The 144,179-nt window shown below is 39.6% G+C and overlaps 1 protein-coding gene across 1 annotated transcript; it reads left to right on the top strand.

Moving 5' to 3' along the window:
* Nucleotides 1-75,348: 75,348 nt before the first annotated feature.
* On the top strand, nt 75,349-76,802 carry LOC109621914 (uncharacterized). The gene is made up of 4 exons (XM_029865686.2): nt 75,349-75,475; nt 75,538-76,219; nt 76,278-76,479; nt 76,540-76,802. The coding sequence occupies exons 1-4, from the start codon at nt 75,349-75,351 to the stop codon at nt 76,768-76,770; spliced, it is 1,242 nt and encodes a 413-aa protein (XP_029721546.2). The 3' UTR covers nt 76,771-76,802.
* Nucleotides 76,803-144,179: the final 67,377 nt, after the last annotated feature.

Raw genomic sequence — 144,179 nt, 5'->3', positions numbered from 1 at the left:
GTTCCGGATCGGCACCCCAGGAAGGGGCCAGATATAAAAACGTTACAAACCCATGCATGCGACACATCAAACCACGGCATTTTAAATAACCTGATGAACGGTAAGCAGGAAAATAGTCTCAGACCATATCTGAACCGGTAGTGTTCCGGAACCGGTTCCGGTTGTTCCGCCGGAAGTGGCCAAATATGAAAGTGAACCAAACCCATGCATGCGACACATCAAACAGTGGCTTCGATAACCTGATGAACAGTAGGCAGGAAAACATTCTCAGATCATATCTGAACCGGTAGTGTTCCGGAACCGGCTCCGGGTGTCCCGCCGGAAGTGGCCAAATATGAAAGTGAACCAAACCCATGCATGCGACACATCAAACAGCGGCTTTTTCGATAACCTGATGAACAGTAGGCAGGAAAACATTCTCAGACCATATTTGAACCAGTAGTGTTATAGAACCCGTTCCAGATGTCCTACCGGAAGTAGCTAAGTATAAAAATTAAACAATTCCTCACATGCGACGCATCAAATCGCGGCTCTTTAGGCAACCTGATAAACGGTTAGCAAGAAAATAGTTTCAGACCTTATTTGGATCAACCGATAGTGTTCCGGAACCGGTTCCGGGTGTTCTGCCGGATGTAGTCAAATGAGGAAGAGAACCAATCCCATACCTGCGGCACATTAAATAGCGGCTATTTAAATTACTTGATGAACGATTAGCAAGAAAATAAGCTCAGACCACATCTAAGATCTTTTTAAAGACTACCGATAGTGTTCCGGAACCGATCTAGGGTGTCCCGCCGGAAGTGGTCAAATACAAAAATGAACCAAACCCATCCATTAGACGCATCAATTCATGGCTCTTTAGGAAACCTGATGGACAGTTAGCAAGAAACTAGTCTCAAACCATATAAGGGATAATCGGTATTGTCCAGGAATCGGTTGCGGGTGTCCCGCCGGAGGTGGCCAAATGAAAAAGTTATCCTAACCCATACATGCTATACATCAAATCGTGACTTTTTAGATAACCCGAAAAACGGTGTTGCAAACAGCAGCTTTGGGCACCGATCTTCTAGCAAGGCCAAATGAGAACGCGTAGTGGATTCACATAGCCTATGCTGTAAAGCTATAATTGATTAAACATATAGTACATACCACAATTTACAATTAATATTTACTCACAACTTCGGTGCTTTATGCACAGAAACGAAAGCTTTTTCCTTTGCTCCCGTGCCGTTGCTTTATTTATGACTTTTTAGTGCACGGGGACAAAACAAAAACATCCAAAGAATGACATTTTCAAACAAAAGGTACACCGACAATTTACAGAGGTTCACACATCATTTCTCACGTTACAAACGGTTAGCAAGAAAATGGGCTCAGACCGCATTCAAAACTACCAGTAGTGTTCAAGATTGGGTTATCCTACCGAATGTGGCCGAATACAAAAGTGAACCAAACCTATGCATGCGACACATCAAACCGCTGTTTTTTTCAATAACCTGAGGAACGATTAGCAATAAAATAGGCTCAGACCACATTGGAGGCTACCGATAGTGATGCAGAACCAGAATTGGGTGGAACAGGAACTACAAAAGTGAACAAAGTCAATGCAAGCGATAAATATGTGTAAGAGAGCAAAATCTTGAATGAACTAAGGCCGTAAAAATATACAGTAGGATGGATCAACGTAATATGGGAAAATGAAAATTATCGCATCAACCCCGGACAAAGTTTTTTCAATCCTCTTTTGCGTCTAAACTATTGAGATTTTTTTATGGTTTTATTGCTTGCATTTTTTGTCAAATTTTACATGAATCTTGTAACCTATGATAATAAAATATAGCCTAAAGTGTGAATAAAAAACTTTGTCGAAGACCGTAAAGTCATCTGTGATTAAGAAAGAAGCTATATCCTAGCTTGTAATTATCGTCATGATGTTGATCGGCTTTCAGTGATAGTGATGGTGCTCATCTGCCGTAATTCTGCAAAGTGACGTAAGCGCCATTCAAAATTTCGAAATTTTCTGGTACATTATATATAATATCTGGGGTAAGAATAACACTGTGGTATTCCTGCTATATTAGAATGCAAGATCTAGTCGTAATCTATAATCTATGGAAAGAAACTTAGAGGATAAGTAAGAGTTTTATGCATAATAACCAAAAATTGGGCCAAAACTATGAATGTCACTTACGTCACTTTGCAGAATTGCGGCAGTCATGCAGTCAACTGAAAATTCTGATATTTTCCAGCTCTGTCTATACGTTTAACATAACGTCGGAATATGTTCCATTAATAAGTTTCCCAATTTTTTTTTAAACTATTGCTTTTCTCAATAAAATATTCTCAGGATTCAGGAACAGTTCGGATACGTCGACGGAAAGATCATGCTTCGGAATGATGGCCCATGCACAGAAATTTTCTATACAAAGCAATAGTGGAAGATTTCAAAAACAGGAACCGAATTCTAGACCACCCGATAGGTAGTAGATTGTCCGCATCACGATGGGTCCAAACCGAACGGACTCAATGTATACCAAAACTTCCGTATGAAATTTTTGAGTTTAGCAAAGCCATCTTGACAAGGAAACGTTGACCGATTGAACCCCTGAAAAAGCCCCATATGGACCGAAACGTCGGAAAAAATCATAAACTAGTGTTTTCGATTTCTCCAAAAGACTGCAAAGCCAAAATTCTGAAGCAAAACTATCCCAGTCGTATCCCGGCCAAGGAAAGATCATGAGTACATGTTCGACGAGAAAGGCACTATCACCACTAGGTGGATTAATCTGGGTTTTTAGCATTTAAGGTTAAGCCATTATTTTCACACCATATTAAGATACTTTCAATGTCAGAATTGATTCGTTTCACCATTTTGGAAATTCTGTTGGGTTCTCCGGATAAATAAATTTGACAATCATCTGCATATAGGTGAAACTTGCAAAACGATAAAACACTTGGTAAATCATTAATATTAATAGAGAAAAGTAACGGCCCGAGAATAGACCCTTGTGGTACACCAGACAAAACCGGAACAATGTTAGATTGTTGTTTATTGAGCTCGACGTACTGTGATCGATTGGTCAGGTACGATCTTATTAAATTGGCAGAAAAACGATCTAAGCGATAATTACACATAAGTTTTTTACACAGTAAATTATGATCGATTGAATCGAATGCTTCACTGAAATCTAGGAGAGCCATTACAGTGACATTTTTCCTATCTAGAGTTTCTCTAACGTCATTCTCAATTTTTATCAGTGCCGTTATAGTACTGCAGGTTTTCCTATAGCCTGACTGGAAAGGACTTAAGCGGCTGTACTGAGTTAAGTAGTCATTCAATTGTTTGGAAAGAATTGCTTCAAATATTTTGGAAAGAGCGCTAAGAATACTTATCGGGCGATAATCTTTTTCCTCTAAAGGGTTATCAATTTTGCCTATAGGAATGACTTTCGCAATTTTCCAGTCGATTGGAAACTCAGAAGTTGCGATACAACAATTAAAAATGTCCGTTATATAAGGCAGAGTTACGCATATAGACGATTTCAAAGATTTTAGTGGAATCATGTCGTGACCAACAGCATCACATGCAGCAGAATTTATCTCCAGTAGGACCTCATCACTTGTTACACCTCTAAATGAAAAATTAGGTTGAGAGTCGATAGTATCCCCACACGCATTGAAGGAAAGCGGTATATAATGAGAAACGAAAAATGAATTCAAAGAATCAGCCGTAACATCACCACCTCCGACTGAAGTATTAGTTTGCTTTAAACCAAGTCGTTTGATGTTTTTCCAGAGTTCCTTCGCAGGAAGGTCAGCACTAAGCTGTGAAATATAAAACTCTTTTTTAGTACGTTTAACTTCACGGTTAGTCAGATTGCGAAGGCGGGTAAAGTTATTCCGTTTTCGACTATCAGTTTTGTCTTTTTTCCAACATTCGTAAGCGTCGGAGCGATTTTTGAATAATCGGTTGATACGATTATTGATCCAAGGGTTAGTAGAATCTCTGGATAATTTCTTTTTCACAGGGGCGTGACGACCTAGAACTGAAAAAAATAGTTCATTGAAGCAACGTAATTTTTCATTGACGCCGATGCAATCAAACACACTGCTGAGAGCAACACCACGTAGATCAGATATAAAAGCACTATTATCAATTTTATCAAACTCCCGAATCCAGTAAAAATTAGGAACAATTTTTGGAAGTTTATAACGATAATCGATACATAAAAAGTCATGATCACTTATTCCTCCAAGGGAAGATTGATATACATTACTCGAGTTATTAGTACAATTTCCCGCAAACAGATCTATAGTTGACGAAGAAGTGTTTTTGTGCCATGTCGGATGAGTTGTAATCAACTTGAAAGAAATTGCCTCCAAATTATCAATCATTTTTAAAGTTTTATAAGAGTGCTGTGCCATCAAATTAACATTGAAATCTCCCATTATGAGAATGTTGGGCTCAATAGAAGAAATTTCTAAAATCAAGTTAAAGATATGTTCTAGTTTCGATATGTTAATATCTGGAGGCTTGTATATAACACCACATACTAAATTTGCTTGTGTTAATTTGATAAATAAGTAATCAATTTCGCTTTCGCCATCAGACTTTGCAATGATTGAGTATTTTAAACCCTTTTTCAAATAAAAAGCAACTCCTCCACCTCTGGTTTTCTTTTTACAATTTCGATCTGACCTGATAATTTTATATCCTTCAAGTTTAACACTTTTGTTTGTGTGTATAGGTTTAAGCCATGTTTCGACAATTGCAAATACGTTAAGTTTAGAATTCAAAAAGAAAGACCTATAATTATCAATATTACTTACCAAACTACAAGCGTTGTGAAGTCCAATTCTCAAAAAATTTCTAGAATGTCTCCCAAGTAACGATTGAAGATCTTTGAAATCTAAATAGTGCAGTTTAGCTTTTGTTTCATAAGCAGGACTGTTGACCCCGACAGAAGTTGAAGGGAATGGGTTTGATAATAGCATTGAATTGGATGGTCTATTGGCATTAGTATAACTTATGTTAATTAGGTCGATGCTATCAGATTTGGCAGATTCCCGTTTTTTGGTTGAAATTCGCGGATCTCAACCCCATCACGCCAATAAAATGGATCATTAATTATCGATACTAAATTTTGCGAAACAGATAGCTTAAACGATATAAAGGAAAGTTCATTAATGTTTTTGTTTCGCGGAACTAATTTTGCACATTTAACTGAAGAGTTATCAATATTGATTGTTTCACGCAAATATTCAATAATATCTTCCTCCGATTGATCGATATGGAAAGGTGTGATGTAAAATGATTTTGTTGCTTCTTCATTTGAAATTTCACGCACAGACGGACGACTTCTGCTTACAACCCTCAATCGACAATCTTGCAGACCATTGTAAGCAGGGCGGTGAGTGTGGTTTGAGGCTCGCACGGTAGTGCGAGGGACGTTTGCAGGGCCATTGTTGATTGGAACACGGTTTTGTACGACAGCAGCACTCGACGTTATGGCCGCATAGCTTGTGGTGGAGATCGCGGCCGAGGCTTGAGCAGATGTAGCAGTATGTGGAACGTTAACGGCAACATCACGATTGGTAGCTGAAGTTGAACATGGTGGCGGTAGCTGCGGTGGTGGCGGTGGGTGCATTGACGACGGGGACGGTGGCGGTAACGGCTAAGGTGGATATGTTTAACTGTTCGACTCATTTATGAGAATTACAGTCATTAACTTTTCCATCAGAGGATTTCCTTCTTCCTTTTTAATTTTACGGTTTTACTAATATAAGCATTACAGCTATCAATTTTTTTTTTCGGAGGTTTTTCCTTCTTCATAGGCTGTTCTTTCTAGTTTCTATTACTAAGTTAACCTAAGTTTTTAAGAATAAAAAGAGCATTAGAGCTATTAAAGTTCACAACGGATATTTCCCTTCCTTAAAAATATAGGCTTTCCTTTCTAGCTTAACTGTTATACTCACTATGTTTATGCATTACAGCTATTGATTTCTTCATTGGAGATTTTTCCTTCTCTTAAACATAGTTTGTTCTTCCTAGTTTAGCTATTCTACTCATTTATAAGTATTACAGACACTAGCTTTTTCATCAGAGTTTTTCCTACTGAACATAGACTGTTTTTCTAACATAACTGTTTTTCTCATTACAGCTATCAAATTCAACTGACCATTCAAAGTCACCGAAAATTTCAAAGTCGAAGGCCATTTTCCTCATACATTAAACAGTTTCTTACCATCCAGTTGCCCTAGCAAATCGTTCAGCCTCACAACCTATTTGGCCTAGTGGCCTGTTCGGCCTAACGACCCTTCCGGCCTAACAACATTCGGCCTGACGGGGTGAGCCGAACCAACTTGTAGTAGGGTTGTTCGGTTACCACTTGAGAGTTTTCCTCGGATCATCCGCCGTCACTCACACGATTTCTTCACTTCTTGACAGTCAGAAAGGTCAGGGTCGCTTGTTCGGTAAGGTATAGAATCCGTTGACGGTTCGTCCTTGGGATGGCGATTCGGTCGATGGTAACCTGATGCACCCGCGGCCGACGCACATTGGGATTACAATATTTAGAAGACGTGCGACTTTTCTGTGGATAAGGCAAATCCAACGCTGCTCCCGAGCAGAAGGGAATACCTTACCAATACCATGCGATAAACAACCTATACTATAAGGACTATTGTTATTGCTTTGTTGTTCGCAATAACAATTGGAAGTGTTTGTGAAGGTTGTTTTTTTATTGATGTGGTATTTGTTGATTTATAGCGAAAACAACTGAATAGCATGTTTTGGTATTACATCATAGAGCTATCGATTGGAGGTACAATTGATTAACAAGAAATGTTATGACTTTGTTATTCAATACCTAGTGTTGCTATTCCAGCACTTTTAATTTAAAGTATGCATTCATTAGTGAAATGTCAAGACTTATTATTGTCGAGATGTTATTTTCACAAAGTTATGATATTTGTTTTTGTTATTTTGCCCTCATCTCACAAAGGGCATATCGAGGTATAGTGGTATTTGGGATTAATACTTTGATGCAGTTTGTAGTAGGGCTGCAAAACGATTAGTTGATAAGGAGAGCGTCCAACATAGCTCTGGTCCTCACAAGTTCCTACCTCATGATCTACGGGTCGAGCGATGACAAAGACCGCCAGCTAAGAGTTGTGTGCTTAGCTAGTAGTAGTGCAGCCTGGGCACTGTTGTCCTTCTGATTTCAGCTAGATTGAGGAGGTACGACCCAAGCGAATGTTCAGCAAGGAGTTGCGGCTCAATCAGCGGCTGTTCTGGCATCCAGCGACTGAGTAAGAAATGCTGCATCACGCCCAGACAGATCTAAGATGATAGCCCTATCAGCGTGGTCGTCCCAGTATTGGTTAGGACATTAAACATAACTGGTACGATGACCCTCCGGCAAGACAAAAATGTTGGCGTGGATCCAATAAGCCATCCGTAAAAATCTCCATTGCGAATAATATTGGAGAAAATACGACTCGATGCAATCAGCAAAGATCCAGGCGACGAAAAAAGGACTACGATTGGAAACTTGGAACGTGGAGTTGCAAGTCACTTGGTTTCGCAGGATGTGACAGGATTACCCAGCTAACACAAAGTCTTATATGATATTGCATAGGATGCAAAAGTGGAGGCCATATGCGTACATGCTCCCATTTACCCGCGTGTAAAGTGTACGTATACCCGAGCAGAAATGAATAACTGACACATAACTGAAGCATACCAAAGTCAGGTATCATACCAAGACAAGGTATTGGTGGATTATCCAGGTATTGAAAATAACTTATTTTGGTATTTTGTAGGTATTAATAAAATACCTCAACGAGTTATTGGTTTGGTATTGAGGACTGTTTGAGGTATTATTCAATTATGGAAAAATCGCTATTTGTATTTAAAAATCACCGATTATTATTTAGGTATTGCAATACCTGATGTCATTATTCACGTGTTATGCACAGAATACACACCAATTATTATTTTAGGTATTTTACCTCTTATGCAGGGCTACTCAATACCTCATTCAGGTTGTAGGTATTCGGTTTTCCATACCTGAGTTAGGTATTCTGCAGCTATTTTCTCCTACTTGGGTATCGCCTCCACTTTAGCATCTTATAGAACATCATATACGATCGTGTGTTTGCTGGGTATCTACGACGAACTCCATCCCCGCAACTTCGACATCGTGGCGTTGCAGGAACTTTGTTGGACTGGACAGAAAGTGTGGGAAAGCAGGCATTGAGCGGCTACCTTCTACCAAAGCTGTGGCACCACCAATGAACTGGGAACAGGATTTATAGTGTTGGGTAAGATGCGACAACGAGTGATCGGGTGGCAGCCGATCAACGCAAGGATGTGCATGTTGAGAGTTAAGGGCCCTTTCTTCAACTACAGCATCATCAACCAAACCAAAACCAAATCGGCCACGTTCAAATCGACGGTAAACTCTTCTCGGATATAACCAACAGAGCCGTAGCGTGGTACAATGACGCCCTTGGCAAGCATCCTGATTGACGCCCCATGACAATTGAACATTGTCAATTTGCAAAAAATGTGATGATTTATTTTCTTTTTTGGTTTCTTTAGTTGGAATTTGCTGTTTCTAAGACACAAATTTCCCTCGATTTTTTTTATTTCTGTGTTTTTACTTGATGATTTTCAGGGATCCTCAAACAATCTTTGTTACAAATTTTTTGAAAGGAGAATTTCTTAAGGAATCCCTAAAAAAGTTTCTTAAGGAGTCTCTGGAGGATTTTCTAAAACAAACCCTAGAAGGTCTAAAAAAGAAAATAAAAGAAAAAGGTCTAAAACAAACCCTAGAAGGTTAAATCCCTGAAGGAATGCAATGACAGAATTTCTAACGGAATACCTGGAAAAACAATCTGAAATTATTCCAAATTCATGATTTTTTGTGCTAGGTTTACAAGAGTCCAAATAAACTTAAAGTTATATTCAACAATTATATGAATTGAACTTTTCCATTTCAAAATATTTTGTCAACACTAATGTATTTGAATGAATGTGACGAATGCCCTCTGAAGTAGTCTCAAAAGAATGTTTAAGAATTATCAGAAAGAAACATATTGAGTTTCTCAAAATAAAATAGTAGATAAATTTCCAGGCAACATCGGAAGAACGTAAAAACACATGATCAATCTTAGATACTTTGAAAAGTGAAATCTTGATAACATTCATTCTGTTTGCCACTAGCTGTATGTCTTTTCGGCGCCCCTCCAAGGTTGGCACCCTTGGCGGGGGCCAACCTGGCCAACCGCACGCTACGGCTCTGTCGTCGTTCAGTTGAATGAGTTAAAATGAGAGAAAAGTTTGGATTAGTTGAATGAAACATTTCATGTAGGGAAATGAATGAGAATTTGCAAGAGTAGGAGAAAAAAGAACGAAAAGAAGAAGTAGTATAGAAAAACATGTCTAGTGAAAGTTTTCACACGAGAGAGGAGTCTGGTTTCCACATAGGGGAAGGCGGGATAATATGCACCCCCTAAGCAAACGTGGCCCTATAGCTAAGATTAAGATGATTTTATGGGTGTCTTGCGTTTTGAAAGTTAGTTTACCTATTTGACTAAGAGATGCCAACTTTGGGTCCGCGTGATATCAATTTTACCGAATCAAATTAACAATTTAAAAAAGTGTTACGTTTTGGGTGCTGAAAAACTGTTGGGGGCAAAACGCACCTTGAGGTGGGGCAATACGACCTCTGGCATTTTCCGCTTTGAATTCTTAAGAAATACCAGGTGGCTCCATCTTACTGTTTACGGCAGCAAATGGAAGGAGTTGGAGGCGGATGGTAGTTAATAGGTTGATTCCACATAATCAGCGCACAATTGCTTAAATTGTGTGCGCTTCAAATTAGACAATCTTTCCAAATGTCGAAAATCATCGTTTTCCACGCTTTTCATTCGAATATTCTTTGCATTCTTGGGCTTGTCCGGGTCAGTTTTACGTCTAGTTTGCTTGCATCGAATGGAACTTCTCATATATAATGAAATAGCGTGAGGGCGTTTTGCCCCGGGGGTGCGTATTACCCCAGGTTACCCTACAAGCTAGCGGTTGAATGTCGGAGACAATTTTTTATTGCCGAACTATTTAGAAAATCTAATTTTTTTAGGTAATAATTCCTAGAGTATTCTGCAATGTTGTTCTCGCAGTCAAAACTCAGCTTTTGACTGGTTATTTGTTTTTGTGTGGTATTGCGAATCTTTCCTGAAATCCGCATACTGGCCAACAATTTGTGCGCCGACAGCCCATGCGCCGGGTTGTGCGCCATACAAAATGTAAATAAACAAGTGTCAAAATGGTTCGCGCCAAGAGCTCTATCTCTCTTAGGGTTCGGATCCTTTTTTTGTCTAAAACATTGAACTTCCTTATGTCTGGAAATAATGTACAACAAAGATATTATTGCCGATAACAACGCTTTTACTTCATTAAACCTCTGATTAATAGTGATTTGCCACCGTACGAGAACGAATGAGGCACGTTATAGACAGGCGCGGAACAGGCAGAACTCAGTCTTCCTAATGAAGAAGCGCTAGCCGGAAGAACGAGATCGCGAAGCGATGCAAGAGCTGTACCGACTTTTTCGATTCCATTTAGGTCCCATATAAACTGTGAAAAATTTCAGCACAATCGGTGAAAGTATAATTTAGCGCAAGCGGTTCAAAGTTTTCATAGGATTTACTATGGGAAAAGTTACACTTTCAGATAAAAAATCCCAGAAGTCGCCCCTTGTCTCCGTAATTCAAATCGATCAATGCTTTTTGTAGAAAAAATATTTATAAAACTTTCATTCCAGGACCGCAAAACAATTGGATGCTTGTGAAAAAAGTTATTGATTTATTACCGATTAGTGATCCAACGAACGGCTTTTTGTTTTGTTTTATTAGCAGCACTGTACCTGCTGCCTTGCCTGCTGCTGTTTCTGGGGGTGGTGATGCCTCCTGCCACCCAATGCAACAACGGCAGCAGCAGTGCTGCTGATAAAACAGAACAAAAATCCGTTCGTTGGATCACTAATCGGTAATAAATCAATAACTTTTTTCACAACCATCTAATCGTTTTGTGCTCTTCGAAGGAAAGTTTTATAATTGATTTTTCTACAAGAGGCGTTGATCAATTTGAATTAAGGAGACAAAGGGAGCTCGTCGAAGAGGTGTCGGATTCAACAGAAGCGGATCAGGTGCAGCAGGAAATGCGTGAATATGAAACGGAATCGGAGGGACAAATACCAGTGAAGAAGAAAGTCGATCTGGAAGCGGTGGCAGTAGCGCTCAAGGAAGCAATGGAAGAGCACCTGGCCAATCAGCGACGGGCTCAATTCGCGGCTTCCCATTCCAGTTCCGGTTCCGGATCAAGCGCACGCCCAAGGAAAAAGTGCGCTCGTAAGACATTCTATTAGTAGATTTGCTTATATATCTTAGAATAACAAATTGTGTACTCACTTGATTATCGGCTCCGTAGAGTTTTTATAAAACAATGAGCCTAATAAATAAACCAATTGAAAAAAAAAAAGGAGACAAAGGGCGACCTCTGGGATTGTTTGTTTGAAAGTGTAACTTTTCCCATAGTAAATCCTATGCAAACTTTGCATAGCCGGTTGAAAAACAACAAAGTCGCTGGAGCAGATCAACTATCGAGAGAGTTTCTAAAAAACGGCGAAGAAGCACTGGTGAGAGCACTTCACTGGGTCATTACCAAGATTTGTCAGGAGGAAGTATTACCGGAGGTATCGTGTGTCCCATCTACAAAAAGAGCGACAAGTTGGATTGCGGGAACTATCGCGCGATCACACCACTGAGCGCTACCTACAAGATACCCTCTCAAATTTTATTCCGCCGTCTGTTACCGATTGCAAAAGAGTTCGTGGGGCAACATCATGCTAGATTCATGGCTGAACGTGCTACACGGACCAGATGTTCGCCATCCGCCAGGTGTTGCAGAAATGCCGCGAATACAACGTGCCCACACATCACTTGTTCATCGATTTTGAACCGGCGTATGATACAATCGATCGAGATAGAGATTATGCACGAGTACGGATTCCCGGGTGAACTGATACGATTGATCAAGGCGACGATGGATCGAGTGATGTGCGTAGTTCAAGTATCCGGCAAGGTGATGGGCTTTCGTGGGCAAAAGGTTATTGCGAATTCGTGTACTTGGGCTCACTGGTGACCGCCGACAACGACACCAACAGAGCAAGTCAGAGACGCATTGTGGCAGGGAATCAAGCTTACTTTGAACTCTGCAGAACTCTACGATCGAATAAAGTTCGCCGTCACACGAAGTTAACTATCTACAAAACGCTGATTGGACCGGATTCCTCTATGGGCACGAAGCACGGACTCTACGTGCAGAGGACCAACGCGCCCTTGGAGTTTTCGAACGGAAGGTTCTGCATGCCATCTACCGCGGAGTGCAGATGGGAGACGGAACTTGGAGAAGGTGAATGAACCACGAACTACACCAGCTGCTGAGAGAACCAACCATCGTCCATACCGCAAAAATCGGGAAACTACGGTGGGCGGGTCACGTCATCAGAATGTCGGATAGCAACCCGACTAAAATGGTTCTCGAGAGTCATCCGACCGGTACAAGAAGATGTGGTGTACAGCGAGCTAGGTGGGTCGATCAAGTGGAGGACGAAGTACGGACCCTACGCAGAGTACGGAACTGGAGACACAAAGCCATGGACCGAGTCGAATGGAAACGGCTACTATGTACGGCAGAAGCCACCCAGGCCTTAGTCTGGCCGGTAATGTAAGTACATCTGAACCTGAACCACTGTGAAACCGCATAACAATTGCTATATAAGTTAGTCTCGGAGTCAAGTACCTACAGACATCGCCCTACTATCGGACCCATATCGCATCCCTCCCAATAACGGGAACTGGTTAGCGGATAAGGCCAAGCTGGCGGCGATCTGTACAACCGGACATTTTCCGGTCCAAAAAATAGTTTCCATGTCACACGAGGGCTTAGTAAAAGCGAATATCAATGGGGTGTACTACTCAGTTTTTATGCCCCTCCCAGATGGCTGATAGACCAGTATTCGTTCATGCTGGATTTGCTATCAGGCGTACTAGTGGGATTGAGTCCAGTGGTCGTCGGTGGAGACTTGAATGCCTGGGCGATTGAGAGGGTTAGCCGCTTGACTAACGCGAGAGGCTGGGCTCTACTAGATCTGTGCGCCGCCGCGCCACGCCGCCGCCGCCGACACTTTTTGTCCCACGCCGACGCCGACCGAGGTATCGGCGGCGCGCCATACGCCGCTGTTTGTCACGCCGCCGATTTTCATTTTTCGCGCCGGTGATCAGTGCACGAACAAAATTGAGTTTATATAAAGTTGAGATAAAATCTCACTATCACTGTCATAAGAGTTTGATTAAAATAGTTGATTTCTCAACTCTTAGAACACACATTCACATCTCTCCAGAAGTTTATTCAGATAATCTTACAGAAGGATTCAGTGATGCCTCCTAGAGATCAGCCTGGGATTCCTTCACAAAAATCTTCAGGGATGTTTTCAGGATGATTTTTTTTCCACAAGATCTCTCAGGAAGATCTCGACAGGAGTATCTTTAAAAATTATTTCAGGAGAATTCAGGGATGCCTACTAGAGATACATCAGAGATTCATCCAGAAGATCCTTCAGGAATTCTCATAGGGGGTCCTTCAGAGATTAGTCTGAGAGTTCCTTCATGGATTCCTTCAGAAGTTCCTTAAGGAATTTCTACAGGAGTTTCTCTAGGATCTAGTATAGGAGTTTTCTTAGAGATCATCAGAAATTCCTGGAATTTGTTCAAGAATCCCTCCTGAAATTCCTTCGGGGACCCCTCTTGGAATGACTTCGGGATGCCTAAAGAAAAATTTGCATAGATTCTTTCAGAAGTTCTTCAAGGATTGCTCCAGGATTGCGGTGACCTCTCCAGGAGTTCGCTAAAGGGTCTCCCAAGTTCCTTCTGAAATCATTACAGAAGTTCCTTCACAGAATTTTATACGAAGCTCCAAGGATACCACCAGGAGAACTCAGGGATTACCTCGGAAGTTTATTCAGCGATTTCTATATAAGAGTTCCTTCCAAAATTTCTTCAGGATTCCCTAGGGGGATTGTTCGAGAAGTTCCTTTAGGAGTTCTTCCAGAAGTTCTTCCAGGGATCGCTCCTAGGGTTCTTTCAGATTGTAGATTGAGATTGGGATCTTTTGAGGAAGACTCACGGATGCTTTCAGGAGTTACATCAGAGATTTCTCCAGAAGCTCATTCATGAATTCTTACAGGAGTTCCTTCAGGGAATGTTGTAGGAGTTCCTTCAATAGTTCCCTTAGGATTATAATCAGGCATATCTCTAGGAAATTCTTGAGGGATCTTTCATGGAGTTTCTACAAGAAATCCTCAAGGGTTATCTTCTGTAAGTCCCCAACCCGGAAAGATCCGCTGAGAATTCTTCGAGGATTCCGCCTGGAAATCCTGTGGATATTCCTGCCGGAATTCCTTCGAGCATTCCCCTGGAATCCCTGCAGAGATTTCTTCTGTAATTTCGTTGAGGATTCCTCCTAGACTTCCTTCAGGGGTTCACCTGGACTTCCTTTGAGGATTCCTCCTGGAATTCTTTTGGGGATTCCTCTTGGACTTCCTCCGGAGATTCTTCCTAGATTTTCTTTCAGGGTTTCCTCCTAGACTTCCATCGAGATTTCCTCCTGAAATTCTTTCGGGGATTCCTTCTAATATTCCGTCAAATTTCTATGGCGGTTCCTCTTAGAATTCCACCATGAGCAATCTATCATGGAATTCTTCCAGGAATTTCTCCTACACTTCATTTAGGGATTTCTTTTGGATTTCGTTCGGAGATTCCTCCTAAAATTCATTCTGGAATGTCTCCTGGAATTCCTTTTGGGATTCCTTTTGGAATTTCTTCTGGTATTCTTCCTAGACATCCTTCATGGATTCCTCATGAAATTCTAACGTGGGTTTCTCCTTTGGGGATTTCTTTTGGATTTGCTTCAGTGATTCCTCATGGAATTCATTTAGGAGACCTTCTGGAATTCCTTTGGGATTTTCTTCTGGGATTGCTTCAGTGATTTCTCCTAGAATTTCTTCAAGGATTCCTCCAGTAATCCCTTCGGAGATTTTTCCTGGATTGCCTATGTGAATTCCTCGTGAAAATCCTTCGAGTATTCTGCTTGGAAATGCGTCGCAGATTCCTCACAGAATTCCTTCAGGGGTTCCCCCTGGGATCCCTGAGATTTCTCCTTTCATTCCTTTGAGGATTTCTCCAGGAATATCTTTGGGAATACTTCCAGGAATCCCGTCGGATATTCCTACTGGACCTTCTTCAGGGATTTCTCCTGGACTTCCTTCGGGGATTCCTCTTGGAATTAATTTGAAGATTTCTCTTTAAATTCCTTCGGGAATTCCTTCTAGAGTTTCCTCGGGGATTTCTCCTGAAATTTCTTTGGGGATTCCTCCTTTTATTCCGTCGGGGATTCCTCCTGAAATTTCTACGGAAATTCCTCTTCCTTTTTTTTCGGAGCTTTCTTGTGAAATTCTTTCGAGGTTTCCTCTTGGAATTCCTGCGGGAACACTTCCTGGAATTATTTCAAGGGTTTCTCTTGGAATCTCTTGGACTGGACTGGCTTCATCAAATCCTTCTGGAATTTTTTGGGGGATTCCTCTTGATATTTCGTCGTGGAATCCTCCTGGATTTCCTTCGGGATTTTCTTCTCGAATTCCTTTGGCGATTCCTCTTAGATTTCTTTCGGAGATTCTTCCTTTCATTCTTTCAAAAAAATCTCATGGAATCACTCCTCCTGCAATTCCTTCGGGATTTCCTTCTTGAATTTCTTCGGTGATTTCTCCAAGAATTCCTTTGGGAATTTCTCCTGGTATTCCAAAATTCTTCTTAGAGTTGCTACGAGGATTCCGTCTTATTTTTTTGGTGGATTCCTCTTCCACTTCCTTTGTGAGATTCGTCTTAGAATTCCTTCGGGGTACCCTCTTTGAGGAATCCCGTTGTAATTCCTTCGGAGATTTCTCCCGGAATTCTTTCGAAGGTGAACTCTGGGATTTCTGCAGTGATTTATCCAGTAATTTGTTCGGGGATTCTTTCTAGACTTCTTTCGCGGATTCCTCCTAAAATTCATTCGGGGGTTCCTCCTGCTCTGGTATTACTTCTGGAATTCCTTCGGAATTTTCTCATGGAATTCCTGTGGTGATTTCTCTTCAATTTCTTCGGAGATTCCTGCTGGAATTCCTTTGGGAACCTCCTAGAATTCCTGCAGGATTTCTCCCTGGAATTCCATCGGTGATTCTTCCTAGAATTCTTTCGAGAATTTCTCCTGGAATTCTGTCGGGGATTCCCCCTAGAGTTATTTCGGAGATTCCTTCTAGAATTCCTTCGGGGGTTTCTTTTGAGGAGTTCTTCCTTCGAGGATTCTTCCCAAAATTCCTTCGGAGATTTTTCCTGATATTTTGTCGGGGATTCCTTCTGGATTTCCTTCGGGATTCCACCTTGAAATTCCTATGGTAATTCCACTTCGAATTTCTTCGGAGATTCCTCTTAGAATTTCTTCGGGGATCCTTCACGGAATTCCTCCGGGGATTCCGCTAACAATTCCTCCGGGAATTCGTCTTAGAATTCCTCCGGGGATTCTTCCTAGAATTCCTTCGGAGTTTCCTGCTGGAATACCTTATGAGATTCCTCCTGAAATCCCTTCGAGGATTCCTCATGGATTTTTTTCGGAACTTTCTCCTAGTATTCTCTCAGAGATTTCTGGTGGAATTACTTCAGAGATTCCCAAAGAGATTCCTTCTCCATGTGTTTCGTTGATTCCTCCTTGAAATCCTTCGAAGATTCCTTCTCGAAATCCTTTAGAAATCCCCGCTAGAACTCCGTCGGGGATTCCTCCTGGAATTTCTTTGGAAATTCCTGCTTGAATTCATTTGGGGAGTCCTCCTAGAATTTCTTTTGAAGATTCGTCCTGGATTTCCTCGAAAGTTGCAATCAGGGATTTCTTCAGAAGTTTCTGCAGAGATCTCCAAAAGAGATTCTTGAATCGCCAGAGATTCCTGCAGAAGTTTCTTCAGGGTTCCATGCAGCAGGTCTTGCAAAGATTGGTACAGAATTTTCTTCATGGATTTCTTCAGGAGTTTCTTTCAGGCACCTCCTAGGATTCCTACTGAGTTTCCTTCCTGAAATCATTCGGGGATTCCTTAGTGTAAATAGTGTGACTTTATCATCAAGTTTGATAGCTTCTGAAGATTCTGAGAAAACAAAAAAAACAAAGCTCTACAGAAGTGCAACAAAAAGAACTCTTGAGCAAACTTTAGTTAAGACTCAGACTCAGACTACAAATTCTAGAGCGTTATAACTTCTTCGCTTTGCCAATGTTTAAATTATGGCCAAATTTTGGTCACGCCGATTCACGCCGCCGCCGCCGCCGCCGTAGGCTGCCACCGGCGTGACGCCGATGACGCCGCCGCCGCCGGTCAAAAATGGCTCTCACGCCGCCGCCGAGCAAAATATAGTCGGCGCACAGGTCTAGGCTCTACTCGAAGCAATGGCTAGACTGAACGTAGATGTCGCGAACGTTGGCGACAGAAAACGCTACAGTAGGATCGATGCAGAGTCCATCATTGATGTGACCTTCTGGAGCCCGGGTCTTAACCCTAGCTCGGACTGGAGGGTTGACGATAGATACGCGCACAGTGACCATCTAGCGATTCTATACAGGGTGGAACACGGAGAAAGACGGTCACAGCCGAAGATGATCGACCGTCATCGGGGATGGCTGACCTTGCGCTTCGATAAGCCGACATTTGTGCAGCGATTACTTATGTAGGTTAACACCGACGATCTATCCAGCGATGATCTAGTCGCATAAGCCGTGCATGCGACATCGGTATGGCAAGGCGATCTCTTCCCAGTAATAAACGAAAACCGGTGTACTGGTGTTGTCTAGAAATCCTGAATTAGAGCTAGAAGGAGGATGTAGAAAGCTCGCACCGATGAGGGTATCATGGAGCGAAGTGAGGCCTACAGGGCGGCTGAACTGGCACTGAACAAAGAGATTAAGGCGCGTAAGCGAACGTGCGTCGAAATTATCCGCCAGGCCTTGGGGTCATACTTACAGAGCAGTCCTGGCCAAAACGAAGTGCGCGTCAGTACCCCCAGAACGCTCCCCCAAGATACTGCAGAAGATCGTGGAAACGTTGTTCCCTCGCCACGATATAAGACCATGGGCCCCCGTTCCCTATGGCCAAACCAGCCAAAGCGTCAAAGCAAGGTAACCAAGGTAACGAACAACGAGTTCATGGCAATACCGAAGCCGCTCAAGTTGAATAAGGCTCCGGGTCCGGACGGTATCCCGACAGTAGCCTTTAAGACAGCCATCGAATTATTGAACCGTTTAAGATAGAAATGGGTGTGGATTTTCAGTGCCTTAAATGCTATCTGGTGTCATCATTGAGCCACAGAGCAGATATTGTACCAGATTTGCATATGTTAACTTCTTATCTGTTCTTTATTCGAGGGATATAAAAGATATGACGGATATTATAGAAATATGTGATTGCAGTCAAGTTATCGAACAAAACAGGTTCAATGTTTAAATTATTCCAATTTGTTTTACAATAACTCATATTACCTTACTTCTTCTGGTTAGGTATTCGCATTCCCACGAACAGAAGTATTTTGCAGTGCTGCTCAGCTATGACACAATCTTCCACAACGTCACTCCTGGATCACTTATCCCGGTGATGTCCCAAGTTGCCTGGAGGCCACTACCACAGAAACACTTCCATGAGAGTGCTAGTGCTGTTACCTGAATTCTCACCCAATATCAACCTAGACATGAAAGCAATCCGCACCGGATAGCAACAACTAGTATCCTAGAAAGACGTCGCCCTCGGGGCCATCCGTCGTCGTCGTCGGCGTCGTCATCTTCTAGGAAAGTCTTCCTGGTTTAGGATCTTCCCCAAAACATGCTTCCACATTCCGGAATGAAATGTGTCTGAGATTTTGCGTTGTCGGCTGCCAGTCTTGCTACTTTGGATGTTCGTATTTAAGCCCTCCGGCAAATGTTTTACATTATCATTTTCAACAGCAGCAGCAGCAGCAGAAGTAACGTCAGTCTCGGAACAAGGCCCCGAAAGCGGGAAGCTTAGTTGCGTAATACTCTTTGTTTCATGTCGTTGATGATGAGGATTGCCTCTTGCCTTGCCGGGTAAAAAGATTGCTTTTCATTCCAAAAATGAGCCATCATCAGCTTTTAATAGCTGTAGAACAGAAGCTTTACTGTTCCGTGCTTAGTAGCATGGCAAAAGTTAACGAGAAATCCATTAAATATTTCCACTCGTTTTAGGAAATTTAACGCAAAGTTCCAATCGCTTAGCTGTGTTTCCCCAAACACAAAACAAACAAATCCTTTACAAAATCAAATGGCTGCAGTTCAGCCGGGAAAACTCCGCCGCTCGCCAGGAAGGAAAACAATATGTTTTATATGCTTCTTTCTCTGCCTGATGTGAACTTCTCCAACCGGGGCGCAAGCACAGCACTCTGATTCATCGCAGTTTGATTGATGGCAGTACAAAATTGTTGCCATTTTCCACACAAGTGCTGCCGCCACACCACACAATACAGAGAGTTTTGTGGCTCGACAGTCCACAAACGCCGGTGCTGCTGATATGCGAGAGGGTGGTGGAACAAAAATGCACATAAAACTCAAGCATGATTTCCTGTACTCGTTTTCCCCATTTTCAGTTCGACCGAACTACATCCCACACATAGTCGGTCGTCTGTCGGTTCACCCGGTTTGAGTGCTTCAGAGCAGCACAGCCCCAACAATCGGAAACGACCGACAGGAAGCAGGAAGAAAAATATGCAAAAATCTCATGTTTTTGCGTGCTGCTGCGTCGATGGCAAACAGGACGAAGATTTGCCGATCGGGCCCCCTTATCTTCGAAGGGGTGCCATAAATAAACCCACCACACCCAATGAAAAAGTGTGCTATGTGAATCATAATCTGGAATGCAGCCCCTCGCCGGTCGTTGTGGCATGTAGGGGGTTGCATGCAATAGCAATAAAAATTTAGCAGCTTGTATTAGGGTTGAGCCGGAAAAGGGGTGAAGGATGTTATCTGAGCTGTTTATATGAATATTGATTTTGAATAAGAGTTGTTAGATTGTTTCAAATATGAAAAACACATGTATTTTTGGTATAACCGCTAGTAATACAGCTTTACGATAGACATTACGGCAAAAAATAGTCTCAAGAGGAGCAGAGGTGTCATCGAGGTAACCAGCTCTGGAGGTCAAACATTTGTTCTAACTCCCAGTATGAACGCCCCCGCAAATATAAGAAAAACAACCTATAGTTTGCCTTTCTCGTTCACCATACATAAGTAAACTGAAAGGCTTTATGTTCACTTAGCAAACGAATTTACGATAGAAGGCTCGGAGGGTCAAGTCACACTACCAATCAACCCAGTTCGACGAATTGTGATTATGTTTGTGTGTATGTATTACTGAGTACAAAAAAAAAGATCACACACTTTTAATGTACTTCTCATTGGACGATTTTAGAATTATATCTCAAATCGAACCAGAATTTAACCGCATTGTTTGCTATTAAAAATGGTCCGGATCGGTAAAGGCAGAATTTTTGATTTCTGAGTCAACAGTGGACGTAAAACGAGGTTTAAGTGTATTTTGCGTGGGGAGGATGTCCGGAGTCCAAAAATTGAGACCAGAATATCCAAGATGGCGGGTCTTAATCCAAAATGGCAGCTCAAAATTCAAGATAGCGTTTTTTTTTTCTTAAGAGTTTGAGGCTCAAACATCAAGAGCCAGATGATCGATATGATGTATGGTGCCATGAAATGGATTTATGTTAAACCTTTGAAAGTGCGATATTCATCAACATATCACTTGAGTTTTGTTGAAATGAGTTTTCGAAGGCACGAGAAAGGCGTCATCACCACTACATTTATTATTACTGTTAACAGGTAAAATACACACCCCAATGACAAATACTTAATACTTAACTACTAAAAACTAACATAAAATCTTCTTAAATCTACTCTTATATACTGCACAGGAAACATGAAAATCAAAAACCTCATAACATCTATTGAAAACACTGCACATACTCTGCAACGGTTCGTTAACAGCTACATAATCCACTAGGTGGATTAATTAGGTTTTTTTTAATTTGTGTGCTTTCACCTTCTTAGTGTAATGGCAGACAATCAAACGTTCCATAATAAATTAAAAATTTGCCATAAATAATTCGAAAAGTCCCAAATGAAGAAACAGGGGTGTAAGCAGTAATAAATATCAAAAGTTCCATAAACAAATAAAAAAATACATAAATAAATCAAAAGTTTCCATTAATAATTGATTTTTGAGCAATTAAAAACGTCAAAAATGCAATGAATAAATCAACTTTTGCAATAAAAAAAGCAATTTTTCCCACCAAATTACTTCGAATTTTCCATAAATAAATCCGATTTTTCCAAAATAAATTAGAAAATTCACAATAGAAAATATCGAAAAAGGAATAAAAAATTCAAAAAATGCAATAAAAAATGGCGAAATTACCCATGAAAAACAAATGCAGGAAAGTATGAGACAGTGAAATGCTGAATCGCACTTATATGACTGAAACGACTGAAAATCTTGCGTAACTATGATTGCAATTTACCGAGCAATTGCTTGCTATCCGAACTCGCTATCGCTCGTCGGACCTAAAAAAGGGATAACATCTATGTTTGCATTATACCGGGCATATTCTTGGATCTGTGGTTTGCCTTGAACCGAAACGATGCAGTTGCGGTAAATCGGATATCGGAAACTTCGGCGGCCTTCTGCCGCCTCAGTTCCTCAGTCCTCTATGCGGCTACGCTGCATGGTCTATACATTTTTTGGCTCAAAATGCATCTACGATTATTGCTCGTTTTTTGACATTTATTGATACTTTATTTTTTATGTTTAATGCACTTTTTGAATTATTTATTGCTTTTTAGATATTTTTTATTGTGATTTTCTAATATATTATGAAAAAAATCGGATTTATTTATGGAAAATTCGAAGTTTTTTGGTGGGAAAAATGGCTTTTTTTTATTGCAACAGTTGATTTATTCATTGCATTTTTGACGTTTTTAATTGTTCAAAAATCAATTATTTATGGAAACATTTGATTTATTTATGCATTTTTTTGTTTGTTTATGGAACTTTTGTTATTTATTACTGCTTACACCCCTGTTTCTTCACTGGGACTTTTTTTTATTTTTGGGAAATTTTGTATTTATTATGGAACGTTTAATTGTCTACCCACGAGGAACATGCGCCAGTGAGTATGAAGAAGAAACAAAGCTCACGAAAAGTTTCATCGCCCGAAGTGGGAATCGAACTCTTACCCCATAGCATGGTGAGGTTAGAAGCTTGGCATGGTGAGGTTAGAAGCTACGGCTGCACAGTATTCTACATTCAATCAGGGACGTTAAAAAACCTGTATCTATTCAAATAATAGCACTGGAGCTTACGGTAATTAATATTTTTTGTGGCTTAGACAAAAAATAATAATTTTGAGTAACTTGGGATAATTCACTATCACCTCACTGAAGTCGAAAAAAACTTATCGCAAAAAACGAAAATATTTCCTAATTTTCCAGCCTAACATTTCACGAAAATGTTTCCCGTTGATGAAGGTCCCAACTGTTGCAAAAACTACCCAAAGCTGCAAGAAAGGAACAAAAAAAAATAATTCCACGCGGTCCGTTCTTCCGCCAAGGATCAGACTGCACCATCGCAAATGCGCTTCACCCGAGCTAGTGGTGGCAGGCAGCCGCTTCAGTCACAGTGTGAGCATGCTGCTTTTGATGAAAATGTGTGGAAAACGAGCGGATTAGCTCCACGGCTGCTCATTTTCCTCTGATTTAAACATCAGCGCTGGCTGCTGCGGAAAACGAGGTGCTGTGCCACCACCGACGCGCCGGCCGGGGCGGCAGTGAAAATGAGCACGAAAAATGTTTAATTTCAAAAACATTTCATATTTTTAAGCTAGTTAATCTAGTGGAAACATCCGCGAATGGGTAAACTGCTGCTGGCACTTGCTTCCTTGCAGGGGTGTGCCACGGGTCGGTAAACGGATGCTGACGATGGCGACGATGAGAGGCGGATGCTGTTTTTGCTAGTTAATGACGAAATGTTACACAGTAGTGATGCAAAATAGTGAACAATATTGAAAATGTTAATTACTGTTTCTGTTCTATTAGAAAGATAATCTGCAATAACTGAGGCTCAAGAAGCAGAGTTTACTCTTCCTTATTTTTCCATCCAAAAACTTCCGACCACCACTGTTGAAGCACAAGTGTTTGGCCCCGGTTCAGTTTCACGTCGTTAAAGAGTTACGCAGCGCGGATGAAAAACGGAAGCCGGAACGTTGCTGAACTGAAACTGAAAACTTCTTTATCAGGTTCACAGCAGCAGCACCACCATCAGCTCCATTCAGTAGTAGCAAGAGCTGTATTTTTGAAGGAAACGGAAACGACACCAGTTAACTACATAATTAGAAGAGTGTGTCGGAACACGTGGTGCCACCGACGTTGATCCAGGTCGAACCAAAGGATGACTAGAAAGGATTAGCGTTCGCTTTCTGTGTAGGTGAAATTTCTAAACGGGCCTGTTCTGAAATCGCGAGGCCAGGAGCAGGACCTGTTTTGATTGTTGTCAGCATTTGTTAATTAATTCACGGCATGAGATTCGAACAGGGTGATGATCAGCCATATCAACAACATTGCCACTGTTTAACGGACTACAGCTGGATGGGTTGGACTGTTTGGCCAATAACAGTGTTATGAATGAAAGGTGAAAAACAAGAGCAGGTTGCCGGGCGAATCCGCTGTCGCCGTTTATCGGCACAAGGTCGTTTCGACATAGTGGCAAATAATTTGAAATCGTGTTATTAGCGAAAGATGCTTGTACGTAGGGATGTTTTTATTTTTGTTGAGGGTATATCATAATATTTGTTTTGTTCTCTATCGAATTGCAAATATTTCTGAGAAAAACAAGTTCAACTATATTGGATCCAGTCACCGACATTTTAGGAATAAAATCCCATTGAACTGATAGAGAAGTTTCCGGTGAACTTAAAATGAGTTTTCGACATTATTCGTTATTTTTTTCACAAAACGATATTTAGAAAATGTAATAAAGCAACTGAAATAGCTTTATACAGGGGATACTCAAAATAACTGGGACAGGTAAAATTTTCACTTTTCAAAAAATGTTCAACTCGCTGTAACTTTTTGAAAAGGGCATCGAATATTCTAAAATTTTTACTGTGAGTTCATCAACTAGTTGTGTATCAGTGGTCAAAATTTGGAAAAGATCGATCTATTCTACACGAAGTTATAAAGGTTCTAGAAAAAGGTATAATTATACGATAGCCAACTTTGAGCTGTTATATCTCCGGATTCAATGAACCGAATGCAAAGAAATTTTAATTATTTATGACTTATATAATAAGCTATCAAAAACTTTTGACTGAACTTAAACTTCTTTACACGAAAGAAAATTATAACGAATAGATTATTTTTCTGATATAACACTAATTTATCCAAAACTTCATCATCGTTTCAAAATTCGAGAGGGTAATTATAGTTCATTTAAATTCTCTCTAATTAACTTGAATATATTTATGTTTCAAAGAAAAGCTACCAAATAGCCGGCATTAAATTGAAAAAGTAATGGGATACACATGCAAAATAGATAAATTTATCAAAAAATCATAAAATAAATGAAATCGCTATAACTTATTTTCTTATTAATAATTTCAAATTAAGTCAACTGTTTTTCAAAGTTCATTATATTAGTCATAAATGATCAAAATTTTATTGCATTCGGTTCATTGAATCCGGAGATATAACAGCTCAAAGTTGGCTATCGGATAATTATACCTTTTTCTAGAATCTTTATAACTTTGTGAAGAATAGCCCGATCTTTTCCAAATTTTCTCCACTGGTACACAACTAGATGATGAACTTACAGTAAAAATTTGAGAATATTTGATGCCCTTTTCGAAAAGTTACAGCGAGTTGAACATTTTTTGAAAAGTGAAAATTTTACCTGTCCCAGTTATTTTGAGTATCCCCTGTACATTTTCAGTGGAATCTGCAGTACACCCGACTAGAAAATTATATCAAGTTTGTAACATATTGTGTTATGATGTTATATTTTTTTTAAATAACTTATTATGTTATAAAGGGGCTGTTCATAAACCACGTAGACCAAAACTTGGTTATCTCAGACCGCCCCCTCCCCCCTCGTAGACTTTTGTTCACATAAAAATTTTGAAATTTGTATGCAGCGTAGACTTTAGCCAGACCCCCCCCCCCCTCCCCCCTTCCCCAAAAAGTCTGCGTGGTTTATGAACAGTCCCAAACTAGATGCAGGATGATGTTAAAGTAACTAAAATTGTTGCGAAAACTATACTGGTGTAATGAAGAAAATAACTTATTGTGTTATAAAAAGATCAAAATTATAACAAAACGTGATATAAATTTTGACTTCAAAATGACTAGTTTATATCATAATTTACAATACTTTCTGAATGCCAAAGACTCAAAACTTAAGAATATTAAAATGAGTTATAAACAGCTTTTATAACACAATGTGATATAATTGTGTTATAATATTTTATGCCCACCAATTATTTCAAACAGATGTATAACACAATAACTTATAAATATCAGGGTGAGTCAGAATTGTGTTAGATATTTGTTGGAAACTTCTAGTCGGACAGACCTTAAGGGCAACTTCACTGGTGGTCCAAATACCTTTCTTGTTCCAAAATTATGAACCAAACTTTCCACGTGCACCGCTGCGGTGTTCCAAATTTTGTTTCAAAAATCAAAAAGGTTTTTTGGAAGCACAAAACGCCAGAACCACCAGGAGCGAAAATTTGTGGCAGGAGAAAGGGCCAGTTCCACCGAACTGCACCATTGGAGCAAAGGAGATTGTATCGGATTTAAGTTAAAGCTAACCGCAAACTCGGGGTGTCTTATCGGAAGGAAACTACAAGACGGATAAGCAACAAAAGTGGTTTCCGGGATCAAGCCGATGGAAGAGTTTATTTCCACAGCATTTGTGACCACAGTTTGGAGGTTCCTACCTGCTGTAATGCTATATAAATTTTAGACTGGCCAGATCCTGCAAAAATACTACATTCTACATTCCTTGAGAGATTGTTTCAGAAGTCCTTGCCAGAAAACTTTTTCAAAAATTTTCTCGGAGAGTCCATCCCGAAATTCTCTTTAGATTTAGCCTGGACTTTCCTAGAATTTTTGCTACAAATTCCTTCTAGTGAATCCGTCACGAATTCATTGCGTCTGAGGATTCCTCCAAGAATTACTTCTCCAGGAGCTCCGTCTTTAGATTTCTTTAGAAGTTCGCTGTAGTAAATCTTCTAAGAATTTCTTAAGAATATTTCGCCACGATGTTTTTTGGGGATTCCTCCAGGGGCTCCCTCTGGAGATTCCTTCTGGAGTTCCCAAAGTGGATCCCTCCAGGAATACCTGTTTCCATCAAGAATTTCTGCTAAGGATTCAACCAGGAGTTCCCACTGAGGATTCCACCAAAAATACCTGCTGGAGATTCTTTCAACGGTTCCTTAAGGGGATTCCTGCAAGGCTTGCCTTAGAGGAAATTTCCATAAGTTTCCTCTGGGGATTTCTCCAAGAGCTCCTGCCGAGCATTCCTTCAAGAATTCGAAATGTGGATTTCTCCAGGAAATCAGACCGGGGAATCCTCCAGGAGTTCCCACCAGAGATGTATTCAGGATTTCCGACCATGGATTTCTCCAGGAGTTCCCTCAAGAGATTTCTCCAGGGGTTTCAACAGAAGATTCTCAGAGGATTCTTCCAGAGGATTCTTTGAGAGGATTCTTCCAGGAGTTCCCTCTGGAGATTTCTCCAATGATTTCCTCAGGGGATTCTTTCTAGGATTCTTGCAAGGGGGTAATTCCTCCAGAAGCTCTCTCAGAAGATTCCTCCAGGAGTTCCCATAGGAGATTCCTTCAGGATTCCCTTAGGGGATGTCTACTGGTGTTCCTTCGAGAAAATAAGTTCCTCCGGGAATTCACCCGGAAATTTCTCCAGAAGTTTCTCCGACAATTTCTCCAGGAGTTCTTCCGGAAATTTCCTTCATGAGTTCCTCCGGGAGTTTCTTGAAGAGTTCCTCCGGGAATTGCTTCTAGGATTCCTCAGGATTTACTTTCAGGATTCCTTCAGGAATTTCTTCCGGGGTTGCTTCAGGAGGGAACTCCTGGAAGAATTCCTAGAGGAAACTCCATGAAAAAAAACCCTAGAAAATTTTTTAGAGGAATAATCAGAGACAGTACTTGGAGTAATTCCGGAAGAAATTTGCTGGAGCGATTCCAGAAAGAACTCATTGAGTAATCCAGGGATGAGTTCCTGGAAGAATCGCGAAAGGAATTCCTGGAGCAATCCCAGGAGTAAATCCCCAAGTATCTGCTGGAGGAAGCCCGAAAGGAATCCTTGGATAAATCCCGGAATTTATGCCGGGAGGAGTTTCTGGATGAATCCCGGAAGGAGTTGCGGATACATTTACGGGAGGAACTTCATAACGAAATGCTGGAGAAATTACTTATGGAATTGCTGGAAGAATTCCCGAAGAAATTCTTGGATGAATTTTCGACCAAACTCCTGGAGGAATTCCTGGATTAATTGTCAAAAGAACTCATGGAGATGTTGCCTAAGGAACTCCTGGAAGAATTTGGAAAGCAACCCCTGGACGAATTATCGAAGGAACTTCTGGAGGAATTAACGAAGAAATTTCTTCATAAATACCCAATGGAATTTATGAGGAATCCTGAAGTAAATCAGCAGGAGCACCTCAGTGAATAATTTCGGACTTCTGATGCGAAGAAAGAACTCTTGGAATATTTCAAAAATTTTGTCCGGAGAGTTCTTCTGGATGTATTCCCGGAAACACTCGGATGAATTCGTAAAAAAAATCTCTTCAAAAAAAATTCTGAAGGACCTTGAGGAATTTTCAAAGGTAGAACCCAACGGAACTTAATCTCAAAAGAAAGATATGTAAACATCACAAACGAAACTCCTGGAAAATTTCGTGGAAAACAATCTCTAGATAAAGAACTTTAGACTCACTTGCGCCTCCTAGAGGAAGTAATTTGAATGAACTTCTCCGAAGACAAAATTCTTCTATGTAGTGCAGTGCAGAAGTTTGAATTTTCAAAGAGGCACTATAGTAATTGAGCTGCAAAACGGTGAGTCGAAAAGGAGAGCGTCCTCACAAGTTCCTACCTCATGCTTCCTCGGGTCAAGCGATGACAAAGAACGCCAGCTAAGAGTTGTGTGCCTGGGCACTGTTGTCCTTCTGCCTTCAGCTAGATTGAGGAGGTACGTCTCGAGCGTCTGTTCACCAAGGAGGTGCGGCTCAAACAGCGTCTGTTCTGGCATCCAGCAGCTTAGTATGAAATGCTCCTCCACCGGAAGCTATACCTAAGGTGGCAGCCCCACCACGGTGAATGGGGGACCTTAAGGGCGGACGGGACGGTCGGGGTAATATCCGCCATTGCTCTGTTGCTACTAAGATGGTAATCTCAGATTCTACTTCATATTTTGCAACAAAAACCTATCACTGTGTATGCTCACTTGCAGTGCATATGCTGATTGTTTTTCAGCATCTTCAGTGCGATAGAACTCGAGATTACCATCTTCAAAATCGCGAGGCAAATTGTTAGAAAGAGAGGCAAGATAGGAAAAATAACACGGCGTCCCGTTTCACCTTAAGCCAACAACCTACTGCTTCCGAAACCCAAAAAACCGTTACTGAAACCGAAAATAAACTATAATGCTTCCTAGCGTTTAAACCTAGAACAAACTAGTTCATTAGCGGATAGCTTTTGATGTGCTGATCAGCATTGCCGAAGCCGAAATTGTTTGTCGAGATACAAAAGTCTGGAATTTCTAAGACTCACTAGCGCCTCTTAGTGGGTAAACCTAAAATCAAATAATTTATTATCCGATTGTTCTTGACGCCTTGATCAACTTTGCCGAAGACGAAATTCGTCTATGTGGTCCGATTCTTGAGATGCAGGAGTTTTGAAATTTATAATACTCACTAGCGATTCCAAGCGGATAAACCTTGTTAATCGGATATCTCTTGATGCCCTCCCAAGTAACATTATAGAATTTGTTCGGCTCTATTGTAGATTTTCATAACCAATTTTGTAAAACTTGCAATAAAACTGATTCATACATCAAAACCTCTTGATAACCTCTTTAAGAGCATCTTCCGGCTAAATGAACCACTCTCTTAGAGGATTTGCACGGCATGTCATGTCCCTTAATCTGAAGAGCGAGTTTAGATGGCGCTTTTGGCATTAAAATGATACTATTTTTTAATATTTCTGTGAGTAATTATGAACCAAATAACTTTGTCGTAGACCGCTAAGTGATTCAACGCATTTGAAAAAAATATACCCTAGGCAAAGTGAGGTGCTTTTGGGACTTACTACTGTAGTGATCATTGGCGTAGCTAGCTTTTTCTTTTTTCTCACTCACTCTCCTAAACAAACACGACAAAGAGCGGAATGCAAGAGGGGGCCTGTGCCCCCTCTTTCATCCTTCTCTCTCTTGTGTTTGTTTAGGAGAGTAAGTGAGAAAAAAGAAAAAGCTAGCTGCGCCAACGGTAGTGATGCTGCTTCTCTTCTATTTCGGTCAAGCGCGTGCACAAGGGAGGGGTATTGGGGGTAAACCGCTCTAATTGTCGACGTTTCATACACTAAGCGCCCCTAAGCCCTACTCATGATCAATTTACACGATTTTGTTATAGCATGTGCTCAAAAAAGAAACAGTGTCAATTGACGATGTGTGTCGGTAGGACGAAAATATTTTAGTGGTACCGCTTGGAATTTAGTTTTTTACTTCTTAATTTCGCTTTTCTTCTTAAAACAAACGTGAACACATTTTTCCTCCAAAACTCTTGGGGTCTTCAGAAGGAGAAATAGAGGGTCTCAAGGTGGAGTTTAATTAGGTTCGGGGTGATTTCATGAAGCTTTAGAGGGTTTCGAAGAGAGACTTACAGGGGAGTTTTAAGAGATGTCAGGGTCTTTTAGAGGGCGAACAAGATCCAGGGATTTTAAGGAAATTTTCAGCGGTATTTCTGGGGTTTCAGGAGGGGTTAAGGGAGTGTTTAAGGACGTTTTATGAGCATTTTAGGTGTTTTTAATGGTCTGGAAAGATTTCATAGGCGTTTGAGGGCGTATCAAGGAGTTGCAGACTGTCACAAAGGATTAAACATGCATTTCAGATGAGGCGACCTCATGTGTCAATGTTCTACAAAGTTATAATATATTTCAGAAAGAAATCAATGATCATTCATTTTTGGTTGATTGTAGCAAAAAAATAGAAAGTCTTTATCTAAATCAAAATCTTTCCATATTTATCAAACAATTTGAACACCCCTAGCCCAAAACATTCTGTGCTGCTATCGTCATCATCATCATCGTCACCGTCGTCATCAACCACACCGTGTGCCAATGTCGTTCGCCGTTCGGCATAATTCACCTGAATAAATAATTTTCTAATTAAAATAGATTCGAAAATTAATGATTTATGGCACCATACGACATTCAGCCTCCTCAGCCGGAGAGAAGCATTCAGCAGCAGCCAGCACGCTCATCGGAACACACCGGGAAGTCATAGCTCATAGGCAGGCGGACGACAACGACGACGGAGACTTACGCGTAGGTACCACGCGCCTTCATTGTATGTGCGACGCGGATGCTGCTCCACAGAGAATCGATTGTCTGCTGATCGCTCAGTGCAGGGAAAGCGATATCCTTCTCGTGTTTCGGGATGACTCCCGGCTGCTGGAGGCTGTAAACCAGACACATTGTCGTTTTGTCGCACGAGATAGTGTTTCCGTGTCGGATGTTGGAATGAGCAAACGGAGTATGATTTGATTGGAGGGGGTTAAGAAGGAGAACTGCGGGTACGATAAGACGAAATTAGGAGGGTTTTTCGGGTTGAAATATTTATTACCTCTTTGGTGTTCTAAATAATTCGTAAAAGGCTTCACAGAAAAAAATATGTAATTAAAATTCAGCGAGAAATCATGCACATAAAGGGAATGCTAGAGTTATTGCACTTTTACATGACATATAATGTAAAATTACATTACCATCGTGTAAATTTCCGCCAACCATCGCGTAAACCATCATGGACTCCAACCGGTTACGTGACAATTAGCGGAAATTTACACTATTGTAACGTAATTTTACATGATATCTCACGTAAATATGCACCAACTCTAGCATTCCCTTTATGTGCATGATTTCTCGCTGAATTTTACATGAATATTTTTTTTCTGTGTTGTTATAGCAATACAAATAATATCATGATGTCGTGTTGATTCAACGCTTTCAGCAAAAATTCTGAAAAGTTCAGATGAATTAACAGTTTGAAACTCCGTTTAGATCTGGTGCCTTACCTACGCTACGGGATTCTGCAAACCACGCAAGCTCCTCATCGGTGACCCTCCCCTCAGCCTTCTCATACAAAAGGAGGTCAAGGACTAGGATCATGACGCGGAAAGAGTATCTCGACGATAGTTTCCAACATCTCTGAAGACTGCTATGTAGGAGCCATTACACTTCTTGTCTTGGTCATCACGATCCTGTCGGATTTGTATTACTGGTACTCTGACAGAGACCCTCAAAGCAGGTCTTTTGCTTACCCTTATCTCTTCAGTACGGCTTTTGCAGCTGCGAACACCACCCGCCGTTCGTTTCGCTCTTCCTCAGGTCGTGCCTGCTGCATCCTCCACTTAACCCGTAGGCAGGCGCGGCGCAGGTCCGTAATCGCTTGAGTCCACCACTAAGCCGGTGGTCTCCCATTTCTAGGGTGGACTTGCCTAGGCATGGTCGCATCATGCGCGTTTCGACTGAAGTTACTCTTGATACCGACATTAGCTAGGTCGACATCTAGCATTGCCAGTGTATCTAGCAGGATCTGACAACGCTGGTTGGTGAGACTGATTCATCATTCGACGGCCGAGGCATTGAAGTCACCCGCAATTATCACCAGCCTTTGCCCTGTTAGCACGGTTGTCATACAGTCCGGCATCTCCGTGAACTTCTCGATCGGTCACCGCGGAAGCGCATAACAGCTACAGAAGAAGACCCCGTTTACTTTGGTGACCACGAAGCCGTCATGGGTAGTAGACACAAACTCCTGGACGGGGTATTTACCCATCGTCCATATTGCCGTCATTTTTCTGGCATCATCCGCGACCCAAATGAATCCGCTATTATGACAGTATCCGCGTCACAGTGGTTCAGGTTCAGCTGCGTTACGTGCACTGAAATTTGTTTACTGCGGCTTTCTTGAAGGTCGAGCACCTTTGACCAACCGTTGGATGCCTGTTGTTCACGGTTTTCCCGGAACAAATCAAACACGTGGGTGGAGTCGTGTAGCCTTATGCCTTCAGCGCCGCATCGCCTACACAGCTTACTCCTGTCACGATCTTTGCAGTCCCATGATTTTTGTCCTGGTTCCAGACACCTGAAACAAACCTCCGGTGGCTCGTGGAACGTCAGATGACAAACTCACCAGCTTACCTTAATAGTTCCTATTTTAACGAACTGTTTTACGTCCGCTACAGGTAGCTGAACCATAGCTAGCAGTGTCCTTGTCGACCCCATCCGTAGCCTAACGGCTGCGGTGGACACGTGCACCTCGCACTGTTGCCACAGTGCCATGACAAGCTCTTCCATTTCGGTGACCGTCTAGGTTTTTCACCTTCGCCTCTTGTGTGAAAGCCCTCACCTCTACCCCTTCGCCAAGGACCTCTTCCGCCAAAGTTTTGCAGGCGGCACCCTTGTGCTCCATATCGCGCTTCAGCTTCAGGATCATCTTCGACTGTTCGGTTTTGATGACGAGCGCATCGCCTTTCTTGCGCTTGGAATCTTCCCTTTTATGCCTTGGTTTGACGTCTCTAACTTCCTCGACCTGCAGTTTTATCTTCTTCTTCGTCCGCTCGAATTTCGTCCTAGGGGGGTCCTCTCCTTCGTTCACCTCACTCTTTGGGGATGCTGAGGGCCTACCAAGGGTCGCATTCCCTTGTTTCCATCCTTCCGGGACGGACCAGTCTTTTCAGGGCCACCCTTCCCAGCTTTCCGGGACCTTCGGGGTAAGTATTCGCTTAGTCTTGCGGGCACCGCCAAGCAGCTCCTCACCTAACGGCTGCCTCACCCGCTTCTGCGAGTGCTTATCATGAGCAATCGCATCCACCACACCTTTTGGACTACATGTAACCTTTGCTTTCGCCGGCTCTGCCACTGCTGCAATTTTCACGAGTCTCTCGTTATCTTGCTTGGCATCGTCCATCAACTTACGGACACGCAACAGGGCCGTTTGAAGGTCCCTAATGTTGGACGCAAAGTCTACGATCTTGCCAAGCTGCTGATGGTCCATATCAATCACGCTCCGTTCACTGCCAGGCTAGCCGAGACATGAATCGGAGATCCCACGCTGGAGCTGCGTGCGCACCTTCCTGCTCCTGACTTCTCACTTCTCCTTAACGGAAACTTGGCCAACCCACTCCTTGCGAAGAAGTTCTATTGGTGTAACTAGGATTTTTTTTCTGGAGGGGGCCCAGACGAGTGTGTAGTAGGATTTCGTCCGGGTGCCAGTTTGCGCGCGTTTGCTTCGGTGGTTCGATTTTTTCTCTTTCTAGGTATTTTGTATTCCGAAGTGAGCATTTCGACGGCGGTGAGTTTGCGGTGGACGCGTCGTGGATTGAGTCGGTTCCGAATTTTTCGCTTCCCGTCGGCGCTAAATCCCAATACATTTTTAGTTGATAATAAATATTTTCTTTCATTTTTTGCATCTACACAAAAGAGTGAAAAGTGTCAGTTCGGGCTCGCCGTTCGAGAAAAAATCCGGGCGCTGACAAGTGAGTCGCGTTCAGTGTATTTCTGTGTGGAATAGACTAAAGGTTTCTGCTCCCTAGTGGAGTGGAGACGCGCGATAGAATTTTTTTTATGGCTAGTTTTTGCGTCGAAAAGTGGTCGGTTGTTAACGGCAGTTTGTGTATGTTGATCCATTGTCAAATCATATCACCAACCATAGGTGACTCCCGGACTGACATCTGACCGATATCTTACCCTACTAACAAAAATTCCTTCCTGAGACAAACGTGGAGATGCAGCGATTCGCGGTCTTTATAGCAACGTTTGTCTTACTTACATTCCCTCCCATCTTCGATGACCGTAAGGACGTGGCCGGCGCCGTTATTGACCCTATTAAAGTTGAGAGCTCTTGAACTGTGGGCATTGATAATAGTAAGCTAGTCCTAAGCCCTATTCATTGGTTCCTTGTGCAATCTCGATTCACGGAGTAGCAACTACGAATTGTGCGGTCATCTATGCTCATGCTCATGCTCATGCTCTGGAGGAGGCCCAGACTTGAGGTGACTTTAAAGCGGCATGGGCGTCCTAAATTCCTCCAGGAATTCCTTCGGAAATTCCTCCAGGAATTCCTTCGGAAATTCCTCCAGGAATTCCTTCGGAAATTCCTCCAGGAATTCCTTCGGAAATTCCTCCAGGAATTCCTTCGGAAATTCCTCCAGGAATTCCTTCGGAAATTCCTCCAGGAATTCCTTCGGAAATTCCTCCAGGAATTCCTTCGGAAATTCCTCCAGGAATTCCTTCGGAAATTCCTCCAGGAATTCCTTCGGAAATTCCTCCAGGAATTCCTTCGGAAATTCCTCCAGGAATTCCTTCGGAAATTCCTCCAGGAATTCCTTCGGAAATTCCTCCAGGAATTCCTTCGGAAATTCCTCCAGGAATTCCTTCGGAAATTCCTCCAGGAATTCCTTCGGAAATTCCTCCAGGAATTCCTTCGGAAATTCCTCCAGGAATTCCTTCGGAAATTCCTCCAGGAATTCCTTCGGAAATTCCTCCAGGAATTCCTTCGGAAATTCCTCCAGGAATTCCTTCGGAAATTCCTCCAGGAATTCCTTCGGAAATTCCTCCAGGAATTCCTTCGGAAATTCCTCCAGGAATTCCTTCGGAAATTCCTCCAGGAATTCCTTCGGAAATTCCTCCAGGAATTCCTTTGGAACTTCCTCCAGGAATTCCTTCGGAAATTCCTCCAGGAATTCCTTCGGAAATTCCTCCAGGAATTCCTTCGGAAATTCCTCCAGGAATTCCTTCGGAAATTCCTCCAGGAATTCCTTCGGAAATTCCTCCAGGAATTCCTTCGGAAATTCCTCCAGGAATTCCTTCGGAAATTCCTCCAGGAATTCCTTCAGAAATTCCTCCAGGAATTCCTTCGGAAATTCCTCCAGGAATTCCTTCGGATATTCCTCCAGGAATTCCTTCGGATATTCCTCCAGGAATTCCTTCGGAAAATCCTCCAAGGATTCCTTCGGAAATTCCTCCAGGAATTTCTTCGGAAATTCCTCCAAGGATTCCTTCGGAAATTCCTCCAGGAATTCCTTCGGAAATACCTCCAGGAATTTCTTCGGAAATACCTCCAGTAATTCCTTCGGAAAAACCTCCAGGAATCCCTTCGGAAATACCTCCAGGAATTCCTTCGGAAATTCCTCCAGGAATTCCTTCGGAAATTCCTCCAGGAATTCCTTCGGAAATTCCTCCAGGAATTCCTTCGGAAATTCCTCCAGGAATTCCTTCGGAAATTCCTCCAGGAATTCCTTCGGAAATTCCTCCAGGAATTCCTTCGGAAATTCCTCCAGGAATTCCTTCGGAAATTCCTCCAGGAATTCCTTCGGAAATTCCTCCAGGAATTCCTTCGGAAATTCCTCCAGGAATTCCTTCGGAAATTCCTCCAGGAATTCCTTCGGAAATTCCTCCAGGAATTTCTTCGGAAATTCCTCCAGGAATTCCTTCGGAAATTCCTCCAGAAATTTCTTCGGAAATTCCTCCAGGAATTCCTTCGGAAATTCCTCCAGGAATTCCTTCGGAAATTCCTTCAGGAATTTATTCGGAAATTCCACCAGGAATTTCTTCGGAAATTCCTCCAGGAATTTCTTCGGAAATTCCTCCAGGAATTTCTTCGGAAATTCCTCCAGGAATTTCTTCGGAAATTCCTCCAGGAATTTCTTCGGAAATTCCTCCAGAAATTCCTTCGGAAATTCCTCCAGGAATTCCTTCGGAAATTCCTCCAGGAATTTTTTCGGAAATTCCTCCAGGAGTTCCTTCGGAAATTCCTCCAAGAATTCCTTCGAAAATTCCTCCAGGAATTCCTTCGGAAATTCCTCCAGGAATTCCTTCAGAAACTACTAATGCAATTCTCAAAGAAATCTTCCTATTCCTTCAAAAATTCCCCCAAGAATTCCTCCCCGAATTCATCCAAGAATTTTTCTAGGTTTTTTTTTTCAGGAAATTCTCCACGAGTTCTTCCTGAAGTTCCACCAGGAATTCCTTCTGGCATTTCTTCAAGATTTCATTCAGGCATTTCTCCTGGGATTCTTTAAGGAATTTCAACAAAAAATTCTCCAGGAGTTACCCCAGATATTTCTCCAGGAATTCCTTTAAAAGTCGTACAGTAATTCTTCCAAGAATTTTTCCAGGAAATCTTCCAGGGAGTCCTTCAGAACTAATTTCAGGAATTCCACCAGGAATTTCCAGGGATACTTCCGAGAATTCTTCGGATTTTCCTCCAGGCATTCCTTTAGGTATTTACTTTCATTGATTCCTCTAGTAATTTCTTCAGTATTCCTGCTAGAATTCCTCTCTCCAGAAATTCCTTCAGGTATTCCTCCAGAAATTCCTCTGGGAATTTGTATAGAAATTTCTCTAGGAATTTCTTCGGAAATTTCTCCAGCGATATCTCCCTGAATTCTTCTACAGATTCCTCCTGTAATTCTTTCAGGGATAGTTCTATGGACTTTTCCCAAGAATTCCTCTAATGATTTCTCCAGAAGTTCCTCCTGGCATTCCTCTTAAGGTTCCTCCAAAAATTTCTTCAGGGATTCCTCCAGGAATTCCTTCAGGGATTTTTGCAAGAATTTCTGCATAACATTTTCTTTCATAGTATGCTCCAGGAATTCCTGCAGGAATTTCTCTTTGAATTCCTCCAGGGATTACTTCTTTTATTCCTTTAGGAAATCGTCCACGGATTCATCCAGGAATTAAGGCGAAACTGGATCCATTTCTTCACTTTTTGGTTTTTGATTTTTTTATAAAATAACGAAGCAATATTTTCAAAATCGGTTTTCGTCCACATGTAGAGTATAGATCAAGGTATCTCCTGATTTTTTTTTCGTGGTTGAAAATGTTTTTCGTTTTTGCAGAAACCATTTTTGAATAAAATTTCACCAAAAAATGGTTTCTAAAAAAATGAAAAACTTTTTCCACCACAAAAAATACAGAAGATACCTTGATCCATGCTCTACATGTGCACGAAAACCGATTTTGAAAATATTGCTTCGTTATTTAATAAAAAATCAAAAACAAAAAAATTGAGGAAATGCTTCCAGTTTCGCCTTTATCCAGAGATTTCTCTTGGAATACATCTAGTGGATGTTCCGAGATTTTTTCCAGAGGTCTCTCCCAGAATTCCTCTAGCTGTTCCACCAGGAATTCATCTAAGAATTCATGCAGAGATTGCTTCCGGCATTCGACCCGGAATTTCTCCATGGGTGCCTGAAGAAAAACATCCTGTTATTTCTTCAGAAATTCCTCCAGGCATTACTCCAAACATTCCTGCATCGATTTATTCGGTATTTACTTAGGGTATGCTTTCGGAAATTTCTCCAACAGTTTCTCCAGGGATTCAACCAGGAACTTGTCCAGAAGTTCCCCAAGGATTTCCTTCAGAGATTCCTCCAGGAATTGCTACAGGCATTTCTCCAGCTATTTATCCAGGGATATCTCCAAGAATTCTTTGAAGGGCTCCTCTAGGAATCCTTCCAGAAATTCCGCCAAGGATTTATCTAGAGAATTCTTCAGATTTTTTTTTCCAGGGATTCCTCCCACTATTGCTCTAAAGATTTCTTCAGGGATTCCTACAGGCATACCTGCTGGAATTCCATCCTCTAAGGATTTCTCCAGGAATTCTTTCTTTTATATCTTTTTATTTGTGATTTTTAACTATGGCCAACTATTAAAAATCCAGGAATTCTTCTATGGATTGCTCAGAAAATTCTTTCGGAGATTACTCAAGAATTCCTGTACTTGTTCCTTCAGAAATCCCCCTTGGGATCTTTTCAACAATGTATTCTGGGGTTTGATGAGAAATTTCAGGAATCGGTCCATTACCTTTTTCAGGGATTCACCCAAAATTGTTTCCAGGATTACCTGAAGATTTTTTGAATTACTTGAAGAATTCCTAGATGAATTCCTCCATTGATTTGTTTTGGAATTTTTAAAGATAATTTTAGAGGGATACAGGAGCCAGGAACCCGAGCAGTAATGAATAACTGACACATAACTGGAGCATACCAAAGTCAGGTATCATACCTAAACCAGGTATTGGTCGGTTGTCCAGGTATTGAAAATAACTTATTTTGGTATTTTGTAAGTATTGATAGAATACCTCAACGAGTTATTATTTTGGTTTTGAGGACTGATTGAGGTATTATTCAATTATGGAAAAATCACTATTTATATGAAAAAATCACCGATTATTATTTAGGTATTACCATACCTGAAGTCATTATTCGCGTGTTATGCACAGGAAACACATCAGTTATTATTTTAGGTATTTTACCTCTTATGCAGGGCTTCTTAATACCTCATTCAGGTTGTAGGTATTCGGTTTTCCATACCTGAGTTTGTTATTCTTCAGATATTTTCTCCTGCTCGGGAAGTAAGTCATCCAGGGATTCCTTCACAATTATCTCAGAGATATCTTCAAGGAGTTCATCAACAGATTTATTCAGGAATCCATTCATGAATTTCTTTAAGTATACTCCCTGCAGCTCCTGCGAATGAGTTTCTTAAGAATTTCGTCCTGCGATTCTTTCAGGAATATATCCTGTAATGTTTTTACAGCCACTGTGACTTACTTTAAACATATAAGTACCTATGTCTTATATGCTAGAAGCGCTTTCAGACAGTTCTCCATAAATTTTGAAACAAAAGCCATCCGTTTCTTCTATAACCAGTAATGTGCTTGGTTTAATTATTAAAAAAAAAATCTCACACAAATATGAATCAGACAGCATAGATACCCTTGACCTGCTTACATGTGAACAATATTTCTTTGCAGCTTCAAATTCATGAATAAAATATTAACAGAGCTGCTCCTTCTTTTGTTTAACTAATCTTGACGTTTATCCTTTTGTGATCTTAATGAGAAATCTCACGTTGAATCGGGTTTATTTCGTGCACAAAAAATCCCACAAGTGCAACAAAAGACATCCAGCTCTCGGTTTGCACGTGCAATAATTAGAAAAAAGAAGCCTCTTCAAACATCCATTCATATTCTAATGGACAACGACAGGGCTGACCAACCAGAAAAAAAACAAAGCAGTTTTTAAAACATAATTCCCACACACATTCACACACACCCCCCTGATGCCGCAGCCAGAACCACTTTTGAGAACGATCCCGAGCAGGAATGAATAACTGCCACATAACTGGAGCATACCAAAGTCAGGTATCATACCAAGACAAGGTATTGGTCGGTTATCCAGGTATTGAAAATAACTTATTTTGGTATTTTGTAGGTATTGATGAAAAACCTCAACGAGTTATTGGTTTGGTGTTGAGGACTGCTTGAGGTATTATTCAATTATGGAAGATCGATATTTGTATGGAAAAATCTCCGATTATTATTTAGGTATTGCCATACCTGATGTCATTATTCACGTGTTATGCACAGAATACACACCAGTTATTATTTTAGGTATTTTACCTCTTATGCAGGGCTACTTAATACCTCATTCAGGTTGTAGGTATTCGGTTTTCCATACCTGAGTTAATTATTCTTCAGCTGTTTTCTCCTGCTCGGGATGCGATGCTTTCTTTCCCATCACACAAAAGAATCCGCAAAGAGCTTTTCTCCATCAACACACGACGGGTCCGGGTCCGGGTCGGTATCTCTATTCAGAAAAGTGCTTTCCTGCATTTTCCCGCTTGTATGAGCGAGCGAACCGGTGAGTGTGCGAGTCTTTTGTGTGAAGCACGACATATGAATTTCACAGTTAAAATAATCTTTTATTTTGCTTCACTCTCGATATGGTTCCGTGTCCGTGTCCGTTCGTCGTCGTCGTCATCGTCGTCGTGCATAATCCTCTCACCGGGTTCCGACGCGAAACAGTCAGCCAACAACGGAGGAACGCGTTGGTTATGGTATAGTGTGATGGACTATAGCAAGTCCCATTCAACTGATTTCTGATGTGAATGAATGTGCGGTTTTTTTTCTTTCGCTTTCGTTTGAACCTTATTGCTTTCATATGCATCAGCAACGGGGAAAAGGATTTTGTCGTCCTTGAAAAATGGAGTAGGAGAGTTTCTACACTTTGGGGTCTCTTCATAACTGTATAAGGCAAGGGTTCTCAACTTTCTCAACCGTTCTTAAGAATTAAGTTTCAGATACTTATATTACCAGGCAAAAGTTCCATTGGCTCTTTTCATTGTATTATTGTTTCTGATACGCCTAAATAACTAGTAGATGTTGCTTTCGATTTTATGTTGATTATTGAATTTAAGAGATATTACCTTTTCACGACCAAGATTTGAGAGGAGGAAGTATTACCGGAGGAATGGATGGAAGGTATCGTGTGTCCCATCTACAAAAAGGGCGACAAGTTGGATTGCGGGAACTACCGCGCGATCACACTACTGAGCGCTGCATACAAGATACTCTCTCAAATTTTATGCCGCCGACTATCACCGATTGCAAGAGAGTTCGTGGGACAATATCAGGCTGGACTTATGGGTGAACGCACTACAACGGTCCAGATGTTCGCCATCCGCCAGGAGTTGCAGAAATGCCGCGAATACAACGTGCCCACACATCACTTGTTCATCGATTTCAAATCGGCGTATGATACAATCGATCGAGAACAGCTATGGCAGATTATGCACGAATACGGATTCCCGGATAAACTGATACGATTGATTAAGGCAACGATGGATCGAGTGATGTGCGTAGTTCGAGTATCAGGGACACTCTCGAGTCCCTTCGAATCTCGCAGAGGGTTACGGCAAGGTGATGGTCTTTCGTGCTTGCTGTTCAACATTGCCCTAGAGAGTGTAATTAGGAGAGTGGAGATAAACACGAGTGGAAGGATTTTCACGAAGTCCGTTCAGCTGCTTGGTTTCGCTGACGATATTGATATTATTGCTCGTAAATTTGAGACGATGGCGGAAACGTACATCCGACTAAAGAGGGAAGCCAGAAGAATCGGATTAGTCATCAATGTACCAAAGACAAAGTACATGATGGCAAAGGGCTCCAGGGAGGAATCAGCAGAATTTATATCGACGGTGATGAAATCGAGGCGGTTGAAGAATTCGTGTACTTGGGCTCACTGGTGACCGCCGACAACGACACCAGCAGAGAAATTCAGAGGCGCATTGTGGCAGGAAATCGTGCTTACTTTGGACTCCGCAGAACTCTACGATCGAACAAAGTTCGCCGTAACACGAAGTTAACCATCTACAAAACGCTGATTAGACCGGTCGTCCTCTATGGGCACGAAACATGGACCCTACGTGCAGAGGACCAACGCGCCCTTGGAGTTTTCGAACGGAAGGTGTTGCGTACCATCTACGGCGGAGTGCAGATGGAAGACGGGACTTGGAGAAGGCGAATGAACCACGACCTGCATCAGCTGCTGAGAGAACCAACCATCGTCCATACCGCGAAAATCGGGAGGCTACGGTTGGCGGGTCACGTCATCAGGTTGTCGGATAGCACCCGACTAAAATGGTTCTCGAGAGTCATCCGTCCGGTACAAGAAGACGTGGAGCGCAGCGAACTAGGTGGGTCGACCAAGTGGAAGACGATCTGCGGACCCTACGCAAAATGCGGAACTGGAGACAAACAGTCATGGACCGAGTGGAATGGAGGCGGCTACTATGTACAGCAGAGGCCACCCCGGCCTTACCCTGATTGGTAAGATAAGTACCTTTTCACGAGGAATGAACTCACCCGTAGTTGAAAACCACTGTTATATCACCAACAAGTCACCACAGTCGTTGTGATTCTATGCATTATCTTCTCGCTGCTATAAAAGTCTTGTGCTGTCTTCAATCCGAAAACTGAAACCTAGACGACTTTCATCTCCGTAGAGGCTTGAACAAAAAATCCCGTAAAAAGTACATTGGCGAGCGTTCTTGGTGCAGTTGGTCGCAGAACTGCTTTGATACTAAACTAACTCTTGTTGTTGCGTTAAAACCCGTATCTGCGTCAAATCGATGTCGTTTGACAATTTGGATAATTCTCCCTTAAAACCTAGTAGACAACTGAGTTGAGGTAAGCAGGCCTCGCCTTGGTTGTACCGTAATTCCTTAGACTAAGGAAAAGCTACCGTTCCCCCCATCCGCCAAAAGATTCCCTAAAACAGGAGGTTCTCACATTCTGAGAGCAACACGTGATCCAAGATCAGAGGATTCGCACTGCAGGATGAGACTCATTCCATCCAGAATCATCTCTTACGGTGCGCTTTCTTTTCAGGACGGCTACCTAGCTGTGAGGAAGGTATGCGAAGAATGTGGTTATGCACTATTAAAGCTCTACGTGTGACGAGACATTCATTGGACGGTGGAATGTGAATGCCATCAAACGGAAGGTGAATCCTTTAATAGCGGGTAGGGCTAGTGGCCAATTGTAATGGCAGCAGTACCGTAAAAGTTATAATTGAAAGGAGAGAAGAAAGTTACTAGACAGAATAAAAGGTACACATTGGTTGATTTTCTTAAAAAAAAAAACATTCAAGTCTGAAACTTAGATCCTTCTACAGATTGACTTCAAATTGAAAATCTGAATCACATATTTTACCCAATTCTCACGAAATCAAAAAAAAAAACTACATCAGTAAATTTTAGCAAATTCGCAACCAGATTTCCTGTCCACATTCAAGCCTACATCTAGTATGTTTTCAACAACCAACTAAAATCGGAACCGGTTTTCCACGACGAGACTTCCAATTTCCTCGACCAGCTTGCTTTCGGCACCGAAATCTGAAGGAACCGGAAATGTGTATGCGGCGTCGAGTATCTCTTCTGTCTTGGCGCTGGTTGCCAATGTGAGATTTTGATGACACAATGCGGCATATGATGCTGACGACGACGACGACGACGGGGGATGATGAGATGTTTGCTAGCAGCTACACTGAAAATCCCTACCAGTAACGGATGTCAGTCAACGTGTGTTGTAATGTGCTGCGGCAGAAAATTGAATGTGATTTGGCCCGCCGGCTGTCTGGGGCGTGTTTCAGAGGATTTACAAGATTGACGAAGGTGTTTGCCTTCTTCAAACTATACTTACGGGGGGAAGGTAAAGGAAAAGTTCTCGGCGATAAAGTTTGCTCCCAATCAGTTTTGGGGGATCTTTTCGGTGAAAGTGAAAAATGAGCGTTGCTTTCTTGACTGACTTCTTTAGTTTAAAGCTACAAGTGTGGAGAGGGAAAATAAGGATCTTTGCATGCCGGACCAGAAGTTATGTTGAGATGCTTCTAATTGATAATAAAGCAGAACATCCCCGATGTTTATGACTGCTAGACCAGGTGCTTTATCTATTTTTCTTGGTTTCTTCATTCATGTATCGCGCAATTACATACACTGAACAAAAACCCCATCCCGAAATCGATTGATTTGTCCGACCATCCAGTCCAAATAATTAAAATCGTGTTTTGGTATGACGAATCAGTCGTATTTCTATCATCCTACAATCGAATCACGATCTCATGTGAGGAGATGATTACATAAGGCTGAATTTCAAAAGGCTGAATGCACAAAAGGTTGAATGCATAAAAGACTGTTCGTGTTCAGTCTGAAACTATAGAATCGATTATCGAACATGAGGCAGAAATCATAAAAGGCTGAAAACAAAAAAAAAAAAAACTTAAAGCACATAAACGCATGAAATGAGTTATAAGTTTGGGTTTAGTCAAAATATAATGTATACCAGTAATGTAATGTATACATCCTCTCCTTCTTGGCGTAACGTCTCAACTAGAACAAAGCCAGCTTCTAAGATTAGTATTCTATGACCGCTTCCACAATTATTAACTGAGAACTTCCTTTGCCAATGAGGGGCTGTCCATAAACCACGTGGTCATTTTTTTGGGACTTTTCAACCCCCCCCCCTCGTGGTCATTTGTCCATACAAAAATTTAAATTTGTCCATACAAAATGATCATTGGTCGAACCCCCCCCCCCAAGACCACGTGGTTTATGGACAGCCCCTGACCATTTTGCAGTCTATGTGGCGGGCAAAAAGTCACTGTATGCCCAAGCAAGTCAAGAAAATTTTCATCATGTTAAGTTCCTGGACTGACCGGGACTGGAACCGGTCACCCACACCGTGGTCTTCCACGCACTCACCGCTTTGGTTATATGGGTCACATAACTACACAAAATGTGGCTGGTGTTATTTCAATCGGTTATTACTTCTTTTTAAACAAGGGCTTTTCTTCAAAGTTATGCTGTTGTAGTGATTGTTGGCATTAAAGTTGCCAACAATATCATCAGAGATTTCCTCTTCTTTTCAAAGTAGGCTATTCTTGAGAAATATTGCCACAATCAATATATAAAGCATACCATAGACGTTATATGATCTTGAGAATGGCCTGTTTTGAATTGAAGGCATCGAATTTTGCGGCTTAAGCCTTTTTTTTAATTCAGCCTATCGAGTTTCAGCCTTTTGTTCTTTCATCCTTTTGTTCTTTCATCCTTTTGTGCTTTAGCCTTTTGTACATATCCCGTGTGTGAGTAAGTGAGGACGCTAACATAAGGTTGAATCTCAAAAGGCTGAATGCACGAAAGGCTGAACACAAAAACCTGAAATCATGAAACTGTTGCATAAGGCTTAAATTACAAAGGGCTGAAAATACAAAATCACATGAAATTAGTGACAGCACTCTTTCTCTTCTTGACGTTACGTATCAACTGAGACAAAGCTTGTTTCTCAGTACTTAGCGGTATTTCAACAGTTGAGCTTCGTCAATGACCATTTTGTATTCGGCAGGCATGAAGAAACTATTGCTCATGGAAGTCAAAGAAACTTCCATTACGAAAAATTCCTGAGCAGGAATTGAACCCGTCAGTCCGTCACTCTCAGCATGGCCTGGCTGACTACCCTCACGTTTACCGCATCGGCAATATGGGCAATAGTTGTAGGCTCCTGTTTAGTGGAGAGGGTAATGATTAAGGGTATGCGGTATACCGAAAAGTTTCGCCAATTACCCCTCGAAACGAAATTCCGCGGAATTCGACTAGGCGAAATTTATGATTTTGAATTTCGTTTCGTTTCGTCAAATTCTAAAAATTTCGCCTTCAAAAACTACTTTTTGACGTAACAAAACGAAATTCCGCGAAACTGTCAAATAATTTCGAAAACAAATATATAGTGGGGCCTCCTATGAGACGCTGCCTCCCACTTCACGCCCACCGTAAATTCCAGGTTATCTTCCAACCAATTCAGTTCATTTACACAAGCTTGATGTATACTCTTATCACAGTCAAAATACCAGCTTGATCGGTTGCAAGACTGCTGGGAAATTGCAGTGGCTGTAAAGTGGTGGCATCGTCTAATAGGAGACCAGACAATATAGTGCAAATGCTAATCGTTTAAAAATCTTCCTCATCTAAAGTTACTTAGAAGAATTACATTAACTATCTCGAGAACACTTTATGCCTTGGATCTACAATCTAAAAGCATGGCTTTCGTTTTATACCAGATTCCCGACAGAAATATTTGAAGTGATGAAATAGTTATTTTTGTAACGAGTTAGAAAAAGTTGATTTTTTCAGCAGCCAAAAAAAAACGAATTTGGCAACGAGTTCCATACTAGTTTTTTATGCAACAAGTTGCAAAATGAAGATTTTTACAGCACGAGTCATACATTTATCCAACGAGGCTTGCCGAGTTGGATAAATATGACGAGTGCTGTAAAAATCGAGTTTTGCAGCGAGTTGCATACAATTTTTTTTGCAATGACAAAAATATTCACTAAGAATGATATTGTCTAGTATGTAGCACAAACATGTTTCAAGGGAAACCACGTGTGAGCATCCACCTGCGCTTTTTTATGATCAGGTAGGCTGTGGCATAGCAGGCACAGCAGAGTTGTCAAAAGTTTTCCCGGTCTCGTCGCGTAATCAAGAATAGCTTCAGTTGCTGTTACGAATTCTTTTCATCGATACAAATCCTTCGATTGCATACAATTTAGATTTGAACTGCGCAATAGACATAGAGGCGGCGTGAGAATCGACGAAAGACGTGTGCAGGGCAATAACTGATCCTTTTCACGATTTATATTTGGGTATTGAAAAGTTTTGCATAATATACATCATTATGCAACACTTTTCTGTTGCATAATGTGCTTCATTATGCAACACTTTTACACACCAGGAAAAGTAGGCCGTTACGCCACACATTCCTATTGAGAAAACTTGCGAATTATGATTGTAAATTTCAAAAAAAAATATGCAATGATTATTCTTATTAAACAACTCATTTCAGTTACATAATGAACCAGTTCGGAAAAATTGACTATTATAATACTAAAGTGAGTTATATAAAATAGAAAATTATAATACTGAATTGCATAAAAGTATAAAATAGAGGATAGAAAATTGTTAATGTTCTAAGCCTACTTCGCGTCATGGCATTCCAACCACGTGCAAACGTGCTTTGATTGTTCTACGAAAAGCTAGATGACAATGGACAAGGGTCGTGAGGCTCAAGTTTGAAAAACGATGCTCTCTCTTTTTCATAATCAGTCAAATTTTAGACAGCATCAATCCTGCAGTCAATGAATAATGCAAGCACATAAAAAAGATTCCGCGGAATTTTTAACGACATTTCGTTTCGTTTCGAAAAATTCCGAGTGAATCCAGATTTCGTATCGATCTCACGAAACATTTTTAAATTTCGTTTCGTTTCGTACCGCATAGTCTCAGAAAATTTTCATATCGTTTCGTTGCGTATCGCTTTGAAAAAATGCCATACCGCATACCCTTAGTAATGATGGATATCAATGAACACAAAACGCAGCTCGCTGACGTAGTGTACGGTTTGGAGGGTCTAATAGGACATTTCTCCTTCTTTAAAAAACTAATACTCATTTGAGTCATGCTGTTATGATTATTAATGTTGTTTCAGCTGGTAAGAAACCATCAGATATTTTCCCTTCTTTGAAAAATATGCTATTAATTTGAAAAATACTATTATAGTTACGTAGGCGAACAGTTGGACCTCTTCTCGATTCAGAATATAGTAACTTGTTCGCCCTATGATAAAATGACTTAGTTTAGCCAACCATGAATTTAAGGGTAGTAATCAAACTCGAGCAAAACCGATACAATTGCCACGGTTTGTTTGTCGACAAACTGGCAAATTTTCAAATATAGCGGTAAATCAGTGTTCGATGGGAATCATTAGGGTTCTTAGTACGTCTGCATGGCTGCTTTTGGACTAAAGTCGTTTGAAAAATAGTCGAATAATTATTTTGGTCTTTGGAATTTTCAGCTCTTCGTGATTCAGCCTTTTGTACGTAACCCAAGTGAGTGCATGCAGCAATAGCTATCTCAAAAGTGTTCAATCAAGAGTATCAAAAAAATACATATTGGAATCATCCAGCCTAGATTTTGAGAGCTCCCGTTGTGTCGACATCGCCAGATGCCGTCCTCCAGTTTTCCGCCAAGTATTGTTCACAGCACTTTATTGCCTGTCCGATCAACTTCTCTCCACGTTTACGATTCATGTTCGTTTGAAGCGACCGGAATGATCGGAGTCTTGTACAGCGCGAGTTTTCGCTTTGTTCGCAGCTCAGTACTTCAGCCGTCCGTCCTGATTAACGGACTGCACTTCTCCAACATGATCGACATCAGGAACATCGACTTCGACTTCGTATAAATTCACCAAAACCTCTTAGTAATCAACAACGTACGGTACCGACGGCCGCCTCGGTATATCCTGGAGTGACTGAAGCAACCGCGCAGAATCTTGAGGCAGTGTTGCCGGACGAGGAAGAGCTCAATGCAGCCCCTCTCGCGGACTGCTGAAGTACGATAAAGGTAGCCATCAATAACGCAGCGAAGACCAACGTTTGGTTTGTTAAACGGAGTCCAAGAAACGATTTGTTCAACGATGAGTGTAGAGAGATTACATTACGATGTACATTAACGACTCATGCACTCATGCGACTCACTTTTTGGTTTTTGATTTTTTATAAAATAACGAAGCAATATTTTCAAAATCGTGTTTCATGTTTTCGTGCACATGTAGAGTATGGGTCAAGGTATCTCCTGATTTTTTTTTTCAGATGGAAAATGTTTTTAGTTTTTGCAGAAACCATTTTTAAACATATCTTCACAAAAAAATGGTTTCAGCAAAAACGAATAACATTTTCCACCTGGAAAAAAAATCAAGAGATACCTTGATCCATACTCTACATGTGTACGAAAACCGATTTTGAAAATATTGCTTCGTTATTTTATGAAAAATCAAAAACCAAAAAAAAAATGAGAAAATGCTTCCAGTTTCGCCTTAATGGCACGGCCTTTTAGTTGTCATAAGGTAATTCAAATCTCATCGATCATGTTTCATCCTTCCCTTAACTCTTACCACAAATATATCCATCTCTTAAGATCATATTAATATGAAGAGCGAGAGCAATTTATTTAGTGTTGAAACTGTTGCCTATCTTACAGGCGTCTCTTCTTCATCCACTTGATGAGGAAGAACAAATAAAACCTGGAAGACCATCAAACTTGTCGTTTGCACTCTTTCATTTACGACAGATTACTACAGAAGAGGTAGAAGCTCGAAAATTACTTAAGGATAAAGTCTTCGGTATACCAATCCGTGTGGTCAATTAATGATATTTTAATGAACTCAAATCTCACCTGAACTGTGGATTTTTTTCGGAATTTCACTAAGAATTTATCCATCTATTTCGAATATTGTCCGGGACCATAGAAGATGGTGCTCTACTATACGTTCCCCAGTCAACACACGAAAAGTGGAGGCGATATACGCACACTTTACACGCGGTTAAATGGAAGCAGGTACGCGTATGACCTCCACTTTAGCATCCTATTCAACATCATATAGGACTTTGTGTTAGCTGGGTCGGTGCTCAAGTAAAGCTACGCTGAAGCTGTTGAAATGTAAACATCTAGCCAGATATTTGATGATACTTTGTAAATAAAAACGTAAATTGTCCATATCCAAATTTAGATCCCCAAGTACAAATCGGAAGATATCATCCGACCCCAAAAACTAATTTCTCTCATTTTATCCCCAGAACGCACACCGGTCACGGGATCGGAACCAGCTCGTTTCGGAAAATTTAACACGATGTGTTAATTAAGGAAAAGTTAATTTCCCTGCAGACATATCTTACTCACAGGGCAAGAGATAGAGAAGCTTCCATCGCACTAACGACTACGACTACGACGACGACAGAATCCCAAACTGGTTCCATCCTGTGGGTGTGGTGGACACTTTCCCAACTAGGAGCTGCGTAGCAATTGCAGTTCCTCGATAGTAACTTTTATAACCTGTGTGACTATATTATTGCCGGCGCGCCCTGCAACTGCAGCATTGTAATGCGTCCACCGGGGCCTGAAACATGAGAACATTATCATTTCGTTGCTGTGTGTAGTAGAATTTTCACATCGTTTCCGGGGCTCCGCGTGCTGCTGACTGGCTGGTATCTCTTTCCGGAAGTTGCAGTCCAGCTCAATCTTAGCGTACATGAATGATAACGCATCGTGTCGTATCTAAATGGCACGGACATGCTGCACGGAGTTAAAAAAAAAGTTTAGTCCGTGACCGGAACTGGGCGAGGTCCAGAGGCTGCGAAAATTTATCTGCAGCACAACCGCCACGACCTAGATGTTCACGTTATCATAAAACTTTTTCCCAGTTTTTCTGCACTGTCCTGGACAGTTGCAGGACAACGGCACTATCTCCGGGTCTGATTAATTACAGGAAGAGGACACAGCAGTGGCGTACAAAAAGTTCAACCGGATTGACCGGAGTGTGAAAGATTTAATTGCTCCCCCAGGGGACCGGAGGTGAAGTTGCAAAGGATGCATCCTACTAAGAGGGTTTGCTCTGAATGGGCTTTTGAACATTGCGCAACAAAGTATTCAAAATGTAAAATGCATTGGAAAAGGGTTCGATCAGAGGTTTGCTGACAAGCAACATGCTTCGAAAAACCGTAATTGCGGAAACGTTGATGAATGGGAAAATTTAATTCCAAAGTCCCCCTTGTTCTCGAATTTGCATCGAACGTACGCACTTTAGGAGTAAGCCATGCATGGGACCAACATACCGAGTGCAGCAACCCTCTTTGGCAGGATTAAACGACTCATTCTTGTTCAACTGGTAGATACAGTATGGGAGGTTACTTTTGGCTCGGTGTAAGCCATTACTTCACTCTGCTGATGTCCATTCAGTCGTTGCATGTGAAACCTAGAGATCCCTCTTTTATGGGCTATGGGTGCTGACGGATAAAGAAGAATTACAATGTTCACGTTAATTGAAAATTGGATTTTGTTGTGTTTCCCCTTGTCTATCCGGTCGGACTTTCGGTGATTATGATGATGGCCCATTTGGGGTGAGTGTTTCAAAAATCGATTTCGGCTATTTAATGCTGACGATTTTTGGCTCAGTATCAATCTATTTGGTACGGAAAATATCGATATAACTTTGTGTAATGCGATTTCTCCGAGAGTTTAGGTGCATTGCAATTGAAATTAATTGCAGAAACTGAATGAAACCTATAGACTAATCTTTTTTCATTTTCATCTGTTTTCACTAGATGGATATAATGACGAGATTTAATAATGTTTTGTTACGGAGAAACTTCATAGAATACAAACATGGCTGCCACACGAGTTGGTTCTCTACTCACGTTTTCAAGAGCACCAATCTTGAAAATTCGTATACAAATGCTCTCGATTTGTAAAAGCTGCCTCCTTATGCAAGTGAGCAAAGCCAGAAAAAAAACAAGTACGGCTTGACTCGATGCTTTGTTTGTCAGATTTGTGCGTCTAAAGTTTGTATGAAAAACTTCAACGGGATTTCTTGATGTTCACCTTAATCCTTACATGTAAAACAACGCTGCCATGCTATCAGTTTTCAGTCAATAACTTTTTCCACATGCCTTAGATCGCTTTCAGGCGCAACCTGTGGCGATTTATCTATGAAAAAGTATTGCAGTAAATTGTCTTAAGTCATGGTCCTCATAAGTTCCTACCTTATACTTCCACGCGGGTCAAGCGATGACGACGGCCGCTAACTAAGAGTTGTGTGCTTATGTGGTGTGCAGCCTGACCACTGTGCCTTCTGACTACAACTAGATTGAGGAGGTACGTCCCGAGCGTCTGTTCACACAGGAGGTGCGGCTTAAACAGCGTCTGTTCTGACATCCAGTGGCTTCACCGGAAACTATAGCTAGGGTAGCAGCTCCACCACGGTGGATAGGGGACCTTATGCCAACAACTTACTGATCCCGAAACCCAAAATCCGTTACAGAAACCGAAAATGAAAGACTACCGCTGTGGAGCGGACCTGGTGTGATGGTTAGAACACTTGACTATCACGCCGAGCACCTGGGATCGAATCCCACTAATCTAATCTAATCTAATCTAATCAAACACATACGCAGCCAGTACAAGAAAGCATCCTGGAAAATAATCGAGTTAGATTATGCCCGATTATTTTTCTTGTCAGTATTGATGCTTGCAGCATATCAGAGATATGACACAAGCGTCAAAGCGGCCAGGCCTACTGCGTAGCGTTTACCGCAAAGATGATCCGTTGAAATGTTTCGAATTCATTGCATTTTTGTTCAACTTCGAATCACTTCATGAATCTACAGGGGAGGAAGGATGCATGGACATACCGTACCAAACGCTCCGATGTATAATAAATATTATTGTTGTATATATATAATAATGAGAATAAAAAGGTTAAACAAGTATCATGAAACATTCTCACCAAATTTGAATAATGCATCGTTGGATCAGCTTAGGGGGGTGGATTTCTCTGCTTCAGTGATGTCCAGTTGCTTGAGGATTGGTTTCATTTGTGTGTGTGGTTTCATTTCGGGTCGAAAAATTCACCACTTTTGATCCAAATAGCACTTTGGAGCAGTCTGCATTGGTTCCCGAAATTCTCTTGGTGGAAACCATGTTTTCACAATTAACACAAAATTAACCCACATTTTACAAAAAATACAGCTGGTAGTCCAGCACTTCATACTACAAATTATGCGGAGCATTCCAAGCGAAGCTTTTGGCATAGTACGAAACGCCTCAACAACAGAATACCACTACAACCCGGCACTTAGGTGTTTAAGATTACGGAACTTGCAGTTTCGCGTGCGGCGGACATATGGGCACTCAAATTTCGAACAATTTCCCGAAGGAACCGTATACAGCACTCCACATTTTTTTACTTTGCCCTTTCCTTTTCTTTCTTCATAGCATAGCATAGGATCGAATCCCACTCCCGACAAACTTGCAAAATGTGAGTTCTTCCTTCGGAAGGGAAGTAAAGCGTGGGTCCCGAGATGAACTAGCCTAGGGCTAAAAATCTCGTGCAACGACTTTTAGCGCGAAATAACGGACTAGAACTGAAACTTCGAATGTATTAACCCTAGTTCAGCAGTGTAAGCTGGTACAACTAGCCAATTAGACATGCCGTATGAAGTGTGAGATCCTAGGTATGAGCGAAGTCCGTCGGCCAAACTTCGGAGAACACATATTGGTGTCGGGTCAAATACTTTGGCCTACGAGGTGAACACGCTCCTCGCCACCGTAGAGTTGGTTTCCTGCTCAGCGCTCATGAAGTGAAAACCTATTAATGAGAGGATAATTGTAGCCAGATTCAGACCACGACGGGTTCGAAACCTTACCATGATCCAATGTTACGCACCAACCGATGCTGCCGAATTGCAAGACAAAGAGATAAATGCTGTCGAAGACAAGATTCCGAAAGGTGATATCAAGATCCTCTCCTCATGGACGACTTCAACGCGATGTTTGGTTCCGACAACTCGGACTATGAACACGTCATGAGACGCCAGGATCTCGGAGAAATGAGCGAAAATGGTGAGCTGTTTGCAGAGTTTTGTGGCGACAATTACATAATCAGAGATGGCATGCTCCTCAGTGCGAAACGTGTGAAGAGAAAACATACACTCTACACTCAAAACTCGATGTACACCGCGCAACGAGTAACTTTCACGCAGCGACCGAAAAGACAAAAGAATTTTCACGCGGATTTGTGTACCACCGGATCAGCACATTTTTGTGTTGATCCAGTCGTACACAAATATGAGTGAAAATTCCTTTGTCTTTTTGCTCGCTGCGTGAAAGTTACTCGTGCGCTATGTTGTTAAGACTTCCAACGAGAGCGTGAGTGAACTACGCAACTTTCTTCACACACAAACCAGCCGCTCCCTCTCTGGCATCCATCAGCGGCACACTCAAAATAAGTGCTCAAAGAAATGTTAGAACAAACACGTTTTCTCAGTTTCTGCGTTGTACATTTCATGCGCACAGAAAATGTGCACACAAAAATTCGTGTTGAGAGCGCACTCAGTCGTGCACGTGCTTCCAGTGCAATACTGTGTATACCACAGGAACATGAAAGTACTTATGCTGTTTTCATTTTTTTACCTGGGTTGGAGCTGGATTGACGGAAATTGTGTAAACAAACAAACGTCAAACAAACGTCAAACAAACTTTAGTACAAGCAGTGAATCAAAATTCAGCCACCCCGCAACAATAATGACAAAGTCGCAACCTTCATTTGTTGCGTCAATCCACCCTATGAGACAAAGGTTTGTCCCAACTTGAACTGAATAGGACAAAGATCGTACACCACGAGTTTAGTAATTTTTGAGCCTTGCATTGCGATTTTCGAGAAGCAGCTTCCAGTCGGTAAACACCGCAACGCTGCTGAATACTTACCTTTAAACAGATTCGGTTTTGGGTCAATCGATTATTCACGAGTTGAAAAGTACGCAACAAATTCAGCTTCTGTTTTGTCCCCAACAAATAAAAAGTCGAGATTATGTCAATATCTGCTACCAGTTGAGATAGAGAGTAATTGCCGCGCCTCCTTTGTTGCTTGTTTTGTGTATCTTTTGTCCTACAATTCTCTTCACTGAGTACAAGCAAAACCGAAGTCGAGTTGGGGTTGAAACTGTGATCTCATCCAGTTCTAACCCAGGTTGGAACTGGATCAAAAGGAAAAATGGCATTAGAAAAAATGGTTTCTTCGGCAAAGGTTTTTGGAAATGTAAGGGCTTACAGTTGATTGACCGTTCCTTTCAAGAATTTGCTACCAGACGGCGCTAATAAGGACTGTTCAATTTATAAAACGGACAACTTTACAAGGCTATAAAAAGAAGACGCGTAGTTCAAACTTAACCACCCTTGCTTCGTTGTTCAGTACTTCATCTCCCATTATAGTAATCATTTTTAAATCGAATACAAATAGTTTTATTTTAAAGAAAATCGGCCAGGTGTTAAATGAGGTGAATTTTTCGATTGCTGAAAATTGAAAAAATATATAAAATTACTGTTCACATATGGTATATCATTTTTAATACCAGAAAAGTTTGTGCCATGCTGCAGCAGCATAAGTAATAAACATTTCGGCAAAATTTGAACTGAATTGGAAAATTAAGTGTTGAGATATTAAATTCTCAAGTGGGATTCGATTTTTTGAATAAAATTGAATTGTTAAGCAAAAAGGGTATGAACATATTAAATAATCAATGTTTTTATGCATCCAGGCGAAAGTGGGAATAATGTGGTTTTAAATACAGAAAACTGCTTCTTAATAGCATTGCTGGTTTAGTTACTGTGCGCCATTACAGACACAGTAATCAAAACAGTTTCGTTCTTTGAAGGTTCTTCCAAATAACAATGCAACCTATTGCAAATTTTGCATAACAATGATGTTGCAAATAAAAATTTTGCATCCGATTATTATAAAATAAGGTGTACAATATCATAGGACCAACTTTGTTAAAAAAATAATAAAAACAAGACTCGTTAGAGTCGAAAATCTGCATCAATGGAGCAAAAAGTATGATATTTTTTAATATGACCATCTTTATGGATTAAATTTTTGATGAAAAATGCAATTTAAATTAAATTTTTCTTCTGTGTCATTCAGAGAGCAATATTCTACTACTCTGGGCAAATTTTTAGCAAAATCGTGATGCTATTGCAACACAGGACTTAAATGAACATTTTTTAATAATTTCTATGAAAACAAAGTAACTCACTATATCAAGCTGGAGAATGGCTTGGTGCATAATTACTGACCAACTATTGAGCTTTTCCTTTAGTAGAATAGTATAAGATTCCAATACAATAAAAACTTCATGAAAATATGCATGATTGGTATGTGGAAAGTTATGTCGAATTTTGAGAAATGGGTTTTTATTGATGTTTTACGAAAACCGCTTCAGTTACACAATAAAGAACATTTTGCTTAATGTTATATTTTTCCTACTTTTGAGAATAGCTATACAAAGTTATGCAAAAAACTGATAATGATTTTATTGAAAAATAAAAAAGATATCGCACAAGCAAGTTGTCCGTTTTATAAATTGAACAGTTCTTAATAATGAAAATTGTATAGCTTTATATCTCAGGATCCTGATTACTTATAAAGATGGTTTCTTCGACAAAGTTGTTTGGTAGGTCAAGGGCTTACATGTGATGAGCTGTTTATTGTAAAATTCTGCCACGGGACGGCGCTGGTTACAAAATATTAAAAGCATACAAGTGATTGGAATTTCTCCAAAAGTATTCAACAAGGTGTAACTTCATTCCTTTCGAACATAATTTAGTTCAGTCAAATCTTTTTCAAAGACCAATGTATTAGTCATATTTAAATGTTTAAAATTTCATTTAATTTAGTTCAAATAACGATAAGATATAGTAGTCTAATGAATGGCAGTAAAATAAAAAGTATTTAACTAGGAACGCTCTAATTTCGTGTAGAATTAACCATGCCCAAATGTGTACCACTTAATGCTAACTAAGTGAGAACTACCAGTATTCACTAGCGTTTAAAATTTGAGAATTTTTGGTGCACTTTATAAAACATAACAACTCATTCAAAAATTTTAAGCTAATTATTAAAATGGGCATGCTTTCGTAAATTTGCAACTAGCGCCGCCTAGCTGCAGAAACTCGAACCAAACGGTAATTATTCTGAAAGCTCTTGATCTACCGAACAATATTGCCGAAGACACCATCTTTCTATAAAATCAGGATGCTGAGATATGTGAAATTTAAAATTTGTTTGCTCTCTAGCGCCGCCTAGCGGTTGAATTTTGAATTTTAAGTCTTATATTATTCTTATGTTATTCCTTGACCAGCCAAACAACTTTGCCGATGACACCAACTCTCTAAGTAATCAGGATCCTGAGATATATGAGATTGAAATTTCGTTAGTGTCACATCTGTTTGTCTGTGATCTATGTGATATCTTAGACAAGCAGATCCAACACTGACAACATTTCCATCCCTTTTACCTCAGGATCCTGATTACTTAGAGAGAGAGTTTCTTCGGCAAAATTGCTCAGCTGGTCAAGGGCTTTCAGATTATGGGCCGTATGGTTCGTGGCTTCACCGCTAAGTGGCGATAGAGAGCAAATTTTCAGATCCATACATATTTAAATAAATAGCAAAAAAAATCATAAGCTGCAACTTTTAATATAGTGCATTAACAATTCTGAAATTTTGACCGCTACTTCCTCAACTAGTTAGCCACAAAAGATAGAAATTTGGCTGATGACCATTTTTGGTATAGAATCATGCCCTGAGTTTGAAATCGCGAAAGAAAAAAAAAACAGAAGAGCGAAAATTTGTTCGACTTTCCATACAACATTGACGATTTGAAATCGATTTTTGTTCTATTTTTAAGCAACGTCGCTCACTTCATTCATCTCATTCTCCGTAACCAATGCTCCGATAGAGCTGACTTTTTATTGAAACTCGGCTACATATGATATATCAAATAAACGTTGAGAAAGAATTTTTAAATTATTTTTTTCTTAATGAAAAAAAAACATTTCTTCATATATGTATTTTTGGAAATTTTGCTTATATTTAAGGAGGTTGTCCCTTAAATTAGTCAATATCTTGAATTTAATCAATCTGACGCAAAACCTGAATTCAGAAGATCGAAAGGAATTATATTCAGCTTTTAATTTATTGAAAAAGATTTAAAATTAGTTGAAGAAAACGCAAGACATTTGAATTTTAGTAAATTCCATGTTTAAAAAGAAATGTAAATCTCGATACTGAACTAAAACTCAAAAACTGTTCTACTTAAAAATTTTTGAAGCTCACGACTTTCGTTTGATTTTGTAAATTAGTCTTACTAGTTGACTTGACCAAAAAAAGTTCAAAGAAAAAAAATTACGGCTTGTTAAACTTATTTTTAAATACTTCAATCATTTACAAGTTACTGCAAATTTGTAACTACGATGCCTAGTGGCGAAATTTCGCATCAAATGATAAACAAACTATAATCGTTGTTTGGTGAAATTTCGAATCAAACTATCAATCAACTGTAAGTCCTTGACCAGCTTAAGAATATTACCAAGCACACCAACACTGTAAGTAATCAGGATTCTGAGATATATGGGATGAATGTTTTATCTGTGTTTCGTCTGGTTGTCTCTGATATCACAGGATTTGATACCCCTTAGCGGGTTTCGGACCTACTGGCATGTTTTTGGTTCATCAAATGCTCAAACAGCACTGACCCCTTTGAATCAGCGATGCCAGATGATTTTCTGTATCACTCGCTCAAAAATCTGTATCCCATACAAAATTTGGGTGGAAAATCTGTATCGTATACAGATGTAAAATCTGTACACCAAAACCTCCATTTAGGTAATGGGTCGGGACTGCCTAAATAGAATTTTCACCTAAATGGATTCATTACCTAAATGGATTCAGTCTATTACCTAAATGGATTCAGTCTATTACCTAAATGGAGTACAAGGTTGAAAATAAGTTCAAGAAGGGAGTTTAACTAGGAGATTTAAAGGGGGTCATGCGGAGTTTCAGTGGACTTTCAAGGGAATCTCAGGAAAGGAGAGGCTTTAGGGGCATTTTCGGGGGTTTTGGAGGGTCTCAGGTCAGACTTGTCTTTCAAATGACTAGAAGGGCACGAAACACGAAAAATGAATGAATGATAGGTTGATTGTCGGGTTTGACGTCATCAATGATGACCAATGACAATCAAATTCCATTTAGGTAACGTTACCTTAATGGAGGGACCTAAATAGATTTTACCTAAATGGATCCTACCTAAATGGAGGTTTGAGTGTATTTCATATAAACGCCATCTGTATAGATGTTCAAAAATCTGTATAATACAGATAAATCTGTATATATGGCATCCCTGCTTTGAACACTCTGCGGATGCACTGAGTTCTATTTCTGCTACGTGCGAGCAGAAATTGCGCACTGGGATTATGACTTGCGGGCTCTCACTGCTCGCACGCAGCACTCTAGTCACCCGCACAAAAACTCTGTGTGAGAGCAATTATGTACATTTTAGTGTGTGTGTTTTTTTCTCTTTCTCTTTTGTAACGTTAATAAAACTGAGAAGTTCAGTGAAAGATGAGCGTAAATGGGCGCGGTTTCCTGGACATAGTGATTGGGAGACTACTCTTTCCCCATCGACCAGTGCACAAAGTGGAAATCGACCATATCTGCATCAGCCGGAAATGGAGACAGAACCTTCTTGTTGTGCGGAACAAACGTAGCGTCGACATTGCATCCGACTATCATCTCTTAATCGGCGAGATGCGGCTGCGCATTGCAAGGATCCAATGACTAACAGGAGGGGAAAATCGGGCGCCGGTTCAACACACGTTGGATGTAAACATGGTCAACCCTTCCAGTTTTACGGTAGCTGGGCAATCGGTGGAGAATGTTGAAAGCTTCCAATATCTTGGTAGGCAAATGGCGGCCAATGGCGGTACCAAGATCGACAAAGGTGCACGGATCAAGAAGGCGAGGGCTGCTTTTGCGAGTTTAAGAAGAAATGTATGGAAAAACAACCAGATCAGTCGACGCATCAAAATCCAAATTTTTAACTCGAACGTAAAGTCTATGCTGCTATACGCCAGTGAAACCTGGTGGGTATCAGTAGAGAACACGTAACGGCTGCAGGTCTTCATCAATAGATGCCTGCGGTATATAATTCGTGCATGATGGCTTAACAATTGGATCTCCAACGTTGAGCTCCATCGTCGATGTCATCAAAAGCCGATAGCAACAGAAATTCGGAAGCGAAAGTGGAGGTGGGTCGGCCACCGCCACACTCTACGCAGGGGCGGAAACGAAATCTGCAAGCAAGCGTTAGATTGGAACCCAGCAGGGCATCGCAGAAGAGTCAGACCCAAAGGCTCATGGCGGCGCAGCCTCAACAACGAAATCAAGCAAGTCGACAGAAATTTGACTTGGCCACAGGTCAAGGCGATGGCTGGCAATCGTCCAGGATGGAAATCTTTCAATCCGGCCCTCTGCACCACCATGGGTGCTTAGGATTGAAAGTAAGTATGTGTCGTGCGGGTAATATTTTATCTATGTTTTGTCTTAAAACTTGGCATAAATCCGTAATTTAGATGTCGATTGACCAATTAACACCTCTTATAAATTTTATTCATTTATCTTTAAGGAGTAGGGAAAAGCTTTCTGGAGAAAACTCCTTTAAAATTTGCTCTCTAAAATGCGTAAAAACCCTCTCATCTTTTCAATATTCATTACAAATATGCACCTTCCAGTGAGCACATGCTCTATTAAGGAAGAGATCAGGATATCTTTAAGTCATTTTGATTTCGAATCTTCAAGTTTGTAGATGACAAACTTGCAGGCAAAGGCTCAACTTAGGTACTATGTAGACCTCACGATTTTCAAGATCAAGGGTGTTTACCTTCAAATTTTAAATAACGAAAATATGACAAAGTCCATGCAATAATTTGCTCTAATCGTTTGCCATATTACCGTTTTATTTAAAATAGAACAGCATAGTTTGGAAGGAAAAGAAGTCAAATTGAACGTCACATCGATTACGGTTCTGAATGATACCACTATCAACCAAGTGAGCAAATTCCCTCGTTTGTTTCTCTTAAACAGCTTCCTCCGCTAAACATTCCCACGTTTTACCCACACTGCCTCCTGCACTTATCTATTTTTGCATTTTCCGCCGTTGCGTTGGTGCTGTGTAGATACCTACCGAGAAACTTCCGGTAGGTGCAACATCTTCGAGGAAGTGGTGCCCCGAGACCAGCGTTTTCTCTTCGTACGGTTACAAGATGTGAATTATGGCACTGGCGGTGTAGAAGCGCTTGCTCCAGGAACAAAAGTACGTGATCACTTGTCATTGTCACACGCGCGTGTTTTATAATATATTGGATTAGTACCAACCATTTTCCCCCCATCATGTTGCTGCTGGTTGTTGCAGGTCCCGGCGTGTTATCACACTGACTGTGTGGAGGAAAAGTTCGTCCCAGCAGAAGAAGGTGCGAAAACGCGTTACTCATACGGAGTAAAGTTTTTCTTTCCGACTTCTAACCGTGGCATCCGGACGAAGAAGCGCTTCCAGCGTTCAAGCTCGGTTGGTTGGGTGCACTTTGTCATACGCGCGATGTTGGTGCATGGGTCGTGGGTTGCCGGGGGGTGTGTCGCGTAGGAGGACCAATGGCTACGCTAACTTCCGTTGTCACATGTTCCTAGAACCGCGACAGTATCACTTCCATGCGAGGGAAAACATAAACAGGCGGATCCACGTTGGGTTTGACCATGAACTGCGGAAACTTAGCCAACTGACACTGCGTGGCAGCAGCCGTTCTGTATCAACTTTTTCGCCTGTTTTCATTGCTGGTGCTGTTGCCCGGTTAGGTAGAACCTACCAACGCTCGCTGCCGATGTCATTATCATCATGTGGGAAACTGTGAAAAATGTTGCTCAACTCCATGGGCTACGTGCTTTTTCAGTGTTATCTGTGCTATCTCATCATCATCGTGGTAGTATCGATATACAAGCGGTGAAACGGATGGCACACTCATGGCTGTTTAACACTTGCTCCGAGTTGTAGGGTTACCAAGCTAAAGAATGTAAGTTAGAATAAGGGAACCTCCGAGAAATCATCTTTCAGATGGCAGCCTATAAAGCCCTAACTCGGTAGTGTCATCGAGGATACTCCAAGTTACTCATCGAGTAACCAACTCTTGAGATAAAAAAAAAACAGAATATTTTTTCTATCAGTATGAGCGTCTATACATTACTCCACAAAATATCGCGGAAACAACTTTAAAATCTATCAAAGGTTCATACCTTAATTTTCTCCAGGGTATTCTAGAGTTTTCCACAGGAATTTGTTCAGATATTTCTCCGAAATTTCTTAAAAGGTTATTTTAGAAAATATTGCAAGGATTGCTTTAGAAATTTATCCACGAACTTCTTTAAAAATCCTTTATTGATTCCTTAAGAAATTTATCAAAGGATGCATTCAGAAAACAATTCATGGATATCTTCAGACATTACTACAAAGCGATTCCTTTGAAAATTTTCCAGAGAATTTAACCATTCAGCACGTGCCCCTTTTTGTCCTAAAACTGTACCACGCAGACGCTACGACGAGCGAGTTTTTTTTGGTGGTGTTGTACTTTTTACAACGGCGCGTGTTCTGAAGGGTTAATAAGAATTCTGCCTGGAATGCCATTTAAAATTTCTCTATGGGTTCCTTCCGGAGTTGCTCCATCGATTCCTTTAGAAAATCTTTCAAAAATCCTTCTGAAAAGTATTTTACGGATTCCTTTCGAAAGTTTTTTTTAGAACATCTGCCATAAATTTCTTCAGTAATTGCTCTAGAATTAAATTGAGAATTACCGGAGGACACTCAAAAATTTATCCAACAATTTCTCTAGAAAACCATCCATGGGTTACTTTAGAAATTCCTCCATCAATTCTTTCAAAATTCTGTACAAAAAATCTTTCAGGAAATTATTCTCGGATTCCTTTCAGAAATTCCTTTAGAAAATAAAAGATCCTTCAGAAATAGCTTCACTGATTTCTCTAGAAAATCTTTCACAGACTACTTTAGGATTTTTTTTCAAAGTTTCTTTCGAAATTCTTCATGGGGTTCTTTAAGAAATTTTCCTGTAGATTTCTCGAGAAATTCTTTATATAAGATACCTCCATAAATTTGTCCGAGGTTTCCAGACTTCCTTAGGAGTTTTATTAAATGATTTGTTCAGGAATTTTCTCAAAGTTTTCTAGGAATTCCACCCAAAGCTTTTCCGCAGAATTTCTCCAGGTATTTCTCGAGAAAGTTTTTCAAAACTTCCTGCTGGGATTTCTTCAAAAAATTCCCAGAGTTTTTGTTTTCAGACATTCCTCTCGAGATTCATTCGATAGTACTTTCTGCGATTTTTACTGAAGATTTCTTCAAAAAATCTTTCAGAGATTACTTCATAAATTTGCGCTTGGTTTTTGTCTGATATTCCAGCTTGGATTTTGTAAACAGATCTCTCTAAAATAAAAACTCTCATTTTTGAGTAACACCCATGCCGCGCAGGGACTGTGTTGGAAACACACATTTTTTTTAAAATTGCTCATACGCTCACATTTTTGCAAAATATCAATATTTTTCGGTATTTGAAGGTGGTTTATAAACCCAGTGAGGTTGCCATGTTGAAATTATTGCAAAATACATACTCATATGAGCGTACGAGCAATTTAAAAAAAATGTGTGTTTCCAACGCAGTAATTGTGCGGCATGGATGTTTACTAAATATGTGCAGGCCGAACATATTTTTGAGCGTAGCCGTTTTTGCGTGTTCTTCCATGGATTTTTACAGAAATTCATCGGTGAATTTCAAAAAAAAAATACCTACAAAGCTTCTTCCGGAAATTCGTCTAAGGGTGCCTCCAGGATTTCTATTAGAAATTTCTTCTGGGATTCCTGCAAAAATTCTTAGAAGATTTTATTTTAGAAATTGCTCATGTGGCTCCATCAGAAATATCTCCTAGGGTTCTTTCAATGATTCATGTAGGAATTATTTCAGTTATTCCTCCAGGGATTATTTTCAGAAGTTCTTTCAGAAATTACACAAAAAAATGCATGGTAGAATTTTTTGAAGAATCTTTGAAGGAAATTCTAAAGAAATCTCTGGATAATTGTCTGAAAAATCCTTCTTAAAGAGCTCAAACATAAATTCTGGAAAATTTTCTAGAGCGATTCTTGGATAAAAACTTCTGGGAAAGTACCTGAAGAAACTCATTAGGATACCTGTTTAATCCCTAGAGAAAATTATTGAGGAACTCTGAAAGTGGTTCAAGAAGAAATTTCTTGAGATGTTTTCGAGAGGAGTCCTACAGATATCCGCAGACAAATTTCTAAAGAAATCTTTAAAAAAATGTTTTCCAAAATTGCTGCAAAAATTCCCTTTAAATCCATCAATGAATTTCTGAGAGATCCCTGGAAGAATTTCAGAAGAAAACCTTGGAAGAATTGCTGGAGACATCTTTGGAGGAAATCATTGGAGAATTTCTTATGCATCTGCTTCAGGGATAATAACATAGAACTCCCTGAAGAAAAATTCCTGAAGAAAATCCTGCAGATAAGAAGACATACTGGAAAAAATAGAGAACTTCTGAATGAATTTTTGAAAAATAATGTGATTTTTTTTTTCAAAGAATTCCTGGAAGAATTGCTGAAAGAATACTTGAAGGTAGGTCTGAATGAAGCAACCTCGGAGGAACTTCCGGAGAATCCTCTGGAGGCACCTTTAGAAATTCTTGAAACTTTTATAGTGAAAATTCTAAATAAGCGTAAATAAATGCCAAAGGGAATCTCTGAGTGCATGGAATAATACTTAAGGAAACTCTGGAGAAATTGCAACAATAATTCCTTAAAGAGTTCCAAGAAAAAAATCTGCATTTCTACAGGAAACCCCTAGAGGAAGTTTCGAATTAATCTCTGAAATAATCTCCATTTTTTGTCAAAATTGTATTCCTAGAATTACATTTTTTGAAGAAATCTTTTGAGGAACTGTTTCTTGGGAAAAATTCTAGAATTCTTGCAAAAATTTTCAGAAGAATTTTTATGGTAACTTTTTACAGAAATACAGAAGCGCATGGCAGAATACATGCACGAACGTAGCAATGCTTAAAGGAATTCCCCAAATAATCGCTTAAGCTCAAGAAGAATTTCTGATCGAACCTAGGAAATCCTGCAAAAATCTTGTTTCTGTGGAAATTCCGGAAATGTTTGATAAAAACAAAAATTATAGCGGAATCCCTGGATTTAATCATGGAGGAAATTCTTGAGCAGTGCAGTAGAAGGAATAAATTCTTGAATAATTTTTGAAGTAATCTTTAGAACTATGACTGGAAGGAGGAATACATACCTGCAAAAATGCCCCTCCCGCAATAATTATTTAAAAAAATCATGAAAATGTCAGTAAATTGAAGTTATTACTATGGTGGCTCACCAGTATAGGGAACGCTGAGATTTGGAAATCTTGAGTTACCAGCTCTGATTTTACCATGACAGCACTGCCTTAGCCAAGATCAGCGTCCTTCATCTATCGCCTAATACAATTGACTTATTTCGTTAGAAGTGGTCAAGCTGGCCCATGACAGATCGGATAGGGGCTGTCCATAAACCACGTGGTCATTTTTTTGGGACTTTTCAAGCGTGGTCATTTGTCCATACAAATTTTTTTATTGGTTCATACAAAATGGTCATTAGCCGAAACATCCCCCCGCCCCCTCATGACCACGTGGTTTATGGACAGCCCCATAGACTACATAACTATGGAACATTATGAGCAAGAAAAGCATTTCCAAGACGCTTAAAGCAACGTTAAGGTTTTGAATGGACTATGTGATTCGTTGGAATCGCCCCAGAAACATCGACAAGGCTGGTTTTCAGCAATGCCAGGACTGCGAACCGTCCAAACCCCAATGTAATCAAGTTTGGACTGATGGAAGAGCTTCCCAGTTATGCCGTACACAAGTACAAGGGATGGCCAAAATGTTTGGGATAGGCATCTTTTTTTCTGTCACAAAAATAGTTCAACATGCTATAGCTTTTCATAGAGTGCATCAAACAATCTCAAATTTTGACTGTTTGTCAACCTATTATATGTGAATCATTGGTACAAATTTGGGCTCGATTGATTAATCTTTCGCAAAGTTAGAACCGTTCGGGTGAAACACTATTTTTTAGACCACTCATTTTTGAGCTGTCATATCTCAGAAACCAGTGAACCTAATTGAATGAAATTTTGAACGTACACTAACAATATACAAATGTCTCACAAACTATTAAAACATAAATACTTTTATGACGTTGAAAAAGTTATCATGGATTGACACTTTTTGGATTTTTCTCGAAAAAATATATTTTTTTTAAGTCAATGTCAATAAATTTTAGTGTTTAAGTCCAAAGATTTTCCACTTCTGTTCTCAAGTTATTTTTAATTAGATATATTGGAGCCTATTTAGATTCAAGGAAGAACACATTTAGTAATTTTTGTGTGGTATTGTAAATTTGACTTTTTTTCCTCTATATGGGTAAAAATTTCAACTCAGTATAACTTAATCCGCCGTGAGAAAATATTACATTTTATAACGTTGTATTAAGTATCAATATATTGTTGATAAACGTTAAAAAATTCATTCAATTCGGTTCACTGGTTTCCGAGATATGACAGCTCAAAAATAAGTTGTCTAAAAAATAGTGTTTTAGCCGAACGGTTCTAACTTCGCGAAAAATTATTAGATCGAGCCCAAATTCAACCAATGATGCACATATAACAGGTTGACAAACAGTCAAAATTTGAGATTTTTTGATGCACTCTATGAAAAGTTACAGCATGTTGAACTTTTTTGTGGGAGAAAAAAAGTTGCCTATTCCAAACATTTTGGCCACCCCCTGTACCTTAGTAACCCTATCCGTTCCCAGGACCATCGTAGGCTCTTCGGAAAGAATGCGAACGCGAAAGTTTATGCGCGGTAATTTGTTACATAACAGGAAAGTGGATTTCTTCCGATCTGGCTTGTTTGCAGAGACAGAAGGCAGTGTTTTTTTTCTTTCGCAGACTTTTTCCCGTATCAACTCTGCCGACCGTGGAAATGCTTTCGAGCAGCTGTTTCCTATGTTTGTGCTTCCATCGTCGTCGTCGTCGTCGTAGTCTAGCTGGAGTCCTTTGCGGTGGTGGTTTGGTCGATTGGAAACGATTCTCTTTCGCCTGAGCCTGATGCTCGGCTTCGGTATTCCCGTCGTGGTGGAAGTTGCAAATTGAACTGATTGGAAGTAGAATTAATTTGAAGAAATTTATGCACCGGGCGTACTGTGGCTATGGGATCGGTCTCTGTGGCATATTGAATTCAGGAAAAGAAAGATGAGCTTTTCGATTGGCTTATTTGGGAAATCTTCGTGACGAGATGACAAAGTCTCTCGGTGGTATATTGCTTTGATAAATCAATAAGAATAGAAAATTTGTTTGATTTGCTTAGAATTTATTCACCGTCATTTCATTAGCGTCGTCTATGCATGCTGAATTTCTTCAATAGTCATTGGAATGAGCACAAACTTAAGCTAAGTTATTGAAAGCTTCAACAACAATGATGGGAACCAATATAATTTGAATGGGTGCTCAAGATATAAAAATACTTCCGTTCTTCTTTTGTCCAGTGGAAATACTAAAAATGAAAATAAGACAAAATTCAAACTAAGGTGAGAAAAAGGCGCAAAGGCCATTGCAAACTCCTGGTATGACCAATTTCACAAATCCTAAATACACTGTGGTGCATAATCGAACATCAGATTTGTGGTGAGCCAATTCTAGTTTCCTGGAGCTCCTTCACTCTTTCATAACTGCGATCAAGTGGGATTCAGTCAATTCCACTACTTCGATCGATTCACCGTAAACCTCCAGTCTAATGTTGTCAGCGAAGCCGATGATTGCTACTCCCACCGGGAACCTCAACCTCAACACGTCGTCGTACATGACATTCCATAACACCGGACCCAGGATGCAACCTTGCGGGGCTCTTGAGGCTATGTGAATGCACTTCCGATCCATCTCTGTGTCGTTAACTAGAACTCGAATCTGGAAGTAACTTTCAAAAATCTTGTACAGGTACCCCGGTTGGGCTATTGGACCTATTCCTTAGATCCAGAGTCACTACTGCACAGTAGCGTATTTTCCTTCTCATTTGCTTTTGGTCTATGTGACCGACACGATAGCGTCTACGGTCGAGTTCTCCTTCCGGAAGCCGAACTAGTTGCTCGAGTTACCTTTTACAACCTCGGAATGCCTCAACAATCTGTTCAGGATGATTTTCTCGAGTGCGTGTCGATCAAACATATTGGTCTATGTGCCACAGGGTCTTCAGGTGGTTTCCACGCCTTTGACAGTAGTGCCAGGCTCTACCTCTTCCAATCCTCTGAGAAAACCCACCGCCTCCAGGCGTTACTGCGTAGCAGACCTGAACATCCCAGGGGCCTCTGCAATAGCTACTTTTAAGGCCAGGTTCGGAAATTCGTCCGGACCTGGGGCCTTAGCTATGACACCATTCAGCCTGTGGTCTTCACCCTGGAGCCGAGGTCGCATCGTACGCACGCGAGAGCACTGCTATCAACTCGTCCCCGCTTAAAACGAGTGTCGCTAACGGAGGAGTGCCTCTCGAAATACCTTGCCGTTGAAGTATGATGTCTTCCCCCTACGAGTGCTTGGCTTTGGCCCAGTCGCCTCTTGATCTACCCGCTGCATGCTGTTGTTGTAGTTGATACGACCATCCGTTCCGTTTCGACAAAAGATACTTTTGGTACCAACATTAGCCAGATCGACATCTAGCATGGCCGGCCAGTGCATCAGCAGGATCTGATAACGCTGCGGGTTCGCAAAACGTTTTCTCCATTCTACGACTCAGGCACTCTACCACTATTACTACCGGCCATTGCTCTGTCAGCACGGTCGTCATACAGCCCAGCATCTGACTGAACTGCTCAATCGACCACCGCGGAGCACCACAGCTACAGAAGAAGACCCCGTTTACTTTGGCGACCACGAAGCCCTCGCAGGTAGTAGACACCAACTCCTGGAGGGGGTATTTATCCGTCGTCTATATCCCTGCCATTTCCCAGACCCACCCGCGGCCCAATTGCCGTTGATGGCGGGACTCGGTATGGGTCCGCTATAATGGCGATATCTGTCCCCCACTTAGAAACTACTTGACACAGCAGTTACAAGGCTGCGCCACAATGGTGGTTCGGCTCTGCTGAGTTTATCAGCTGTGGCTCTTCTGAAGGTCGGGCACCTTGAACCTCCCGTTGCTTGCTGTTCGCGGATTTTCCGGAACAGATCCTGTTAGGAAACCTCCATTTAGGTAAAATTTATATAGGTCCTTCCATATCGGTAACGTTACCTAAATGCAATTTGATTAAGTTCAGAGCAGTTGGAGTACTCAAGATTACATATAAAGTTGATTTATGGGAAAAAAAAGCAGAATTAAGAGTTAAGGGACGTTTACGGAGTGTTTTTAACCCTCAAACACTCCGTAAATGTTGAGGAGTATTCGTGAACTTCCTGGAATTTAGGCCATCTGATCTACAAGCGTAATCAGTGAACTATAAGAGCATTATGAATGAAATTTATGCTTACACAGCCGTATGTTACTATGTGTTGTAAAGTGGTGAGTTCGTGTCAGTTTGAAGATCTCCAAGAACTTCCTTACGTATAGGTCATCGGATCTACCATCCATTCTTTAAGGATCTCCAAGAACTCCCTTGAGGTCATTGAATCTACGAGGGCTACTAGTTGTATCTAAGAGCATTATGCAGACCCATGCACAAAAATGGCGCCAAGGGAGGGGTTTTTCCTAATTTCGGCAAAAGGCGGAGAGGCGCCTAGTGTATGGAACATCGGTAATGGGGGGGGGGGATGTAAACAGGCTGGGCATTATGAACAAGGTTTATACTCACACAGCCTCAGGCATATATATTCTATCAAGTGGTGGGTTCTATGATTGTATAGCATAACTATGAACTCCCTGGAGTTAAGGCCATCTGATCTACAAGCATAATCAGTGATCCATTGGAGCATTATGAATGAAATTTATGCCTACATAGGCTCATGTTGCTATGAGTTATCCAGTGGTGAGTTTATTGTCAGTTTGAGGATCTCCAATAACTTCCTTGAGTATAGGCCATCGGATCTACCTACGTAGTTGGTCTAAGAGCTTCATGATTAAAGTTCATCCTCACACAACCTCAGGTACCTAAGATCTGTGGTGAGTGATGAGTTCGATGGTTCTCTAAGGGTCTCCAAGAGTTCCCTGAGTAAAGGTCATCGAATCTACGAGGGCTACTGGTTGTATCTAACAAGGGAGGGGATTTCAATCGGACTATTTTTGTTGCATTCTACATGTGGAAATATGAATAAATCCAATGCCTTTCGGGTGATGGGCCAGTGCAGTAGTCAGGAGGGGCTCTCAAAGGGGCAAATTAGGCAAAATATAACTTTATTGAAAATGCTCAAAAGTCATCAAAATGCAGATCTCAAAATGTATTGCGGTAGAAACGGACAGAATATGCATAAATACATGATTTCGTAATAAATTTAATTTACCATAGGAGTTCCCAGGGTGAGATGGGTGATAAACAAGGTGATACATTTTTGTTAAAAAAAACTTCAACTGGTTCTTACCCTGGCAACGCCTATGGTAAATAAAATTTGATATGGAATCATGTATTCATGCATATTCTGCCTGTTTCTACTACAATACATTTTGAAATTTGCATTTTGATGACGTTTGAGCATTTTCAATAGTGTTATATTTTACCTAATTTGCCCCTTTGAGGGCCCCTCCTGACTGCACCACTGGTCCTTCACCCGAAAGGCTTTGGATTAATTCATATTTCCTCATTTAGAATGCAACAAAAATAGTCCGGTTGACATCCCCTGGGGACACCATCGTAACCTTCACTTGTAAGAGAATCTATATATATAAAAATGAGTTTGACGTCTCTTTGAGGCAACAAAACTCAAGAACGGATGTACCGATCAGCATAACTCTTGCACGGTTCGGTTCGTATTCGAGGTGGCTGTGTTTATATGTACAAAAAGTTAGGAAAATCAACCAGAAAAGTAAGAAAATTGATAAAGTTCTGATTTATGAGCTGGAATGGAAATCAACACGATCGAAATGAAACCAATCTAGAGTGCGCTGCTATTTTGAGCTCAACAGTTGTCAAACCACAACGAGACGGCAAGACAACGTTTGCCGGGACAGCTAGTTAAGAATAAAAATTATACTCACACAGCCTCAGGCATCTGTGTTATATCAAGTGGTGGGTTCTATGATTATATGTGAAACAGTGAAGAGAATTGTCAGACAAAAGAGGCACAAAACAAGCAACAAAGAAGGTGCGACGATTACTCTTTATCCCTACTGGTAACAGATAATGACATGATCTCGAAATTTTTTGTTGCAGACAAAACGGAAGTTGAATTTGTTGCGTACTTTTCAACTCGTGAATAATCAATTATTGCTAACCCAAAGTCGAAACTGTTTGATGATAGAGCTTCACCAGAGTTGCAGTGTTTACCAACTCGAAGTTACCGTTCGAAAATCGCAATGGAAGGCTTAAAAATCTCTAAACTCGTGGTTTACGATGTTAATCCCATTATTTTCAAGTTGGGACAAACTTATGTCGCACGGTGTGTTGAAACAGGATTATTATCGCACTTTCATGAACCTAAAATATTTTTTTGTTATAAGTTAGCCTTACCTGTATGTATTAAGAATCTGGAGGTTAAAAAATCTTTCATCGGGGAAAATCAAAATAAATTCGATTTTAGTAGTTTACCACTTTTCCCATATGATATGGTATTACGCAAATCTGATGAACCTAAACTCCGCTAGAAGTTCCCTTTTCTATTTATAAATTTGAAACCATTTAAAGAGAAACGAAGGTTAAAGTCTTTACAACGAGTTAAAATTTGTTTGGCGTTCGTATCATGTGTCCAGCCCACTACAGTCTGCCGAAAGTCATAAATCATAAAAGTCTGCATTCCTTCCATTTGTCTGGCAAATAGATATTTGTAATGGAGGTAAACAAATACTTCCCATTGGTGCTTAACTATATGGGTAAGCCTGGTTTACCAGTTAATCCGAGGTGAAGAAATCAGTCCTTAGAGAATAGTTTTTGATTACTTTTTCGGCACACGCCCTTGATACTCGTACTTTAAGGTAAGCATATGTAATCACTTTTTTATTGTGAAATCAATCAATGTTTGATTGTTACAGTTTTAGAATTGATGATGATGATCCTGGGCATGTTAGCGGAATACATGTACGTAAACAGAATATCGGATTAAGTACGAGACACTGAGGATGACCTAACAGTTGAGGTCAAAATACGTATCTATCAAAGAATGCAAAATCATAGTGCAATTAAAAGGGACAATTTTCAACTCTATTCTCTTTTTTACTTAGTTTCAGATATGTTCATTGTTGTTTACGCTGAGAACAAATTTAACTAAATCTACAGATAAAATGAAAATTGAAAATGTAGAACAATATTACGAAGACATCAATGTGCTGGTAATGTCATAAAATATATTTAAAAAAAAACAACAGCAGTGATGCGTAAAAGTGAGGCAAGATTGACGCAATTTGAGGTTTCAATACAACTTATTAAGAACTTGTATTAGTTATTTTATGCTTCATTTCGGAATCATTGGATAGATTTTGATTGTTAAATAGTTATAACACATAGAATATGGTTGGAAGGTATCGAGTGTACGGGTGACTTTTTGATTCGTTTTTATCACGCTCTGCAAGGACAGGTGACATTTCTCCCCATACTGAATCTGTTGTCAAAATCACTTTGCAAAATTGAAGGGATTTTACTTGGAAAAACACTTTTTTTATGCAGTCATAACATTGAAACCCTTAAAATGCATGAAGTTTTTATCAAAACCATAAAATAAAACTAAAGATAACCCAGACGAACAAAGAAAAAAAATCACTGCAGTAGACTACCATTATTGAAATTCATCAGATTAATTGCAAATTGATATGTTTCCATTATATTTTAGGCTTATACTATAAGATGTCATTCACATTGTCATATATTAAGCATGCTTTGCATTCGGTAAATTCTTAATAAAAACTTGTGATGTTTTGAAAAAGATTCCAATACAATTTGCATAATTATCCTTGACCAAATGATTGTTTGATTTAAAAAAATGTTATGACATTCAAATAGCTAATCATGACTAGATAATATCACGTTATCCCGGTGTTTCTTCTTACCTCACCCGTTTTAACTTGGCTCGGTGTGTCTTATTTTAAACCAAATGTTGAATAAACATTTTTGAATGCACAATACAACGCCAATCTTATGTATTTTGCGTCAACTTTTTGTTATTTGAGACTCAACAGCCCACTGAACCCTAAAGGTATCATTTTAAAAGTAACAAAGAAAAAAAGTTTTTGAATATTTTAAGATTTTGTATGGACAAAAGTCCTCAATAGATCAGAGGCAGAACTTTAACAAATGAGTCATGCACGCTCAGTATAGTCGACTAATACTTTTTGGCAAATATCCATGTGGATGTGGTTTGACATGCAAAGTATGTGCAACAAATACCCGCCATTTCAGGCAAATTACCACATGAAAAGTATGTGCTGCAAATGGTATGAGTCACAGGTGTATGGCGCTTCCTCAAATGCATGAGTAGCACTAATGGGAAGTATTAGTTTACCTCCATTATAAATATACATGTGCCAGACTATAGAAGAAATGTAGACTTATATGATTTATGACTTTTGGCAGACTGTAGTGGGTTGGACACATGATACGAACGCCAAACAAATTTTAAATCGTTGTTAAGACTTTAACATTCGTTTCTCTCTAAATGGTTTCAAATTTATAAATAGAAAGGGGACTTTTTCTAGCAGAGTTTAGGTTCATCAGATTTGCGGAATACCATTATCATATGGGAAAAGTGGTAAACTACTAAAATCGAATTTATTTTAATTTTCCCCGATGAAAGATTTTTTAATCTCCAGATTCTTAATATATACAGGTAAGGCTAACTTATAACGAAAAAATATTTTAGGTTCATGAAAGTGCGATAATAATCCTGTTTCAACACACCGTGTGTCGCATGGGTTTGTTTGTCGCAACAAATACAGGTTGCGACATTGTCATTATTGTTGCGCGATGGTTGAATTTTGATTCACTGATGTGAAACCTCCTGAAACGCATTGAAACGCCCTTAAACGCTTAGGAACGCCTCTGAAACTCTCATGAAACCTTCGCGAAATTCACCTGCGAGCCTCATAAGCCCCCTCAAATTCACCAGAAACTTACTAATATGCCCTGAAGCGCATTGAAACGCTTTGAAACGCCTCTGAAACCCTCATGAAACCTCCGTGAAATTCACCTGCGAGCATCTGAAGCAGAGTTTCCCATTGCTCATGTGTACATAAAAATGTGAGAGTGAGCCTCCCACCAAATTATCTCTCAGCTCTTCAAAATCGCAGTGTGCTGCGATGCAATTCCTCCAGGAATTTCTCATGGAATTCCTCCAGGATTTTCTCCTGGAAGTCTTCCAGGAATTTTTCCTGGAATTCCTACAAGAATTTCTCCTTGATTTTTTCCTGGAATTCCTACAGGAATAATTCCTGGAATTTCAGAAGTAATTCCTCTTTGAATTCCTGCAGGTATTTATCCTGGAGTTCCTTTAGGAATTTTTCCTGGAATTCATCTAGGAATTTCTCCTTGAATTCCTCCAGGAATTTTCCTCCTGGATTTTCTCCAGGAATTCCTCCTGGAATTCCTCCGGGAATTCCTTATGGAATTCCTTCGGGAATTCCTCATGGAATTCCTCCGGGAATTCCTCCTGGAAGTCCTCCGGGCATTCCTCCTGGAATTCCTCGCGGAATTTGTCCTGGAATTTCTCGTGAAATTCCCTGGAAATCCTCCTGGAATTCCTTTAGAAATACCTCCCTGAATTCCTCCAGGAATTCTCCCTGGTATTACTCCAGGAATTCCTTCAGGAAATTCCTCCTGGAATTCCTCCTGGAATTCCTACGGGAATTCCTCCTGGAATTCCTACGGGAATTCCTCCTGGAGTCCCTCTTGGAATTCCCCGGAGAATTCCTCTTGGAATTTACCCGGGAATTTCTCCTTCTTTAATTCTTGCAGGAATTTATTCTGGAATTCCTTCAGGAATTTTTCCTGGAATTCCTCTAGGAATTTCTCCTTGAATTCCTCTTGGAACTCCCCCAGGAAATGTTCCAGGAATTCCATCAGGAATTATTTCTTGATTTTCTCCATGATTTCCTACTAGCATTCTTCCATTAATTCTTCATTGAATACCTCCAGGAATTTCTCCTTGAATTCCTCCAGGAACTTTCCTTCTGGAATTTCTCCGAGAATTCCTACTGGAATACCTCCGGGAATTTGTCTTGGTTTTCCTTTTAGGATTTTTTCCTGGAATCCCTCCCTTTTTTTCCTAAATATCTACCCATGTACAAAATTGGGATCTACCCTATTGTTATGTGCGTCTTCGCCGTATTCCATCCTATTGATTATGGGCATTTTAAACCTGAGGATCACGAGATAAGCGAGAATATATGTTTGGGGTCCAATGGATCCCCTGGTCCCAAAACGGACCTTTATTTAACGTATCCTTTTAAGGGTTGAATAGAATTGTGCTTGTATGATGTGGTCAATCAAAATAGTACAGTGCATTCAACGATCCATTCTCGCAAGTGGTAATTGAATTTACGTTAAAAAAAAACACCTTGAGAACAGCACTTGGTCTTTCTCACGTATTATTTCACTATAAGTATGAAATTAAAAACCTATGCTCCCTACTTTAATCATCTTGGAAGCTATTTTTTACAACTAGTAATTATCAGCACCCTTCTTGGTAAACAAAGAAGCCCCTCCTCCGGTAGGATACCACACCGGAACTCAATCATCACACGTGTCAGTTCGATTTGAAAGTGCCGCGCAAAATGTTTGCTTTTCTCCGAGTGGTTCGTGGAAGCCTTAGATACCGGTGGATAACCAACATGATTCACCGTTGGATACAAAGAGCCAGCAATTGTTTCTGGTTGTTGGACTCGTTGTTGCTTCTAGCAGGTTGATATCTTACTTAGTCAATGTATTCTTGTGAAAATTTCTCGTTTTTAATTCTTCCGCAGGAATACGAAGTGAACTGACATCTCATTGGGCCATAGAACGCCCAATTCGTTATTTCGTTAACTGCTTATTCGGCTGTCAGGCCATCGCCGCTGGTCTTCGTTTATTTCACGCTCTGGTTCACGACCAAGAGAACTCGTTTCTCATTGTTTGTGGCTTTCTTGTTGTAATATCGTTGAGTTTTACCTTCATGAAAGTATTTGCTCTGAATTGCATCAGAAAACCGATAGATACTTTGCGAAGCTTTATAATAAGCGTCCGGATCAGCTCTGGCGATATCCACTTTGATGAAGTTCAGCAGAACAATTTCTATAGATCTGCTCGTGGTATGATGCTAGTCGTCTATGTCCTGATTATCCTCGATACGGTACTATTATCGATCCCAAATCACAGCGCAGAAGGAATTATAGGAGTACCACCTCAGTTCTCTTGGATTGGAGGACCCGTTGCGTCCATCGTAAGCTTCTTACTGGTTTCTCTTTTGGCTGTGGGATTCTTTCCCAAATATCTTAGTAACGTGACGTGTGTTGGAATACTGCTCATGGGGATGCATGCAAAGCTGAAAATTGTGGCTTATCGTTACGACCGATTGCTGAACGAACCAGTCTTGAACTGTGGTCAATATTTCACGCGAATTGACAGGGAGATCCGTGGAATTTTTGTACAGCAGTTGGAATACTGGAAGTATTTTTGTAAATCTTGAGAATTGACATATTAATTAAACAAATGTTTCTCGTTACAGACACCTTCGCATTCTGAAGAACGTTGTCGGGAAAACATTTTTCTTTGTCCATTATTATGCGATTTTCAGCATTGGAACAAGCGGTTATGCAATTCAAAAAGTAGGGATTAATACCTTATCGATTGTTTCACTTGCAAGCACACTTATTTTTCTACTGGAGTACTATTTGTGGTGCCATTGGATCGATTCCTTACAGGACGTGGTAGGACGATGAGCTTACGTCTGTGCACGTTTAGTTTAACGTGTCTATTATCGTTAATAGGCTGACAACATTGGACGAACCATTAGTGAGTTATGTATCAGGATGCCGTACAGCCGTGAATACCATGCGCAATATACTGGATTAAGGGTATCTCTGATGATAACATGGATCAACACCCAACATGCGTTTACAATGGACTGTCTGGGATTGTTTAAAATATCAACTTTTGCTTTTACCGATTTGGTGGACACTGCCTACACGATGTTGATGTTTTTGATTAATGTATGTTGAGCGCATTGAATATTGAATATAACGAACAGCCATCACAATGGATTTAGCTGTTAGTTTCAGTATTATATGATGCACATTGCTACAATTTGTTAAATACATTATCGTATATATATAATGAATAAAAATACTTATCTCACTACTTGTTGTGGTATCTGGCATCAAAATCGGAATTGTTGTGTATTTAAATTGCATAGAATGTAAATATCAAAATTGACGGTAATTTAGAACTGAACAATATGGCGTCAAAGTCTCTTATTGAAAGTGTACCAGTTAATAGAAATCAACATCCTTTTTCGTTATCTTGTGCTGGGTACAATGTAGCTCACTCATTTTAAAACGTTGCGTGTTCTGGCATTAAAGCAACTGCATCTTAAAACTACACCAATTTTGAAATTTGGCACATAAAAAGCATTGGCCATAAATAATCGCCTCAAATATATTGGATTACCAAACGCATCTGCTCCACCTGATTGCTGTCGGGCTGGCATGCTATTCAAATGAGCGCCTAAGATAATGCGCATGAATGATGATCGCCCGAAAAAAAAAAATACCCAAATATCAAACTACACACAACCTCAAACAACGTTCCTTGCATGACCGACTCAGCTTGCATTTCACGAAAAAATAAACTTCAAGCACCCATGAATCTTAAATGTATCGAAATTCGAGCGCTGACTGCTGCTGCTGCTGCGAAAAAAAAATCCAACTACATTTAACGAATGCATCGAAAATCGCACCTGCCCTTAAATGCTTCGTTGTGATTTGACCAGAATAATTTTATTTGATCCCCCTCTTTAGCCCTTTCGTTCGCTTGGACCGTTTCCAAATCCCAATCCGTACCTGGTCCAAGCTGAATTTCCATTTTTTTTTTCGCTTGTTCAGTCCTACCTCATTTTTCGGCCAATTCACGCACGGTGCTTGCAAAGCTCTCGTTGGCATCGTCGTCGTCGTTGTCGCTAGCCTTAGGGTTAAAACCAATCTGCTACAGAAATAACAATACACTTCATTAATCCTTTCGGCCATATGGACACACGCAGCAGCAAAACGGAGGCAGAAAAATTGAAACCTAATGTAGTGGGAGATTGGGGTAAAATACAGTTACACTACAACCTTGACGTATTGAACAACCTTGGTTGCTTAGTATATAGCATCTACATTTGCACAATGTTTGGATGAAGTTGTAATGATGACTATATCCAACCAATTTCCATTGCAGATTTCGCAGCGATCTACAATAACATAGGTATACCAACTTATCTGCAAAATGATGAGTCGACAAGGAGTATCAAATCAACATATGTAGCTCTAATCCACACAAGTTTCTACCTCATGCTTCCACGGGCCAAGTGATGATAAAACCGTCAGCTAAGAGTTATGTGCTTAGCTGGTAGTGCAGCCTGGGCACTGTTGTCCTTCTGACTTCAGCTAGATTGAGGAGGTACGTCTCGAGCGTTGTTTCACCACGGAGGTGCGGCTCAAACAGCGTCAGTTTTGGCATCCAGCCGCTGAGTATAAAATGCTCTTCCAGCGGAAGCTATACCTAAGATAACAGTCCTACCACGGAGGATAGGGGATCTTAGGCCAACAACCTACTGTTACGAACTGAGTCAACGGCAACGACTTTTACCGCGAAACAACGGACAATAATTGGAACTTGGAATATATTAACCCTAGCCCAGCAGGGTAAACTGGCACAACTAGCAAATGAGGCATGCCAAGAGGCATGCCGTATGAAGCTTGAGATCTTAAGACTGAGCGAATTCTGTCGGCCGAACTTTGGAGAACACAGATTGGCATTGGGTCAAATTCTGCTATATTCTGGCTTACGAGGTGAACACGCTTCCTGCCACCGAGGAGTTAGTTTTCTGCTCAGCGCTCACGCCCACGCTGCACTTATGAAGTGGGAACCTATTATTGAAAGGATAATTGTAGCCAGATTCAGAACACGGGTTCGAAACCTTACCATGATCCAATGTTACGTGCCAACCGATGCTGCCGAATTGCAAGTCGTGGACAAGATTCCAAAAGGTGATATCAAGATCCTCATGGGCGACTTCAACGCGAAGGCTGGTTCCGACAACCCGGACTATGAGCTCGTCATGGGACGCCATGGTCTCGAAGAAATGAGCGAAAACGGAGAGCTGTTTGCAGAGATTTGTGGCAACAATGACATGGTGATTGCCTTCCTCATCGAACAGTGCACAAAGTGACATGGGGTTCCCGTGATGGCGTCACGGAAAGTCCGGCACCGCCCGAAAATAATTTGGGTGAGCTACGAACCCAGAGAAAGCAATGGATCACAGATGATATCTGGAGGAAGATAGAGGAGCAAAGGAACGCCAAAGTCGCGATAGAGTGGGCGAAAACGCGAGGAGCCAAAGACGTAGCCCGTCAGCGCTATTCGGCTCTCGAGAAGGAAGTGAAACGCTCATGTAAGCGGGACGAAAAGAAAGCGTGGGCGGATTACCTAGCTTCTACGATTTTTCACGACGCCTTAGTGGGACTAAGATGAATGCCACGATGCCCGTGAAAGATATGTCTGGACAGTTACTGACCGACCTGGCTGACCAGTTGAAACGCTGGTTCGAGCACTTTGGAAACCTTTTTCAAGTGTCGGTCACGTCACCAACATCTCAGAATGATCCGCCGAGGGTTCGATAGGAACAGCTATCCGTAGCATGAAATTGAACAGGTCTCCGGGGGTCGATCGCATATCAGCTGAGATGCTCAAAGTTGACCCCGTAATATCCGCACAACTACTGCATTGATTGATTGATTTGTCTTTATTGAAGAGACTTTCTCTCACAACTACTGCATCAATCATTCTGCAACATATGGGAAACCTTGACATTTCCGGTCGACTGGATGCAAGGCGTCTTAGTATTGCCCAAAAAGGGGAACCTGACTGCATGCGATAATCGGCGGATTATCATGTTGCTGTGCATCGTTATCAAAGTCCTCTGCAAAGTGATCTTAAACCGGATACAGAAGAAGATTGACGCAACTCTTCGACGGCAGCATGCAGGATTTTTTTATATTATCTGAACTGTAATGAAAATCACTAATTTTTCTGCAGCGTACAGGGAATACTCAAAATAACTGGAACAGGTAAAATTTTCGCTTTTCAAAAAATGTTCAACTCGCTGTAACTTTTCGAAAAGGGCATCAAATATTCTCAAATTTTTACTGTAAATTCATCAACTAGTTGTGTATCAGTGGTCAAAATTTGGAAAAGATCGGGCCATTCTACTCGATGTTTTAAAGGTTCTAGAAATAGGTATAATTATCCGATAGCCAACTTTGAGCAGTTATATCTCCGGATTCAATTAACCGAATGCAATGAAATTTTGATCATTCATGACTTACATAATAAGCTATCAAAAACTTTTGACTAAACATAAAATTCTTTACACGAAAGAAAATTATTACGATTAGATTATTTTTCCAATATAACACCAATTTATCCAAAGCTTCATCATCGCTTTAAAATTTGAGATAATAATTAAAGGAAATCAACCAAATGAAAAAGTGGTGGAATGCATATGAAAAATAGATGAATTTACTTTAAAAAACATAGAATAAATTAAATCGCCATAACTTTTTTTTTCTTATTAATAATTTCAAATAAGGTCAACTGTTTTTCAAAGTCCATTATATTAGTCATAAATGATCAAAATTTCATTGCATTCGGTTAATCGAATCCGGAGATATAACTGCTCAAAGTTGGCTATCGGATAATTATACCTTTTTCTAGAATCTTTATAACTTCGTGTAGAATGGCCCGATCTTTTCCAAATTTGAACCACTGCTACACAACTGATGAACTTACTGTAAAAATTTGAGAATATTTGATGTCCATTTTGAAAAGTTATTGCGAGTTGAACATTTTTTGAAAAGTGAAAATTTTACCTGTCCCAGTTATTTTGAGTATCCCCTGTATCTTTTCTTGGAAATAGCAGAAAAAATACTAGGCACGATTCCTGAAGAACTTCTCGGGATTCTGAGGGAGTCTCTGGAGATATTTTTGAAGGATTCTATTAGGATGCATTTCAAAAGAAATCCCTGGAGGAGTTTCTAACTGAATTCCTGACGAAATTTTCAAACAAATACTTAAGTGAATTTAAGCGGCAAACTAAATTCGAGCTCTCGACATTTCTGCAGAAATTAGTGAAAGAATCCCAGTTAAAATATCGAAAATATCCCAGAGGAAATTTCTGAAGCAATTTCCAGAAGAGATTGTTGAAGGAATACCTGAAGACACTTCTGGGAATACCGCTGGTGGAGTTCCAAACAGATTTTTTTGACATATTTTTAGAATATCTTTTGGAGGAGCTCCTAGTATTATTTCAGATTGGCATTCTCAAGGAACCCTTGGAGGAATATCTGAAGAAAACAATGGATAAATATCTGTACATATATCTAGAAGAATCTCCTGGGAAAATTAAAATAAATTCCTGTAGAAATTCCCAAAAAACGCTTCTGACTGAATTAATAAAAAAAAACCAAGAGCAAATACGAAGAGAAATCTCATGCAGAATTCTTGCTTGAACCACCAAAAGAAACGTAAACTCAATATTCTCTGAAGGTATTTCTAAGGAAACTCCTGGAAGCATTACTTCGGGAATTTCCAATGGTATCCCCGATAAAGTCGCCGAAAAAATTTCTGAATAAGTCCTTCGAAGAATCGGTGACGAAACCGATAAAAATATTTTTGAAAGAACTCTTTAGAGAATCCCCAAAAAAAAAAAATTTTGAAAGCGTTCCTGGAGAATTTCTGAAGCAATCCCGGAAGGATTTTCTAGAAAAATTCGTAGAAGATTTTCTAAAACAATCCGTGAACAATTTTATAAATCAGGGGAATAGAAGCAAAGGCATAAAAGTGACAAACCCACTTTCGAGTAAATAAGATTTAACGTTTTCATCACATACACAATGTATAGAGTTTCAACATCGAAAAAATATCCTCCTATTTATTGTAATTTATCCATTAATAATTTTAAAAAAGTTCCAAAACTCTTGAAATCTGAAATATGTTTGATATGATCATCTCAAAATTGACAAAATGGTCTCTTAAACCCTTAAGGCCGAATTTAGGCCCCACAAATGCATTGAAACTCCTGGAGGAAATTCAGGAACAACCCTCGGAGACTTTTTGAAGGAATTCCAGGAACAACTCATGAAGCAAACTTTGGAGAGGAATTCCATAAGCGATGTAAAAAAAATAATTGAGGGATTTCATACGAAGTCCGTGGGTTGTTTTCTAGAGGAATACTTAAAAATATGCGAAAGGAACTACGGATGGAAACTCATAAAGATGAAAAAAAAATCGATGGAAAGTATCCAAAAGGAATCCTTTATTTAATAAATTTTTTAGAACATTTTTTGCAGATAACTTCACTACAGATTTTAATCGAAATCTAGAGTTTCTTATAACATAGGGATAAGATACAGTTCTGGAGAAATTTCTTAAGAAATTCCTGGATTTTTTTAAACAATCGAATGCACGATAAACAAGGGATGGCCAAAATGTTTGGGATAGGCAACTTTTTTTTCTCTCACAAAAGTTCAACATGCTATAACTTTTCATAGAGTGCATCAAAAAATCTCAAATTTTGACTGTTTGTCAACCTATTATATATGTGCATCATTGGTACAAATCTGGGCTCGATTGATTAATCTTTCGCGAAGTTAGAACTGATCGGGTAAAACACCATTTTTTAGACAACTCATTTTTGAGCTGTCATATCTCGGAAACCAGCGAACCGAATTAAATGAAATTTTGAACGTACACTAACAATATACAAATGCTTCACAAACTATTAAAATATAGATACTTTTTGAACGTTGAAAAAATTTATCATGGATAGACACTTTTTGGATTTTTCTCGAAAAAATATAATATTTTTACGTCAATTTCAATAAATTTTGGTGTTGATGTCCAAAGATTTTCCACTTCTGTTCTCAAGTTATCTTTAATCAGATATATTAGAGCCAATTAAGCTTAAAGGAAGAACACATTTAGTATTTTTTTGTGTGGTATTGTCAATTTGACTAATTTTCCTCTACATGGGTAAAAATTTCAACCCGGTATAACTTAATTCGCTGTTAAAAAATATTACATTTTATAACGTTGTATTAAGTATCAATACATTGTTGATAAACGTAAAAAAATTCGGTTCACTGGTTTCCGAGATATGACAGCTCAAAAATGAGTTGTCTAAAAAATAGTGTTTTACCCGAACGGTTTTAACTTCGCGAAAAATTATTCAATCGAGCCCAAATTTGTACCAATGATGCACAAATAACTGGTTGATAAACAGTCAAAATTTGAGATTTTTTGATGCACTCTATGCAAAGTTACAGCATGTTGAAATTTTTGACGGGAGAAAAAAAGTTGCCTATCACAAACATTTTGGCCATCCCCTGTACTTCAATAAATCTTTGAGAAATGTCTGTAGGATTCACGAAATATTAGAATTGCTGATGAATTGCTATATTTTTTAGAATATTTTTGAAGAATATTTTCAATTGGATCCTGAAAAGAAATATCTGTTAGAATTGCAGGAGGAATCCTTGGAGAAAATCCAGGATAAATTTCTGAAGTAATTTTTGCAAATTTTTCTTTAAAAACCTCAGAAAGAATTTTTAAAGGAATCTCTGGATATTTTTTTAATTACCAGGAAAGGTTTTCGTATAAATATTTATAGGAATTCCTACAGAAAGCCTTCAATCAGTTCCTCTGATGGAATTTCGATAGAAATCCCTAGAGAAATTTCAAAAAATAAATATCTAGAGGAGTTTTAGAAGAAATCCTCTGGCGAATTTTTGGAAAAATCTCTGGATGAAACTTGATGTTTTTTCGGCATTCAGTCACAGAAAAAGCGTTGTTTCAAATAATTGCCTACGTTTCGATCCTGTGGTTGGGATCTTCATCAGGGCCTGTTTATTATGTAACAAGGGGGGGGGGGGTTGATGATCACACGGAGGATTGTTATTTTCATGAGGGATAAGCACCGCACTTGTAGCACTGTTATTAAGAAAATATTCATTATAGGGGATTTGAGAAGCAAATGTTATCATACTTGGACCAACCAGCACCCTGGTTGAGATGGTGGATGGGTGGTACGCTTAACCGTTCGAGTCGCAACACTTGGCACTTTGGGAACACTTCTGTTCTTGTTTACCGGATTGGAGTCACTGTGGGGTGTTTAAAGTTGGTGGTGTTTGGTTGGTCGGATTTGTTTGTTTTGTGTTAGTCGGATGGTTGGTTAGATTACTTGTATTTTGTCGATTTCGGTTAGTAGTTGACGCTGCATTCCTCTCTCCTCTCTGATTTTTTGATCGTTGAGAGCAGGTTTGCGTACGCACAGCTTAAGTTATCGGTATCTGTCCGTTGGTTGACCGTGTTGGAAATCGTCGCAATATGGCACATTTCCAACACTTGCAGAGCTTGTAGGTTGAATCGACGAGGGAAGGTTGTTGGATGTTGAAACGGTGTTGGTGTTTGATGCAGTGGTCCATCAGCGCCGATTTTTCTTGTAGCAGCTGTATTTCGGGGTCGGCGTATTGGTAACCTTCTGCTGTTTTCAAGTGTGTATATGTGGATTTGGTGGCCGTACGGGTTCGCAGTTTGTTGGTAGTCATTCCTATGTATGCACTGAGACAGTCTCTACAGTAAATTCTATATGACGTTGGTTTGGTTGAACGCAGGTATGGGATCTTTTGCGCTTCTGTACAGATTTCCAATGGTATTCCTGTTACTGTGAGAGATGCTCAAACGCAGTCTACTGTTGGTGATTATCTTTTTGATAGAGGGTGTGAGGCCATCGATATACGGAATTGATCGATAGACGGGCATACCTGAGTAGGTGAAAAAATCTGATGAATAACATATTCAGTTATGATTGATTGAATTACTGGAGCAAAAACTGATATTGGTTTGATTGATATAAGAGGTAAAAGAACAGAAATAATAGCTAAATCTAATAAGGTAAACTACTCAATAATAGCTCGTTAAGATATTACAAGATCAAAACAATAGCAGGCAAGATTTGTCACTTTTTTTCAAGAAAAAAAAATGTCAGCATCCAACATCGAACCTACGACCTTAGAATTCACAGGCGGCGATGCTTACCACTTAACTGTGGCTTGCTGTTGTAAATAACATGGGAATAAAAGCATGCGGTTCTTCGTTTTCACAGCTCAGAAAGGGGCACATGGCATTTCACTAACATTAAGCCATCTCTATGTGTGTATGTGTTCCACTTCGTGCGAAAGAGCTAAACTTGTTCTTATGTACAAATTTTCAGCTATTTCGACAAGAACAAAAACTGATATCATATCACTTTGAGCTATTCGTGCAATATTCATTAGGTTTTTGAATAACTCATAAAAATCACATCGAGCTATGACAGCAAAAAGTGGTCTAGGGGTTAGCGCTTCTGATTCGTATGCAGAAGGTTATGGGTTCAATCCCTGGCCCGTCCCTTTCATCCTACTTTGTATCTTTCTATCCTCTCTCTCTCTCTCTCTCTCTCTCTCTCTCTCTCTCTCTCTCTCTCTCTCTCTCTCTCTCTCTCTCTCTCTCTCTCTCTCTCTCTCTCTCTCTCTCTCTCTCTCTCTCTCCCTCTTCTCTACATATACAACTCTTGTATATTCATATGTTCATAGCCATCGCTAGAACCAGTAACGAATTGCAAAAATTTGTTTCCCTTCCTTCCAACTTCCACAGCACACTATATATAACGCCTACAAGTTATGCAACCAAAGCGAACTGTGCCGCTTGTCCTTCATAGTAATCACCACACAATCTATTACCTTCTTCTTCTTCTTTATGGCTCTACGTCCCCACTGGGACTTGGCCTGCCTTGCTTCAACTTAGTGTTCTTTTGAGCACTTCCACAGTTATTAATTGAAGGATTTTCTTTGCCTGCCATGCATGAGAATTTGTATAGTGTGAGGCAAGTACAATGAAACACAATGCCCAGGGAGTCGAGAAAAGTTTTCCGACTGGAATGGGAATCGAACCCGCCGTCTCTGGATTGGCGATCCAAAGCCTTAACCACTAGGCTAACTGGAGACCCAATCTATTACCTTAAGAACACTATAAATATCCCCTATCCATGGATCGCATCACCGACCCAACGGTGACTCCCAGATCTCCCATCCTTTCCGTCTAATAACTACCTCAGTCCGTGCTGGTTGTGGGGATGCAGAGGTGATCTCGGTCTTTGGTAGCAACAACCAGCACACTCTAACATTCCTTTCCCTTCCTAACTAACTATAAGGACGTGGCCGGCGCCGTTATTGATCAAAAATGTATGAGCTGCTAAAATTGCACTTTGAGAATAAGTGGAGTGTCCCAGCCCTTTTTCATTTGGATCTCAGTGAAATTGGTACCAGCTCAGATCAATCACGGAGGAGCAACCATTGACATGTATAGTCAGATTTGATCGTTGATCGTTGATCGTGAACATTTAGCCTTTCGGTACACCTTGGTGTACGAGAAAGGCAAAAAGGCATGAAAAGAGGGAGATTTTTAAATTGAGTTTGGGCTTTAATTAGGGAATCTAGTTCGCCAGAACAGATCTTGCTCTTGGGCATTTGAGGTGGGACTGAGGGGGTTCCCAGAAAGTTCCCAGAGAACCCATAACAAAGGGTTCTAAGGGGCTTCATAGGCATTTTAAGGGGTCGTTTCAGGGGATTTGAGGAGCCATTTATGGGCGTTCTGCCAAGATTTGTTGGCATTTTAATAGTATTACGAGGAATTCAGGGGCATTTCAGTAGTATAAAGGGGGTTTCAAGGACGTTTCAAGGGGCTTCAAGGGCAACTCAAGGAATCTCAGGAGCCTTTTAACGGGCGTTGCCAGGGGTTTGAGGGGTGTTCAAGATATTTCAGAGTCATTTAAGATATTTTCCGGGTGTTCAGGAACTACTTAAGGGCGTTCCTAAAGGTTTAGGGGCTTTTGATAGCATTTCAGGGGCGTTTCAAGGGGTTTTCAATACATTTCAAATTGAATATGATGATTTCAAGGGCGTTTCAATGGGATCAAGGAAGTTTCAGGGGCATTTCGAGGCATTTCAGGTCAGGGTTGTATAAGGGGGTTGCAAGAACACCTTTAAATCAAAGGGTATTTCAGGGCGTTTCAAAAAATATTGTGATCTCTAAGAATCCTCTGAAACAACCCCCCCCCCTCCATAACCGATGTTCAATACACTAGGCGCCTCTCCGCCTTTTGTCCAAATTAGGAAAATCACCTCCCTTGGCGCCGTTTCTGTGCACGGGCTTACATACAGACATCATCTGTATTCGTCGAACTGAGTTGATTGGTATATGTGACTCGACTCTCCGTGCCATCTGTCGAAAATTCGTGTTTTGAGTGAACATATAGCCATTCAGTACTATTTGGTGTATAAGAAAGGCAATAGATATTAAAAATGTTCAACCATTTTCTTTTTTGTTCTAGTATAAAATGAACGGTTTTATCCCAATCTCCCACATCTACCGGAGCAGAGGGATCGCTTAAGCCATGCTTAACCTCACCTGCCGGTCGGTCGGTCGGTCGGTGGTGTTGTCGTTGGATGACCCGGCCGAACCCGATCCTGACCGGCCCGGAGCCGCCTGCCTTTGTTCGACGGAGTAGTGTGTTGATTTTGTATTTTGGATTAGCCGAAACATTTTCGCTCAGCTTTCACTCTTTTTCGAGAGCTCACCGCGCCACACCGCAGCTCCGAATGGGTTTCTGTTCTGGGAATGTTTATAGAAGTGGTACCGACCGAAGGCTCTTCTGGGAACACGATGAGATGTTGGTTCTGCTTTGTATAGAGTAGCGAGTGATGTACTGACTGGTGGGAATCAGTGTGGTTTATCGAATCATTCCCAGGGACGACGGGGTGTGAAATTGGACTCGGCTATCGCATGACAATGTGGGGTCAGGTAGGATTTTGCCTAAGCCACCGACCGCAGATACAAATTCAGAATAACAATAGCAGTGAAAGGATTCTGTCAAAAAAGGATTTGCAATCTCGGAAAACGGTTCAGGGCAGATGTTTTTAACTGCAGGAGAAAAACAATTGTATGACATTCAAATCTCGAATATTCGCGCTTGGACAAACTTTGTTCAGCATGCCTGTCACAGTTTATATTTTCTTATTTTATAATTTTTGCTTCAGGGCTCTGTCCTCAGCTCAGATATGGGCATCTAAAAAGAAAAACCAAGCTCAAAATATCTGGGTTCCTGTATATCCAAGGATCATTTCTTTATGAGATTTTCATTATTGTCTTGGGGTAGAATTGCTTCAGGACTGTTACAAAGGCTGTCACAAAATCTAAGTTTTATTCAGAAATAGAACATATTCTGCATTATTTAACTGTTCATCGGTTTGACTATGAAATTTAAATAAACGACTAAGCAAATTCAGCTTCCTCATAATTGGAATTTTATTGGACTGTGTTATTCGTGGTCCATTCCCTTACACGCAATAACATTCCTGTTCGTATCATTCCCTCGTTTCCCAATGAAAAGTCCATGTTCGCACACATGTTCCTCTATTATGTAAGTTTTATTGATACTTGAAAATAAAGTCATAAAAGCTGGGAAAACCGGGAGACCGAAACAACCGATGAGCCTCCGACTGTATGATATGATATGTCGAAATAGCGCGAACAGCGAGTATAAAAATTCAGTAGAAACTGATGATCGTGCTTTGCTGTTGTATGGTAGCTGTAGCGCTGCTCCGTGGTACCCTCAGTTGGTGAAGAGAATATAAATCGTTTATGTCTGTTTTCCGGGCACACCAGTCATTTATGATTAGCAGCGCATTTTTGTATTTGCTTCGGTGCCGATCCTGGGACCCACCACCAGCTCCTCAGGAAACGAACCATCGGTCGTCGCGTCAGGGGTGCTTTATTGGATAGCCTGCTGCTATAACACAACCTACTAACCCGATCGGATGAGTCCGGACCGGGACGAGTTGTTCCAGCCGGTCCATAAAAATGTTTTACTGCATGTAGTAGTAGCAATTATTTTATACGCTCCGAATCGTCAGATGCTACTTTGCGCTCCCGAACGAAAATATGGCCCCGGAGACCGACCGAAGGGTAATGATGAATATTCAATTTCGATTCGGCTCATCTTGATGGTTCATTACAAGTCCAGAATGGTTGGTTTCCCACATCGACATATCTGCGGAGCAGACAATACGTCTCAATTCCAGCTGTTTCGCTTTCGAGAATCCTTCACTGCTTTGCAAAGGATTGATCTGAAGGAACGGATTTCGAGCTCGAGTCAGAGCCATAAAAAATGTCATTGTCATTTTCCATGGAAATGGTTGTTCTCCTCTCAATCCTTTGTGGTATCGATCCCGTGGCAGATGATGAAGGGTTTACTTACGGACAGCAACACCTGAAGGCAGGCGGTTTATTTTGGGTCGAAGATTGACAGATAGCTATTCAAATGTAGATGGGATACTGCAGTAGTTTTAACAGAATGCATTTTATGTTTATCATACAAACAACTGTGCATTCATCTTATGCTGTGTACCTACAAATCACCATAAGGTACCACCCAGATATATCGGTTCGGTGCAGCAATGGGAGACAAAGCATTCAACAAATGTCTCCCTCAACCACAATAAAGAATTCCTGATGGGAAAGATCTAGGGTGCTTGTACCAATTATGGCACTACCTAAGGAAAACTATTTGTACAAAAATAACGAGAAGACCAACGAATGTCAACAATATGTTAAAATATAGCTTAGTTTCCGTACTTTACAGGAAAAATATAGAAACGGAGCCAAAACTTGTTTTAGTATTTATTACAGCGTGTACCAATGATAGGAACCCTGTACCAGTTATGGCTACATTTTTAAACTTCGGTTCCTTTTCGCACTATTTGCATGCATTCCTTATGGGATTAGCCATAACTGGTACACTATGGCTATATTAGGTGCAAGGAAGCCAAAATTTTAAGGAAAATGATTTATTTCTCCCATAATTTGAGCGAAACGTGGAGATTAAATAAGTGCAACCATCTTTTGTGAACGTCATCTGTTGTTCACTTTTTTTTCTTGTTGATTTACATCGTTAAAGGATGAAAAACAACTATGGCGAATAATTGGTACTATAGCCATAATTGGTACACTTACCCTATATGTTTAAAGGCATCATGCCATGCTCCCAAGGTATTGTAAACTTAGAAATACATATTATAATTTGTGTTGGGTTTGTACAGAAGTCTAGGTAGTTGGATCCTCAAGTGTTGTCAATCCAGAGATCGATTACCGTTACAGTTGGGAGCTTTTTTCGACTTCCTGGGAATAGTTTCTTCTTAGGGTAAATGCCCCCTTCTTCGGCTTAGTACCTATATTCATCTAATTCTGTCTCAAAGACTAGAGATGTGCGCTGACGAGATACGCCGCCGTATGTTTTGATTTTCCAGCACGCCGCCAAACTTAATTTTTAGTTATTTACTAATCATAATAAAACAATCCTATAGCAAATATCATATTCTTCACACAATGTGTAAAAAGCGTGCAATAAAAACATACATGACTTATAAGTGTGGACCCGAAGTATTATTTTAGAAGTTAAGGGGAAGTAAACATATTTGTTCGAGCATGTTGATAAAACTAAACACTTAATATGTTTACATCGTCTGTTCATAATTTTTATTTTTCCTCGCGTTAAGTGAAGACATTCGTTTATAATTCAGGTTATTCTTCAAGCTGTGGAACCTCCAACGCTAGATGAGGTCAAGACAGCCATTAGGGGACTGAAGAACAACAAGGCTGCTGGGAAGGACGAACTCCCGGCCGAGCTTCTCAAGCACGGTAGTGAGCAGCTGTATCAACTCTTACATCGTATTATATTGAAGATATGGGTGGAGGAAGAACTGCCTGCTATTTGGATGGATGGTCTCATTTGCCCTCTTTTCAAGAAAGGGCATCGACTGGTGTGCGCGAATTACAGAGGAATAACACTCTTCAATTCAGCGTACAAAATTTTGTCCGGAGTTCTGTTCCACAGGCTGAGGCCGATTGAGGAGTCCTTCGTCGGCGAATATCAGGCAGGATTTCGTGAGGGCCGATCAACGACGGATCAGATGTTCACCCTGCGGCAGATTCTCGATAAATTTCGGTAGCACAACTTGCAGATTTCAAAGCGGCGTACGATTCAGTGAAGAGAAACGAGTTATGGCAGATTATGATCGAACATGAATTTCCGGCGAGCTGATTAGACAGATTCGTGCGACGCTTGACGGATCGAAATCAAGTGTACGGGTTGTGGATGAAATTTCGTCATCGTTCGTAACCTTTGACAGACTGAAGCCGGGCGATGTTCTTTCCAACTTACTGTTCAACATAGCACTGGAAGGATCGATAAGGAGAGCTGGTGTGCACAAGTGATGCGAACAATACTCGGCGGTAAACTGGAGGACGGCATCTGGCGGCGTCGCGTGAACTATGAATTGTACCAGGTGTGCGGTGCACAATGTGGAAAGGCGTCGATTTTGGCTTCCTCACGAATGGTCGTCAATTCCTGCTACTGGCCAACAACCAGCAGGCCAGAGATGAAGCAGTAATCCGTGTGGCACTCGAACCGGTGTCCGCAAAATATTGCCTCGGGTAGGATCTATTTGCGGATTGGAACGATGGGACACTGCAAAATCTCTTGCTGGCGCTCCAGCAGCGGTGGGAATGACGCTGACTTGCAACAGGTTGCCCGTGTGCAATCAAACCGGTGTTCACAGTAGATTACCGCGAGTGGGGTCTAGCTGTGAATCGGAACGAGGGGATAAACGCTTGTTGTCTCGCCGGAAGGTGCTCCGTTGAGCAAGGGTAGGTGGACTGTATTCTCGTAGCAGTGGGATCAGCAGCAGCGGATGGCAGCCTTGGCAGCGTAATTCGGGTCCAGGTGATCTCCTCGGTTGATGAAAGAAAAATTCGGTTTCTATTGTGGCTACACGTTCACTTCATAAGTAAATGGTAATGGGTTCGATCCCAGCCCCGGCACTTGCAATTTTTCGTCAGTTGCACTTCTCCGCGAGAGCAGCTGACACCTGAACCTCTTCTGAGCGTATGCTCTAACGGACCCGGAAACTTGGATGTCGGCTAACGACAACTCATCATGGACCCCCAATCGGACTGGAACTGGAACAGAAGCCACACAGCAACATCGTGCTCATCATTCTACCATGGACAGGGTAGAAAAGTGACAGCAGCGTAAGGCTACCAGTTCGAATTAGAACTAGTGGAACTAGAATAGAATACATTTAGGCGCTGTACAAAGTGTAAGTGCAGCCGCCAACTGGTATCGTTCACACAGTGCCCTAGTGGACAAAAGAGCTGTAAATTAGGTTAAGTGGTTGAAGAATAAACTAAACAAACAAACGGAACAAAAACATGAAAAATCGATTGGCGACTAGATGGGAGGAACCTTCTAGAAAGAAATACATTTGGATGGATGTATGACTGTACTTTTCGCTTAGCTGATATGATTTTACCTTTCGATATGGGGAAAGGTATTGGCATATCAGTAACTTAACAAATAAGGTTTACAAAACAAGGGAAAAGTGGTGTAAAACAGAAAGAGGAAAGTGGGGTGAAACAGAAAGGGGCAAATTGACAACATTTTCAAAAAAAAAAAACTTATTCATACAAACAAAAAAAAAACGTTCGGAAGCGATCACCAGGTATATAAAAAGATGCATATAGTGAAACGAATACAACACGGCAGGCTGCGGTGGGCTGGACACGTAGCTCGTATGCCGGAGGAATGACAAGCTAAAATTATATTCAGCAGAAAACCAGGAAGGGGTCGTCGGCTTCGTGGAAGGCCGCGCACACGTTGGCTTTTTGCAATTGAGGAGGGCCTAAGGACTCTAAACGTTCAGGGCGACTAGAAGCCACTGGCCCAGGACCGAGGCCAGTGGAGGCGCATACTTCATTCGGTGTAGCCTCACCGCTACGAGTTGTAGCCCATCAAGTATCAAGTAAGTATTCTTCTTCTTCTGTATCGATCTACGATCCCACTGGAACTTGGCTTGTCTCTCTCAAACTTAGTGTTCTTTGGGCACTTCCACAGGTTTTAAATGGAGGGCTTTCTTTGTCTGCCATTGCATGAATGTGTATATATTCGAATAGTTTTTGGCGTTTCAGTCTTTTCGGGGTCAACAACAACTAAATGTTTTCTTCTTCCAACGTTGCGATCCTTATTGGATCTCCCTAAAGGAATCGAATAAAATTGTTGATTTTTCGTTCAGTGGTAGTTTTTTAAAACTTTTAACCGCCATTTGTTGTTTTTTGAATTTATCCGTTTTTTCAGTTCCGAAAAATTCAAAAAAGATATTGCCTGTTAGTCGGAAACCGGACCGCTATCCACTACTTTTGCTTACAATTCAAAATGACTGTTTTAGTAAATCGAAAGCCTTCAAAGCAGTCGTCGTAAAAATAGTGAATGTGTATATTGTATACACTATGCCCAGGGAGTCGAGAAAATTTGCCTGGCCGGAATGGGAATCGAACCCGCCGTCTCCGGATTGGCGATTCATAGCCACTAGAGAGCGATTCCAAGCAACAGCATCAAAATTAAGGAAATTTTTTAATTCATGATTTTCTATTGAGCTGAAATTTTGCACAGTTTTTCAGTTCCATCTAAGTCGCCATTTTCAATATCAAATTTTTATTCTGAATAACGACTAACTTTCCAAAAGGGTGTATGTGAAAATGGTTCAAAAATATTCAAATATCTTCACAACAAAAACGGGTCCTTCGATTGTTGTGAATTTTTCAGCAAAGTTAGATAACTAAATGGTGATTCCTAAGAAAATATACACTGCGAAAAACAATCTTTTTTAACATGAAAAAATATGATTTTTGTCACAAAAACTCAAATATCTCAAAACCCTATCATTTTACCAACGTATATTTTTTGAGGTAAACGGTGCATTGTATTAGCTATCTACCATAAAAATTTGGTATAATAAACAAAAAAGTTATGACATTTCAAACATTTCACAATTTTCACATTTAGTATAAATAGTTTTTTTTTCTGTGTAAATTATTTCGGCCGGAAATCGCAGTTTGATGCTGATTTTATTGTTAATGGCCTTGCGTGAGTAAAGCAAGCTGTTTTTATTATGTATAATGTATATTATATGTATAGTAATGTTCCGATTTTATCACGCCCTCCGCGCATCACTCGTTTATTCATGAATTTGCTGTTACATTTGAGGACAAGTGTTTTCCCTCTTCTTCAAGATGAATGTTGAAAGCGTGTTTTGCAAAGTTAAAAATATTGAAATGGGTATAGATGTTGAAGAATATTTCAAAGCATGTTTGAAAAGTGGCGTGATTAAATTGTTTAAACAGATGTCGCTGATGGTACGGTGACATGATACTCTGCACTTAGCACTTCTGGCAATTTATCAGTTGTTGTCGTTTTCGAACTTCCTGAGCCCTGCTTTACCGATGATATACAGATTGCTCGTTTGTCAAAGTCTAGACGGCAGGACGTGTAAATGCGTAAATTTGTATTCAATGCGGACATTTTGGCATAACCAGTCTTTTTCAGTTTATCTATGGTGCTTTCGGTGAGATTTCGTAACTCTTTTGAACATTTTTTTTCCATCAAACAGCCTACAAGAGAGCGTTGAGTTGTAGACCGTTGAGAACGCGACTATTCATGTTGTTCGTTAGATTATAATAAACAAAATCATTTATTAGTTTTTACCTGACTAGTTTGGTGTCGTTTGCTTGGCGGAAGAAAAAAATTACTATAAAATCTTTAATATCCATAGCGGTAGTATTTTTTTGCTTTTTCGTGAGCATTGTCATGGTATGTACACAGACAAGCGAACGTAACACTGACGAAATTTTCATTGACCACGCCTTTAACGATCATTTTAAATCTTGGTTGTGGCTTTCATAACCAGAAGAGCGCCCATCGTTTTTCTTTGCGTTTGACGTTTCACACTAACGCCTTCTGATGACGATATTGCACAACGCGGTGTTTCGTGAAACATTTCTACCAGGTGGTGGTAGTGTGAACTGGGCGATGGATTTTCACGAAAATTGTTCTAGGTGTTTCGTCTGTTTCCCTGTGGTATGTACCTCTCATGCATTTGTTGTTGTTGAAGTTACTTGCTTTCTTCCGATCATAAAGTCTGTTCTCTAAAAGGTATTTTTTTTGCAGATAAACTAGACGTATACGCGTTTATAAAACTTTTATTACACAGCTTTTGCCCTAAAATGAGTAAAGTTCCATGTTTATTATGATTAACAGGTTTTCAACACTATCAAGAGATTTTTCCACCAGTCACGTACAATAAAAAGTATGACACTCTCAATATTTTTGATCACAACACTGGATCGCGTCTAAGTTTCAAATAGATACTCTATCACGCCGAGGACCTGGGATCGAATCCCACTCCCGACAAACTCGCAAAATGTGAGTTCTTCCTTCGGAAGGGAAGTAAAGCGTGGGTCCCGAGATGAACTAGCCTAGAGCTAAAAATCTCGTTAATACAGATAAAAAAAAAAAAAAAAAAAAAATAGATACTATAGTAATTATGAATAATCAAACAAAAATATCATGAAAACAACTTGTTTAATTCAGGCGGTAGCCTTTACAACAAAATCAGCATCAAACTATATTCTCGAAATAATTTACACAGAAAAAAAATATTTTTTTTGTTACTAAATGTAAAAATTGTGAAATGTTTGAAATGTCATAACTTTTTTGTTTATTAGTTAACCATCACCAAAATTTAATGGTGGATAGCTGATATAATGGGCCATTTCCCCTAAAAATTGATGTTGGTAAAAAGATAGGGTTTTGAGATATTTGAGTTTTTGTGACAAAGATCATATATTTTTAATGTAAAAAAAGATTTTTTTTTACAGTGTATATTTTCTTAGGAACCATCATTTAGTTATCTAATTTTGCTGAAAAATTCATAACAATCGAACAATCCGTTTTTGCTGTACAGCTTTTAGAATATTTTTGAACTATTTTCGCATACACCCTTTTGAAAAGTTAGTCGTGAGTGAATATGAAGGTTTAATATCGAAAAATGGCGATTTAGATATACCGCATTTAGTTCACCACTGGACTGCGAACTGCGACTTCATAAGTGCGAAAACGCAAATAAAATTGCGCGATTGCATCAAATCAGGTTGATGTCTTCGGCGCACTATTTCTTCAATCTGTGGTGAACAAGTGCTCTGAAGACACCGAGTTGAATTGATGCAATCGCGCACTTTTATTGGCGTTTTCGCACTCGTGAAAACTAGTGCGATAGTCCAGTGGTGAACTAAATGCGCTATAAAATTGAAAAACTGTGCAAAGTTTCAGATATTTTTGAAATGGTCGCTCAGGATCGACTGACATCACTCCGTGGAATTCCTCTAGACTAACTGGAACCTCATAATTCAGGTTCTATTTTATGCCAATCGGTTACCAAACACAGCTTTAAGTAAACGGTTTTAAGCGTTTAACAGCCATATCAAAACCATTTTTTTTTTTCATTTCTCTAACAAAAGGGAACGAGCGAGAGAGATTCGCACATAAAAATATAAAAAAAAAACTATACGTGAGAGCGTCTTTGAGCGAGGCTTCAGCGTGGGAGCAGTGAGAGCTTGTAAGCCATAATCCTAGTGCACACTAGACGTGTCTTTGACGAAGTTGTAGTGCGTGCCAAAAACTTGCAGACGATTTGCCGTATGATTCGAAAATGCACCACCAGGCGGTGCTAGAAGTCATACAAGTTTTCAATTTCACATAACGCATGCTCCTGATAATTTAGTAAGATGACATCTTCGACAAAGTTGTTCGGTAGATCAAGAATTTCTGAAAAATTGCCGTTTTGTTAGCTTTTACCGCTGGATTTTTTTTAATGTTTTAGCATTAACCCTCAAAGCCCCAGGACAAACTTCTTTTTTTTTAATCGTCTGATACTCAGGATCTGTAAAATATAAAAATAAGCGGGTTTCACTATGATTGATGGGAAGAGTTGTACTTCATGTAAGAGTAGTTGTCAAACCGGAAGTCCATGTTCGAACCTGTTTTTGCACCGGAAATAAGTGTTCCTAGGGCAATGATTTGGCGAGTCGTCTTTGAATCTGGTATTTTATAATAATTCTGAAATTTTTAACAACTTGAAATGGTGGGCCAACGCAAGAACACAATGCTGAGGCTGCTTTATGGCATGAGATGCATCTGAAACTTAGTCCCAGGAGTGTACTTCCGGTAGGACTCCCCAAGACCCAATTTCGTGATCATAATCATTTTGCACCTGAAAAGATGATTTTAGAAGTTTGGTGTCTATGAAGAATTTGTTTCGTATATTTGAGCCCTTCTTTTAAAAGTATCTCTCATGTGATTAATCCACCTAAAATTCAAACACGGGTCATACTTTTAGCCAACGAATTATTACTAGATCATTGCATACTTTTAGGCGTTCATTGGTTTCTGTCCCAATTCACAAAATTGATTCCAATTTGTAAAAGCATGCTTCGCTAAGAAATTTAAGGCCTGATTTAGATTCCTCCTTGATTGATCTACCGAGAATTAACAGCGAATTATTGAAAAAGTAGCCTAAAGGCAGCTGTAGAACATATCGCCAAACATAGCACCAGGGAACACTTATTTCCAGTGCAAAATCAGGTTCAAGCATGGACTTCCGGTTTGACAACTACCTTTGCATGAAGTACAACTCTTCCCATCGATCATAGTGAAAACCGCTTATTTTTATATTTTACAGATCCTGAGTATCAGCCGAATAAAAATAAAAAGTTTGTCCTGGGGCTCTGAGGGTTAAATGAACCAAACGAAACGAAATGTTGTTTATTAATGATTCATATACAGAGTTTCAAAAACATTGGACTGTACTAAAAAATGTTTGAAAAGAAAAAATAGTTACAGCTTTTTATTTATTTATTTATTTATTTATTTTTGATAAATTCCAATAATTTCCTTTCTTAAATTTTGTGACAAGTGCTGCCCTGCGGTTGAATCTCGCATCAAATGGCTCATCAACTGTAAATCATTGACCTGCCAAACAAATTTGCCGAAAACACCATATCTCTAAGTACTCATGACCCTGGGATATATGGGATGGATATTTTGACTTTTGGAATTACTTATAGGATTTTCTCATTTATAATGGAACGTTTAATTGTCTGCCGCACTCTATGCGAGTACGCAATTATTACTTATTTACTTTCAGTCCTGGGCACCCACGATGCACAGTGGCGGGCCTCCATACAAAGGTCCGACAAAACCTCAAATGTTAACCGAAATGGCTAAAATTCACAGGATATGATGATTTTAGTGCCCTAAACCTATTTCTGACATGGAACTTTTAATATATTTTGATTATACTATATTAGGGTAGTTCGAAATTTTGAAATCTGCTGATTATGGGAGGCATGTGAAAAGTTATCGATAATAAGCTAACACGATGCGTTTTCGAACGTATCTTTTGATCAACCTTTTGATTTGAGGGTTCTTATGTCATGTATTGGCATTCAAATAACCTGTAATTGTGTATTTTTTGCTGTTAGGGTGGTTCAAAATCTTTAAAACTACATAAATCATTAGAAATATTCGATTATCTACGTTTTTTTTTCATGGATCAATTCAGATACATACAATGTTGGCTGACAAGACGTGATCTATTCTTAGGGACCCTCTATAGACCATGTGACGCTTTACGGTGGATACACGGAGGTAAATTAACGATTTAAAATGGGGTCAGATAGTGAACTGCGTAAAATTTGAACTGCCTTTTAAAAATTTCGTTTCAACGACTTTATAAATGCTCGTCCGAGTTTAGGTTGTACATGTTGCAATGTACATTGATCTTTGTTATCACTTGTCGAAGCAATCAAAATCACCCTATATATAAAGAATTGGCAATACATATTCGCAATATTGAAAGGAGTTGTTGTTAAACGATCATTAGAGATCGGTAATTATATTGATGAACAGTAAATCTCCAGCAAATATTTTCAAAATCTATATTACTCTGTGTGTCGTTCAGTTGATATGTGTTCTAAGAAGATGCATGAATAACATACAATAAAACTTCAAGTGTTTGAAAAAAAAAACAAGAAAAAAAATCGAGAAAAATAATTAAAGATTACCTTGGTGATCGCGACGTTTACGCAGAAAAATATTTAACGTAGCGTTTTGCGTCCTTTAGTGAATTCCTTTTATACTGTATACATGACTAAATACTGCTTTAAGCTGTAGCGATGTGCGTGTAGAAAAGAAGCGCGCAGGTGTCGACGAATTTGTGTCACTATACTGAAACTACGACTGAAGTTCGTGAAGAGATTGCTTCCAAGCTTTTTGAGCAATTCTAACGATTAGGGTGAATCGAAAAAACGATTAGTTTATAAAAACCAATGAGCAATGGTGTGTGGTTATTGTTACATTTTTTAGCCTTTATTTTATTTTTAAGGATCAGAGAGGTATGTATTTGGTGGTCTTTAATAATTCGGGATGTGGGTAGCGTCTAAGTAAATAAAGGCTTAATCATTTTTAGTCATCACTCCCCATCTCTCCAGCTTACTCTTTTTAACTGGAGCGCCCACCTTATAGTGTTTTTCTGTCAAAAAATTAAATAATTTAAAAAAATAAATTAAATAAATTAAAAAAAGAAATGTTAGAGCTGCGGCCATCTAGTTATAACCCCCCCTTCCCCCTTATGACCCCCCGCCCCCGCCACCCCTAATGACCACGTTACTTAGTGAAAGTCTTTTACTAGAATGAGGATTACACTAAATTGTTAGTATTCCGAAGTCAATTTGAATTGTGTTAAGATTAAATATAAACTTCAAACAATATCACTTCCTTTACAACCATGCGGCTCCATTGTGACCTGATAGCAAAAATTTTTTTTTTCGCGCTTAGCGCAAAAATGCGCAAACGGTGACCTATATAGCCAAAAAGTAGACAAAATTGCACGTCAGATTCGGGATACGACGTTGTTTTCTGATGTTTCCTAAACAAGTACTGGATCTCTTTAATACGAAGTTTTTCTCCAAAATTTTATAAAATACATTTTTTTAGCATGTTGTAAAAACATAATAATTTTGTGATTGGATTCCAAACAAACCATGAAATAGAATGGTCATTCATACCCAAAAACACCAATAATATTGTCACATTATCCAAACCTTCCTAAGTTTTACAACGAGCTCACGAAGAAAGCTCATAAAATAATAACAATAAACACTAGTAAAGTACCACAAAAAACCTCAACTTTGAAAAAATCTACAAGACTCAACTTTTGACCAAATGGCTTGAAAATTTGAGGTTTTCTTAGTTGAAGTCGATTTTTGAGGTTTTGTCCGGCTTCCGGCCACTGTGCGATGGTGCAGAAGGCCGTATAGAAAGATTTCCATCCTTGGCGGTTGCCAGTCTTGATTTCGTTGTTGAGGCAGCGCCACCATGAACCTCTGGGTATGCCTCTGCTGCGATGTCCTGCTGGGCTCCAATATAAAGTTTGCTTGCAGATTTAGTTTCCACCTCGGCGTAGAGTGGGGTCCTCCCCTTTCGCTCCCGAATTTCTGTCGCTATCGGCTTTTGATGACATCGACGTTGGAGATCCAATTGTGAGGCCACCATGCACGAGCTATATACCGCAGACATCTATTGATGAAGACCTGCAGCCGTTGAGTGTTCTCCATTGATACACACCAGGTTTCACTGGCGTATAGTAGCACAGATTGAACGTTCGAGTAGAAAATGCGGATTTTGGTGCGTCGACTGATCTGGTTGTTTTTCCATACATTTCTCAAACTCGCAAAAGCAGCCCTAGCCTTCTTGATCCGTGCACCAATGTCGATCTTGATGCCGCCATCGACCGCCATTTGTCTACCAAGAAATTGGAAACTTTCAAATTCTCCACTGATTGCCCAGCAACCGTAAAGTGAAAGGGGCGACCCATCCAACGATTTGGTCTTGTTGACGTTGATGGTATGACCTGCCACTGAGGATGCGATTAGCAAGATCATCGAGCTAGGAGAGCAACGTCATCAGCCAGTTCGAAGTAATTTAGGTGCTCCAATGGGCTGCCACAGCAATCACGATTTGGTTCACGGTCAATCGCACTTACCAGGATCTCGTCGAATACGATGAGGAACAGTAGCGGTGATAGGATACATCCTTGCTTCACCCCAGCAACGACCCGGATGGGATCGGACAAAACAGCATTGTGCAGTACTCTGCACGAAAATGCCCTGTACGGTGCTTCAATGAGGTCGATGATTTTCTCAGGGATACCCTTGCACCTGAGTGCTTCCCACATGTTTTCGTGATTGAGTCGGTCGAAAGGTTTTTCGGAATCAATGACACCAGGCAGACTCCTGGAATTCATTGATTTGCTTCAACATGATACGGAGCGTGACAATATGGTCCACACAGGATCGTCCGGCACGGAATCCTGCTCGCTGCCGTCGGAGAGTTGCGTCAATCTTCTCCTGTTTCCGGTTAAGGATCACTTTTCAGAGGACTTTGAGAACGATACACAGTAACATGATGCCCCGCCAATTATCGCATACAGTCAGGTCACCTTTTTTAAGACGCCTTGCATCCAGTCGGCCGGAATTGTGGTGGTTTTCTATATGTTGAAGAATAATTGACGCAGTAGTTGTGTGGATACTACGGAGTCAGCTTTGAGCATCTCAGCTGATATGGGTTCGACCCCTGGGGCTCTGTTCGATTTCATGCTACGGATGGATGTTGCTTTCTCTTGCACTGATGGAGCTTCGGTGTTGACACGGGTAATGCGTCGAACCTTGCACAGTGGTGCGTTGCTGAACAAAAGCCAGCCAAAACCTCTTACCAAAAACCCTCAAAAACATATAAATAAATAAAATAAATCATACACCAATCGAAAGCACTGGTCTTAGGCTTACAAAATCGCACAACCACATCGCGGGCGCGCACGTCCTACTATAGTTTTAGATCAATTTTGACTCAAAAATGGGTAATTTCCAAGAATATCGAAGGATAACTCATTTTTAGGCAGATTTTTCACAACTTAAATGCCATACAGATGATCTTCACATATCTACGAAAAAAGCCTTCAAAGCAACTATTATAGTTCATGCGTTTATTAAAGCACGGGACACTGGCATAGCTGTGAATAAACATTATAGATTTTGTATGAAGGCCATAAACCACAGTCCGTTCAGGAGGCTGTCAAAAATTCAAATTTCAATGAATCGATCTGAAATTTTGGATTTCTACAGTTGAAATATTTAGGAATCTGACAAAAATACTATATCTACGTGAAAAGCATTTTCATTTTTTAAATTTCGACCGCCCTCGCACCACTGTGCCTTGGCGGATCATGCTGAGGTGTTGATGGCGTGAAAAAGGATTTCAAAGTGCTCGAATCAGCGTTTCAACTGGTCAGCCGGGTCGGTCAGTAACTGTCCAGACGTATCTTTCACGGGCATCGTAGCATTCATCTTGGTCCCACTAAGGCGACGTGAGACATCGTAGAGGAAACGGGTGTCGCCTGTGTTTGCGGCTTTCTCGCCTTCGTCAGCTAGGGAGTTCGCTCGTTTGTCCATGAGCGTTTCCTTCCATGACATGAGCGTTTCCTTCTCGAGAGCCGAATAACGCTGACGGGCTACGGCTTTGGCTCCTCGTGTTTTCGCTCGCTCTATCGCGGCTTTGGCGTTCCTTCGCTCCTCTATCTCCCCCCCAGGTGATCCACTGATTTCTTCGGGTGCGTAGCTCACCCAAATTATTCTAGCCGGTGGCGATGAAGGCGTTCTTGATGGCGCTCCATTGATCTTCTATGCTTCCACCTTCTGGAATATTCGCAGCACGGTTCTCTAGCTTCTCGACGAAGGACCTTTTCACCGCAGCGTCTTCCAGTCGGCGTGTGTTGAACCGGCGCCCGATTGTCTCCTCCTGTCGCTGGATCCTGGCAATGCGCAGTCGGATCTCGCCGATTAGGAGATGATGGTCGGACGCAATGTCGGCGCTACGTTTGTTCCGCACATCAAGAAGGCTCCGTCTCCATTTTCGGCTGATGCAGATGTGGTCGATTTTATTTTCCGTGACGCCATCACGGGAAACCCATGTCACTTTGTGCACTGATCGATGAGGAAAGAGCGATCCTCCAATCACCATGTCATTGTTCCCACAAAACTCTGCAAACAGCTCTTCGTTTTCGCTCATTTCTCCGAGACCATGGCGTCCCATGACGTGTTGTCCCATCCGTGTTGTCGGAACCAACCTTCGCGTTGAAGTCGCTTATGAGGATCTTGATATCACCTTTCGGAATCTTGTCCACGACAGCATTCAGTTGACTGTAAAAGTTCTCTGTATCTTGCAATTCAGCAGCATCGGTTGGCGCGTCACATTGGATCATGGTAAGGTATCGAACCTGTGTTCTGCTGAATCTGGTTACAATCATCCTCTCATTAATGGGTTCCCACTTCATGAGCGCAGCGTGGGCGTGAGCGCTTAGCAGGAAACCAACTCCTCGGTGGCGAGGAGCGTGTTTACCTCGTAGGCCAAAGTATAGCAGAATATGACCCGACGCCAATCTCATCTGTGTTCTCCAAAGTTCGACCAACGGACTTCGCTCAGTCCTAGGATCTCAAGCTCCATACGGCATGCCTCATTGGCTAGTTGTGCCAGTTTACCCTGCTGGGCTAGGGTTTATACATTCCAAGTACCAATTCTTGTCCGTTGTTTCGCGCTAAAAGTCGTTGCCGTTGAATCAGTTCGTAATCTTTCATTTTCGGTTTCTGTAACGTACTGTAACTGTACTTGTCGGCTTGAAGGTTCCAAAGATAATGTTTATTCAAATCAATTTCTGTTACATTGTTGGTGGTTACAATCATATTCAGAGTGGGAGGTGCCTGGAGTTGGCTTGACTAATTTTACTGTGAGCCAATCAGCGTATACTTTACTAATTGTTAAATGTATGTGTGAAAGGAGAATAATCGTTGGACACTTGCGCTGTGAGAACGATGCGCTAAGGCATCAGCAAAGAAAGATCGAATTACGGGTTTGGGTTTCGGAAACAGTTGGTTGTTGGCCTAAGGTCCCCTTTTCACCATGCTGGGGATGCCACCTTAGGTATAGCTTCCAGTGGAGGAGCATTTCATACTCAGCGGCTGGATGCCAGAACAGACGCTGTTTGAGCCGCACCTCCTTGGTGAACAGACGCTCGAGACGTACCTCTTCAATCTAGCTGAAGTCAGAAGGACAACAGGGCCCAGGCTGCACTACTAGCTATGCACACAACTCTTAGCTGACGGTCTTTGTCATCGCTTGACCCGTGGAAGCAAGAGGTAGGAACTTGTGAGGACGAGAGCTATGTTGGACTCTCTCCTTTTCGACTCACCATTTTGCAGCCTGTGGGAATACCGGTAAAATTTAAAGATAAACTGATAAAAAAATCTCAAAATAACTCCTAGGAGAATTCCCTGAGAAATTTATGTTAAAATAAAAGACAGCAATATACAAGAAATTTCTGAAAGAAATACCAAAAGAACCCATGCTAGAGTTTCTAGAGGAAATAAAATTCTTAGAGGAACTGTTGGAAAATTTTGAAAGAATCCTTAGAAGAATTTTCCTGAGGAATCTCTGCAATCGTATAGGAATTCCTGTAAACCATCTCAGTGGAAATGATGGATAAAATCTCGAAAAAAAAATCCGAAATATACTTTCTGCAGGATTGTTTGAAGACCTTGAAGATTATTTAGAAAAATAATCCTTGTTTTTACAATTTCAAAACCGAAACATGCGCCCAAAAAGTAACTTTTCCTCTCAGTAGTTAAAAGAAACTGTTTCATTGTGGCCTTCATTTTAATAGTTTCAAAAATTTCTTTTTTGCAATTTTTACATTTCGTGTACACTGATAGTGTACAGAGCCGACATAATAAAATAAATCATCAGATTTCCCCTGATCCGATCTACATTGTCCACAACGAAACTCGACCGAAACGTTGAAAGCATTAAAGCTCAATTTGATTACCGATATTTGTTTCTGCTTTACATTTACACAAATGACAAAATAGCTTTACAAGCAATAAAATTCCGGTATCTACAAATTTAACTGTCCCTATTGGCCGTGTTTCGGTTGCTGGATTCTGGGTTTCCAACGAAACTTCGGCATGCTATAGGTTCACATCCATTAAAATCGAACCTGATGGGCTGGACCCACTAGGGCAATAAACACACGCCGTAAAACGTTGTATATGTTTTTTATGGTACTAATTCTCCCGCTTCTAAAAAACGCACAATTTCCAATAAAGATCCCCAAATCGGTGATTCCGATATGGGTTCGATACGAACTTTCGTTCCACGCGGTGATTAATTAGTCTGCTGCCGTCTGTTATTTTGGATTCCGCGTGTTGTTCGACGTTGTTGGTGGACCGCCGCGGCCGGGGTCCAACCCGGGAGTTCATTAATTAAAATATGCTAATTTGTAATGCAATTTGGTTCCAGCTAATGTTCTTTTTTATCTGGTGGAGCTGTTTCTAGCTAAAACGCTCAGGGGGTTAGGAAGCGAATTAGAAACACGGGAAGTACGGTTCTCAGTTTACAGAAAATCGAAAATCATGCTCCAATGAGAAATGGGAAAAATATCGCGACGATGACCGCCCCACAATGGGACTATTGTGGGGAAAGACGACGAAAATCTCTCGAAATTGAAACGCATGATCATCTGGGTTTGGGCCTTGTTTTCCAGAACAGTCCCATTATGCACTCTTGGTTAACAATTCTCGCCGCTGGCTGCTTCAGGCAGGGGAAGATGGTCCTAGAATGAATAATGATTCGGAACTTCCCGCCTCCTACTTGGGCCCCCGAAATGATATACCGGGAATAGTTAAATTATTGATGGTCTTTGTTTTTCTTCACCTTTTGGGTGCGAGTGCCTCTTTCGGGAGACCTCTTGATGAGAAGGCCGAGCCGAGCCGAGCCGATGGGCAACACTCTTCTATGACCCGCTGCGTTAGCTGGATAGAACAAAAAAGGCGTCTTGTTACCTGAGAAGTAAGGTGGTTAAAAAACAGTGTTCGATTCGAGTGGAAAGAAAATGAAACGGTTTACTAACGCAATTAAGAATGATAATTTATCGTTTATCTTGCGGCCGACAACGACGACGACGACCGGGCGCTCGAGTGGACGGGATCTCTTGCTGTGGAACTCCAGTCAAGTGTAGCTGCCAGCCAGCCAGCCACAGTTAGTGGCCTCTACTTGTATGTAGATATGAATGATTGAGGAGGAGAGATACCGGGAAGCGCACTTCAAAAATTCATAAATGCTGGGTCCCTCTGCGGTACGGGGTGCCTAATTGAAGAGGACTCGATCGATGGCGTGTAGAGCTAGGAGAATATATATCATCGTTTGTTTTGTTTTTAGGATCTCCCAGTTTCGTATTCAAACCTTTTGAGGTGAAGATGTATAATTTGAAGGCATGCTGGAACTTATTGGTTGAACAGTAAGACATGGAAATTATACTTCACTTCACTAATTTGCGATCCTGTCCACTTCAGACAAACAAAATTTACAAACAAAATAATACAGGTAAACGTTTGTTATTGAAGGAATTTTAGTCAAACATCAAACATGACTTCTCCGTAAGGAAATCGGGGCGCTTACATTGACTCTGACCACTGGCTGCGCCCAAAACTTTCCGTAATCAACAATATACCACCACGGTAAAACCTGGGGTGATTGAAGAAACCATGTGTCACCTCAGCATATACGCATATCAGAGCTGGTCAAATTTTAGGGCCCCATACACTGGTACGCCCCCATTTAAATCACTTCGCTGTGGCGTCTAATTGAGAATTATTTCGGAAAAACAATTTCTCCATTTTTTTCTGCAATTATCGTGGAAGGAACATTCTTGCTATAATTCCTGTCATGAATTTGCAAGAATTCTTCATTAAATTTCTAGAAAGTTCTCCAGCATTATCTACAGAGGCACCGCCAAAAATTCCTCTGTGCATTCTGTGATGATTCATCAAAAATTTTCTAAAATGTTTGGAAAAAGATAATTGTTGCATTTTTTTCTTAGAATGATTTTTACAAGAACATCTCTTAATATTTATTTTAGTAGGCCTATAAAATGAATCCCTGTATATGGGTTTCTTCGAAAAATTTCTCCAGGGATTCATCAGGAATTTTCCATAGCACTTCTTAAGGAGTTTATCTAGAAATTCCTCAAACAATTGCAGCTGGTCCATGGGTTTCCTTAGTTTTTTTCCGAAATTCATCCTGGGAATCTTCAAGAAATTTGATAGGAAGTTCTTTCAAGGATGACTACATAAGGTCATGCTTGTATTATTGCTACATTAGGCAATGTTTGTGCTTGCAAACATTTCAGAAGAAATTCCTCCAGAAATATTATCAGAACTTCCTCCATGAGTTTTCTTCGGGATTTTTCCGAGAATATTTCTAAAGAAATTATTTTGGGAATTTCCTCAAGGGTTTTTTCCAGAAATTCCTCCAAACGTTTCTTTAACACATACAATTCCAGGAGAAGTTTTTCATAAACAGGGTGTCTACTCATAAGACAAAATAAAGTTCCTTGAGTTTTTTTTTTTTCAGGGGGAAATTTTAAATGTAAATATTTTCAATTTGGCTTTGGATTGTACCACACGGGTTCCTGAACCTCCTACGTGTTCCGTCCTGCCGATATGGTAACGGATCGGCCGTCGGCGGGTTCTGTGCCGGAATTTGCCCAGATGTTGACGGAGACACAGTAGGGAAATCGGTTGAGCCGTTTTTCACCAAAAACGGCGGGGTTCTGTAACACGGGGAGGGCATTACAAATGGGCTAACATACAGGAAGTGGTGGTAGAATTACCTGTAGTCCACTGCGCACTCTCTCTTTCCACTTCCACAAACTTCTTGAACTTCAACTTCTTTCCACTTTTCAAGCTTTTCTTTCCACTTCTCAAACTTTTCCTATCAATTCTTTCGTTTCAACTTTTAGCCTTCAATCTATCTTAGTCGACGAACTCTGGGCAAGTGAACGATCTCTAAGTCGCCGACCGCCTCGAGGTCCATGACCTCGTTCCTCGGCCATTGCCCTCTCCAGCCATCTCATTTCTCAATGGCCCCGTTACGCCACCCCTCATGGCCGCCCAATTGGTGGTAACCCGTCCCTCTGATGGTGGGTTTTTCAACTACGATGTGTAGCGTGCTGATAGTTGCTTTTAGGGTGGTGGAGCCTGGCCTTGTCCTGTCTAGCCTATCGGGAGCTTTTTAGCTGAGTGACACCTACACTAACCACGAGTATTACCTGCCATAAACAATTCAACATTTCACGTAACACAAATCACGAAATTCTCGGTAACACTCCCGACACAAATTCACCAACACTTACATTCCACTAAATCTCAGAATTCTTTTAAGAACTGTTTAACAATGTTCTTTTTCGAACATAATACAAAAATCGGTTAAGGTATATTTCTAATTTATTCTCAAAGTTATTTTGGATTAATTGCAAGAAACCACTTTGACATTTCACAGACTTACACAGACTGTATGAGCGTTAAATTCCCTACACAATTTTTAGTTGGGTATTCCGGGCAAGTTGAAACACGAAGTTATAAAGTAGATTTCAATACAATTTACAAATTCCTCCATTACAAAAAGGTTGTTTTATTCCAATACTCAGTGCTGATAAATTGAAATATTTTTTTAATAATTGGATAACATCATGTAAACCCGCTGTTTCATATTACCCCACCTGTTTCAACTTGCGCCGGTGAACCTTATGAATTTGGATGTATGTACTCCGTAATGGTGGTGTAGTAATGCTGAGATTTTGAAATTCTATCCATGTTCTTTCCCTCACATCCTTGTCGTATTTAGAGTTGGTCCTTAATATTAGCAAAGGTTTTTCTTTTCTTGCTTTCTCCACTTTTCCCAAGTATAGCCAGATGTTTTAAAGTATTTGCTTCCATAAAGAGCTCGTTCCGAGATTTTTCACGATTTCAGGTTTTTCGAGGTTGGTTTAAGGGGTCTCCGCTAGAGTATGTACGCCGAGCTTCCCGAGCAGGAATAAATAACTGACACATAACTGCAGCATACCAAAGTCAGGTTTCATACCACGACGAGGTATTGGTCGGTTATCCAGGTATTGGAAATAACTTATTTTGGTATTTTGTAGGTATTGATTTGGTTTGGTGTTGAGGACTGCTTGAGGTATAATGCAATTATGGAAAACTCACTATTGGTATGAAAAAATAGAAGATTATAATTTATTTAGGTTTTTTTTTTTGTCTGTATTAACGAGATTTTTAACCCTAGGCTAGTTCATCTCGGGACCCACGCTTTACTTCCCTTCCGAAGGAAGAACCCACATTTTGTGAGTATGTCGGGAGTGGGATTCGATCCCAGGTCCTCGGCGTGATAGTCTTGTGTTCTAACCACCATACCAGGTCCGCTCCACGAATTTATTTAGGTATTGCAATACCTGATGTCATTATTCACGTGTTATGCACAGAATACACACCAGTTATTTATTTAGATATTTTACCTCTTATGCAGGGTTTCTTAATACCCCATTCAGGTAGTAGGTATTGCGTTTTCCATACATGAGTTTGGTATTCTTCAGCTATTTTCTCCTGCTCGGGTTTCCTTCGGATTTTCTCGCTGGATTTCTCCGGGAGATTTTTCCAATTTGTTTCCAAAGTTCTACCAGGAATTTCTCGTAGTGGTTTCGGGATAGATTTCCAACAGTTTCTTTGGGAATTTCCGCAGAAGTTCTTCCAAAGACAGTTTTCAGATAGTTGTTAAAGATTACCTTGCGTAGTTTCTTCCGGGATTCCTTTTAGAGGTTTTGAGAGTTGCTCCTTAAATTTCCTTAATATGTCCTCCTGGGATTAGTCCCAGAACTATTTACTTCCAGATTTCCCAGTTTCTCTCAGGATTTCTTCCGGAGTTCCGTAATAAGTATTTGCCGAGATTTTCTCAAAACTTGACCGGGATTTCTCCAGATTTATTTGTTCAGACATGTCTTCCTAGGAATCTCGTAAGTTAGCCTTGGAGACAAAAAATCTTTGAAAAATATCTGCCTGAACTCTGGCAATAATCCCGAGAAAATTTGTAAGAAAATAAGCTCAAGTGGATCACTGCAAGTAATTAGATAATCAACTACAGGGAAAAGCCTTGAAAAATATCAGGAAAACAATCACGCAACGAACTCCATGAGAAACACCAGCTGTAGCACCTGCAGAAATCCCAGAAGACTCTCCAAAAAATCTTAGGAGAATGTCCAGGATAAATTTTGAAAAACATCCCAGGATCAACACCGGAAGGAATCTTCTAATAGAAGTCCCGGAAGAAACTCTTTGTCTCAGAGTTAAGAAACAAAGCTCAAAAGAGCAGAGTTTGATGTAGTACGTTCCTTGTTTACGTTGTCCGCCATTAAGTTTTGCTGTTCGCCCCTGTTTGTCGCTGTCCCCTTCCGTTTGTCGTCTTCTTGTCGTCGCCTACCGTTATTCCTTTTTTTGCGGTTCCGTTACAGATCAGAACGTTTTGTCCCATCAATGTTTTTAGTTTAAGTTAGCAAATAATTTAGTTTAAGACCCCTAAATCCCTCCTTCCCAATTTTTTTTTCTATCCCTAACCTCGAAACAGTCGCGAGTACTTCGGCTTCCCGAACTAACTTAGCATTAAGGCAGTAAATATTTCAAAATGTAAATATTGTAAAAAAAAACAACAAATGCTTTCGGCTCAGTTATGCCCATGTGGCACCCGAGGCTTCCAAACGATTAAGTAAAAAAAAATCACGAAAGAAAACCAATGAGAAACTTTGCGGAATATATTAGCTGCAACTTTTGTAGAAATCCGAGGAGAAAATATAGAAGAAAGTTGTAGAAAATTTCTTGAAGGAATCACAGGAGAAACATCGGGAGAAATCTCGGAAGAAATTCCTGCAGAAAATTAGTGAAAAACTACTAAAAACCCTTGGAGGAGCTTTAGTAAAAATCCGAGGAATAACTACTTCAGAGAGAAATTTTAACAGATATTCCGCGACAAAAACTGCGGTATATCCTGAGATGAACTCTCGTAGAGATCTCGGGATAAATCCTGGTAGAAACCCACGGGAGCTCCGGGAGCAATACTGGAAAAACCTCTAGAGAAATTATCTATGGTCCCCGTGAAAAATTTCAGAAGAAAACGATCGGAATCACGGAATCCTGGAAGATTCTCAAGGAAAAATCTTGGAAAGAAATTTTCGAATCTTGGAAAAACGCTGGTAGGAATCCGGAAGAATTTCCGGAAAAAATCTTGTAAAAATCCCAGAAAGGAATTTCAAGATGTATTTCCAAAGAAATTCCGGAAAGAAACCCTGACGGAATTTCTGGAAAAAATAATTGCAGCCGATTTTCTAGAAGAATACACTAACACCACATAATCGAAATTTTTTGTTCATATCCGCGAAACAGACAACTCTGTAAACTTTTTCTGAGTTGATCTACAAGTAATAAAATTCGCTACTTCTTTTCGTGCGACCAAATGTTTTTTTTTATCAATGCAAAATTTCCCTGAGTTACAGGTTTTTTCCTGTTGAATAAAATTCCCAGAAGATTCCTGGTTTTCCAGTTTTTTCCAGGTATTTAGAATTTCTTCCAGAAATTCCTCCAGGGGTTTACTTAAGAAATTCAGATATTTTTTCAGAAACTTTTTCCAAATATTGCTTTAGGAATATTTGTGCAAGTTTCTTCCGAAATAATTTCCGGAATGTAATCTAGGAGTTCCCAAAGGTATCTCCAGGAGTTAAAAGAGATTTCCCAAGAAAATCCTCCAGGGCATTGAATCAAATTTCAACCAAAGCGAAACACTCATGGCAATGTCGCAACCGGCATTTATTACAACAATCCACCCAAAGCGACATGCGCCTGTTGCAACTTGAACAGAACAGGATAATGATCGCACACCACGAGATTTTTAAGCCTTGCATTACGATTTTCGAGTGGCAACTGCGAGTCGATTATGCACGAGTTGAAAAGTATGCAATAAATTAAGCTACAGTTTTGTCTCTAACAAAAAATTTAGAGATCATGTAATTATTTGTTACCAGTTGGGATGAAAAACAATCGCTGCGCCTTCTTTGCTGCTTGTTTGTGTTTCTTTTTTCCGACATTGTTATTTTTTTCTCTGCTCCAGGGATTTCTTGGAAAATCAAGAGTTAAAGAAGGCCTAAAGAGTTCTTAACTAATATTTGTGCAACTTCTGAAAAATCCCTGAAGGAATATTTCAACAAATTCCGCGGGAATCTCTGGAGAAATTCTAAAACCAATTTCTGAAAAAAAAATTTTGCATGCAACGCTGAAAATAATAATGCAATAATCTCTGTAGAAATTTCTGCAGAATTTTCTGGATGAAACCCTGATGAAATTTCTGGACACATTCATGTGGGAATTTTCAATGCAATCCCTAGATCCTAAAGCAACTCCTGTATAAATCTCTGGTGGCATTCCTGAAAAATACCTGAACGATTTTTGAAGGTATATCTGGACTGGAAAATTTTTTTGATCGACATCTCAGATGATTTTTATATAAATCCCTAGAAATAAATATCGTGAAGTTTTAGATAGATTTTTTCCAAGCGTTATTACAGAGTTTTCCCTACGTATTTCAGCGGTTTTAGTACTCAACAGCATATGGTGCTGAACATTTATCCTGGATATCCTAGGTCATCCAAACTGTTATTGATTTTATATCTTACACCTAGTCCTACACACTTAAAACTTTAAGAATTTACACGTGACGTAAACCATCAACGTACGTAAACATTTCATGACTGAATGGCAAATATGACTCAATTTTACAGCTATCCTGTAAGTTCGAGTTGATTGCACAAGATGTCAACAATCCTGTCTGACCAGGTACGTACTAACAATATCACATTTATCGTGTAACTCCCAACTCGGTGATGTGGCCGAGAGGTATAGTTCGTGACTCTCAATCAGCGGGCCAGTGCTCGAACCCAGTTCCATATTTTTCTTTGATATGTTTTATCTATCGATTTGGTTCTAGCGATTGCTGGACGCTAAGAACAAACAAGTTTATTTTGGGGTGTTGTCGAAGACGTAAATTCACGTGCTTTGACCTCTAAATTTGTGTCTTTGACACCTAAAACTACATGATTTTGGTGTGTAAAGTCTACGAGTGTAACAGTAGCTTTTTTCATTACACAAAGCAACGATTTGTATTCTAGCATGTTCAGATAGTTTTCAGAAAGTTCAAAAAACAGTATCATATCAGTTGGGATATCTTAAGTCATCCAAACTGTTCTTGAGTTTAGTTCTACGGGTGGAACGGTAACTTTTTTTTTCTTATTTGTAACACTACTTAACGTAGTGACAAAAGCTTTCATCAAAAGTGAAGACCTGAAGCTATGGTCTACGAAGTAGTTTGATTGATCTGGAATAAGTCAAAACCATCTTGAGATGCCAGAGAGATTACAGATTCCAGTTGGTCGGCGTTAAGTCAGAGGGGACCAAGTAACAAAATTGACGAAAGTTAGATTTTTAAGGCATTTGATTAAGAATAACTTTAGCTACTTGGAACATTCACCCGATTTTCTTATTGTTACAATTAACGAGAGTTATAGTACAATTTTCTTTTGATTGAACTGCGAAAATCGATAATAGTGTGCAGTCAGAGTAGACCAAATGCTTGATGTCAAGAGAATTGAAAAAAATGTATTGGTTAAAATCCAATAATCAAACTAGTTTATCATCAAAATATAATACGTTTCCCAATCGAATGACTCGCTCAAGGATGGAAATCTAGTGATCATGATCAGATTTCGAATGTGTCGCGGTCGAACGGCATCGCGCGATCATAGCAACAACGATAACATTTTGTCGTCAAGCATCAAAACAAAATTCGGTCCGAGAAGAATGATTCGCTCGGCATGTGCGGGCGCGATGCGATCGTTATCATGAAGTCGAAATGATAAATTAGTGATTTCATTCACTTTTTGAGCATTCTTGGTGATTTAACTTCCAGATATGCTTATGAATGTATTATTTCGAATCATGAATGCGGCTTACGGGTGCATAAGTGGCAAACAATGTAATGAATAAAATTTATCATGACTTGTAACATGATCCGATAACGGGTCATCACGCGATAAAGCGTGCATCAGATGCTTTAATTGTTCTGTGATACGAGCACGGTGTGAGGCGTCGGCATCATGCCACTGCAAGAACAAGGCTATCTTGGATTATTCGTATCCTGTATCATTTATCGCTTGAAGTGATTTTCTGCCATCCTTGCCTAACGCATTTTCTGATGATTATTGATCAAGAAAGCAAGTGAAAATCCATTTTATTATGGTCAATATCGTATTTTACAGATCATCGTGTTGAAGCAAATTGTGACAATTCGCGTGCAGACAGAGTGGACCATGTGTCTCTAAGAAAAATAGTTGAAATTACCATATTTTTCGTAATCCTTTCCAAATCAAAATATGTTTATTTAGTAGCTGTTGGGCATCATATTGAAATGTACCAATACACGTTTCATGAAGAAGTTGATTTTAACGGTTATTTAAGAATTGTGTACTTGGTTCACTCTGTCTGAACGATTTTTTGAAAAACGCCAGTCTTCTGAATAAATTATTATGAACTGTGTAACTACAATATTTCAAAAACGTACCGAACTATTAAAATACATTCAAAAGTTGTTAGCTATTGAATGTTCAAGTTAAGAATTCTTAAATAGCTCATTAAGTGACTACCCTTCATGTGATATTGAACTGTTGTACTTGGTCCACTCTGACTGAACATAAAAATTGAAAATGGTAATCAACAGTGTAATAACAGAAATATCAAATGTCAAACTTCCTGCTCACATTATACATCAATCCTATTAACTGTTGTCCTACTTGTACATTATTTTTTCATCAAATATGTACAAACTTGAGTGTGAACTGTAGTTGGTTGTAGATTTTCCAAAAATCGTTCAGTCAGAGTGAACTAAGTACAATCAATTACTTAGCAATTTCTCGGTTTCAAGCTTTTCTTCACTTTTTTCGCGATCAATACAGAGCTATGCTTTGATGAATAGGTAATAAGATTTGTGGCAAAAATTCATGAACATTTGTTGAAAAACTCAAAACTCATAGAGTTGAAAACTTTAAAGTCGTTTTTCTAGAAACTAGGTAAAAGACACATGGTCCTCTCTGACTTAACGCCGACCAGTTGGATGTGTAATGTTACAGTTCATACTGTTACTGTCAAGAGCTAATCTGCAAGACAGTTTGGACGACGCTAAACGTCCCAAAGGTTCATAATAATATGTATATAGTAGACTTTAGGTTGGTTCAGTAACCGTGGTGTGCAACGATACTCAGTATAGCAGATATGGCTACTGTTACGAGCGTAAATCTGAAGTTCTGAACTTCAAAGTAGTTTGACTGACCTGACATATCCCTAATGTCCTTAAAGGACATTGCAGATTTCAAGAGCTTCACGGATCCTGGTGGATTATGCAATGATATTGTTTATGGCGAAAACACATAAAATTATTCTTGTAGATTTGGAGGCCTTCGCCACAGGATATTTTGGAATACTTAGAACATCCCAGAATATAAAACAACATTTTATATTCTTGACGAAACTGGTATGTCAATTATTTCGTTTCTTCAAAATTCATGGTGTTCAGGATGTTCAAGATTGTCAGTAATATTTCTGTTTTTCCTTAATAAATGACTCAATTTGCAACATTTGACGAAGACAGTATTCTGTTTTACTGATTGTTTGAATTTATACAGCCGTTTCTATGTTGAGGTCATATATGACCCTTCCGGCTCCAAAGGGTTAAAAAATAGACGGAGGAGTTTCTGTAAGGAACCTTGGAATTACTTCTGAAGTAATCCGTGGATTAATGTTAGAAGAATTCCTTAGAAGATTTGGACTTGGAAAACTTGTACAAATTCATAGAGGAGTTCAATAAAAAAAATTGATGGAATCTTCAGGGGTATTTCTAAAAGAATCCCTGGAAAATCTTTTGAGGTTGTCTCCGAATCCATTTCTAAAAAAATCCGTGAATGGTTTCTTAAATAATTTTCAGGTGAATTCCAAAAGAAAATCTTGTGGAATTTCTGAAGCGTTGCATGGAAGATATTGTAAAAAACTTTCGAAATAAATCCGTAGAAATCTTTCTGAAAAGAATTCTTGAAGAATTTTCTTAACCTTTCAGAACGCGCGTCATCAAGCAACCGAAACTGTACCACGCTCGCGCTGTATACGACGAGCGAGGTTTTTTGCTAGTGTTGTACTTTATACAACAGCGCGTGTCCTGAAGGATTAAGAAATCTATGAAGCAATATCGGAAAGAATCCAGGGAAGGTTTTATAAAATGTTCCAAGATTATTTTTGGGCTAATCTTTCGAAAACTTTGCAGATAATTCCAAAGGAAAATAAACATTTTCTAAAGGAATTAATGGTAGAATTCCAGGAGGATTTCCCAGAAAAGGCGTTCATGGTAGAAATTCCTGGATGATTAGGTATCGCTGAAGGAATTTCTGTACAAATACATACATATTTTGGATATTTTCGGATTAATTTCTGAAGATATGAGAAACTAAAAAACAATGGAGAAAATTTAGGAGAGAAGGTTCGGAATTTCCAGAATAATGACCACGTGGTTTATGGACAGTCCTACTCTATTAGCTGGGCCTTGATATTTATGTTCCTTGTTATGAAATACATAAGTTACCGGACCTTAATAGATCTAAAGGCTTTGAATCCCAATATTTTTGTACAACGATGATATTTCATTGGAACCAACACCCCGATTAACATGAAGTTATAAATCTAATCAACATTTTCCGAAACAATAAGCTACCACCAGGTCTTCGGTTATGCTTGAAGAGCTTAAGGGATTTCTGAGTGCACAACGACATTGAATTTGAAACTTGTGAGTTCACTTCGGAGTGTGTGTAGTATTAAAGTATAGTTTAGTCATTTTTGGCATGCCACAACAACGATCTCCCCACAGAATATGTCAATATCATATGTTACAAAAATGCGCTGGATTTGTTTCTTAAACATTAGTTGTTATTGTGTCTTATCTTCCTACCCAATGTCTTTCTGTCTTTTCCTTAGCAGCCCATTGTATTAATGACATGATCATCAAATCCAGACTCCATAGAAAGCCAGCCGCATTACCAACCTACAAATTCCAAAACAAACCTCCCGAAATCGTTTTTATGGAAATCATCTTTGACAACCAATCGATAAGCGGCAAAGGAAAAAAAAACAATCGCATCTTAAAAGCATCGCATCGGTGGTATCATTCTTGCGTTTGTATAGATTGATAGGTTCGATTCCTCCTGATGGGCTATGAGTCGCGTTACTTTTTTTTTCCTCGGTGGCAGGTTGAACCGATATCGCTTGACAGCAACGCCGGTGCTGGGTCGGGATAGAAGATAAAAGCTGCGCCACGATGTGTGAGTGATCTTGAAGGCAAAGTTCATCGCCGCGACTAAGCTGAATCCAGATAGAAAGCAAAAAATGAAAACAAAATCCAAAGAATAGCCGCACTAGCCGCAGATGGGTTGGCTCCTCCACCAACGTCGTAATCATCGCCGCTGGAAATCACGAGAGACAAGGGGAGTTATGTTCTCTCATTATAATTATGTAAATTATATGAGGGGTTTTAATGTGAAATTAATTAATTTAGAGAATTAATCGTGAAACAGAAAGAGAATGAAAAAAAAACTGAAATTGGATGAGGATACACGCAGTATAAGTGACGAAAGCGCGAAACCAGTTTCGGATATGAAGACTAGCACGAACGGCAATTGGCGCAACATTGGAACAGCCGAAAGAAGAATTTTAATGGCCAAGGGGCCATTTCGGTGTCGATTGGTTTCGATTGGAGTTTGATGCTGTCGATGGTACCGATCATGAGCAGGACCGGATCAGCTCGACCAGATCAGCATGATTTTTCGATAAAACGCGTAAACTGCAAGAGAACCTCAGCTCTGCACACCGTGATTTTTAAAAAATATTAGTTGCAAATGGAATGGAATTTATGCATTATTACATCGTGTGGTAAACACGAAGCAAAAACGTAGAGATATCATAGAAATCAAACAGATAAAGAACACAGAAGTTGCATGAAATACAGAAAAAAATCACAGCTTCTTTGCTTGAAAAGAACAATATTAAAGAGAAAACAAAAGAAGCAGATTATGTGAAGAAGACAGAGAAGACAGAGAAGACAGAGAAGACAGAGAAGACAGGTGAAATGGGTACCTGCGCACAAGGATGGGAACACTCACTCTGCAAAGAGTTACATTCACTTGCTGTTTTCTCAGCTCAGAGGCGTGCAATCAAGAAACAATGTATGGACGACTTCTGCCTTGTGGTTTTGTCTAAAAGTTTGCCGAATAGAGTAGGGGTCGCATACGCATACTGAAGTCGTGAAGGAGCTGCGAAGGCAACTCTCCACGAGGTGAATGTAAATTACACTCACCTCGTGGAGAGTTGCTTTTACAGCTCTGTCACGACTTTGGCATGCATGTGCGACCCCAACTCTATTCGGCAAACTTTTAGACAAAACCACAAGGCAAAAGTCGTCCATATATCGTTTCCTGATTGCACGCCTCTGAGCTGAGAAAATTGCAAGTGAGTGTAATTCTTTGCAAGTGAGTGTTCCCATCCCTGCCTGCGCATTCTAATTTTCAAATTCAAATGCATAGTCCGTCCCTGCCGATCGAGTTGAACTGGGTGAAACGCAAATTTCGCTTGCCAGAATCTATCCACAGAGCGTGGAATTCGAAGCAAAAAAATCTGTTTCTTCTGAGGAAGCTTCTACGTGCGAGAGATCACTCGATTCCGACTACCGACTGTCGGATGGACGGACGGGTCGACCGAGAGAGATTCTAATGATATGCAGAATTCGCCTTGACGGAGGCTCTCTGAGAGAATTGCGCTGTGCGTGAAAACAATTTTTTTTAACATGGGAAAGGATAGGAGCTGCATTTTCAAATGCTTCTAATTCTTTATAGAAATTTTTTTAAGCAAAACGTTCTTAATGTTATCGAATGAGATTTTGATACGCTATATTATAGACATAACATTGTGATTTAAAAACATTTTGTCTGAAACCAGTTATAGTGTAGCTAATTGAAAGTATATTGCAAAACATTAACTCTTTTTTCAATCTGAAGTCCCTAAAATATTTTAGAAGCATTTGAAAATGCAGCTCCTATCCTTTCCCATGTTAAAAAAAATTGTTTTCACGCACAGCGCAATTCTCTCAAAGAGTTCCGTCAAGGCGAATAATCTTTCAACTGCTGGCAGGCATGCCTTGTCTTGGCGAGGGACGGACGGGCGGACCAACTGTTGAATATTGGTGAGCATCGATCGCGTTGTTGATGATGACGGCTGTCCGTTCGATGTGCTGGGATTCGAACGGCTCTCGAAAAAAGAAGTGTTGAGTGAGAACTAGTCCGTGGAGGCTGGATGGGGATGGATACCTCGGATCTACTGCCAGAAGAAGTTTGCTTTCGGGTTTAAGTTTCTCGATTGCGGAGAAATTGTTCCATCTGTTTGATGGGGACCGCCGCGCCGGCCGCTCTATTGGGGATTATCGGAATAAATTATCGATCCCGTGATTGACAGGATTGAAAGCAATCGAGTGTTTTAAAGTTGCGCGTCAAGACATTGACGAAAGCAAAACAAACACGAACAACAAGCCTGGGATGGAATCGGTTGGACGCTGTCCACTAGAGTCTACTTATTTTATAGACAAGTCCTCGGCGATTGTTTCAGAATTTTTTTCTGAGACGCTTAAGAAATTGCTCCAAAGATTTTTCATCCGAATCGGACTTTCCATATTTCCTTCAGTTTTTTTTCTTTGTTGTGTACTAATCCCTTCAGAAATTGCAACCTTTTTTTCAAAGTGATGCTCACGATACCTGTGGATATCTCTGGTTTTTTCAAAGTGTTGTCTGATACAAGAGCAAAATCGAGCAGTCTTGCCCAATTTTCCGCATATGGAGTGCGTTTCTAAATGGTTCGAGCAAAATGAGTAGCTCAAAAGTGCTCCGGATTGCACAATGTCTTGACCCTTGGAGAATACTTGCAGTGGTGTCTCCAGGATTTCTTCCAAGGATTCCTTCAGACAATTTTCCAGGGGGATTTCATCAACAATTTCAACAGGGCCTGTATTATCTGCAGACATTCCATCAAAAGTTCATCTACGGATTTATTTCCCCAGCAATTTCTCAATCATTTTTTTCTTGCAGTTGGTTCTACAATTCGTCCAGAAGTGCTTGAAGGAGTTTCTGGAGTAGTTTCTTAAGATAATCCTAAAGCAGTTTCTGAGTTATCCCCGCACCGTGTCTATAGTAGAAGAATATCATTAAAAAAAAATCAGTACCCTCAAGTCATCCACCCAATGAAAGCATAGACCTTTGCTTTCTAATGCTAATTTGAGGCTAGGAGTGAAATGTTCTCCCGGGGGTAATTTTCTCATGCAAATTTTGGGTAAAAAGTACCCAACAATGGTTATTTTTCGAAATTTTGTTCTAGAAATCACGAAAAATATAAAAACTTTTCTAGACCCCCGATAGCACATATTGCTCTTCGCCTCAAATGACAGACGGTACCATTAGCTTTCATTTGGTGGATGACATAGTGAAACTGATTTTTTTTCTCGATAAAACGTTTTGCCACAGACACCGTACACCGGATAAATGCCTATCTATGATTTGCTTCAGAGATAACTCAGAAATTGCTGCAGGAATTTTTAATCTGGGGTAATTCCTGGAGGAATTTCTGAAGAAATTACTGGATGAATTCCTGTGGAAGTTCCTGGATAAATTCCTTAAAAAGTTCTTAAAGAAATTCCTGGGGAATTTTGTGGAAGACTTCCCGGAGAAATATTTGAAAAATTCCGGGAGGACTTTATGAGAAAGCTTTTGGAGGAATTCCTGGAAGAATTGCTGAATGAATATCTGGCGGAATTCCTGAAGGCATTTTTTGAGCATTCCCGGGGAAATTTCTGGAGGAATTCCTGGAGAAATTTCCGGAGGAATTCCTGAAGAAATTCCTGGTGGAATTCCTGGAGGAATTCCTGGAAGACCCCCAGAAGCAATTCCTGGAAGCCAACATGAGAGAATTTATGAAAGGCTGTCAGAAAGGATTCCTGGAACAATTGCTGAAAAAATTCCTGGAAGAATTGATAGTGATTTTTTTGGAGAAATTCCAGGAAAAACTCCGGGAATTCTTGGAAAAAATCCTGAAAGAACTTCTGGAGTTATTTTTGAAGGAATAGTGAAGAAATTCCGTGAGTAATTCCTGGTGGAATTCCTGGAGAACCTTCTGGAAAAATACTGGACGAATTCCTGGACAAATTCCTGTAAGAATTTATTTAAGAATTCCTTCAGGAATTCCTGGTCGAACTGCTGGAGGGGTTATCGGAGGAATTCCTGGAAGAATTCCTTGATAAATTTCTGGAGAAGTTCCAAGAGAAACTTGTGAATAAACTCTTGGAAAACATCCTGAAAGGATTTCTGGAGTTATTTTTAGAGGAATTCCTGGAAAAAATCCATAAAGAATTCCTGGAGAACCTCCTGAATGAATTACTGGAAGATCCATGGACAACGGGTAATAATCCATGGAGCAATTCCTGTAGAAATCCCTGATGAAATTCCAAGAAGAATCCTGGAGAAATTCCTGGGAGAATTCGTAGAAGCATACCTGGAGGAATCCCGGGAGAAATTCCTGGAGAACATTCTGAGAAAAATTGGGAGAATTTCTGATGGAACTCCTGAATGAATTTGTAGCGAAATTCTTGAATTAATTTCTTGCAGAATACCTAACGAAATTTTTTGAGGAATTCCTGGGGAAATTCCTAAAGCAACTCCTGGAGATATTCCTTGGAAATTTCCTGGAAGCATTCCTGGAGGAATTTTCGGGGAAATTATTTAAGGAACTCCTGGAAAATTTCCCGGAGGATTTCCTGAAGAAATTTTTGGAGGAGTTCCTGGAGAAGTTGCTGGAGGAATTTTTGGCGGAACTCCTCCTCCTTCTACAAACTTTTAAAGGAATAGAGGATTTCCTGGAGGAATTCTTGAAGGCAATTGTGGAGAAATTCGAGAAGCAATTCCTGGAGAAATTCCGAAAGGACTTCTTGGAGAAATTGTTGAAAGGATTCCGGAATTAATTTCTGGAGGAATTCGTGAAAGCATTCCTGGAGGTATTTCTGGAGAAATTCCTGAAGGAGTTTCTGGAGAAATTCCTGGATGAAAGCCTGAAGGAACTCTTGGAAGACTTTTTGATAGAATTCCTGGCAGCCAACATGGAAGAATTTCATAAAGGATGTCTAAATGGATTGCTGGAACTATTCCTGAAGGAATTGCTAGTAGAATTCCAAATGGAAATGCTGGAGAAATTCTTGGAGGAACTCCAGAAGGAATTCCTGGAGGAATTCCAGAAAGAAATCCTGGAGAAATTTGTGGAGGAATTCTTGGATGAAATCCTAGAGAATTTCTGGAGAAACTCCAGGAAAACCTCGTAAATGAATTCTTGGAAAAATTCCTGAAAGAATTTCTGGTGTTATTTTTTGGAAAAAAAAACCCTGGAGAAATTCCGTTAAAAATATCTGAACAATTTGTTAGAGCATTTCTGAAAAGAATTCCTAGAAGAATTGCTGGACATCCCCCCGGATGAATTACTAGAAGAATTCCCAGAAAAATTCCTGGATGAATACCAGGATAAATTCCTGGCAGAAATCTTGGAGGAATTCCTGGAAAAATCCATTAGGGAATTTCAAGAAATAATCATGGAAGAATTACTGTAGAAATCCCCGTAGAAATTCCTCAAAAACTAATAATAGAATTCCGGGAAAATTCTTGAAGGATTTCTTGAATAAATTCCTGTAGGAAATTCTGGAGGAATTCCTGGAGAAATTCCTAGAGGCAATCCTGAAGGAATTCCCAGAGGCATTCCTGTAGAAATTCCTGGAGGACTGCTTGGAGAACATTTGTAAGAATTGTTGGAGAAATTCCAAATTCCGGAATTCTTGAATGAATTTCTGGCAGAATTCCAGAATCATTTCTTCGGCCAAATTCCTGGAGAAATTTCTGGAGGAATTCTTGGAGAAGGTACTCGAGAAATTCCTGGCGAAAACCCTGGACGAATTCCTGAAGAAATTTCTGGAAGAATTCCTGGAGAAATTCCTTTGAGAACTCCTGAAAACATTCCTGGAGAAACTCCTGTAGAAATTCCTGGAGAAATCCCTGGTGGAATTCCTGGAGAAATTCCTAGAGGAATGCCTGGAGAAACTCCCGGAGAAACTCCTTTAAAAATTCCTCTAGGAATACCTGAAGGCATTCCTGAAGGATTTCCTGGAGGCATTCCTGAGGGATTCCTGGAGGCATTCCTGGAGAAATTTCTAGTGGAATGTCAAGAGAAAATCAACCAGGAATTCCTGAATGAATTTCTGGCTGAATTCCTAATGGCATTAGTAGAGGAATTCCTCGAGAAATTTTTGAAGGAATTACTGATGGAATTTCTGGAGGAATTCCTAGACAAATTCCTAGAGGAACTCCTGGATTTTCCTGGCAGAATCCCTGAATGAATATCTAGAGAAATTTCTGGGGTAATTGCTAGAGACATTCCTGGAGGAATTCCTAAAGAAATTCTGCAGCGAATTAATTCCTGACAACATTCCTGGAGGAATTCCTTAGAGATGGGCAATCAGATCCGGATCCGTTCAAAAGATTCGTATCAGTAAAGTGAGTGAGTGAACCGTGGATCTTTTACAGAGAGAGCCGGGTCACTAGTTTAAATGCTTCTGTGAGAAAGAGCCTGAAAGAACCGATAGGTTCTCTTTGTTTTGCTCTGGTTCATTTCCAAAACACAGCTCTACGAAACGCGCCAAGCACACACAACCAACAGCGGTGGTCCAGTTCCCTCCCCCTGGCCAGGCAGCCGCAAACAACGCACACGATCTCTCGCTCTCAGCTCAAATGGGAGAGCAGTACCGGCAGTCCGGATAGATCTAATCCAAACAACCCGAACTCGAACACGAACTCACACATTCGCCTTGACGGAGGCTCTCTGAGAGAATTGCGCTGTGCGTGAAAACAATTTTTTTTAACATGGGAAAGGATAGGAGCTGCATTTTCAAATGCTTCTAATTCTTTATAGAAATTTTTTTAAGCAAAACGTTCTTAATGTTATCGAATGAGATTTTGATACGCTATATTATAGACATAACATTGTGATTTAAAAACATTTTGTCTGAAACCAGTTATAGTGTAGCTAATTGAAAGTATATTGCAAAACATTAACTCTTTTTTCAATCTGAAGTCCCTAAAATATTTTAGAAGCATTTGAAAATGCAGCTCCTATCCTTTCCCATGTTAAAAAAAATTGTTTTCACGCACAGCGCAATTCTCTCAAAGAGTTCCGTCAAGGCGAATTATCACTTCTTTCGTTCGGTCCTTCTGCATCCGCAGTATGTTGTGTGGTGCTGGCGCTGGGAGAGAGATAATGCGTTTATGTTAAAGCAGATCAAGAGAATGAGTGTCGCTTGCTGTGTGTGAGAGAATAAATTGGAAGCAAGCAATTCGCCTTGACGGAACTCTTTGAGAGAATTGCGCTGTGCGTGAAAACAATTTTTTTTAACATGGGAAAGGATAGGAGCTGCATTTTCAAATGCTTCTAAAATATTTTAGGGACTTCAGATTGAAAAAAGAGTTAATGTTTTGCAATATACTTTCAATTAGCTACACTATAACTGGTTTCAGACAAAATGTTTTTAAATCACAATGTTATGTCTATAATATAGCGTATCAAAATCTCATTCGATAACATTAAGAACGTTTTGCTTAAAAAAATTTCTATAAAGAATTAGAAGCATTTGAAAATGCAGCTCCTATCCTTTCCCATGTTAAAAAAAATTGTTTTCACGCACAGCGCAATTCTCTCAGAGAGCCTCCGTCAAGGCGAATCCCGGTTCGGTGAAGCTTGATCATTCATTCCATAACTGAGCCGCTGATCTGCTCAAAAGATCCGGTTCACTAATGTGATGGATACGGTTCGGATCCGATCACTGAAGTGAGCCGTTTTGCCCACCTCTAGAATTCCTGGTAGAATTCCTAGAGAATTCCTTGAGGAACTCCTGAATGAATTTCTGGCGGAATTCCTAAAGGCGTTCTTGGAGGTATTCCTCGAGAAATTTTTGGAGAAATTCCTGGAAAAATTCCCTTCAGAAAAGTTTCAAAAACTCCTTAGAGGAATGTCCAAAAGTATCACTAGGAGTTTCTTCCAGCAATCTTCAGAAATTTCTTTAGAATTTTTTTTAGATATTCTTCCATTATTTTTTTGCGAAATTTAAGAACTTCTGAAAAAAATCCATACAGGAATATCGAAAACAATTTCTGTAGTACTCTCGAGAGAAATCACATTAGATGTCTTTGACGGAACTACAGGAGCAATTTCTAAAATAAATCCTTGTATTAATTTCCTCGAGAATTCCTGAAAGAATACTTCAAGAAATGCTTGGAGAAACCCCTGGAAGAGTTTTCGAAGAAATCTGTGAAAGATTTCTATAGAAATTTTCAGAAAATCTCCTTTAAAAAATCCATGGAGGAACATTCGAAGAAATCCCTTGATGAAACTCCTGAAGAAACTCAGAAAATCTAAAGAAGTTTCTAAAGTTTCTGAAGCCCTCCTTGAAGGAACTTCAAATGAAATCTCCAGTATACTTGGGAATCCATCAAATCACTGAAGAAAACTCAGAAAGAAAATATCTGAAGAAATCGCATGGAAATTTTTGAATTTTTGGAGAATTGCCCGTTAAAACTCTTCGTAAAATCATTGATGGATACTTTAATAATATTCTTGGAAACATTTTTAAGAGAATTCCTGAAGCAATTTTTTCACATATGTCTGATGAAATTCCTGTGGGAATACCTGGACAGATGCTTTGTTAAGCTTCTGTAAAGATTCGCTAAAACCCGAGAAATTTTTTTCAAGGATTTTCTGTAGGATTTTCTAGCAAATGTTTTTGAATTCTTTGAAGATTCTGTGGAGTACTCGTTTAATTCATTCATAAAGGAAATTCCACGGAAATTTACTGGACAAATCGGTACATGGAGGAAATCTTGGAGGAATATTTGCAAGAACTCATGCAGGAATGTCTGGATGAATTCCTGCATAAATCACAGAAAGTTATAATGCAATAATTTTTTGGAGTAATTTCTGCAGGATTTTCTTAACCCTCGAGCGATCGCGCTGTTGTACTTTGTACAACACGTTGAAAAAATCTCGCTTTTGTACTCAGCATAAGCGAGGTGCTGACGGTGATGGCCAACCGCGCGAATTACGGAAGGTTAATGAATATCTGAAGAAATTTTCGAGAATTCCTGCGGGAATTTTCAATGGAGTCACTATAGCAATTCCAGAACAAAAATCTGGTGAACTTTTCAAACAAATATCTGTACGAGTTTATAAAGGTGTTTGTGGAAGTTTTTCAGAAGAAACCACTGGAAGAGTTTATGAAAAGGGTTCGGAAATCCTTCAGATTTTTTTCCTGAAAGAAATCCTTGGTGGAGTTACAGAAGGAATACATGCTAGTCTACATAGAAGCATTTTTTAAGAAAATCCTTGAAAATTCCTTGAATTGCTGAAGAAACACTTTTGGAGTTTCTTAAAGAAAAGTTGGTAGATTTTAAGACTGAATTTAAAAGGAAACCGGAAAGCAATTATAGGGAGAATCATTAGAAGATTTGCAAAGGCATCCTGGGAAAATTTTAAGAAAGAACATCATGAAGAGTTTCTGAAGGGATCTCCAGCGAAAATTTAATCCCTGGAAGATTTTCCAGAAAATATTTTGAAAGAAATCCCTGAAAGCATATCCTGAAAAATTTTCTGAAAGAATCTACAGATCAATTTATGAAGACATCCATGGAAGCTTCTCTTGAGTAATTCTTAGAGAAATGACAGGTGAATAAAAACTGGACTATAAAATAGCTGATTATTTTACCAGGAATAGTACATAATGTGTAGCTAAAACCATAAAAATTTCATTATTATCGGTCAAGTGTAGGCGAAAATATCGTCGAAACAAGAGACTTACCATTCAAGAACCTTGGGCAAACAAATACTTTTGAAAAAACACTTTTTACCTATCAGTGACAATTTTCTGTACGGGTAGTATGTTTGTAGAATTATTGTGTCAAAATTTCATTTAATTTGATCTAACCGTTACAAAGTCAAAGCCATATATGTAGCACTATGTCACAATAAGCAGATATGGTTTTTGGTACAGGGCATTTTTTTTATTACAGTACGGGATTGGGCCGTAGGGTCTCAGATTTTTATGAAACTTTTTTACAGGCAGGGCTCATGGATATATGAACAAAAAAAAATTGAGAAAAATTCAGGGTTGCCTAATTTTCCGGAAAACTCAGGTGGAAATTCATTGTTTTCCCCTGACACCACTTATTTTGAAAAATCATAACTCAAGAACGAAGCATCATCGAAATAAAGTTTAAGAAAATGAAAGCAAATTTTATCAGAAATCCAAAAAAAAATATGAACTGGACAGTTTTCCACAAAATTTTCCACAATTGAGAAAATTCGTAAAGAAAAGTCTGAAAAACAATGCCCGAACTCGTAAAAAATATCCAAAAAAATATTTTTGAGAATGTTATTCCATAAGCTTCAATCGCTGGATTCACTATTTTTTTCGTTTTTGAGTTATGACCAATGTTGTTGAAAAGTATCCAAATGTGTCATATAAGCCTTTAATTTGAAAAATCATAACTCAAGAACGAAGCATCGTAGAAACAAAGTTTTTGTTTTTAAATGAAAGAAAATTTTCTCAGGAATCAAAGATAAATATGAAAAGGAAAAAGTTTCCCACAAAATGTTCCACCGCTGAGGAAATTTATAAAGAAAAGCCGGAAGAACTATGCCCGAACCCGCGGGATATTAAAAAAAAATATGTTCGAGAAGGTAGTTTCATAAGCTCTAATCGCTGAAATTTCAGGAATGCACTTGTTTTTCGTTCTTGAGTAATGGCCAATTATGTCAAAAATGGCCATAAAATATATGCATACATGGTTATTTTCCACAAAATTGATCAAAACTCAAGAAAGAAAAAAAATGTATTCCAAAAATTTCGGCGATCAAAGCTTATGAAATTAACTTCTTAAAAGTATGTTTGAAAAATTTCCGCGAGTTCGGGAATAGTTTTCCGGCTTTTCTTTTCGAATTTTCTCAACGGTGGAAACTTTTGTGGAAAACTTTTTCCACTTCATATTTTTTTTTGATTTTTGAAAAAAAATGGCTTTTATTTTCATCAAAAAATTTTGTTTCTACGATGCTTCGTTCTTGAGTTATAATTTTTCAAAGAAAAGGCTTATATGATACATTTGGACAATTTTTAACAAAATTGGCCATAACTCAAAAACGAAAAAAAAGTGCATTCCAAAAATTTCAGCTTAACCCTCAAAAGCCCTAGACGAACCACTTTTTTTCAATCGGCTACTACTCAAAGACCATACAATCAAAAAATTTGAAACCAAATTTAAATTGAATGCGATAAGTTGGTCTTCCAATATCTGGGTGTGGCATCCCCCCTGACCCCTCCCCCCTTTCTGGGTATTGAGAAATGCCTTGCCACGGGGGTATTTTTCGGCAATTTTATTGAATATCACACATATTATCATTCTGAAATTTGTATTGTAAAATGTATTTGGCCACAAAACGATCGCTCTGTGCTATGGGCATGCCACCGCTACGGAACCAGTTCCGGACGTTCAGGTTTCCGGACATAATCTCCGGAGGAACCTGCTACATATTGGTTACTAAGGTTCGCATTCATAATCCTTTTTTGCGGCTTCAAATATTGAATTTAGAAGTATGATGTCTTAGAAGAGTTTGTTATAAATACTTAATTCTTTATTTTAAAATTTTCACCTAGATGATTAATCCACCTAAAAGTGCGATAGGAATTCACTTTTCTCAAAAATAAAGATAGAGAATTGGTGTCTTCTACAAAGTTGCAGAAAAGGGTATTATTGGAAAGTTTGCCGAACAAACTATTACCTTATTTGCTTAACTTTAAGAGTTATGTGTCATTGTTTGTGGACGACCCCTTGTAATAGGTTTTCTATGGATTTTTAGGATTTTTCGAGTGTTCTACAAAGTTGTTCTTTGTGATGGAATACACCTCATTCTGCTTTTTCCTTCGTACAGGATTAACGCTCCAAGTGGTACAGCGCCTGTATCTCAACTTCCAAAAATTTCAAAAAAGACTTTATGGAGTTTTTAGTGAAATTCTCTTCATTGTTTTTTTTTATTTTTAATGATTATAATACTCCTCTAAAAATTATTACTGTAAACTCTCATGCAATTACAGCTTAGATTCCTACGTACAAAAAAAATGCTTTGATTTTTCTAGACATTTTTGTTTATTTTCCTGCTGTGATTCTTTCAGTGATTTCTACGAGGATCCCTAGATAAAATTTTCTTAGTATTTATCCAGTAGTTCATGCTGGAAATCCACTTGAAATTTCTTCAGAAACTTTTTTGGCATTAATTCAATAATTTCCTCAAGTATCCACCAGGAAGTCTTGTTGGAATTTCTCAACCAATTCCTGCTGGCAATGTACCAGGAATTCCTGGTGGACTCCTAAGAGCAATTACTGAAGAAATCTCAGCTGATATTGTTTGAGAAATTCCAGCAAGAATTCCTGAAAAAATTGTAGAAATATCTGAAGGAATCCTAGCAAGAATTTCAGGTGATGTTGCTAGGGAAATTGCTAAAGGTATTTTTGAAAAATCTCTGGAGAAACCACAAATGGAATTTATATAGGAACCCTTGGAAGAATTACATGCAGCAAATGTAAAGGAATCATTGGAGAAACCTCTGGGGTAATCTCAGCAAGAATTTCGAGAGAAATTCCATTATCAATTTGTGGAGGAGTTTCAAGAGGATTTCTCAAAATATTTTTTCTTGGATTCCTCCAAAAGTGTCTCTTTGCATTTTTCTGAGCATTTCTCCAAGAATTCCTTCAGGACTTCATTTACGAAAAAAAAAACTCTAGAATGCCCAGTCCATGGAATTTCTACAAAAGTCCCTTTTGTAATTTTTACAGGTTTTTTTTTTCAAAACATTCCTCTACAAATTTCACTTCAAAGTTCCCCAAAATGCCTGCTTGGTTAAAACCACGAATTCCTCAAGTTGTTCTTCTAGTAATACCTCTTGAAATTTATCAAAGAATTCTTCTGGGATAACCTCTAGACATTCTTGTTGGGATTTATTGAATTATTATTGATTGGATTCATCCACCAACTACTACTGTAACTTCTCTTCTGTAACATCCTTCAGAGTTTCTCTTGCGCTTCTTCTAAGAATGTATCTAGGGATTGTTTCAGGAATTTCTCTTCGTTTTCTTATTCGAAGTCTCCTTCAGATTCCTTTGAGAAATTAAGTTGAAATTGATTCAGATTTCTCGAGGAATTCGTGGTGGGAAACCTCTTGGAAATCTTTGGGATTCCTCAAGCCATTAATGACAGAAATTATTCAGCAATTCCTGAAGGATTCTTAAAAGCTTTTACAGCAAAAATACCATCTGGAAATACTTGTGAAATCCCAGCAGAAATGCTTGGGGAAATCCTGGTAGGAGTTCCTGAAGGAATCACAGCAAGAATTCATAGAAATATTCCGGGAGGATTTGAATAAATTGTAGAATGTTTCTTAAAGGGACCTTCCTTGCCGAGGGAAGAATCCCGGCAGAAACTTCTAGAACAATCTCATCAGGCATTCCTGGAGGAACTCTAAGAAGATTTCTCCTGCAATTTTCGTAGGGATGACTGCTGCGATTCCTCTGAAGATCCCTCCGGAATTTCTCCTTGAAATTCTTCTCCAAGGATACCTCTAGGAATTCCTCTTGCAATACATCCAGTAAACAACAGGGATTCCAAAAATACCTTCTGGAATTTCTTAGGAATTCTTGCAGAGGTTTCCATGGAATAACTCCAATAAATAAAAATATTGCTCTTAAAAGTCCTGCAGGATTACTGGAGGATTCTCTGCAGATATTGCATGGGAATCTCAAGAAAAACATCAGGAGGATATCTACCTAAAATGTCTAGAAAAACCCCAGTAGCAGTCCTGGAGCAATTCCAGTAGCAGTTCATAATATATTCTCAAGAGGATTCCCAATAGGAATTACTTATTTCTGAAGAAATCTATGAATAAATTATAGCAGGAATTACTGAAGGAGTCCCAGCAAGAAATTCCTATTGGTAATGCAAGAACAATTGAGGAGTCCAGGTATTGTGCGTTTAGCACTAAATTGATTTCCGAAAAAAACTTCATTAACTTCCGCTGCCTTTCCTATGCGTTAAACATTACGTCGGAAGTAGTGCGCTGTATAGCAAACCAGATTTACTGTACAGCGCACTACTTCCGACGTTATGTTTACCGCATAGGAAAGGCAGCGGAAGTCAATGAAGTTTTTTCGGAAATCAATTTAGTGCTAAACGCACAATATAAAGGGGTGTAAGTGACCATTTTGTCGATTTTGAGCTGAGCATATCAAAAAAATCTTAAAATTTTAAGCTTTTAGGAACTTTTTCAAGATTATTGTTACGATGAATTACAATGAATCGGAGAAAATTGGGTCCATTTTGAAACCTTATACATTTTGCATTGGAGGAAAAAATAATGGAAAACTTTATTTACTCAAATCTCGTTTACTCGAAAATATATTTTTGTCAGTTCCACCCGTTTGCTTCTAACCCCTCTCAATTCTTGTGTGAGTCCTTGCAGAAATATATGGAAGAATCTCAAGAGCAATTGCTGGAAGAATTCTTGGTCAAATCCTCTGAAAGAAGCACAGGAGGAATTTATAGGAGAGTCCATGGAGAAATCTCTTCAAATGTCGCAATAAGAATTTCTGCAGGAATCCCAGCGGACATTCCTGTAGGATTTTTGAGAGCAAAATCTGAATGTATCGCGGAGAAATTCCTGAAGGAACCCTTGAAGCTATTTCTTCAGCAATCCCCGCAGGAATCGTTTAGAGAAACTCATCAGGTTTTTCTGAAGACATTCCTCTTGCAATTTTCCAAAGGAGTTTCAAACATATGTTTATACATATTCCTTCTGTGATACCTTCAAGGACTCCTCCAGAGATTTCTACAAGGTTAGTTAGTTAGTAAGTTTTTATTTTCAACCAAAATTTAGAAAAAGGGAAAAGCCCCTGTGAGTGATTTCTTTTTTCAATTTCTCCAAGGTATTCTATAGAAATTATGCTTGCGATTCATTTATAGATTTGTTCATGGATTCCTTAAGATTTTTTTTTACCTACCAGCAGAAACTCTAACTGAATATAGCCAGCATCACTTCTGGAGAAATCTCAGCAATAATTCCTAAAGGAACTTCTAGTTGCTTCCCAGCTGGAAAATTTGTAAGAATATTTCTGAAATAATCGTCATGTAAATCCCCGAGGGAATCGAAACGAGATTTTTTTTGAAAGAATCACAGTTGTAACCACTAGCGTGGCCAGATGTTCCTTTTTTACTCGTTCTTCAGGAACATACAAGAGAACGAGAATCATGGAAGAGATGGAACTTGCTCTCACTTCTATTCCTCTGTTTCTCATGATTATAGAAGAGAAGATCAAATAAGAAAAATAAGCCGGATCTAGTGGGTGCCCAGGACCGAAAGTAGTAAGTAAGTAGTGACTGTAATTGAGTGAGGTATTCCAGCAATAATTGCTGCAAAAATCATAGGAATTTCTCCAAGCATACTTCAGGATGGCTTTTTAGGATTCACTTCGAGCGTTATTCCAGTACGAAGAAAAAAGCAGAAGGAGATTTATTCCATCACAAAGAACAACTTTGTAGAACACTCAAAAAATCCTAAAAATCCATAGGAAAAGTTATATCCGAAAACCTATTACAAGGGGTCGTCCACAAACAATGACACATAACTCTTAAAGTTAAGCAAATAAGGTAATAGTTTGTTCGGTAAACTTTCCAATAATACCCTTTTCTGCAACTTTGTAGAAGACACCAATACTCTATCTTTATTTTTGAGAAAAGTGAATTCCTATCGCACTTTTAGGTGGATTAATCATCTAGGTGAAAATTTTAAAATAAAGAATTAAGTATTTATAACAAACTCTTCTAAGACATCATACTTCTAAATTCAATATTTGAAGCCGCAAAAAAGGATTATGAATGCGAACCTTAGTAACCAATATGTAGCAGGTTCCTCCGGAGATTATGTCCGGAAACCTGAACGTCCGGAACTGGTTCCGTATCGGTGGCATGCCCATAGCACAGAGCGATCATTTTGTGGCCAAATACATTTTACAATATGTGTGATATTCAATAAAATTGCCGAAAAATACCCCCGTGGCAAGGCATTTCTCAATACCCAGAAAGGGGGAGGGGTCAGGGGGGATGCCACACCCAGATATTGGAAGACCAACTAACCGCATTCAATTTAAATTTGGTTTCAAATTTTTTGATTGTATGGTCTTTGAGTAGTAGCCGATTGAAAAAAAGTGGTTCGTCTAGGGCTTTTAAGGGTTAACCTTATCAACAATATTTTTTTGAATATTTTCCACGAGTTCGGGCATTGTTTTTCCGGCTTTCCTTTTCAAATTTTCTCATCTGTGGAAAATATTGTAGGAAACTTTTTCCAGTTCTTTTTTCTTGGATTTCTGAGAAATTTTGCTATAATTTCCTCAAAAAAAAAAAACTTTGTTTCTATGATGTTTCGTTCTTGAGTTATGATTTTTCAAAGTAAGTAGTGTCAGGGGAATAACAATGAATTTTCACCTGAGTTTCCCGGGAAAATAGGCGACCCTAAATTTTGCTCAATTTTTTTTTTGTTCATATATTCATGTGCCCAGCATGTGGAAAAATTTTCAAGATAATCTGAGACCCTTCGGCCCAATTTGTACGATAATAAAAAAAATGCCCTACAGTGAAATTCAAACTGCTCTAACTTTGAAGGTATTCAACCAAAATGGCTGAAATTCTCCCTGAAAACAATCTAACACAACCATTTGACACCGTCAAAGTTTTATAAACATCGAGACAGTGTTGTCAGTTCTACAATCAAAATAGTGCACACTGATTTTTTTAAATGTAAAGAACCCAAAATTTAGAAAAAAAAGTTGTTTGAATGGTTAAAAAAGTACTGAACAAATTGTGATGAAATTTTCACCACTTTTATGCCTTACATGGAAAACGAACAGTCAAATTTTCAGACGTTTTGATGAGCTTACAACAAAGTTGAAACTTATTTTTTTTAGGATGTTCAAAATCATATTTTATTTTATCGACAATATCTGCGCCAATACTGAACCGATTTTGATTACTTTTTATGGTATTTACGACACATAATAGGGTTAAAAAATCAACTTTTTTGTGCACGCAATAAAACGTTCGAGTCCACACCTTTCTTTCGAGGAAATTCCGAAAGAAATTCAAAAAAAATGTCTGAAGCTGGTCATTGGAAGGTGTTCTAAGAAATTAATATGTAGAGCATTTTTGGGAGGAACCCAAGGAAGGTTTTATAAATAAGTGCTTCGGTTAATTTCTAGGGTCATTCCTAGACTAAAAAGGAGGTTCTAAAGGAAACGATGAATTTTCTATAGGAATTACTGGGAAAATATTTTAAAGAATTTTCAGAGTAATCACCGGCTCCTCTCCTCTCCTCTTCTTGGCGTAACGTCCTCACTGGGACAAAGCCTGCTTCTCAGCTTAGTGTTCAATGAGCACTTCCACAGTTTTTAACTGAGAGCTTCCTCTGCCAATGACCATTTTGCATGTGTATATCGTGTGGCAGGCACGAGGATACTCTATGCCCAAGGAAGTCAAGGAAATTTCCTTTACGAAAAGATCCTGGACCGACCGGGAATCGAACCCGTCACCCTCAGCACGGTCATGCTGAATACCCGTGCGTTTACCGCCTCGGCTATATGGGCCCTGGCATTCCTGAGAAAACTTCGTAAAAGTTTCCTGGAAGCTATCCTTGGATATTTTCTAAATGAATATTTCAACATTTCACTGAAAACGTCCTATATGAAGAATTTCAAAACATTTTAAGATCACTTAGATCAAGGACAAATTTGTCTCAAAACAACAAGGTGTGAGCACAATAAGCACTTCTAGGGTGACTGGAAATGATTGGCCCAATAGAGAAGAATTCTTTATTCAGCGTATGAAGATACTGTACGCCCAAGAGAACCAAGAAAAAAACCACCAAAACTTGGACTCATCAACCTACGAATTCCTCAGATTACAATGTTCGCACAACTTCCCCGCCCCCAACGATCTCATTAAGTGATTAATGCTCTTATCTTCCGCCGGTTGGCAATAAACAAACTGGAACTCATCGTTCATTTACATTCGCTCATCAATTATACATGCGGTTAGGAGGGTTAGCTGCGTTCGGTCTGTGTCGTCATTATTGTAAGCCTTTTGTAACGGCATTCATCACACAGAGAAACGCGGTAATGAAGTCGTATTACACCAATTAAACTTTGCTTGCCCTTCGGCTCCAAGCCAGACTCCCGCAGCCAGAAGAACAATGGACAATATTCATTCTCCGGCCAGCCAGCCAGCATAGCAGGTCATCCGACAAACCCTACAAGTAGGGCCTCCGACGCGCATTCTTAGGGCGATAAAAAACTATCAAAGTCCACTTTATCGCGCCTTCTTCATGTGGTGCGGCGTAGATGGATAGACTGCTGCGCTCTGCGAGATGCAAGTTGCTGTTCCTCCTCCAGCACAGAACTACGAAGAAGTTTCTTCCACTTGACGTCGCCCGTATCTGGCAGAGCGGAGGTTGCGCTAGCTTGCGTCTCATCAACAGCGCAGCAGCGTTCTCTCTAGTCGGGTAAAAACAAACAAAAGGCTGTCGAAAATGAATTCTTGAGATTATGATAATTTGAGTTTTATGGCACTTATTTTGTTTGCTCTGCGTGTGCAATTGAGACGCAAGTATCTCTTGGCGTTGTTGGCTAGCACTCGGCTGGTTCGGATGTGTTTTTACAATGTTTGAAAAGGGGGCTTTCTTGAGACGACGACGATGCGCTTATGTTGATACTCGCTCATGGAAGTAAACAGCTTGGAAAAAGAAAGCTTGTAAAAATGCACGACGGGCCGTATCCAAGGCTACCTAGTGTGATTGAGAGTACCTAGAACAAACAGAGATGACTGTAAAGTTTTATTTCCTCGCCACGGTTTGTTTGAAACAGCGGAAATGAAAAAAAAACGACTGATCTGTAATCATATTTTGATGTGGTTTCAATCGTGCTAACTAACACTAACATAAAAATGTAGACGGTGTCGTAATACACGAAAATGTGAAGCTCCCAAACTCCCCTTTAAACGCCCCTGAAACCTCCTAGAAAGTCCCTTATGCATCCTGGAACTCTCCTGAAACCCCTGAGACTCTTGAAACGCCCCTGAGACCCCCTGAGATCAATTGAAGCGCCCCTTTAAGATACGTGAAACGCACCAGAAGCTCCTCTGAGACCCCCTGGAATTCCCTGGAACCTCCTGGGACCTTCTGAGACGTCACTGAGACTTCCTGGTGCCCCTGAGACTCCTTTGAAACGCCCCTGACATCTCCTGGTACTTCTTGAAACCCCCTGAAACTCTCTCTGAGACCTTCTGGAACTCCCCTGGAACCCCTGAGATCCCATCAGGCCCTCTGGAATCCTCTGAGACCCCTAAATCGCCTCCGCGACCTCATGAAACCCCCTGACATCATCTTGAAACGCTCATGAGATATCTTGATACACCGCTGAAACACCTTGGGATCTCCCAAAACGGCTCTGCAGCCTATCATTGATTCTTTGAATCTATCTTGCAAACGCCCCCGGCCACCGTTGCCATAGTTACCGGTATTATCTACTACATTTCATTATATACAATACTGGCTCTGAATATCTATCCCTCTTCACTACAGGGCATAAAAGAGGTGCATTAGGTAAAAGTGCATAAAAATAACGTACATGAAAACCATGCACTAACTGAGCTTTTTTAAAAAATATTTCAGATTCTATTTGAAACTCTCGCAGAAAACCATCCACAGAAATTCTTAGTAAATCTGCTAGAGATTTCATCAAAGTTTATTTGATAATTCTTCCGAAAAAAAAAACAGATTATTTTACAAATGAACTCAAGAACTCCATTATAAATTTCGTTCGTTATAAAATTATAAATTTCAGGCTTCGTTTAGACAATCCTCCAGGGATGTTTCCTGGATACTTCCCCTGCATTACTTTCAAGTATACTTCTATAAGAACTCAACTGTTTTTTTTTTCGAAATTGCTTCACGCAACCCTTCTAAAAATGTCATGGAATACTTCTGAAATATGCCCAAATACTCCTTCAGCTTTTTGGGGATTTCTTCAGAAATCTTAACAGGGCATTTCTGCGAAAGTTTCACCAATAAGATCGGTGGGTGCGGGGAAGTTGTGCGAACATTGTAATCTGAGGAATTCGTAAGTTAATGAGTCCAAGTTTTGGTGAATTTTTTTCTTGGTTCACTCGGGCATATCTTCAAGTCTGATGGACGATTTTCCTATTTGCTTACCTTACCGTTCACCAGAAGTTTCTCCTCGGATTCCATTAGAGATTCCTCAAGGTTTTCTTTTTTAGAACTTCTCCCAGAAATTGTATAAAATTGCTTGAAGAATTCTTGGAGTATCTGAAAAAAACCGATGTAGTAGCTCCTCAATAAATCTTTTAAAAAGTTTTTTTCTACAAAACTCCATGAGAAATCCCAAGAAAAGTTTCTTGAAAAAATCCTGTAAGAATCTTTGAATCTGTATAAGTTCCAGAGAGTTTTAAATAAATAAATAGATAGGAATACATTCAAAAGAGATGCCTGGAGGAATACTTTCTAGAATTACTTAAAGCGCATCTGCATAAACGTTCAAATTTCAGAAAAAAAAATAAAGAAACATATTGATAAATTCTCGAAGAGTTCCTGAAGAAATCTTTAAGGGTGTATCTGAATATGAGTATGATTTTTTTTAAGAAATACATGAATTATCTTTCTACAATTATTCCAAATAAACTTCATGAAATAAACAGAGGGGTTTCCCAGAATTATCGGGGAATGGCTTCCAAAATTTCTTTGAGGATTCTTCAAAAAACATCGTGGAAGTGTTTCTTCATAGATTCTTGCATTTTTTTTTTAGTTTTGCCAGCTGGAATTTCTCAAGAGGTTCCAACAGAAATTCATATAAAGATTCCTTCAGGAGTTCATCAGTATATCTTCATTCCTGTACTCCTTCATGTAATTGCACAAAACCTTCTTCAGGATTTTCCCCTATATTTTTTTCTGAGAATTTTTAGGAGATTTGATCAGAAGTTTTCCAAAAATATTTCCATGGATGTTGTGTTTCTTTAAATATTTTTACCGGAGTTCATCAGAAATACTTCGAGAAAATCCTGCAGCACTTTTGTCAAAAGATTTCTCCTGGAATTCTACCAAAAAATCTCAATGAATTATTCCATTAATTCCACTTAATTTTTGTTTATTTATTTAAAATTTAACCTGGATATTTCCACAGTAATTCAACTAAAGATTTAACCCTCTAATACCAAAATTTTTGATTTTGATCTAAATATCATTTTTCGTCATCTAAAATCGATTTAAACATGTTTTGGAAGATGATTCTTTTTAATTCTCGATTTCGTGAATTTCAGTTTTGGAATTTTCTAATTTTTATTTTTGAACATCTCCACACTTTTATATTTTTCCTGGAAGCCAATTTGAGGAACGCATTTTTTTAGATGAAAACATTTTGAGATTTATGATTATTGTTGAAATATTATTATTTTAAATTTTTTTCACACAAAATTGTACTTTTCGTGTAATTTTAAAGAAAATAATTTAAGAGTGTATTCGATCCCCTTAAACTAGTATTCAACGATAGAATGATTTGGGAAAAATTTAAAATATGTTAATTGTAGCGATTCAATACAAAATAAACAATGACTTCTTAAAGGTGACTAAAACATCATTTTTTCAATGATTTAAAAAAATGTAAATACGCTTTAAAATACACCAAAAACTATTTTGAGATATACAGAACAGTCCTAAGTATCAGCCAAAAATATAAAAAAAAAAGATTTTCCACGAAACAAAAATTACAAAAATGCTCAAACTATACCCCGTCTAAAGGCGGGATTGGGTATTAGAGGGTTAAATTGAAATTCCTCCACGGATGCCTTATGAAGTTTCTTCATGTATTTCTTCAGACATATCACAAGAAAATCATTTATTATTTCAAGGGTTTCTGTAAAAATCTAAGTAAGAGATATTTTCTAATTTGCATGTTTGGTTTTTTAAAATTTGATTTATTTTATTGTCCTTCTATAATTCATTCGGAATATCTTTCGCATATTCTTCTAGGAATTTCTTGGCATATTCATTCGGTGTTTTCTGCCAAAATTCTTCAAGGATCCTATTTAAAAAATTGTTTCTACGATTCCATCAGAAATTTCTCCTGAGATTTCTTCAGAGATTCCTTCAGGATTTTTTGTCAGTTGTTTCTTCAAGGGGTTTTCACAATTTTTTTTCTGAAATTACGTTTAGCACTGCTGGTGGAATTCTTGAAAGAATCCCCGAAAGAAATCATGGGCAAGTACGATGAATATGCACATTAAGAATTTTTTTGAGAAAATCTAAAAAAACAAGAAAAATTACTGGTGAAATTCTATTAAAAAAATCATTAGAATTCCTGTAGAATTTTTCTAATACATATATGGAAAATAAATTGTGACCAGAATGCGGAAACCGAAAACTATTGAGCATTTCCAGCTCAACGCAAATTCAAATGAAATTTTGATCATGTGTTAGCTTCTATTTGAAAATGGTTTCCATGTTTTGCGAAATTCTATACCTAACTTTTGAAAAAAGCGTTTGAAAATAAAATAAAATAATTTTCTTCATCATTTTTTTTTTGACTTGACTAATGTTACTCAAAAATGGTTTGTTGGTTTGAAATGATGTCTTCAAAATTAATTCAGGATATTGGAATATATGTAAGCAATAAAAGATACTGAGAGTAAAAATAATTTCAGATCTATGTTAGTTGTCATAATTTAAATATTCTTGAAACCTCACTTTTAATTTTTTTTTTTATTATTTTTCTGTATAAAGCTGACTTCAGGGCGAACTAGCCTAGAAGGTGGAATGCTTCTAGCTATTTTTTCTCAATCTTTAATTTTACTGAGAAAACTTTGATTCCCAAAAGCTGCAAATTTTTTACAAAATTACGTATAATTAAGGGAATTTGTATTTTTGGTCTAAACTTCACGTTCTTTGCGGCAGCTCCTAAACTTTCACCAAATTGGTTATAGCACCTAAAATTTTGTTGTCCTATTCCAACTTTAGAACCGTTACAATAACCTTATAAGTGTTTTACTTGAAATAAATTATGCAATTAAAATTTACTATTATGAGGAAAATATTCTGCATGATGGTGAATGTTCATGTATCCCAAATATCCTCTAACATGTAGAAAATCTTGTTGTCTTTTTTCCAGTAATTCCATTTAAAATTTCGCGATTTGGCAATTTGGATTCCTTTTAAGATTTCAGCGATGACTTAAGGAATTTATTTGAAAGAAAAATCCCCGCAACTAATTTTCGCGCATTAGTCTAAACAGGTGGAATCTCCGCAATAATTCAGTTGGAGACTTTTTTTGAAAATTCCATCAGACCCCTTTAGAAGTTGTTGTTTTTGCCACACATTTTTCATGATTTTTGTTTTCTTTTCTACAGCAGTTCTTTTTGAAATTTTCTTAGTAATTGTTTGGGCCATTCTATTTTTAGAATTCCATCGGTAATGCCTTCAGTAATTTACTTGAAAGACACAGACACGTTTAATGCTTCCAGTGAGCTATTTGCTCTTTGAAGGAAGCACGACACTAGACAACGGACTAGCATGCAACGCCCAGTGGCACAGCCGAAAAATTTTCCTGACAGCTGCGGCGGGAATCGAACTCACGCTCCTCAGTACGATACGACTAAATGCTTGGTGACCCTAGCCGCACGACCACGAACTGTGCCGCTCATCATCTTCAAGTTATAAACACATTATCTTTCACCTTACGCCTGGCAGCCAAGAACCAATGGGTGAACCCTCTGTCAAATACATATATCGCCATCCGCATGAATTTGTGCAGACGCAATGGTATGACGTGACAGGCAACATTGTCGCCTAAAATAGAAGATCACCAAACGTCACACACTGAAGATGTTCGCTTAGTTGCCGGCAGATAATTCATTGGTTCCTTGTGTGAGTGTAGCTGGTCTGGCGATACTGGAGTAGCATTCACGGGTGGTCAATCATGCTGAAGCTAAAGCTGCATCCTAGAGCCATGTAAAAGTTTCCATTTGATTTGTTCTAGATCAAAGTCATGTGAAATGGGCGCAGCCGCCATTGCGAATTTCTGCTTTTCCCGTTCCTCTTAAGCGTTTTTCCAGTTATTCGGGCAATCTCTTACCAGTAACAGGTAGAGCCGACTCCCCTCTATCTGATAACGGTATAAGTTTGCATAAATAAAATGAAAGAAGTATAGGACTGAGCCGTTCAACAGTTGCGTCGCCCTTCTTACACGCTGGTCCGTCTAGACTAACCAAGATAAGGTCATAATAGTCTGGTTAATGCAAATCAGATAAACACCACACTCGACCCAGAACGACTTCTTTAACTAACCAAACATTTTGTAAAACCAACCCCCCCGTAACTTGACAGATGAGCTTAGTTTCGCGTACCTACTTGCAAATCGCAGATGTCGCTACTGTTCGTAAACAACGGGTCCATCCTTCACTGACGCAACAATTTTTGTCCATGCGAAAACATATTTTTGTTTCGTGGTGAGTGGAAGCCAACAAGAGGCTAACGTTTCGTATCAAAAGGACGTATTCAACAGAAGCGCAAAAACTAATGTTCAATAAATTGAAATTATTTTGATTTTTTTCATTTGTTGTAAGAAATGTAATAAAAGCACATGTTTAAACGGTCTTCCATATTAATTGTTGACTGCGCATGCTAGACCAAACCGAAGATCAAACTCAAAAAAAAGACATCTGTAAATGATTATTTTTAACTTCCATTTTGGCTGTGCCACCAGATATGTAGCGGCAGACAATTAAACGTTCCATAATAAATACAAAATTTCCCATAAATAATTCGAAAAGTCCCAGTGAAGAAACAGGGGTGTAAGCAGTAATAAATAACAAAAGTTCCATAAACAAATAGAAAAATGCATAAATAAATCAAAAGTTTCCATAAATAATTGATTTTTGCGCAATTAAAAACGTCAAAAATGCAATGAATAAATCAACTGTTGCAATTAAAAAAGCCAATTTTCTCACCAAATAACTTCGAATTTTCCATAAATAAATCCGATTTTTCCATAATAAATTAGAAAATTCACAATAAAAAAATATCGAAAAAGCAATTAAAAATTCAAAAAATGCAATAAAAAATGACGAAATTACCCATGAAAAACAAATGCAGAAAAGTATGAGACAGTGAAATTTTGAATCGCACTTATGTGACTGAATCGACTGAAAAGCTTGCGTAACTATGATTGCAATTTACCGAGCAATTGCTTGCTGTCCGAACTCGCTATCGCTCGTCGGACCTAAAAAAGGGATAACATCTATGTTTGCATTATACCGGGCAAATTCTTGAATCTATGGTTTGCCTAGAACCAAATCGATGCAGTTGCGGTGCATCGGATATCGGAAACTTCGGCGGCCTTCTGCCGCCTCAGTTCCTCAATCCTCTATGCGGCTTCGCCGCATGGTCTATGTCATTTTTGCCTCAAAATGCATTTACGTTTATTGCTCGTTTTTTTTGACATTTATTAATAATTTATTTTTTTGTTATTGCACTTTTTGAATTATTTATTGCTTTTTCGATATTTTTTTATTGTGAATTTTCTAATTTATTATGGAAAAGTCGGATTTATTTATGGAAAATTTGAAGTTTTTTGGTGGGAAAATTGGCTTTATTTATTGCAACAGTTGAATTATTCATTGCATTTTTGACGTTTTTAATTGCTCAAAAATCAATTATTTATGGAAACTTTTGATTTATTTATGCACTTTTCTATTTGTTTAAGGAACTTTTGTTATTTATTACTGCTTACACCCCTGTTTCTTCACTGGGACTTTTGGAATTATTTATGACGAATGATCACTTTCTTATGAGTCGTTTATATTATAGCCGATATGTAGCTGTAAAATGTTAGCATAAGTAACCTAATTTATTACTTGCTGGTGCTTAATAACCGCACTGGAAGAAAACATGAGTTTCTTATTAATTTTATGAAAGCCGACTGTTTTGCCTTTACCCGTTTTATAGATATAATTTTCGCTTCTAGTAAACAAATTCATCATGCCGCACTTAATTTACATTTATCTACTACAAAACAAGCGGAAACAACAAATTAAGGTTTCTGTTTAATGTTTCAATATTTTTTGTGCGGTTTGTTATTGTCGGTTTTCGTCCTTTTCAAAAGTAGCGCTTGCCGCTTTGAATCTGACAGTACCACCCGGACCAAAATTTTTAGGTACGCTGACGTTGTTCGGCAGCTGTCAAGAAGCTCCCGGGTTGTGTAAAACCAACTTTGAATAGTAGGCTGAGTGTACCAGTTATCGCCATAGCGGTTCCCTATTTGGCCATAGTAATTATTTGAGATAATTCTTAATTTTGCATCATTTCAAGAGTTTTAATGACAAGATACATTTAAATTCTTATTATTGAAACTTTCACAATAGGTCAAAGTTTGAAAACTTTCTAAATTTCCACTATGGTCCAATAGGTAGACTATCACTATGGCCATAACTGGCACACTTACCCTACTCAGTCAATGTTACAGCTTAGTAAATCATTCCATTTGTTAGATACATATTTGAGAAGTGATATATCTCATTTACCTACCTTGATACCTTGTTGGCTACAAAGTAACTTTACTCCAATGCCGAGCGTATAGTAGAGCACCATCTTCGTCGGTCTTGGGCGATGTTCCTCCAGTTTCCCCGAACGTGTAGGGATCGTAGATCTTCTTCAACCGCGTGCAGCCAGCGAGTTCGCGGCCACCCACGAAGTCGCCTACCTCTACCGGGTTCTCTGCTGAATATTGTTTTCGCTATTCTTTCTTCCGACATTCGCACTACGTGTCCAGCCCACTGAAGTCTGCCGTATTTTATACGTTTCACGATATTCGCATCTTCGTACACTTGGTACAACTCGTGATTCATGCGTCTGCGCCACACTCCATTTTCTTGTTTCCCACCGAGAATTGTCCGCAGCACTTTGCGCTCAAAAACTCCAAAATTTTTT

This window comes from Aedes albopictus, chromosome 3 (assembly GCF_035046485.1).
Source record: "Aedes albopictus strain Foshan chromosome 3, AalbF5, whole genome shotgun sequence".
NCBI lineage: Eukaryota > Metazoa > Arthropoda > Insecta > Diptera > Culicidae > Aedes > Aedes albopictus.
Note: the sequence above shows the minus strand (reverse complement) of the source record. Positions and strands in the feature narration are given on the sequence as shown.

Bases quoted from the DNA above. Each gene is read 5' to 3' on its own strand.
- LOC109621914 (XM_029865686.2), top strand. From the start codon at position 75,349: ATGTTTGCTTTTCTCCGAGTGGTTCGTGGAAGCCTTAGATACCGGTGG. The intron at 76,220-76,277 runs GTATTTTTGTAA...TTCTCGTTACAG, and splicing joins CAGCAGTTGGAATACTGGAA to ACACCTTCGCATTCTGAAGA. The intron at 76,480-76,539 runs GTAGGACGATGA...TATCGTTAATAG, and splicing joins TCGATTCCTTACAGGACGTG to GCTGACAACATTGGACGAAC.